General features: G+C 44.3%; 1 protein-coding gene across 4 annotated transcripts; it reads left to right on the plus strand.

The window, feature by feature from the left end:
* Positions 1–1341: 1341 nt before the first annotated feature.
* Positions 1342–116931, plus strand: LOC118397138 (CXADR-like membrane protein). Of its 4 annotated transcripts, none has more exons than XM_052518969.1 (7): positions 1342–1852; positions 101748–101905; positions 105342–105543; positions 107066–107233; positions 108602–108724; positions 109262–109403; positions 110176–116931. In XM_052518969.1, the coding sequence occupies exons 1-7, from the start codon at positions 1792–1794 to the stop codon at positions 110522–110524; spliced, it is 1203 nt and encodes a 400-aa protein (XP_052374929.1). In that variant the 5' UTR covers positions 1342–1791; the 3' UTR covers positions 110525–116931. The 4 variants fall into 4 exon arrangements, with proteins under 4 accessions (XP_052374929.1, XP_052374934.1, XP_035647635.1 ...); XM_052518974.1 differs by lacking the exon at positions 1342–1852 and adding an exon at positions 44106–45179; XM_035791742.2 differs by lacking the exon at positions 1342–1852 and adding an exon at positions 89092–89197.
* Positions 116932–144179: the final 27248 nt, after the last annotated feature.

The following is a 144179-nucleotide window of genomic DNA, read 5'->3' on the forward strand; positions in this document are numbered from 1 at the left end:
CGATCAACTGCTCAGAGATTGTGCCATGTTATCACATTTGCTCATTGCACCCCCAATGCTATTGCTTTGCTTCTCTCCTGGAATTGTGCTGACAGTGCCAAGCCTGTCTATGGTTATGTCTTGGATTGCAGCATTAAGGGTAATCTTCCATCCATCATAGTTTGACAATCTGTGTTGGAAGAGCAAAGTTTCATGTTATGCTCTTACTATTCGACAATGAATTGAGTTGTCGCAATAAGACAATTATATAAATGACATGTTTGCCATAAGATTGATCGACGTCTATCAATAACATTGTCAAAAACAGACACATTTATGAATTCATTTTGACAAGGCAAGTCATTTAATTAAGAACAATTTCTTATTTTCATTGACAGACCAGGAACAGCCTGTCATTGAACTGCCTTGTTCAGGGGTAGAACAACAGATTTCTACCATATCAGCTTGGGGATTTGAACTCACAACCTTCATGGTTATTAGTCCAACACTCTAACCACTAGGCTACACTGCCTGCCCAAATACAAGAAAACATATCAGTTTGTATAAAATTTGAAGGAGCTCTCTGACAAAACTGCACTTTCTATAGCACATGGGTAGAGTGAGACAAATAGAAGCACTTCCATATCTCTCCTGGCACATTAGCTTGATGTAGATGGAGGAAGGAGGGGCATTGTTTCAGGGTATCAAGTTATTGGGATGGAAAGGAATGGGGGTCTTGTGCTCAAAGAGCCACTTCAAAGAGAAGCAGCAGTGAGGGGAAGGGCTGGCCTGGTGGCCACTGGAGACCTCAGCCCTGTGTGTTATTTCAGTAGAAATGCCTGTCTCAATGCCTGATAGGAAGTGTTGCTCCTCTCGCTGTTTGTTTATTTACCTCACTGTTGCACAGTCATACATTCTACAGCCAGGGAGCCCATGAGTGGATACATAAATCCTGACTGTGTGTGCATTATAACTCCAGGATAATGGACACTTATTACTACAAGCCAATAGATGTGTCGACAGAAAAATGCTAGAACTATGTGTTGAGTAGTGACATTTGTTTGAAATTGCAAATATATATTGAATTTATATGCTATATATAGAAAAAATAAGCAATTACAGTCATTTATTTTCCATTTCAATCTTTCCCATGTGTTAAATTTCCACTGTGCTGTCTCCCAAACTATCACATTATTTTTCCAGTTCCAGCATGCACTATTGTAAAAATAATGCAAGAACATAAAATGAAAAAACATTTTCATTCAGACATCTGTAGGGGGGAACATTGTTACCCTTTTGATGCACTGCTAAGGAAGTGGGCCTCAAGTAACCTACCCCACAGTCAGACCAGCCCAAGATGCCTTTGTGGTCAGATGAGGCAATGTGAGCGCTTCAGGCTCTAGAGGTCTCCATCCAGCATGCAGCAACATCCACCTATCGGAATTCTTCCCCTCACTGTCTAGTGCAGCGGACAGCAGTATAGGAAGGGGAGTAGAACGCTCAGAGCCACGGAGACAGAAGGAACCTGAGACACGCACGCGTCCCGAACGACACAGAAAGGAAGGGAACTTTGATTTGACGCGTGGCCGATAATGATGAAATTGACGACACGAAAGAGCTGCATTCCTTAGTGAAGGGAATAATTGACATTTCGAGTGTTCCAATATATAATGTCCTTGGATCCCTGCTCATTGTAGATTATATGTAATTGCTCTCTCCTATTTCTGAAATCTTTCTTTATTGTGATTGTACACTTCGTTCACCCGCATGAATTTTAAGGCAGTCTGAGCGCATTGTTTCCAGCTTCGTCGCATGGGATTTCCAGTCGTGTCGGGTGCGGTGATGTCTGCAACATTCCGCTCTTTGTTTCTGGGTAAGTGAGTTCCCATTCATATGAAAATATGTAGTTATTAATAGGAGATGATCAATAACACGATAAAGGATGTAATTGGGGTTATGATTTATACAGAGCCGTTATGTGGGCTATTGTTCACAAAAATGTACCATAGCTGACAGCGCTCCATCGTGCGTAAATGTATCCAGAATTATATCGAAATTAGCCGAAAAATAATGTAACATAAGCTGTTCATAATATTTATCTCAAGTTCTTTATGAATAGCCTAGATCAGTCTGACAAATTAGCCATTTTAAAATGTAAAATAAATAGTGAGATGAGACTTCATTGTGATAAGTAATTCAATGAAAAATGTGTGTTAAGAAGAAAAAAGTTAACTTCGGAAAAAAAGCCCCTACAATGTGAATTGACAGCAGATGTTTCTGTGTTATGATCACTGTACAAATGCTGCACTTCAGGCATCCATCCACTAGACTGGTTCTGGAGAAAGACTGTAGTCTGAGTGTATTGTATTGTCCATTGAATGTTAATGACATATTTAACACAACTGCTTCTTAATTAACAGAAAGCACAAAGTCAGGGCACGCCACCTATAATCCGAATCACAAACTAATGTTTTGTGTCACCGATTGGCAAAAATAGATATTTCTAATAGATCATGGCAGGTGTTGAGAGTGCCTAGCTGGTGCCCTGAGAGGGACTTGACCGCGAGATGAGGAAGCTAGATATCGCGTGCCGGCGTGTCCCGGGGTCAGAGTTGGTGAGAGTTGAGCAAAGCAAACATGGAATAGGCCTACTCTTGTCTCCTTTGGTTCAATTCCAACAATTATGTCCGTTGTTGTGATGGTGCATTCCATTAGTATATTTTTTCTGATGACAGTTTATGTGTAGCCTAATGTGTTTATCAAACTTGGACCTTTAATATAGTATATATTTTCTTTGCAATAGCACATTAAATGCATTACCTCTGCCAATATATACTGAACATAAATATAAATGCAACGTGTAAAGTGTTGGTCCCATGTTTCATGAGCTGAAATAAAAGATCCCAGAAATTGCACGCAAGTATTATTTCTCTCAAATTGTGTGCACACATTTGTTTGCATGAAGCTGATAAAACAGCATGATCATTACATAGGTGCACCTTGTGCTGGGGACAATAAAAGCCCACTCTAAAATGTGCAGTTTTGTCAGACAAGACAATGCCACAGCCCTACTGATTTATTTAAATGGACTGATTTCCTTATATGAACTGTAACAGTAAAATATTTGCCATTTATACATGTTGCGTTTGTATTTTTGTTCAGTATATTTGTATGTTAAATTGGGTCCTAAAGTCTTATTTTGTCCAAATTCAACGCATCTTCCATAATTCTTGCAGTAACATCACATCAAAATTTCACTGAGGTTTCTATAAATTCAGCAAATACCATAGCTAGAGCTTTACATGTTCTCTATTGTCAAAGTAGCTACACCTGAATGAGGTCTCAGTAGCCTGCTCTGCAATGATAGGCCTATGAGTGAGGCAGACAAGTGATGTGGGTTGCCATTGTGTTCATTTTCCTTAGCCAATAGGCTGGGGATAACTGGGTTGACAGTCTAGACATGCAATCATAGCTCTAGTGAACTGTATTATCAGCTATTAATTTTGTTAGCTGGTGGTGATGATGATGATGGTGATGAAGTTGATGTGATGATGGTGATGATGGTGGTGGTGATGATGGTGAATATTGGTGATGGTGGTGGTGGTGGTGGTGATGATGATGGTGGTGGTGATGATGGTGATGGTGATGAAGTTGATGTGATGATGGTGATGATGGTGGTGGTGATGATGGTGAATATTGGTGGTGGTGGTGGTGGTGGTGGTGGTGGTGGTGGTGGTGGTGGTGGTGGTGGTGATGATGTTTTGGTGGTGGTGGTGGTGGTGGTGATGGTGGTGGTGATGATGTTTTGGTGGTGGTGGTGGTGGTGGTGGTGATGATGGTGATGTTTTGGTGGTGGTGGTGATGATGATGTCGAGTACGATGGAATTTGTATCATTTTTTTGTATTTAGCAGATTAGTGTATTGCTAATGTGTAGGTTGGAATTGATAGTCAGATGGCATACATGTAGTGGTGACATAGCCCTCTGTGCGGTCTTTCATAATGGCAAACCCGGTTGAAGGACATTTCCCTTATAGTTATGAACAGTATTTATTTAAGACCAACCCAGAGGCTGAGCTAAGAGAGAAGAGCTTATTTTATTATGGAATGATCAATACTAATTAATAGAGCTCATTTCCTTTTAATTTGTCTTTGGCCTTGGAAGTCCAGAGACATCCTTAATTAACTTAATATCTGTGGGAGATGTAATATCCAGTGTTCACATTATAGATAAGTACCACAATTAAACACCACAGAATTCCTTAACTGGCTTTATCAAGGCTTACATCACAAAATGAATGGTGCAGTGGAAGGTCAAATGATGTGGTAAAGCCTGTAAAAAAGCTGGAAGTAGAACCAGAGTAACCAAACCAAAGTAGTGGAGCTTAATGATGGATTGCCTGCCTGTCATTCCCTCAGCAATATATGGTTTTGAATGGAACATGTTAAATGACTGTCCAGGAAGTAAAAACAGATTGTAATTCACTTGACAGAAATGTAATGGGAAAAAGTGAGTAGCCCTTCCATTGGAGTTATACATTTCCAACCCGCAAACACCCTAATTTCAAATGGAGCTTATCCACTTTGACCGCTATGATATTTATCAGTCTTGCATCTATGCTGCTCTATGACAATGGCAGAGGGAATTTGAGTTGCATCCTCAAGTTGCATAATCATCGTTCATCTGATCTGTAATGTATGGAGATATATGCTAAGAGTGACTAGGTTTAAAACGGGTTTCAGTTCCCATTCTATATTTAGCGTGTCTCCAGGGGTGGACAAAGCATCTCTCAAATGTGGAGATGACAGGAGCCTCCGGAGCCAGAGGTCTTGAAGTAACATCTCGATGTGTTTGGCCCTGAATCACAATTCCACACATACTCCCCTATCTCACACTCATACAAACACACAGCCATTTAAAAATCTGATGACCATAGAAAGCACTAATACTGTAGGTCTACAGTATACCTTTATTTAACTAGGCAACCTTCCAGTTACTAGTCCACCAATCTAACCACTAGGCTACCCTGCCACTCTAGTCCATATTCATAGACTTGGGGCTGTATTCAATCTGTATCACAGAAGTACAGCATTACAGCGTGATTGAAATTGAAAGAAATGTTCCCGCATTAGCGGAGACTGCATTCACGTAAACACTCCAAATATTTCAAGCTCGAGATTGCAGAGATACACACAGGATGGAATAACCTTTTAGATGATGTGAGCACACATGTAATGAGCACCCTAATGAGACTATGTTTGAGCACGAATGTCTAACTGTCACTACTAGAACTATACACCCATATCACTAACAAACACTGATTTGCTTTTCTAGCAGTTTTTCCTGATGTGTTATGTCTTACTTGATTCCTATGGCCTTTAGATGGCTAATACAATTTTCCTGATTTTCTTCAGAAATAACCTTGTTTCATTGATTGAAGTGCTTTTAGGAATGTTTTTCTGTGCAGAGCAAGCCTAGGGCCCAATTCAATCAGATCCGCTTTGGTCAGCATATCAATTGTTTTGGCAGTGTCAGAGGTGGAACTGCGTTAGAGCTGTCTATAATCCCACAATTCCCATGCAGCCGCGTTAGAAGTTCATGCAGCCGCTTTGCAAGTTCAAACACTCGAATTAGACTAAATCACCATATCCAAATGAACATGAAAACATGCATTAGTCTAACATCAATGGCTTTAATTTTTTTACAAGTCATTATTTCTAACATCAATAGAGCCTACACTTTCTAGTGCCGTTTTGAACTTCTAACGCAGTAGGGATAATAAGGAAGGGAGCGGTTTGTGACACACGAGCAGCCGTTCCCCAATTTGTCAGCTCATACCTCAGTTACACCTCCAACACCATCAAAACATCAGCTACAGTTCATTCGGAAAGTATTCAGACCCCTTAACTTTTTCCATATTTTGTTACTTTACAGCCTTATTCAAAAATGGATGAAATAAAACCATTTCCTCATCAATCAACACACAATACCCCATAATGACTAAGCAAAAATAGGTTTTTAGACATTTTTGCACATTTATTACGAATTAAAAACCAGAAATACCTTATTTACATAAGTATTCAGACCCTTTGCTATGAGACTTGACATTGAGCTCAGGTGCATCCTGTTTCCAATGATCATCCTTGAGATGTTTCCACAACTTGATTGGAGTACACATGTGGTAAATTATATTGATTGGACATATCAGGTCCCACAGTTGACAGTGCATGCTAGAGCAAAAACCAAGCCATGAGGTGGAAGGAATTGGCTGTAGAGCTCCAAGACAGGATTGTGTCGAGCGACAGATCTGGGAAAGGGTACCAAAACATTTCTGCAGCATTGAAGGGCCGCAAGAAAACAATGGCCTCCATCATTCTTAAATGGAAGAAGTTTGGAATCACCAGACTTTTCCTAGAGCTGCCAGGCAAAACTGAGCAATCAGGGGAGAAGAGCCTTGGCCAGGGAGGTGACCAAGAACCTGATGGTCACTCTCACAGAGCTCCAGAGTTCCTCTGTGGAGATGAGAGAACCTTCCAGAAAGACAACCATCTCTGCAGCACTCCACCGGTCAGGTCTTTATGGTGGAGGGGCTAGACGGAAGCCACTCCTCAGTTAAAGGCATATGACAGCCCACTTGGAGTTTGCCAAAAGGAACCTAAAGGTCTCTCAAACCAAGATTGATTTCTTTGGCCTGAATGCCAAGTGTCACGTCTGGAGGAAACCTGGCACCATCGCTACGGTGAAGCATGGTGGTGGCAGAATCATGCTGTGGGGATGTTTTTCAGCGGCAGGAACTGGGAGACTAGTCAGGATCGAGGGAAAGATGAATGGAACAAAGTACAGAGAGATCTTTGATGAAAACCTGCTCCAGAGCATTCAGGACCTCAGACTGGGGTGACGGTTCCCCTTCCAACAGGACAATGACTCGAAGCAGACAGCCAAGACAATGAAGGAGTGGTTTTGGCACAAGTCTCTGAATGTCTTAGAGTGGCCCAGCCAGAGCCCGGATTTGAACCCGATCTAACATCTCTGGAGAGACATGAAAAAATCTGTGCAGATACGCTCCCCTTCCAATCTGACAGAGCTTGAGAGGATCTGCAGAGAAGAATGGTAAAAACTCTTCAAATTCAGGTACTGCCAAGTTTGTAGAATCATACCCAAGAAGACTCGAGGCTGTAATCGCTGCCAAAGTTGCTTCAACAAAGTACTGCCTAAAGGGTCTGAATAATTTTGTAAATGTGATATTTAAGTGTTTTATTTTTAAAACATTTGCTAAAATTTCTAAAAACCTGTTTTTGCTTTGGCATTATGGGTTATTGTGTGTAGATTGATTACGGGGAAAAACGATGTAATCCATTTCAGAATAAGTCTGTAATGTAACAAAATGTGGAAAATGTCAAGGGGTCTAAATACTTTCCGAATGCACTGTATGTGGATCCAGCCAATGCTGGATAACGCTGGTTAGCGATAGATCTGATTAAATCCAGGCCCTAGTTCTGTGTTCTGAATGAGAGTGACTTTAAGTGAAATAGTGCCTGCTTTCTTGCACTCTGTGGAATATTTTCAATGTGTTTATTTTTAACTTTGTGGTGACAGGGGGGCAATATTGAGTAGCTTGGATGAATAGCGTGCCCAGAGTAAACTGCCTGCTACTCTGTCCCAGATGATAATATATGCATATTATTAGTAGCATTGGATAGAAAACACTCTGAAGTTTCTAAAACTGTTTGAATGATGTCTGTGAGTATAACAGAACTCAGGCGAAAACCTGAGAAAAATCCAACCAAGAATTGGGAAATCCGAGGTTTGTAGTTTTTCAACTCTTTGTCATTCCAATATACAGTGTAAATGGGGTCATATTGCACCTCCTACGGCTTCCACTAGATGTCACCTTCATTTAACCAGGTAGGCTAGTTGAGAACAAGTTCTCATTTACAACTGCGACCTGGCCAAGATAAAGCATAGCAGTGTGAACAGACAACACAGAGTTACATATGGAGTTACACATGGAGTAAACAATTAACAAGTCAATAACACAGTAGAAAAAAAAAGAAAAAAAGGAGAGTCTATATACATTGTGTGCAAAAGGCATGAGGAGGTAGGCGAATAATTACAATTTTTCAGATTAACACTGGAGTGATAAATGATCAGATGGTCATGTACAGATAGAGATACTGGTGTGCAAAAGAGCATAAAAGTAAATAAATATAAACTGTATGGGGATGAGGTAGGTAAATTGGGTGGGCTATTTACCAATAGACTATGTACAGCTGCAGCGATAGGTTAGCTGCTCAGATAGCAGATGTTTGAAGTTGGTGAGGGAGATAAGAGTCTCCAACTTCAGCGATTTTTGCAATTTGTTCCAGTCACAGGCCGCAGAGAACAGGAACGAAAGGCGGCCAAATGAGGTGTTGGCTTTAGGGATGATCAGTGAGATACACCTGCTGGAGCGCGTGCTACGGGTGGGTGTTTCCATCGTGACCAGTGAACTGAGATAAGGCGGAGCTTTACCTAGCATGGACTTGTAGATGACCTGGAGCCAGTGGGTCTGGCGACGAATATGTAGCGAGGGCCAGCCGACTAGAGCATACAGGTCGCAGTGGTGGGTGGTATAAGGTGTAACAAAACGGATGGCACTGTGATAAACTGCATCCAGTTTGCTGAGTAGAGTATTGTTGGGTAGTCAACATTAGTCAGAAAAAGCATTATAAATATTCACTTAACTTTGATGATCTTCATCAGAATGCACTCCCAGGAATCACAGTCCCACAATAAATGTTTGTTTTGTTTGATAATGTCCATCATTTATGTCCATTTATGTCCTTAATATAATAATAATAATAATAATATATGCCATTTAGCAGACGCTTTTATCCAAAGCGACTTACAGTCATGTGTGCATACATTCTACGTATGGGTGGTCCCGGAGATCGAACCCACTACCCTGGCGTTACAAGCGCCATGCTCTACCAACTGAGCTACAGAACGACCACTTCTTTTGTTAGGGTGTTTGGTAAACAAATCCAAAAGCGCGTTCTGGTCCAGCCGAACATCGGACAAAAAGTTTAAAAAGTTAAAAAAGTTATATTACAGGTCGAAGAAACTTGTCAAACTAAGTATAGAATCAATCTTTACGATGTTTTTATCATAAAAGTTCAATAATGTTCCAACCGGAGAATTCCATTGTCTGTAGAAAAGCAATGGAACGAGAGCTACCTCTCATGTGAAAGCGCATGACTGAGAAAGAGAAACCCCTCAGTCAAACAGCTCCCACCCGGCCCCCTTCACATGAGAAGCCTGAAACAACGTTCTAAAGACGGTTGACATCTAGTGGAAGACCTAGGAAGTGCAAAAATAATCCGTATCCCACTGTGTATTCGATAGGGGTGAGTTCAAAAACTACAAACCTCAGATTTCCCACTTCTTGTTTGGATTTTTTCTCAGGTTTTTGCCTGCCATACAAGTTCTGTTATTCTCACAAACATCATTCAAACAGTTTTAGAAACTTCAGAGTGTTTTCTATCCAATACTACTAATAATATGCATATATTAGCATCTGGGACTGAGTAGGAGGCAGTTCACTCTGGGCACGCTATTCATCCAAAAGTGAAAATGCTGCCCCCTATGCCAAAGACGTTAACAATAATTTTATCTTTAAAATTGTGTAAAATACTTGTATGCTTGAGGAATTTTAATTATGAGATTTTTGTTGTTGAATTTGGCGCTCTGCACTTTCACTGGCTATTGGCGAGGTGGGATGCTACCATGCCACATATCCAGGAGAGGTTTTAACAGCCAAAATCATCTTCGATACAAGTGAAGGTCATTCTGGCGAGACGAAAATGTACGACAGATTTCCTCTCTTTTTTTCTATATCCTTCCTATTTTACCCCCTTGTGTCTGTCACCATCTTATTTGCATCAATACACTACATTGACATTGGACATCAATTTCCCCATTGATCAATGTCTTTTCAAGAGGTCTGTCTCAAAATACAGTATGTCTTTGCTTGAAATATTATGTAGCATTGACGTGGGCCACAAACATCTGGACAGAACTGGGTGTGTGTTGTTTTCTGATCTATAAATCTCAGCCGCTTTTCAACCTTCACTGACAAAATTACTTCCAGATTATTTTGGAACACATGAACAGGAACTGCCTATTTCCCTGTACGGCTAACTTTTGACAGATGCTCTGGAGAGGCTCAGATTCACGTTAACTCAAGCCACATGTATAGTACAGTAGGCTGCGTTGATTCTGGTACACCAAGCTCTTCTTTCTATGATATCTATCAAGCATTGCAAACCTTCCATTTTAGGTTCATAAAAGGGGTTCAAACAACAGAGTACCCTATGGATTTCTTTCATCTCTGCCACCATGGTCATGCACGAGCAAAAGTGAGGATTTCTGCATTATTTGTTGGGGTAAATAACCATGAAAGTCAATAGAGCGGGGATCATTATTGCTACTTTTCAGGAAAGCTTTGCCGCTAGTGAACATAAACAGTCTGATGAGGGTCTCTTTGATTGTTTTATAAGGACGCAGAGATCTGAGGGTGAACAAATGACAAGACAAATACTGATGTTTTTGCCCCGAACTACAAAGGGCATGGTGCTAATTTACTCTTTCTGCAAATGCCAGATTTTCACCCAAAGCGACCAATCCACCATTCATTCTGATTTTAACGACAACCCTCCGATGTCCAGAGATGAACCCATCTTTCCCAGTATAATGCCATTTTGCTATTTCCTTTTGGAATACATCCCTCCATTTTACTATGATGTCTTACGGGGGTCTGGAAACTCCCTATTTTTAACATTTCTACCAATATTGCCCTAAAAATAAATACTTTACCCAAAGGTATAATGATATTTCCCATTGACTGATCATGGTTTCTCCGATCCCCTGGTATGATATTGTTGCACATAAATGATTGTCACTGTTGGACTTCAACCACATATTTCAATGGATAGCTACTGCCAAGTGAATAGAGACTTATCAAAATCAACACATCTTCTGAATACCATTTAAAAGAAATCCATTATCATCATTCATTGTTAGGATGCTATCATTCCAAGCTCACAGCTCTGTTTTGCTTCTCTCAAACATGCTCTACCTAACTGAAAACTGGCAGCCCAAAATAAGTGTGGCACGCTTGTCTACTCATAGCAAAACATGCTTTTGATCTGTGTTCTCTCTTTGGAAACCAGGTATTTCTGTTTTCAGAGAGGCTGAGGGATCCGTTATTGGTACAGGAAAATAAATTGTTTCTGTCGCAAAGGTCTTTCATTTTCAAGCAGCTTAGCATGCTGCTTACATCAACGACACGAGAAGAATAACAAGTGCCTTACAATGTATTTTATATGCGATTTTCCTCCATTGAAAAGATGGGATTGTCATTCTGTACGTTAGTTCCATGGCTGAAATTGGCTAAACCTTATTTTCCTCCGAGGCTGTAGTGTGCGTTTCCTCTGTGTCAAATGCTCTAGCCCACTGTCATCTGGACCACCCTTTAGCTAGAGCTGAGGTGTTGACATTGCATGTCTGCGATTATGAATTGTGATTTGAATGTTTTATGCGATAGGTCAAATGTGCATGCCCTCAAATAAAATGCAAGGAATTGTTGATTTTTCCCCAAAAAATTGCAATCACAGAATCGCAGAATCCTGGAGGGACTAATTGATTATTATGTCCAAATAGAGGCTTTGATATTCAAAAGGAATGATGTGACTGAAGATCTAAATAATTTGGGAATATTGCTCTCAGAGGAATAGGTTCTCACTATAAAGCACTATGTGACAGTGATCATCAACTAGATTCAGCCGCGGGCCAATTTTTTCTTGAGCGGATGGTGGGAGGGGGCAGAACATTTTTACAATCAGTGGCGACCCGTAATTCAGCCCCACATATTTATCTAAAAAAAAGCGAAATAAAAATATAGTTTTTTATTTTTGTGAGGGGTTGCCTGTTTTGCATGTTATTTTGGCGATAATACATGTCACATATCAGTTTGCAAACAATGTAAAAAAAAATAATAATAATAATAACTGAATAATAAATAGGTCTTTCAGCCTAGCTCATTGCTTTCTGTGGTGGTGGGGCAGCCAGTGGAAAATACGGAGCGTAGGGGTTGGTAATATTCTTGTCACTCCCTGACCATAGAGAGCCTTTGTTTTTCTATGGTATAGTAGGTCAGGGCGTGACTGGGTGGTTTTCTTGTTATTATTTTCTATGTGTGGTTCTAGTTTAGTTTTTCTATGTTGGTGTTTGATTCCCAATTAGAGGCAGCTGGCTATCGTTGTCTCTAATTGGGGATCATATTTAAGTAGCATTTTTTCCACCTGTGTTTTATGGGATATTGTTTTAAGTTAGTGTATGTTACACCTATTTGTTACGGTTCATTGTTTGTTTCATTCTTTCTTTGTTGTTTTGTGCGTTTCTAATAAATAATATGTGGAAACCATATTGCGCTGCAGCTTGGTCCGATAATTATTCCAGCGAATGTGACACTTCTCTTTTTGCGTTGTGTTTAGCTCAGTGTTCTTTCACTCATGGGGACACTACGTCACTGCCAAATCTAAGGATAGAGCTCAAAAAAAATCAAGCTCCTTGGGTGTGCCATAGGGTTACATTAGAAGTGCCCATCCAAGAAGGTTCAAGGTCATTGGCCACAGATAAAATGACATCAAATCACCTTATATCTACAGTAGCTTTGATCATACTTTCAAAATCTTAGCTAGCAGTCATCATCATGAATCAAGTCGTCAATCTATTGGCAAATCCTTTTTGATCCTTGTCATATGAAGAGAAATAATGAAGAGAAATTATAGATGAAACATATCGGTGCTCATCGGCCATTGGACAAAAACATTACACAACAAGTTGGAGATCACAAATTCAATAATGAGTGGTTTGGAAGGAATCAGTGGCTAACTGCAAGCATTGCAAAGCAATCACTAGACTGCTATTCCGTAGAGTTGGTGTGTGGTCCCAATTCTGGGTTTAAGGGTCTCTTTTTCCAATCTTAGAATGATAAACATTCAACATTGGCCATGCAGTCAACCCAGCATGATTTCTGCCACGTTTAAAACAACTGTTTACTCGGAACTGGGAAATCTGACTTCAATGAGCTCAAGACAACTGAGAACTTTGGGAAAAACAAGCTCCTACTGGAATAATACATTTTGAATGGTCATCCAACTCGGAATTGTAAGTTGGGAACTCGGGCCTATTTCTAGGGCTACGATCTGAAGATCACTGATGTCATCATGATTCAACCTTGTTTTTTTCCAAATTCCCAGTTGAAAGCATCATCAATCCAGAGAATGTCAGACTTTGATGACAACGTTTGATGACAAAATTTGCCCACGAAGGACTGCCGCACCATCTTCCTGTTCAAGTGAACACAGCACAACAATAAATTATGTCAAATGCCAGGGAGGTATGTAAACTGTAGCTACTGTAAGAATGTGATACGAAGTGTATGTTGTGAAGTTACTATTAGTTGCCTCACCCTAATCATTTGGTCTATTTTCCCCTGTTAATTTCACCTACTGTTCTGACTTTGTGATACACATGTAGCCTATAACCTGTTTTAGAGCAATGTAATCATCGAATATTGTAAGAGCGTTCATTGTTTGCTTATATGCCCCCTTTATTTACCCTATGGTTCGGACTGGGTGTACAGGGAGAATTACTAAGAACAGCCCATATTCTGAATTCTGTCGCTGTACATTTCAAAAGTGCTGACCAAATAGTTATATTGACTAGGTCCGTCCTAGCTCGCTCATTAATGTCTTAATCAAAATAATTAAGGATTGCCTCTTAACATCTTGTCGTCCCCTTATGCCCTAGTTTGTACATCTCAATTGTTAGTAGAATCCACATTTGTTTAAGCAAGTCAGCCATATCAGCTATGTTTTTTTTAAGGCAGTAAATGAGGCTGAATGAACTATTTTGCTTCCAGACAAGGCTTTGAATATAGCCAGGTGTAGCAGTGGTAAGGTGTTGGGACATCTTTATGAAGGCCCTAGCAGTATGTGGGCACAATTTGTCACCGTTACAGTGTAATTAATCTATTGTTTAGTATTGCGTTCTGTTGTGCAGTGGCTTTGCTGGCATGCATCCCCCCAATTTTTTGTTTGTTTGCCCCACCAAGATTTACATGCTAAAATCGCTACCTGATTACAATCATTTGTAGACCGCAAACTGACCGCAAGAAGCCCAAACAGATATTATATTTCACTAAAACATAATAATTTCAAACCTTGCTTACATGTGTATATGATCACGTCTCTCTACTATGCATGGAAATCACAGGTCGGTGGAACCTTAATTGGGGAGAATGGGCTCATGGTAATGAGTGGAGCAAAATTAGAGGAACGTTATCAAATACATCAAACACATGATTTCCAGGTGTTTGTTGCCATTCCATTTGCTCCATTTCGGCCAAAATGATGAGCCGTTCACCCCTCAGCAGCCTCCACTGGTGGAAATACTTGGGAACAGATTTCCCCAATTAAAATCAATTGGAGCTGATTTCCTGGTATTTTACAGTTTTCTATGTCCAACATTGAAAATGCAAGAAAAAAAACCTAGATGTTTTCTTTTTCTTTTTTTTTACTAAGAAAACTTGGGGGGCCAAATAAAACCTTTTTCCTGGGGCTGTCAGTTGAGAAACCCTGCTCTGTGATCTATGAAGCCCAAAGACATGATTCTTCACACATTCAAGCAGGAGAATCTCTGAACATGCTTCCCTCGCACCAGGACAGCAACGTTAATTCACTAAGGATGGACTTCTTCTCCCTCGTATGACATCAAGCAGTAAATGAATTATTGAAATTGAATTCAGATTTTTTTTTGTTATCAACCAATGATGCAAAAGCATGTTTCACAAGGCAATGACAACCCTGTTGTTTTTTCTCCCTCTCTTTTTTGTGGAATGAGAGCCAACTGAGAGAACAGGGGGAATGTTCCACGTCTGACTATTTAGACGCCCGCTGTTCCTTTCAATTTGAAACAGTCTATTAGCTCTGCTAGCAGGCCACTCCATTAGGTGTTCTGAACCCACGTGCTCCATTGTCTCACTCCATTTCACTCTTGCTGCTCTCCCCCAAGCGTTAGCGCCAGTAATCAGCAGAGGCCTCCTTTTCTTCTTGCGTTCATCTTCACCCCCATTGTCATCACCACTCCATCCGGAAGAGATCCAAAGATGGATGGTGTTTGCAGGGGGGAATTTGGTGGCCATTGATTAGTGCATTTAAAAATAGGAAGAAGGAATGGTTAACCTGCACGTAGCAACAACAGCTTGAGGACCATCTGTCTTCCCTGTTTGATATGGAGGGGTTTAAAATCCAAAGCTTGTTCGTGGTTCAATACTTTTCTTTCATGTCTGTCATAAATTGACCATTACACAACATCCTGTACTTCAGATACATGTAGGTTGCAATTATTTTATTAGAACCATGAAAAAGGCTTTATATGATAAACACGTACTGTAAACTGATGCTGATATTTTTTTAACCAAGGATAAATGCATTGGTCATCACGACTGCAGATATTTTATTGCTATTCAGTGCTAGTAACTGTAGAATGCCATATTTAGGTCCCACTGTAGTGGCTTGCTGTTATCTTGTACTAGAGGCATCATGATGGATGGTTTAATTATCGAGACACAATGCCAGGCATTTATCTGGCTGTTCATACCACAGCAAAAACATTGTAAACTGGATATCGCTGATCAATCGCTAGGCTTCCTGCAATTAAGTGTTTAATGCTGCTGATTACGCTAGCCTGCAATGTGTCACACTAACGGTGGCTCAACCTTTAAACGCTACGAGGCGAGATGCACTCAATGGAAGAAGTTAATGTTTGCTTAGGAGATTAAGTCACATTTAGGTGCTTAGACCAGGGGTGTCAAACTCATTTTTCCCCTGGGGGCTGCATTCGTTCTTCAACGAGGTCTGGAGGGCCGCACTTAAAATTGGTTATATTTCCTCCCTATAAAAAAATGTGAAAAATACTCCTCTATCCATTGTTTTTGAAAAATGCGATGCTCCCTGACTGTCTAGCTTTCATTTTGGTGGTTATTAGCGAGCAGGACACAATCAAGAAACTGTATGAATGTAGAACCATTATCATTACTACCAGTGGTGGAAAAAGTACCCAATTGTCAAACTTGAGTAAAAGTAAAGAAACTTTAATAGAAAATGACTCAAATAAAAGTGACTCACCCAGTAAAATACCACTTGAGTAAATCTAAATATATTTGGTTTTAAATATACTTAAGTATCAAAAGTATAGTCATTTCAAATTCCTTATATTTAGCAAACCAGATGGCACCATTTTCTTGTTTTTTTAAATGTATTTACAGATAGCCAGGGGTACACTTCAACACTCAGACATCATTACACATTAAGCATGTGTGTTTAGTGAGTCTGCCAGATCAGATGCAGTAGGGATGACCAGGGATGTTCTCTTGATTCGTGTGTGATTTAGACAATGTTCCTGTCCTGCTAAGTACATTTGGGTTTCGGGGAAAATGTATGGAGTAAAAAGTATATACTTTTCTTGAGGAATCTAGTGAAGTAAAAGTATAAGTTGCTAAAAAGTACAGTAGTAAAGTAAAGTACAGATACCCAAAAAAACTACTTAAGTATTTTATTTAAGTACTTTACACAACTGATTACAACACTGTTTCAATTTGGTTTGGTTAATTTTAAAGTATATAGAGAGATGTTGTTTTATGTATGTTTGGCACCCCTGGCTTAGACCATGGTGAGTGTACAGTAGATTGCTGAAAAGTAAGAACATTCTCCTCTTCCTGTGAAACTGTTCCAGAACAGATGGCATCATCACCTTTGTTTTTACGAGTCGTTAGACTTGACTTGATGATGATGATGAAATGGAGCCTTTCCACTATACTGCCCATGCAGATGTGTAGCTCTATGGTTTGATGTTATCCACCAAGTCGCAGAGTGCCGTGCAGAAATAGCAATGTAAAATACAACCCAAACACACACAAGCATTAGATTTTCACAGTACAAGGCTTTTAATATTGCCTTTCCAAAGTGGGCACATTGTGTTTTCCCTTGACTGAGGCGGCAGAAGCACCACCCCTGTGCTCTGATAAAAGTGTAGTGTGGGGTTGTTATTCTGCATGCCTGAAATACACATATTCTCTCTCTCTCTCTCTCTCTCTCTCTCTCTCTCTCTCTCTCTCTCTCTCTCTCTCTCTCTCTCTCTCTCTCTCTCTCTCTGAAACACATACAACTCCTGTGTCTGAGGAGGCTTCCAGTACCCTGGGGTGTGGCAAATTAATGCCATCTACTTCCCTGTTCCTGGATGGTCTAAGCTCCTACTTACATTTCCTGCACATGCTACCATTTTCACTCCATTGTTTAGTCATCTTCTGCCTCTCCTGTGTCTCTCCTGGATTCTTTACGTTGGTCCTCATTCAGCCTGACAGGCTAACTGTAGTTCACTACGCCACCAGAGAAGACACGGCTTAGGACTGTGTTTAAAGTGTTTGTCATGGTTCTGTGGTTTTGTCAAAATTGTCACATTTCAATGTATTCCATAGTGGTGCTGAACAGTCTGCTTGTGAATGAGATGTTCCTTTTCAAATATTTGTTAAGTTTTTGGAGTAAAGGTTCAGTTGGGAGCAAATAGAACATGATGGGCATGGCTTGTCTTCTTGATATTCAATGTGAGGTTTTTAACAGCACACATCACTTTATTGTCTGTGTCATTTCAGAAAGGGAAATCTGGAGTGTTAACATTAGGCATGATTTTCAGTCTGAGGTCCAGAGTTGTTGTGGAGGAGGAATAGCAACGTTTGCGAATTCAAGCTCTTAAAATAATTAAAGTTGGCAATGATGACTGTGTATTCTAGAGTAGTCCAAGCTCAAAATGTACAGTGATGGAAAGTACTGTACCATCAACTGTATGCGATGTTATAAAAAAAAATGGCATGGGGTTAGAGTATAGAATAAGAATATAGAGTATAGAATAAGAACATATTATTTAATGGATGGTCTATCCCTTGTTTGTGAGGAGAGAATAAGGGCATGCCTCATCTCCTTGGTTACTGGACCCAATTTTTAAAAAAAAACATTTGCTCTATGTAGAAGAGAAAATGCTATTTACTCTATGAACCTTTCCTCTTGGATGCACTCTTGACATTGAACAATGTGGAAGAGCCGACTCGTCACTAGCCCCTTTGCTAATGAGGCAATTAAGTCTATCCTGCCGTGTTGGAGCACTGGGCTGAGTGTAGGGCCGAGAAGTCATCTGCAGTCTCAGCAATCAGCAAGTGTCTCTTCCTCCCTGGCTGCAAACAGAAGGCACAAGCAGGCTGTCTGGTGGGATTCACTCCCCCTCCATCCCCTCTCCCATCCTTCCTTCTCCTGTGGCCCTCCCTTGTCAATGTGACCCTCGCTCATCTCTTCAGATCACCAGCAGGGCCAGGCCGCATTGAAGCGTTGTCTAGCTAGTGGCCTCATAGAATCACGTTATCCATGATTGATGCTTGTGCGCTTCCTGTTTGGCGATGGGATGTGAAACAGTACATGGTCTTATAGTGTTGCTTCAGAGTTTTCCCTGTATGACTACTACCTTTGACTACTGTGTTTCAGTGAACCTGACCTGAGTATAACACGGTGCAGCAGCAGCGTTTTCCTGTTCGGTCACCCCGGGCCGTTAGTGGAGTATTTACCATGTTTCCTTTAGTCCATGAGTTATTCATGCCACCAAAAGCTCCTGCTCAGGGAGGGGACGTTAGGCTGCAGCAGTGTGGATGGAGGGATCCTACTGCAGCTGGAGGTAGTGTGGTGCGTGGGTGCTTGTTTCGCCTTTTCCTCCCTCTTCCATGACGCTCATAAGTAAAACAAGGCCCATCTCTCCTTCACCTGGTCACTCGTTACTAGAGAATCCTGTTTGTTAGTGTGTATGTTTATGTGTGTGTGTTAGTGTGTGTGTGCATGCGTGCATGTGTGCATCATGTGTTTCTTTAGATTGCATCTTCCTATTGTGTAATGGGGATGTTTATTAAAGCATGGAAATGCATTCACTTCAAGGCTGTTTTGCTTATTACAGGCTAATGTTGATTGTTTAAATTGCACTGATACTTCGCATTCCTCCTTTTGCCCATTTAAATTATAGTGACATTAGTTAGTATGCTTTTTCCTCTAAACCTCTATAGCTTCTCGCTGTTGTGTCATGTACAGAATTAGAGCCTAAGTTAATGTGTTTAAAGGCGGTGATAACGGCAAGGCTTACCGCTGTTCAGAAAGGGATTACGGGACATCGTTTTCTGTCTTCAAATAGCTGGTTTAACCGTCAGATTACTTTCTTCTTCTCTGGTAATGAATTGCTGGTGTTTCCTGACAGACGGCATGAAAGAGAACGCCTCACTCTGCGGAGAAGGAAGACGGCTACTCTTTAGTGCCGGAAAGGTATATTTCAACGCACAGTGCAGAGAGAGACAGGAGATGTCCGAAGCCTCCTCTTTCACGACCGCTTATCTAGTGATTGATCGGAAACATTTGACAAGCGATCCATGTGTGATTTGTAATGAGAGCGTTTGTGTGGGCATACAGGCATGTGCTCATGCATATAATAAAGCAATTGTACATGAGAGAGCGTGCTAAACTGCTTTTTTAGCACCGGTCATAGGTACGAGGTGGACCCGACTACCGTAGATCAACACAGCCATGCTAAAAAAGTTGTTTTGCACAACCTCGTGTACAATTGCTTTATTATATGCATGAGCACATGCCTGTATGCCCACACAAACACTCTCATTACAAATCACATATGGATCGATAGTCAAATGTTTCCGACACAGCTATGTTTGCTAGCCAAGCCAGCTGGACATTCATTCTATCATTTAGGTTGCCAGAGACACAACCCAGTTGTTAGGGCTTTTTGTTCTGTATCTATGTACATATTGCAACCCAGTCGTTAGTTCAAAATGTACCGTTACCATGCTGGCTGGCAACATTCTTATCCCTTGCTTGCTATCTAGCCAACTACAGCTAACACAGTCACGTCAAACCTTGCAGCTAGAATAACAGCAAAATAGCTGCATTTCTCCATTTTTGTTTCACCTGACATTTCTTTGTATATATCCATAGAAATTATTTCCTCTGGCTGAGAAAATATGGCCTTCTCGTCCTGACAGGTTCATTCTCAATAGGACAGTTAAAATCGAATTTCAATATTGAAACATTGTTGCAAATGTCAAGAGCCATACAGCAACGTTTGTACAAACCCCCGTTGTTGCAAACCAAATGTTATGCTAGAAGTAAGGAGAAATAATGTCTTGATGCTCTTTACAGTGGAGATCAAGTTAATGAATTGGCTGGCTGAGCTGATGGGACACTGGATGCACAGGGATTTCACAGATGGAATAGAAAACGAGATGCCCATTTTTGCATCATAGGCTTACCCATGTTATATCATGATGCTTGTTTTGACCAAACCGTTGTAGAGAGTACATGTATGTACATGTATAAAACAACATGTCAGTTGATTCCGTTTTGCAGAGAAAAGTCTATCAAGTATATCAAGTAGCAGTCCATTTATATAGGATTTCCACATCCTCTCCAGTTTTGAGAACAAAACAACAAAGGGTGACATATCGTTTGTCAAGCTCCATCTGCAGATCACATGAGCGGATCAATAGCCAGAGATCACCCCTGCGAGCAATTGACGCCTGTGAGGCAGCTGGATTGGGGGGTTTCAGTTACAAGTCACCTGGAGGGCAAACTGACAAGACCTTAGAAAAGTACCTTGTGAGCAATGGCCGACCATGTCTGCTCTATCATTGGCTGAACGGAGGGACACCAGATCCAGCAGGGGACGTGCTTGACAGCACAGCAGCATGCTGAAGGATAAATACTTTCCTGCCTTGCAGATGTACTCCTTTCCTCCAAATGCACTGCTTACAGGACCTTTATAAAGACATTAGACTGGAGAAATGACTCCTTATTCAATATTCAACCCACATAGCATGGCAGGATGAAACAGTGGTCTCTTACTTCTCTGGTTAGAGGACATGTATTGAGTGTGTACCCTGAGGACGCACATCCCAATGTACAGTAATGCTGTTGGATGTTGCAGGCAGTGGCACTCTGCTTATGGTTGGAGCTGCGCTGTATTTTGTGTTTCAGGAGGCTAGCTAACGAGTGCTCACCATTAGCCCATGGTAACTGCGCTGGTGAAGATGGATTGTCTTGGGAACGCTTTTTCTGAAGGCATGTCAATAGCTCCGTTATACCCCAGTGCATTCAAGTGCTTTGGGGAGCCTATTCATCAACTGACTGGTTAGCCCCATTTTTGTATTTTTTGTTGTTGTCTGGTCTCAGTTGCCTCTGAGGGGAAACCATTCAGTATGAGGGTGCATCAGTGCTTAACGAAGAGGGTTTATTCTAGCACTGTACTGACTAGGTATCCCCCTTTCTATTCCTTTACTACCAGTATGACCCAGTTACCTCACCAGTATGTCGCTCTCTTCCTATCTCCCCTCGTCTCCTTAGACCATCCTCCCATCAAGCGAATCATCTCCTGCAATTGATTTTACAGAACATTTGTGCAGGGGGGCAGGCAGTTCACCCGTCCTGTCCTGGGGGGGCAGACATTTGGATGTATCACGCCACGCATTATCATTTGAATGCATTAGCATGCCTGGCCAATGGCAAGGCTACATAGGTTTTGAAAACCACCATTATCTCACCTTTATATTTTTCAGCTGCACTGTATTGAGATCTGTTAAGGGAATACAGTATATTTACCGTACATTTGTTTTTGTTTTCAACACTGATCTATTAGAATTGGATTTGGAAGAAATAAGCAATAATGCATTTTTATAAATCCCAAATGTCTGTTTTGTGTTATAGTCTCCCTGTGTGTCTTTTGAATGGAACTGAAGCATGAATGATGTTTCACTTAGCTGACCCTATCAGACCATTAATCCTAATGTTTAGAGTGTAGCCACCACATACTCTCAGCCTCGGCTTGACTACAACTAATCATAGCCAGTAACGCTGTGTATAGTACAGCAACAAAACACTACAAGTGCAGAGCCATAGTCCACCAGTTTATATGACACTGTTGTTTTGTTTTACGTCTCACCCCTCCCTAATCTCTGAGTAATGGAACGGGCTATGTACGAGTGGAGCATCATGGACACAGCCTACAAGGTGGAAGTGGAAGTGGGTGAAAGTGCAGGGTGGAAGTGGAAGTGGGGTTGAGTTGGGTTGGCTGCAGGAACATATTGGAGGCTATTGCTTGGTAAAGGAATGCACTGTAGGGAGACACTAGGGGACAGAGTAGGAGAGCTATAAGAAGAGAGAGAGAACCATTGCGAGAAAGAAAGTCTGGGACAGTAAGCAAGTTGGAGAGGCAGAAACAGCACTTGAGAAGGGAGAGAGAAAAAAAGAGAGTGGGAGGGAGGGAGAGAAAGAGAGGAATATGGAGGGAGAGAAAGAGAGGAATATGGAGGGAGAGAAAGAGAAGGAGAGGGAGAGACAGGCAGGATCTGTCATTGATCTTGTGGCATTAGCCAGGGCCGTGGTCGCAATGAGGCCTGTGCTGTGCTCTCTGCTGTGTATGTGTGTTTGTCTGTGTGTGTGCATGCCTGACCATGGTGGAGGGAGGCAGCACAAATCGTCCATCATGTCCCCTCCTAGCCTACGGTTCCCTCAGAGGAGTGCGGCGCAGTCACGGTGACATTGGGCTCATTTACACAACAAACTCTGCACCCCACCCACGCTTGGCTCCAGCACCGTCAGAACCATCAGTCTCAGTGGGTCTGGTTCTCAGTCTCTTCTTTATGGCTGTATGTCTACCATGAAAGATTGCTAATCAGAGATGGTGTGAGGGACTTCTTTGTCCACCGTTTAGACACCGCTTCAGGTGGCCTGTCCACAGTCTAGACACCACTTCAGGTGGGCTGTCCACCGTTTAGACACCGCTTCAGGTGGGCTGTCCACCGTTTAGACACCACTTCAGGTGGGCTGTCCACCGTTTAGACACCACTTCAGGTGGGCTGTCCACCGTTTAGACACCGCTTCAGGTGGGCTGTCCACCGTTTAGACACCACTTCAGGTGGGCTGTCCACCGTTTAGACACCGCTTCAGGTGGGCTGTCCACCGTTTAGACACCACTTCAGGTGGGCTGTCCACCGTTTAGACACCACTTCAGGTGGGCTGTCCACCGTTTAGACACCGCTTCAGGTGGGCTGTCCACCATTTAGACACCGCTTCAGGTGGGCTGTCCACCGTTTAGACACCGCTTCAGGTGGGCTGTCCACCGTTAAGACACCGCTTCAGGTGGGCTGTCCACCGTTTAGACACCGCTTCAGGTGGGCTGTCCACCATTTTGACACCGCTTCAGGTGGGCTGTCCACCGTTTAGACACAGCTTCAGGTGGGCTGTCCACCATTTTGACACCGCTTCAGGTGGGCTGTCCACCGTTTAGACACCGCTTCAGGTGGGCTGTCCACCATTTTGACACCGCTTCAGGTGGCCTGTCCACCGTTTAGACACCACTTCAGGTGGCCTGTCCACCGTTTAGACACAGCTTCAGGTGGGCTGTCCACCGTTTAGACACCGCTTCAGGTGCGCTGTCCACCGTTTAGACACCACTTCAGGTGGACTGTCCACCGTTTAGACACTGCTTCAGGTGGACTGTCCACCGTTTAGACACTGCTTCAGGTGGGCTGTCCACCGTTTAGACACCACTTCAGGTGGGCTGTCCACCGTTTAGACACCACTTCAGGTGGCCTGTCCACCGTTTAGACACAGCTTCAGGTGGGCTGTCCACCGTTTAGACACCGCTTCAGGTGCGCTGTCCACCGTTTAGACACCACTTCAGGTGGACTGTCCACCGTTTAGACACTGCTTCAGGTGGGCTGTCCACCGTTTAGACACCACTTCAGGTGGGCTGTCCACCGTTTAGACACAGCTTCAGGTGGGCTGTCCACCGTTTAGACACCACTTCAGGTGGACTGTCCACCGTTTAGACACAGCTTCAGGTGGGCTGTCCACCGTTTAGACACCGCTTCAGGTGGGCTGTCCACCGTTTAGACACCACTTCAGGTGGGCTGTCCACCGTTTAGACACAGCTTCAGGTGGGCTGTCCACCGTTTAGACACCGCTTCAGGTGGGCTGTCCACCGTTTAGACACCACTTCAGGTGGGCTGTCCACCGTTTAGACACCACTTCAGGTGGCCTGTCCACCGTTTAGACACCGCTTCAGGTGGGCTGTCCACCGATTAGACACCACTTCAGGTGGGCTGTCCACCGTTTAGACACCGCTTCAGGTGGGCTGTCCACCGTTTAGACACCGCTTCAGGTGGGCTGTCCACCGTTTAGACACCGCTTCAGGTGGGCTGTCCACCGTTTAGACACCACTTCAGGTGGCCTGTCCACCGTTTAGACACCGCTTCAGGTGGGCTGTCCACCGTTTAGACACAGCTTCAGGTTGGCTGTCCACCGTTTAGACACCGCTTCAGGTGGCCTGTCCACCGTTTAGACACCGCTTCAGGTGGGCTGTCCACCCATTAGACACCACTTCAGGTGGGCTGTCCACCGTTTAGACACCACTTCAGGTGGGCTGTCCACCGTTTTGACACCGCTTCAGGTGGCCTGTCCACCGTTTAGACACCGCTTCAGGTGGACTGTCCACTGTTTAGACACCACTTCAGGTGGGCTGTCCATCGTTTAGACACCGCTTCAGGTTGGCTGTCCACCGTTTAGACACCGCTTCAGGTGGGCTGTCCACCGATTAGACACCACTTCAGGTGGGCTGTCCACTGTTTAGACACCACTTCAGGTGGGCTGTCCAACGTTTAGACACCGCTTCAGGTTGGCTGTCCACCGTTTAGACACCGCTTCAGGTGGGCTGTCCACCGTTTAGACACCACTTCAGGTGGGCTGTCCACCGTTTAGACACCACTTCAGGTGGGCTGTCCACCGTTTAGACACCGCTTCAGGTGGGCTGTCCACCGTTTAGACACCGCTTCAGGTGGGCTGTCCACCGTTTAGACACCGCTTCAGGTGGCCTGTCCACGGTTTAGACACCACTTCAGGTGGACTGTCCACCGTTTAGACACCACTTCAGGTGGGCTGTCCACCGTTTAGACACCACTTCAGGTGGGCTGTCCACCGTTTAGACACCACTTCAGGTGGGCTGTCCACCGTTTAGACACCGCTTCAGGTGGCCTGTCCACGGTTTAGACACCACTTCAGGTGGGCTGTCCACCGTTTAGACACAGCTTCAGGTGGGCTGTCCACCGTTTAGACACAGCTTCAGGTGGGCTGCCCACTGTTTAGACACAGCTTCAGGTGGGCTGTCCACCGTTAAGACACCGCTTCAGGTGGGCTGTCCACCGTTTAGACACAGCTTCAGGTGGGCTGTCCACCATTAAGACACCACTTCAGGTGGGCTGTCCACCGTTTAGACACCACTTCAGGTGGGCTGTCCACCGTTTAGACACCGCTTCAGGTGGGCTGTCCACCATTTAGACACAGCTTCAGGTGGGCTGTCCACCGTTTAGACACCGCTTCAGGTGGGCTGTCCACCGTTTAGACACCACTTCAGGTGGGCTGTCCACCGTTTAGACACCGCTTCAGGTGGGCTGTCCACCGTTTAGACACCACTTCAGGTGGGCTGTCCACCGTTTAGACACCGCTTCAGGTGGGCTGTCCACCGTTTAGACACCGCTTCAGGTGGGCTGTCCACCGTTTAGACACCGCTTCAGGTGGGCTGTCCACCGTTTAGACACCGCTTCAGGTGGGCTGTCCACCGTTTAGACACCACTTCAGGTGGGCTGTCCACCGTTTAGACACCGCTTCAGGTGGGCTGTCCACCGTTTAGACACAGCTTCAGGTGGGCTGTCCACCGTTTAGACACCGCTTCACGTGGGCTGTCCACCGTTTAGACACAGCTTCAGGTGGGCTGTCCACCATTTAGACACCGCTTCAGGTGGGCTGTCCACCGTTTAGACACCACTTCAGGTGGGCTGTCCACCGTTTAGACACAGCTTCAGGTGGGCTGTCCACCGATTAGACACAGCTTCAGGTGGCCTGTCCACCGTTTAGACACCGCTTCAGGTGGCCTGTCCACCGTTTAGACACCGCTTCAGGTGGCCTGTCCACCGTTTAGACACAGCTTCAGGTGGCCTGTCCACCGTTTAGACACCACTTCAGGTGGCCTGTCCACCATTTAGACATCGCTTCAGGTGGGCTGTCCACCATTTTGACACCGCTTCAGGTGGGCTGTCCACCGTTTAGACACCGCTTCAGGTGGCCTGTCCACCGTTTAGACACCACTTCAGGTGGCCTGTCCACCGTTTAGACACAGCTTCAGGTGGGCTGTCCACCGTTTAGACACCGCTTCAGGTGGGCTGTCCACCGTTTAGACACCGCTTCAGGTGGGCTGTCCACCGTTTAGACACCGCTTCAGGTGGCCTGTCCACCGTTTAGACACTGCTTCAGGTGGGCTGTCCACCGTTTAGACACCGCTTCAGGTGGCCTGTCCACCGTTTAGACACTGCTTCAGGTGGGCTGTCCACCGTTTAGACACTGCTTCAGGTGGGCTGTCCACCGTTTAGACACCGCTTCAGGTGGGCTGTCCACCGTTTAGACACCGCTTCAGGTGGCCTGTCCACCGTTTAGACACCGCTTCAGGTGGGCTGTCCACCGTTTAGACACCGCTTCAGGTGGGCTGTCCACCGTTTAGACACCGCTTCAGGTGGGCTGTCCACCGTTTAGACACCACTTCAGGTGGGCTGTCCACCGTTTAGACACCGCTTCAGGTGGGCTGTCCACCGTTTAGACACCACTTCAGGTGGGCTGTCCACCGTTTAGACACCGCTTCAGGTGGGCTGTCCACCATTTAGACACCGCTTCAGGTGGGCTGTCCACCGTTTAGACACCGCTTCAGGTGGGCTGTCCACCGTTTAGACACCGCTTCAGGTGGGCTGTCCACCGTTTAGACACCACTTCAGGTGGGCTGTCCACCGTTTAGACACCACTTCAGGTGGGCTGTCCACCGTTTAGACACCGCTTCAGGTGGGCTGTCCACCATTTAGACACCGCTTCAGGTGGGCTGTCCACCGTTTAGACACCGCTTCAGGTGGGCTGTCCACCGTTTAGACACCGCTTCAGGTGGGCTGTCCACCGTTTAGACACCACTTCAGGTGGGCTGTCCACCGTTTAGACACCGCTTCAGGTGGCCTGTCCACCGTTTAGACACCACTTCAGGTGGCCTGTCCACGGTTTAGACACCACTTCAGGTGGACTGTCCACCGTTTAGACACCACTTCAGGTGGGCTGTCCACCGTTTAGACACCGCTTCAGGTGGGCTGTCCACCGTTTAGACACCGCTTCAGGTGGGCTGTCCACCGTTTAGACACCGCTTCATGTGCGCTGTCCACCGTTTAGACACCACTTCAGGTGGCCTGTCCACCGTTTAGACACCGCTTCAGGTGCGCTGTCCACCGTTTAGACACCACTTCAGGTGGCCTGTCCACCGTTTAGACACCGCTTCAGGTGGCCTGTCCACCGTTTAGACACTGCTTCAGGTGGGCTGTCCACCGTTTAGACACCACTTCAGGTGGCCTGTCCACCGTTTAGACACCGCTTCAGGTGGCCTGTCCACGGTTTAGACACCACTTCAGGTGGCCTGTCCACGGTTTAGACACCACTTCAGGTGGACTGTCCACCGTTTAGACACCACTTCAGGTGGCCTGTCCACCGTTTAGACACCGCTTCAGGTGCGCTGTCCACCGTTAAGACACCACTTCAGGTGGGCTGTCCACCGTTTAGACACCGCTTCAGGTGGGCTGTCCACCGTTTAGACACCGCTTCAGGTGGACTGTCCACCATTTAGACACCACTTCAGGTGGGCTGTCCACCGTTTAGACACCGCTTCAGGTGGGCTGTCCACCGTTTAGACACCGCTTCAGGTGGGCTGTCCACCGTTTAGACACCGCTTCAGGTGGGCTGCCCACCGTTTAGACACCGCTTCAGGTGGGCTGTCCACCGTTTAGACACCGCTTCAGGTGGACTGTCCACCGTTTAGACACCGCTTCAGGTGGGCTGTCCACCGTTTAGACACCGCTTCAGGTGGGCTGCCCACCGTTTAGACACCGCTTCAGGTGGGCTGCCCACCGTTTAGACACCGCTTCAGGTGGGCTGTCCACGGTTTAGACACCACTTCAGGTGGGCTGTCCACCGTTTAGACACAGCTTCAGGTGGGCTGTCCACCGTTTAGACACAGCTTCAGGTGGGCTGCCCACTGTTTAGACACAGCTTCAGGTGGGCTGTCCACCGTTAAGACACCGCTTCAGGTGGGCTGTCCACCGTTTAGACACAGCTTCAGGTGGGCTGTCCACCATTAAGACACCACTTCAGGTGGGCTGTCCACCGTTTAGACACCACTTCAGGTGGGCTGTCCACCGTTTAGACACCGCTTCAGGTGGGCTGTCCACCATTTAGACACAGCTTCAGGTGGGCTGTCCACCGTTTAGACACCGCTTCAGGTGGGCTGTCCACCGTTTAGACACCACTTCAGGTGGGCTGTCCACTGTTTAGACACCGCTTCAGGTGGGCTGTCCACCGTTTAGACACCACTTCAGGTGGGCTGTCCACCGTTTAGACACCGCTTCAGGTGGGCTGTCCACCGTTTAGACACCGCTTCAGGTGGGCTGTCCACCGTTTAGACACCGCTTCAGGTGGGCTGTCCACCGTTTAGACACCGCTTCAGGTGGGCTGTCCACCGTTTAGACACCACTTCAGGTGGGCTGTCCACCGTTTAGACACCGCTTCAGGTGGGCTGTCCACCGTTTAGACACAGCTTCAGGTGGGCTGTCCACCGTTTAGACACCGCTTCACGTGGGCTGTCCACCGTTTAGACACAGCTTCAGGTGGGCTGTCCACCGTTTAGACACCGCTTCAGGTGGGCTGTCCACCGTTTAGACACCACTTCAGGTGGGCTGTCCACCGTTTAGACACAGCTTCAGGTGGGCTGTCCACCGATTAGACACAGCTTCAGGTGGCCTGTCCACCGTTTAGACACCGCTTCAGGTGGCCTGTCCACCGTTTAGACACCGCTTCAGGTGGCCTGTCCACCGTTTAGACACAGCTTCAGGTGGCCTGTCCACCGTTTAGACACCGCTTCAGGTGGCCTGTCCACCATTTAGACATCGCTTCAGGTGGGCTGTCCACCATTTTGACACCGCTTCAGGTGGGCTGTCCACCGTTTAGACACAGCTTCAGGTGGGCTGTCCACCGTTTAGACACCGCTTCAGGTGGGCTGTCCACCGTTTAGACACCGCTTCAGGTGGGCTGTCCACCGTTTAGACACCGCTTCAGGTGGCCTGTCCACCGTTTAGACACTGCTTCAGGTGGGCTGTCCACCGTTTAGACACCACTTCAGGTGGGCTGTCCACCGTTTAGACACCGCTTCAGGTGGCCTGTCCACCGTTTAGACACTGCTTCAGGTGGGCTGTCCACCGTTTAGACACTGCTTCAGGTGGGCTGTCCACCGTTTAGACACCGCTTCAGGTGGGCTGTCCACCGTTTAGACACCGCTTCAGGTGGCCTGTCCACCGTTTAGACACCGCTTCAGGTGGGCTGTCCACCGTTTAGACACCGCTTCAGGTGGGCTGTCCACCGTTTAGACACCGCTTCAGGTGGGCTGTCCACCGTTTAGACACCACTTCAGGTGGGCTGTCCACCGTTTAGACACCGCTTCAGGTGGGCTGTCCACCGTTTAGACACCACTTCAGGTGGGCTGTCCACCGTTTAGACACCGCTTCAGGTGGGCTGTCCACCGTTTAGACACCACTTCAGGTGGGCTGTCCACCGTTTAGACACCGCTTCAGGTGGGCTGTCCACCATTTAGACACCGCTTCAGGTGGGCTGTCCACCGTTTAGACACCGCTTCAGGTGGGCTGTCCACCGTTTAGACACCGCTTCAGGTGGGCTGTCCACCGTTTAGACACCACTTCAGGTGGGCTGTCCACCGTTTAGACACCGCTTCAGGTGGGCTGTCCACCGTTTAGACACCGCTTCAGGTGGGCTGTCCACCATTTAGACACCGCTTCAGGTGGGCTGTCCACCGTTTAGACACCGCTTCAGGTGGGCTGTCCACCGTTTAGACACCGCTTCAGGTGGGCTGTCCACCGTTTAGACACCACTTCAGGTGGGCTGTCCACCGTTTAGACACCGCTTCAGGTGGCCTGTCCACCGTTTAGACACCACTTCAGGTGGCCTGTCCACGGTTTAGACACCACTTCAGGTGGACTGTCCACCGTTTAGACACCTCTTCAGGTGGGCTGTCCACCGTTTAGACACCGCTTCAGGTGGGCTGTCCACCGTTTAGACACCGCTTCATGTGCGCTGTCCACCGTTTAGACACCACTTCAGGTGGCCTGTCCACCGTTTAGACACCGCTTCAGGTGCGCTGTCCACCGTTTAGACACCACTTCAGGTGGCCTGTCCACCGTTTAGACACCGCTTCAGGTGGGCTGTCCACCGTTTAGACACCACTTCAGGTGGCCTGTCCACCGTTTAGACACTGCTTCAGGTGGGCTGTCCACCGTTTAGACACCACTTCAGGTGGCCTGTCCACCATTTAGACACCGCTTCAGGTGGCCTGTCCACGGTTTAGACACCACTTCAGGTGGCCTGTCCACGGTTTAGACACCACTTCAGGTGGACTGTCCACCGTTTAGACACCACTTCAGGTGGCCTGTCCACCGTTTAGACACCGCTTCAGGTGCGCTGTCCACCGTTAAGACACCACTTCAGGTGGGCTGTCCACCGTTTAGACACCGCTTCAGGTGGGCTGTCCACCGTTTAGACACCGCTTCAGGTGGACTGTCCACCATTTAGACACCACTTCAGGTGGGCTGTCCACCGTTTAGACACCGCTTCAGGTGGGCTGTCCACCGTTTAGACACCGCTTCAGGTGGGCTGTCCACCGTTTAGACACCGCTTCAGGTGGGCTGCCCACCGTTTAGACACCGCTTCAGGTGGGCTGTCCACCGTTTAGACACCGCTTCAGGTGGACTGTCCACCGTTTAGACACCGCTTCAGGTGGGCTGTCCACCGTTTAGACACCGCTTCAGGTGGGCTGCCCACCGTTTAGACACCGCTTCAGGTGGGCTGCCCACCGTTTAGACACCGCTTCAGGTGGGCTGTCCACCGTTTAGACACCGCTTCAGGTGGACTGTCCACCGTTTAGACACCGCTTCAGGTGGGCTGTCCACCGTTTAGACACCGCTTCAGGTGGGCTGTCCACCGTTTAGACACCACTTCAGGTGGGCTGTCCACCGTTTAGACACAGCTTCAGGTGGGCTGTCCACCGATTAGACACAGCTTCAGGTGGCCTGTCCACCGTTTAGACACCGCTTCAGGTGGCCTGTCCACCGTTTAGACACCGCTTCAGGTGGCCTGTCCACCGTTTAGACACAGCTTCAGGTGGCCTGTCCACCGTTTAGACACCACTTCAGGTGGCCTGTCCACCATTTAGACATCGCTTCAGGTGGGCTGTCCACCATTTTGACACCGCTTCAGGTGGGCTGTCCACCGTTTAGACACAGCTTCAGGTGGGCTGTCCACCGTTTAGACACCGCTTCAGGTGGGCTGTCCACCGTTTAGACACCGCTTCAGGTGGGCTGTCCACCGTTTAGACACCGCTTCAGGTGGCCTGTCCACCGTTTAGACACTGCTTCAGGTGGGCTGTCCACCGTTTAGACACCACTTCAGGTGGGCTGTCCACCGTTTAGACACCGCTTCAGGTGGCCTGTCCACCGTTTAGACACTGCTTCAGGTGGGCTGTCCACCGTTTAGACACTGCTTCAGGTGGGCTGTCCACCGTTTAGACACCGCTTCAGGTGGGCTGTCCACCGTTTAGACACCGCTTCAGGTGGCCTGTCCACCGTTTAGACACCGCTTCAGGTGGGCTGTCCACCGTTTAGACACCGCTTCAGGTGGGCTGTCCACCGTTTAGACACCGCTTCAGGTGGGCTGTCCACCGTTTAGACACCACTTCAGGTGGGCTGTCCACCGTTTAGACACCGCTTCAGGTGGGCTGTCCACCGTTTAGACACCACTTCAGGTGGGCTGTCCACCGTTTAGACACCGCTTCAGGTGGGCTGTCCACCGTTTAGACACCACTTCAGGTGGGCTGTCCACCGTTTAGACACCGCTTCAGGTGGGCTGTCCACCATTTAGACACCGCTTCAGGTGGGCTGTCCACCGTTTAGACACCGCTTCAGGTGGGCTGTCCACCGTTTAGACACCGCTTCAGGTGGGCTGTCCACCGTTTAGACACCACTTCAGGTGGGCTGTCCACCGTTTAGACACCGCTTCAGGTGGGCTGTCCACCGTTTAGACACCGCTTCAGGTGGGCTGTCCACCATTTAGACACCGCTTCAGGTGGGCTGTCCACCGTTTAGACACCGCTTCAGGTGGGCTGTCCACCGTTTAGACACCGCTTCAGGTGGGCTGTCCACCGTTTAGACACCACTTCAGGTGGGCTGTCCACCGTTTAGACACCGCTTCAGGTGGCCTGTCCACCGTTTAGACACCACTTCAGGTGGCCTGTCCACCGTTTAGACACCACTTCAGGTGGACTGTCCACCGTTTAGACACCTCTTCAGGTGGGCTGTCCACCGTTTAGACACCGCTTCAGGTGGGCTGTCCACCGTTTAGGTGTGCGCTGTCCACCGTTTAGACACCACTTCAGGTGGCCTGTCCACCGTTTAGACACCGCTTCAGGTGGCTGTCCACCGTTTAGACACCACTTCAGGTGGCCTGTCCACCGTTTAGACACCGCTTCAGGTGGGCTGTCCACCGTTTAGACACCACTTCAGGTGGCCTGTCCACCGTTTAGACACTGCTTCAGGTGGGCTGTCCACCGTTTAGACACCACTTCAGGTGGCCTGTCCACCGTTTAGACACCGCTTCAGGTGGCCTGTCCACGGTTTAGACACCACTTCAGGTGGCCTGTCCACGGTTTAGACACCACTTCAGGTGGACTGTCCACCGTTTAGACACCACTTCAGGTGGCCTGTCCACCGTTTAGACACCGCTTCAGGTGCGCTGTCCACCGTTAAGACACCACTTCAGGTGGGCTGTCCACCGTTTAGACACCGCTTCAGGTGGGCTGTCCACCGTTTAGACACCGCTTCAGGTGGACTGTCCACCATTTAGACACCACTTCAGGTGGGCTGTCCACCGTTTAGACACCGCTTCAGGTGGGCTGTCCACCGTTTAGACACCGCTTCAGGTGGGCTGTCCACCGTTTAGACACCGCTTCAGGTGGGCTGCCCACCGTTTAGACACCGCTTCAGGTGGGCTGTCCACCGTTTAGACACCGCTTCAGGTGGACTGTCCACCGTTTAGACACCGCTTCAGGTGGGCTGTCCACCGTTTAGACACCGCTTCAGGTGGGCTGCCCACCGTTTAGACACCGCTTCAGGTGGGCTGCCCACCGTTTAGACACCGCTTCAGGTGGGCTGTCCACCGTTTAGACACCGCTTCAGGTGGACTGTCCACCGTTTAGACACCGCTTCAGGTGGGCTGTCCACCGTTTAGACACCGCTTCAGGTGGGCTGCCCACCGTTTAGACACCGCTTCAGGTGGGCTGTCCACCGTTTAGACACCGCTTCAGGTGGGCTGTCCACCGTTTAGACACCGCTTCAGGTGGGCTGTCCACCGTTTAGACACCGCTTCAGGTGGACTGTCCACCGTTTAGACACCGCTTCAGGTGGGCTGTCCACCGTTTAGACACCGCTTCAGGTGGGCTGTCCACCGTTTAGACACCGCTTCAGGTGGGCTGTCCACCGTTTAGACACCGCTTCAGGTGCGCTGTCCACCGTTTAGACACCGCTTCAGGTGCGCTGTCCACCGTTTAGACACCACTTCAGTTGGCCTGTCCACCGTTTAGACACCACTTCAGGTGGCCTGTCCACCGTTTAGACACCGCTTCAGGTGGGCTGTCCACCGTTTAGACACCGCTTCAGGTGGGCTGTCCACCGTTTAGACACCGCTTCAGGTGGGCTGTCCACCGTTTAGACACCGCTTCAGGTGGACTGTCCACCGTTTAGACACCGCTTCAGGTGGGCTGTCCACCGTTTAGACACCACTTCAGGTGGACTGTCCACCGTTTAGACACCGCTTCAGGTGGGCTGTCCACCGTTTAGACACCACTTCAGGTGGGCTGTCCACCATTTAGACACAGCTTCAGGTGTGCTGTCCACCGTTTAGACACCGCTTCATGTGGGCTGTCCACCGTTTAGACACAGCTTCAGGTGGGCTGTACACCGTTTAGACACCGCTTCAGGTGGGCTGTCCACCGTTTAGACACCACTTCAGGTGGGCTGTCCACCGTTTAGACACAGCTTCAGGTGGGCTGTCCACCGTTAAGACACCGCTTCAGGTGGCCTGTCTACTGTTTAGACACCGCTTCAGGTGGGCTGTCCACCGTTTAGACACAGCTTCAGGTGGCCTGTCCACCGTTTAGACACCGCTCCAGGTGGCCTGTCCACAGATTAGACACCACTTCAGGTGGCCTGTCCACCGTTTAGACACCGCTTCAGGTGGGCTGTCCACCGTTTAGACACCACTTCAGGTGGCCTGTCCACCGTTTAGACACCGCTTCAGGTGGGCTGTCCACCGTTTAGACACCACTTCAGGTGGCCTGTCCACCGTTTAGACACTGCTTCAGGTGGGCTGTCCACCGTTTAGACACCACTTCAGGTGGCCTGTCCACCGTTTAGACACCGCTTCAGGTGGCCTGTCCACGGTTTAGACACCACTTCAGGTGGCCTGTCCACGGTTTAGACACCACTTCAGGTGGACTGTCCACCGTTTAGACACCACTTCAGGTGGCCTGTCCACCGTTTAGACACCGCTTCAGGTGCGCTGTCCACCGTTAAGACACCACTTCAGGTGGGCTGTCCACCGTTTAGACACCGCTTCAGGTGGGCTGTCCACCGTTTAGACACCGCTTCAGGTGGGCTGTCCACCGTTTAGACACCGCTTCAGGTGGGCTGTCCACCGTTTAGACACAGCTTCAGGTGGGCTGTCCACCGTTTAGACACAGCTTCAGGTGGGCTGTCCACCGTTTAGACACCTCTTCAGGTGGGCTGTCCACCGTTTAGACACAGCTTCAGGTGGGCTGTCCACCGTTTAGACACAGCTTCAGGTGGGCTGCCCACCGTTTAGACACCGCTTCAGGTGGGCTGTCCACCGTTTAGACACAGCTTCAGGTGGGCTGTCCACCGTTTAGACACAGCTTCAGGTGGGCTGCCCACCGTTTAGACACCGCTTCAGGTGGGCTGTCCACCGTTTAGACACAGCTTCAGGTGGGCTGTCCACCGTTTAGACACAGCTTCAGGTGGGCTGTCCACCGTTTAGACACCTCTTCAGGTGGGCTGTCCACCGTTTAGACACAGCTTCAGGTGGGCTGTCCACCGTTTAGACACAGCTTCAGGTGGGCTGCCCACCGTTTAGACACCGCTTCAGGTGGGCTGTCCACCGTTTAGACACAGCTTCAGGTGGGCTGTCCACCGTTTAGACACAGCTTCAGGTGGGCTGTCCACCGTTAAGACACCGCTTCAGGTGGGCTGTCCACCGTTTAGACACAGCTTCAGGTGGGCTGTCCACCGTTAAGACACCACTTCAGGTGGGCTGTCCACCGTTTAGACACCACTTCAGGTGGGCTGTCCACCGTTTAGACACCGCTTCAGGTGGGCTGTCCACCGTTTAGACACAGCTTCAGGTGGGCTGTCCACCGTTTAGACACCGCTTCAGGTGGGCTGTCCACCGTTTAGACACCACTTCAGGTGGGCTGTCCACCATTTAGACACAGCTTCAGGTGTGCTGTCCACCATTTAGACACCGCTTCATGTGGGCTGTCCACCGTTTAGACACAGCTTCAGGTGGGCTGTCCACCGTTTAGACACCGCTTCAGGTGGGCTGTCCACCGTTTAGACACCACTTCAGGTGGCCTGTCCACCGTTTAGACACCGCTCCAGGTGGCCTGTCCACAGATTAGACACCACTTCAGGTGGCCTGTCCACCGTTTAGACACCGCTTCAGGTGGCCTGTCCACCGTTTAGACACAGCTTCAGGTGGACTGTCCACCGTTTAGACACCACTTCAGGTGGACTGTCCACCGTTTAGACACCACTTCAGGTGGGCTGTCCACCGTTTAGACACCACTTCAGGTGTTCTGTCCACCGTTTAGACACCACTTCAGGTGGACTGTCCACCGTTTAGACACCGCTTCAGGTGGGCTGTCCACCGTTTAGACACCACTTCAGGTGGGCTGTCCACCGTTTAGACACCACTTCAGGTGGGCTGCCCCTCAGTTAACCTTGGGCCTGACTGGGGGAGGATGGGGGAGGGGAGCAGAATTAGGATTGTTTATGAACCCCCCCCTGCATTCTTGGTGTACAGTATGTCTGCGTGCAATTGTCAATATGTACAGTATGTCTGTGTTTATTCTCCATGTGTGTGTGTGTGTGTGTGTGTGTGTGTGTGTGTGTGTGTGTGTGTGTGTGTGTGTGTGTGTGTGTGTGTGTGTGTGTGTGTGTGTGTGTGTGTGTGTGTGTGTGTGTGTGCGTGCGTGCGTGCTTGCGTGCCGGTGCATGATATGGAGGAGAACATGACTTCCATCATAAGCTGCAGTACCGGGAGAGAGAGATGGATAGGTGTCAAGGACAGGTGACATGCTGGGTAATGAACATACAATTCACTTGTCCCCGGGAGAGAGGGGAAGGAGAGACGAGGAAGATGGAGAGTGGTGTTGGGTCTGTTACAGCGGTCCTACTGGCTCCTCTGGACTTCTTAACCCTCTGTGACTGTTACTCTTCTACGTCACTGGGGCCTGTCATATGCAGTGTCATATGCAGTGCCTCCTGTACCACTCCCAGGACAACCTTTAAAGTGGACCCTGCTAGGATAAACAACCCCCCCTCCTGAGCTCCGCCCTCGGACCTTATGTAACGCTAGTCACCACATTTTAATGTCATGCCTACAGAAACAGCACATTGCACTCCTATCGTCCATCTCCTGCATTTCTGGGTGGGACTTATGAGGGGGTTAGGTGTTGGTCGGTTGAGGGGGGAGGGAGAGGGGGGGGGTAAATTCACGGCACGTTTCCCCCTTCCACCGCCCTGTGGCTGTTGTTATTTACAGTCCCTCGTCGTACCTACTCCCATCCTGCCTCACACACACACACACTGATGCTCACACATACATACACTGACCACACCACACACACACACACACACACACACACACACACACACACACACACACACACACACACACACACACACACACACACACACACACACACACACACACACACACACACATACATTGACACACATATGCGCACACGGTTACCAGTCAGCAATCAGCCTACTTTACAGTAACATTTACCCTACCCCATCCAGCTGACATGAAACAATAGCACACCAATCCCAGTACATACTGAAGTGGCACACGCGTCACAGAGAGAGGAAATGTCCTTCACTGTCCCATATCAGCATTTCCAACAGCGTCCTTCGTTTAGAAGACACTTGTGCATGGCAATTGATTGTTCCTGTGTCACCAGAAATCAGTGGTCACCCATCGTCCCTATCGCTGATCTCATTCCTCCCTTTGCATTGAGCTGGTAGTCCAGTGACCTTGCTGCTCCCACCTGACCTCAGGTTTCATTCAAGTGAGGATAAAGGTGAACGCATATTATTTATTGTATGACCCATGGCAGTATTGTCTTTCATATGGCCCCAGGAATAACTTGAACTGACTTCCTTCCTTCGTATGAATCAATAGCATGGGCCCTAAGAAATATTATGCGTATCATTTCACAAAGGATATGAGTTCTTGAATACACAAACCGTAGCCATAATCGAATCCCCACTGCAAATTAAAACTTTCCCGCTTCTGTAGCTGTTGTGGGTGCTGCAATACTTTTGTTTACAGTGACAGTGGACTTCAATGTAAGCTACACCAGATGCTTTTTCTGTGTACAAGTACAGTATCTTGCAATTTTTCCTGACATTTTTGAATTTTTATTTCACCATTATTTATCTAGGCAAGTCAGTTAAGAACAAATTCTATTTTCAATGACGGCCTACCGGGAAACACTGGGTTAACTGTCTTGTTCAGGAGCAGAAATTACAGATTTTTACCTTGTCAGTTTGGAGATTCAATCTTACAACCTTTCGGTTACTAGTCCAATGCTCTAACCACTAGGCTACATACAGTTGTAGCCTAGTGGTTAAGTTTACATACACTTAGGTTGGAGTCATTAAAACTCGTTTTTCAACCAATCCACAAATTTCTTGTTAATTAACAAACTATAGTTCTGGCAAGTCGGTTAGGACATCTACTTCGTACATTACACAAGTCATTTTTCCAACAATTGTTTACAGACAGATTATTTCACTTAGGAATCACTGTATCACAATTCCAGTGGTTCATAAGTTTACATACACTAAGTTGACTGTGCCTTTAAACAGATTGGCAAATTCTAGAAAATGATGTTATGGCTTTAGAAGCTTCTTATAGGCTAATTGACATCATTTGAGTCATTTGGAGGAGTACCTGTGGATGTATTTCAAGGCCTACCTTCAAACTCAGTGCCTCTTTGCTTGACATCATGGGAAAATCAAAAGAAATCAGCCAAGACCTCAGAAAAAAATGGTAGAACTTCACAAGTATGATTCATCCTTGGGAGCAATTTCCAAACGCCTGAAGGTACCACGTTCATCTGCACAAACAATAGTACGCAAGTATAAACACTATTGGACCACGCAGCCGTCATACGGCTCAGGAAGGAGACACGTTCTGTCTCCACGAGATGAACGTACTTTGGTGCGAAAAGTGCAAATCGTGCAAATCAATCCCAGAACAACAGCAAAAGACTGTTTGAAGATGCTGGAGGAAACAGGTACAAAAGTATCTATATCCAGAGTAAAACGAGTCCTATATCGACATAACCCGAAAGGCCACTCAGCAAGGAAGAAGCCACTGCTCCAAAACTGCCATAAAAAAGCCAGACTACGCTTTGCAACTGCACATGGGGACAAAGATCATACTTTTTGGAGAAATGTCCTCTGGTCTGAGGAAACAAACATAGAACTGTTTGGCCATAATGACCAGTGTTATGTTTGGAGGGAAAAGGGGGAGGCTTGCAAGCCGATAAACACCATCGCAACCATGAAGCACGGGGGTGGCAGCATCATGTTGTGGGGGTGCTTTGCTACAGGAGGGACTGGTGCACTTCACAAAATATATGGCATCATGAGGGAGAAAATTACGTGGATAGATTGAAGCAGCATCTCAAGACATCAGTCAGTTAAAGCTTTGTCGCAAATGGGTCTTCCAAATGAACAATGACCCCAAGCATACTTCCAAAGTATTGGCAAAATGACTTAAGGACAACAAAGTCAAGGTATTGGAGTGGCCATCACAAAGCCATGACCTCAATCCTATTGAAAATGTGTGGGCAGAACTCAAAAAGCATGTGCGAGCAAGGAAGCCTACAAACCTGACTTAGTTACACCAGCTCTGTCAGGAGGAATGGGCCAAAATTCACCTAACTTATTGTGGGAAGCTTGTAGAAGGCTACCCAAAATGTTTGACCCAAGTTAAACCATTTAAAGGCAATGCTACAAAATACTAATTGAGTGTATGGAAACTTCTGACCCAATGGGAATGTGATGAAATAAATAAAAGCTAAAATAAATCATTCTCTCAACTGACATTTCACATTCTTAAATAAAGTGGTGATCCTAACTGAACTAAGACAGGGAATTTTTACTCTGATTAAATGTCAGGAATTGTGAAAAACATACATTTATTCGGCTAAGGTGTATGTAAACTTCCGACTTCAACTGTAACTGAGAGGTTTTGTACTGTACCATATTGCATCTTATCCCACTGTAGCCCGGCACCGTGAAGGAATTCTGAATAGCACATTTCAATAATTCTGTCCTGGGAAAACTCTAATCTTTCTCTGCTGCATGGCATATGTCATCAACTTCCCCTAATCCCTATTGTGGTTGAGAAGCGAAGGTCACTGTCAAAACGGAGGAGTGATTAATTAAGTTAATCCACTTGTTTTGTGAATCTGATTTACCTCATTCTCCAAACTAGGAAACAATGTTCCAATACAAAGACATCTAGATGATAGTGGTGCATAAAGGAGGCCAGGCTAGAAACTGTCTGCTATCTGTCTACATGATCTGCATCCCTTCTTGTGTGTTTCCTAGTTATAGCAACCCAGTGGATTTCAAATGAATATATTCAAAACAGAAGACAGACAGACAGACAGACAGACAGACAGACAGACAGACAGACAGACAGACAGACAGACAGACAGACAGACAGACAGACAGGGAGAGAGAGACAAGCAAACAGAGAAACAGAGAAACAGACAGAGAAACAGACAGAGAAACAGACAGACAGTGAGAGAAAAGCAAAGAGAAAAAGTGAGACTTGAGTCCACATAAACAATTGTGTGATCTTCTTTATTTATGGCTCAATCTATGGAACTGCAGTAGAGAGACTGATGCATAGTGCCCCAGTGAGCAGTAGTCCAGCCCTAAGAGCAGCCAGCTCAGTGAGTCACACAGTGCAACTGCATACAGTTGCCTTCATTAGTAGCCGTATAGAGATGGTGCGGTTTACTACAGCGCAGGGCAACAGCCACATGCTCCTCAACCAAAACAACCAACCTCTGAGCTCTGCAAGAGTGTTTGCATATATACTTGTATGTTTGTGAATCAACACTAAGCAGGATCCCCACATCTGGGTTTCAGGGGAAAAGGAAGCTAGGTTGTAGATACTGTATCCCTGAAAACCTGATGTTTCCGGATGGTATCATTCCCGCTGAGGGTGTCCTAAACAATGGACATCTAGAAACCATGCCAGTCAGTCTTCTCTCTCTTACAATGGCGGACATGGTTGTTGTTCTATGCTTCCTTTGCCACGTGTTGTCCTCTTGAGCATAGCACTGCAGGTCTTTTGGATTCCATCGGTGGCTCAGTATGAATGTATTTGATTTGGACATGGTGTGATAGGAAGGCTAGAGGCTGGCTGTTTCAGAGAGAGTTCACATATTAAAGCCCTTCCTGTTTTTCTTTCTTCTCTGTTGTTCTCAATCTCACATATCCTCGACTGACTGCCGAGCTGCTTTGTTTTTCTGCCCTGCCTCTTGAGATTGTGTAAAGCACTCTCATCGCACTGGGGGTATCACGCAGACTTTTGAAGTTCATTCCTTTTCTCCATTTCTTTCTCTCTTCTTCTCCACCACTCAGGGTTTCTTAGTGTCCCTTTCAACCACGGAATGGAATTCACCAAACAAACTCATTCCTCTGAACTCTAACTCTAACTGTAGCTCATTTGGGAATTTTTGGTTTTTAAATAATATGAATTCCTTGCTTATCCTGAAATCCTGGTTGGTGGATTCCGGATTTCCTGCCTATTCCCTTCTGACTCCGGTAATCCTCCAAACGGGATTTCGGGAAAACAAGGGAATTTATTGATTGTTCCCGGAATTTTGCAAGCCAATCTAAATAGTTCACGATCCACATTATGAAGATTTTTATTTTTTATTTTATTTCACCTTTATTTAACCAGGTAGGCCAGTTGAGAACACGTTCTTATTTACAACTGCGACCTAGCCAAGATAAAGCAAATATGTGTGCGACACAAACAACAACACAGAGTTACACATGGAAAAAACAAACGTACAGTCAATAACACAATAGAAAAGTTTATATACAGTGTGTGGAAATGAGGTAAGATTAGGGAGGTAAGGCAATAAATAGGCCGTAGTGGCGAAGTAATTACAGTTTAGCAGTTAAATACTGTAGTGATAGATGTGCAGAAGATGAGTGTGCGTAGTAGAGATACTGGGGTGCAAAGGAGCAAAATAAAAATTACAATATGGGGATGAGATAGTTGGATGGGCTATTTATAGGTGGGATATGTACAGGTGCAATGATCTGTAAGCTGCTCTGACAGTGATTTTTGCAATTCGTTCCAGTCATTGGCAGCATAGAACTGGAAGGAAAGGAGGCCAAAGTAGGAATTGGCTTTGGGGGTAACCAGTGAAATATACCTGCTGGAGCGCGTCCTACGGGTGGGTGCTGCTGTGGTGACCAGTGAGCTGAAATAAGGTGGGGCATTACCTAGAAAATACTTGTAGATGACCTGGAGCCAGTGGGTTTGGCGACGAATAAGAAGCGAGGGCCAGCCAACGAGAGCATACAGGTCGCAGTGGTGGGTAGTATATGGGACTTTGGTGACAAAACGGATGGCACTGTGATAGACTGCATCCAATTTGCTGAGTAGAGTGTTGGAGGTTATTTTGTAAATGACATCGCCGAGGTCAAGGATCGGTAGGATAGTCAGTTTTACGAGGATATGTTTGGCAGTGAAGGATGCTTTGTTGCGAAATAGGATGCCGATTCTAGATTTAATATAGTGGATTGGAGATGCTTAATGTGAGTCTGGAAGGAGAGTTTACAGTCTAACCAGACAACTAAGCATTTGTAGTTGTCCACATATTCTCAGTCAGAACCGTCCAGAGTAGTGATGCTAGACGGGGGGCAGGTGCGGGCAGGGATCGGTTGAAGAGCATGCATTTAGTTTTACTTGCATTTAAAAGCGCAGCTGGTCTCGCTCTAATGGTGTAGAGCCGCTCTTCGGTGGTTTAGCCCCTTCGCGGACAAAGTTTGTCCGTAAGGAGTGTGATGCTGCTGTGGGTGGTAGGGAGTTGGTGGCAGCTCGCTTGTCCTCCAGGGCGGACGCAAGGTTTTTAAGGACTTGGTTGTGACGCCAAGTGTAGCGTCCTTGGGTGAGGCTTGTTTTACACCCTGTGAGAATGTGCCTGAGGTTGGCTGCCATGGAACAGAGGGCACAGTCCGGATCTTCACCATACCATTGGTGAAGATTAACTGGTGTTGGAAGGACGTCATATGTTGCTCTGATGGAAAAGCTCAACCGCCTCGCTTCCATGGCCCACAGATCCTTCCAGCTGATCTTCCTCTTCTCCACACTGTCCCATCGAGTCCACTGTCCCTGTTTGGCAAGAGAGGCGTACTTCCTGCACTACCATCTTCCGCCGCTGTGGTGCAGTGGCCTTACTCCAAGCAGCACGGCTAGCCCAAGGCCTCCTCTCCCTTGCTGAACATGACCCACAATGTCAGCATGTCTGAGGGCTGCTGTTGCCTCCTGGACTGCTTTTCCTGGCCTCCATTTGCGCCCAGTTGCCAAGCTCGGCGTGTTGTTGCTCACCACTGGGTCTCGAGATTCATTCAGTGTCATCTGGAGCCTGGTTTTTGCACACTTGAATTCCTCTGTTAGACTGGTGAGGGGCAGCTTGAGGACACCATCTCCATAGAGGCCTATGGTGGTAAGGCATCGTGGAACTCCGAGCCACTTCTTTAAGTAGCCTGTGACTCCTCTTTCCATCTTCTCCACTGTTGAGATTGGAACCTCATACAGTGCTAAGGGCCACAACACCCGGGGTAGGAGACCAAACTGCAGACACCAGGCCTTTAACTTTCCAGGTAGCTGGGTGTTGTCGATGGACTGTAGGCTACTACTGATGTCTTTCCGCAGCTGTTGCACCTGGTCTTTGTCCTTCAGGCTTGCATCATACCGCCTTCCAAGGCTTTTTACCGGCTGCTCAGACACTGTTGGGATTTGGTCATCTCCGATGAAGAATTTCAGGTCAGAGAGTACTCCCTTCACAATTGAGATGCTGCGTGACTTGGATGGTTTAATCTTCATACGGGCCCAGCTGATGTTCTCGTCGAGTTTTCTGAGCAGTCTTCTGGTGCATGGGACAGTGGTGGTCAATGTTGTAACGTCGTCCATGTAGGCTCTGAGTGGAGGGAGGCGGAAACCAGAGTCGACTCGCTGTCCACCAGCAACCCATTTTGAGGATCTGATGATAACCTCCATTGCCATTGTGAATGCCAACGGAGAAATGGTACATCCCGCCATTATACCTACATTCAGGCACTGCCATGAGGTGGTGAACTCTGAGGTGGTGAAGCAGAATTGCAGATCCTGGAAGTACGACTTCACCAGGTTTGTGATGGTGTCCGGTATGTGGAAAAATCTGAAGGCAGACCACAGGAGTTCATGGGGCACAGAGCCAAATGCATTGGCGAGGTCGAGGAAGACTACATGGAGGTCCCTTTTCTCCACCTTGGCCATTTGGATCTGGTGCCAGATCATGCTGGAATGTTCCAAGCAGCCAGATAACCCTGATATTCCTGCCTTCTGTACAGATGTATCGACGTACGCATTCCTTTGCAGGTACTCGGCCATCCTCTGGGCAATGACCCTAAAGAAGATTTTACCCTCGACATTCAGTAAGGAGATTGGGCGGAATTGGCTGATGTTCACTGCATCCTTCTCCTTAGGGATCAGGACCCCGCCTGCCCTACGCCACACTTTGGGTATTATCTTCTTCTGCCAAGCTGTTCTCATAAGCCTCCAGAGGAACCTCAGGACGTCTGGTGCGTTCTTATACACTTTGTACGGGACTCCATTTGGCCCCGGGGCTGATGCTGTTCTTGCCCGTCGAACTGTGTTTTCCACCTCTTTCCATGTCGGAGGGCTGGTCTCAATATGATGTTCCGGGGGTTCAATAGGTGGGATATCTGATGGGATGGCCAGATGTTCATGTCGCTTTGAGTCAAAGTTTGTTGTTCTCAGGTGCTCCTCTAGGTCTTTCTTTGTTGTTTTTAGAGCTCCACTTTTTTCCTTTGTGAAGAGACTTTTAAGGAACTTGAAGGGATCTTTATAGAATCGAGTTCTAGTTTGTTCTTTCTTCCTTCTGCGTTTCCGTAGGTTCTCTGCTCTACGGAGGGATGCCAACCGGGTTTTGATGTCAGCCTGAAGTGCCTCTATGCCCTCCTTTTCCACTTCCGAGGCCTTCTTCCACTGTTTCTTAAGCTGCCGCCTTTCTTGAACGAGGCGCTTGATTTCTTGTTGCCTCCTGGAAACTGGTGGGGTTGGAACCTTTCTCCCGCCTTTTGCCTCTTCCACTCCAAATCTTTCTGTCCCGTACTCATAGATGATGTCCCCCATCCTCTCCAACTTCTTCTCCACTGTGCCTCGAAGTTTCTCGAGGGTCAAGGTAAGGTCAGTATTCACTGTTTCCCACAACTTCTTGTCACTGGCGCCAGGCCACTTCACATACGGTCTGCGCCATGGTAGTCTCCTCTCGACTGCAGGTCTGGGAGGCTGGGTGAGTTCCACTCCTGTTGTTGGTTCCACCTCAGTTGCTACTTCGGTGCTTGAGTTTACGTCCTCCATGACAGTGGTACTGATGCACTGCACACTATGGTTTGGGTCCAGTTGCTGTGCTACATTCGACTGATTTGATCGCTTTCGCAGAAAGTAATCAATGCGAGTTCTCTGTCTCTCTTTACCCAAACACCCCTTCTTCCCCTGGTGGATCCTCAAGGTAATGATATCGCTTATGACTTTAAGCGTGGCTGAGGTGCACTCATGACCAGCTCGGAAACCAGATTGGAAACCAGATTGCATAGCGGAGAAGTTACGGTGGGATTCGAAATGGTCAGTGATCTGTTTGTGAACTTGGCTTTCGAAGACCTTTCAAAGGCAGGGTAGGATTGATATAGGTCTGTACCAGTTTGGGTCTAGGGTGTCTCCCCCTTTGAAGAGGGGGATGACCACGACAGCTTTCCAATCTTTGGGTATCTCAGACGATACGAAAGAGAGGATGAACAGGCTAGTAATAGGGGTTGCAACAATTGCGGCAGATAATTTTAGAAAGAGATTGTCCAGATAGCTGACTCTTTAGCGGGGAAGTTATTTTCCCTCACTCATCAACACTTTTCCTCTCTCGCTGGGGTTTAACAAATCTCACGGCCGCATCCATCATAATTATGTCCTAAATGAGTTATTGCCTAGCATTTCATTAGGAAAAGGTGGAGGCCAGAAACAACTTCATTACATGCCATTCCCCTGTTTTATTATTTTCTGGAGGACCATTTGTAATGGTGCATAGATAGGGAACTGCCCAGTGTGGGAGAGAGACAATGCTTCACTTCACTTTAGTTCTCATGGCACCAGCCAGATGTTACCTTTTGGGGACACGTGGTTCAGAGCACCAGTCTCGTAGACTCCGTGCTATCCCTGTGGCATATACTGAAATGCTACAGATGCAGGATCGTAATTTGAGCCAGTTTTCTACAACATAATTTTTTCCCCGCAGCAACAGGAAATGTGAATTATTATGTGAATTAATCAACATTTTTGTAGAGGTGATACATTTTTATTTAGGAGAAATCAAATCTGAAATTTCAAAGTAGAAATTACAAACTTTAGAAGTTATATTAAAACTCAAATACACAACAAGTTTTAATTTCCTGCTTTACAGGAAAATTCTCAGTAACAAATGAGTGATCAAATGAAGGTCCTACATCAAATCTTAACAGCCTATAATGGCTTTAACTGTTAAGCCGTGTTGTCTGTCTGCACATTTCTTTGGGTTATTAGACTTAGACTGTACGTTAATTCAGTGTTAACAGCCTGGGTGACCTCATTGTCTGTCTAATTCATATTACATTTGATCTTCACCATCTTAGGTACATTAATCAGGAGTGGCTGGGAATTTGAGTTCCTAAAGTACACAATTAATGAGATAGTGAGAAATTCCAACCCCTGAGGGATTATTTAAATGAGCTTTTTTTCTAAATATGTGTTCCAGAACTGTTAAACTATAGTTTTAGACACACCGTTTGTATATTCCTTTTTCTTTACCTCCAAATAACTCACCAAGCAGACAGACTGTCTCGGTCCCCCTCTAGACTGCATGATCAGTGTCTGCTTGAAGAATAGACCTACCTGTCCATTCCAATTATCTCCTGGGAGCTTGGGCACAATGATCCATTTGAGAAGGAAACAATCCCCTATTACTCTGAAATTGAACATGGCACACCTCAGCCAGTCCTGATGGCCACAGGTAGGGCAGGGCAGGCCTCCTCTCATTGGAACAGTAAATGGCCCTAAATGAGTCAATCTGGGCACTTGAGCTGTTTCCCATGCTTTCCAATCAATCACAGCCCCTATTTGGTTTAGTCTCTATTTACAAAACAGATTGCCACAGAGAGCTGTAAGGTTTGCCAGGGGAAATTTGGGAAGGCAGACAAATAGACAAAGTAGCATAGCTCCTGGTTCAGGCATGACTAATAAGAAACTTATTTAGTGAACTCTGCATCGGAGCTAAAAGGATTTTAGGAACTGAGAGAATCATTGATAGCAAGTCTACAGTATAGGAGACTAATAGAGAAAGGCTCCCGCACTGTTTTATGCTGTTTCATCCTAACCTGTTCTCTGGAGGAAAGGGAGGGAGAGGGATTGAAGCTGGCTCAGCCCGAAGTGTGTGCTGCATGAGTGCACTGTCATTGTTAGATGAGGACAGGAGGAGATCTGAGGAGGCTCCAGAGTTAGACTCTTCACTCTCATCAGAGAGAACCATCTCCCCCCTTTCCCTTGCTCTTCATATCTCACCATCTCTCTTTTTAGCTCTCTCTCTTAGTTTATATCTTTCTCTCTAGCTCTTTCTCTAGTTGGAATTATTATTATACTTTACCAATAAATCAGCCAAGTAATTCCTGTTAGTATAAAACCAATATCATAAATTATTTAATGGAGATATGCGTTTGCATATGTACATATATGTTTGTGAAACAACTTAAATGACTTTAGCTTCTCTCTGTCACATTCTGATTAGTTTATCTCTGTCACATTCTGATGAGCTTCCCTCTGTCACATTCTGATTAGCTTCTCTCTGTCACATTCTGATGAGCTTCCCTCTAGCTTCTCTAAGTCACATTCTGATTAACTTCTCTCTGTCACATTCTTATTAGCTTCTCTAAGTCACATTCTGATTAGTTTCTCTCTGTCACATTCTGATTAGCTTCTCTCTGTCACATTCTGATTAGCTTCTCTCTGTCACATTCTGATTAGCTTCTCTCTGTCACATTCTGATTAGCTTCTCTTTGTCACAGTCTGATTAGCTTCTCTCTGTCACATTCTGATTAGTTTCTCTCTGTCACATTCTGATTAGTTTCTCTCTGTCACATTCTGATTAGCTTCTCTCTGTCACATTCTGATTAGCTTCTCTCTGTCACATTCTGATTAGCTTCTCTCTGTCACATTCTGATTAGCTTCTCTCTGTCACATTCTGATTAGCTTCTCTCTGTCTCTTGGCAGCCCCATTAATAGAAGAGTGGGAGGGAGTGAGAGTGAGTGAGGGAGAGAAAAACACTCTAAATGTGCAGATGTTTAGGCGTGTTTATCGTGTCACGTATGTAGCGGGTCACAGAGCTGATACATTAAAGACACGTGGTGCCCCTCCACTAGTTATTAAGTCCAGCTCATAATAATCCGGGGGGGCAACACCTAATGACTGTGTCTAGTTGTGTGTATGGCTGTGTGTACGTTTCTGTGAATTGTCAATTTATGTGTGACCAGACCAAAATGATCTCTATCCAATTACTCAGTCTAAACAGTAGACATCTAAAAACCATGTCAGACAGTCTTTGTCTCTCTTAATTGCTGACATGATTGTGTTTCTATGCTATGGTTTAGGGTGGCAGGTAGCCTAACGGTTACCGTGATGGTTATGAAAGGTCACTGGTTTGAAGACCATACACCACCTCCATCTCTCTCATTCCCTCTCTCTCTATCTCTACATCTCTCTCTTTCTAGTTTTCTCTTTCTATCAGTTCATATCTTTCTCTCTAGCTCTTTCTGTAGTAGGAAGGATTATTATGTACCGAGAAATTAGCCTTGTGTAATTCCTGTTATTATGAAACCAATGTCATAAATAATATCATGGAGACAGTCGTGTGAGATGCAAGAAGTGCACTAGATAAAGTGTTGTGTAGTTGGCGAGGACGGTTTACATTTACTCTTCTTGAGGCCTCATATTCTGACACCTTTGCTCCAGTTCATGTGTATAGATGCTATTTTCTAATGACAACAAAGCTGTGTCTCCAGACAATCTACAGTATCTAGTGTGAATACTCTGGCTGGTAATCAACAGCACACACTGCTGGATGTTCCCAGTGCTTTCCATAACAGGTCTGGCTGTGTGTCTGTGACTAACTCAAACTCGTAAGTGTTTTTGTCTCTACTCTGTGACAGCTGAAATTCAATGTTATTTTTTTCAAACCTTTATTTATAGGCAAGTCAGTGAAGAACAAATTCTTATTTACAATGTCAGCTAATACGCCACTTGCAGTCACCACTTGCAAATGGATGGATCTTTATTTGTTATTATTCACATAAACTGAACCTCATATAAGCTAAAACATTGTACCAAGTCATGCTTCAGTATAACATTTGGCTAAATTTTCTACAATAGCATTGTTTTTGTCACAGACTGGTCTGTTCCACAAACAGGATTAGCAGTAAAAGCCTTCACAGAACCACCCTGTTCTGATGTGTTATAAAGTGGGGAGGTAGTTTGTGAGTCTGCATCCACCAATCCTGGTGACTGTCTGGTTATAGTAAACAGGAGGCCCGGGGTCTTGGAATCTGGTTTCATAGTGCGGTTGGACGCCAGATGTCCACGGACATGCAAGGTCCCTACTCCCAGCTTGGCATGACTCAGGCTTTTTTCTCCTTGGCATTACACAGTGTGGACACCCCACCATCCTCAGCCTCAGTCCTACACTCAGCCCCAGTAGTGCAGTCAGCAGCAAGATGTCAAAGCGACCAAGCCCTGATTAAATTACTGAACTCTTCCACTCCTCCTCTCTTACTCACCATAGCCCGCTCTTTACAACAGAGCACTCTGAAAAATAAAGCAGTCACCCAAAAAGCAAGCAAAGGCAGTTAGTCTAAATGGTGCTGCCTTCTACCTGTTTGGTACAGTAAACAAGCTTTGTTGAATGTAATGACTGCAGAGATGCTAGCTAGCTAATTATGCCAATTGTTTTGATTACGTATTTTCCTGATCATTTATTATAATGACATGCAGTTGCTCTGTGATTATAATTATTACCCCCAAGTGTGTTTTCCAGTGGTCCTGATTGCCTTGGTCCCATTTTATTTGGAGAGCACACCATGGATGAGTTGAAGCTTCACAGGTCCTCGTGTGATTGAGATTCCCTGATCAATGATGGAACAGGGCCAATGTCTACTGTCTCCATCCATCACACCCCATATCCCAAGGTTACTGAGTCTCTCGGCCTCAGATAGCTCATCCTATGTTTATGGGCTTTGCTAAGGAAATAGCATCCTGATAACCCGCCCCGGGGGTCAACCAGGTTGTCTCTCCACCTGACCCTATGGACCCATGTGATCAAGCCCCCTGCTGCCATGATGTAGGAGGACCTGTTAGCATGATGGGGAGTTCCCATGTGTCCCTCAGGCTGATTAAAACATGGTGCTCTGTATTTGCTGCCACAGGCCAAGGAAGTGACCCACAGGAGGCTCTAAACGCTCCAACCCCATCCCACTACTGCCTTGTGAGGGGTTGGGCCGAGGGCCAAGATGGCTGCTGCTGCTCTCCACCTCTGGAGGTGTCATCCCTGGCAGAGTGGCGTTTAGGATTGGCGAGGATGGGTGCTTTTGAATCATGAGAATTTGATGTGTGGTTTTCATGTCTTTGTGTGCACTACCTTGTGTCTGTCTGTGTGTGCGTGCCTGCCTGCCTCCCTGCCTGTGTATGCGTGCCTGCCTCCCTGCCTCTGTGTGTATACACAGTATACACAGTGTCTCACTGCAGCTGAATGCTTGTCACTGATAGTGGCCCTGCAGTGAAGTGAAGGTCACGGTACTCTGTGTCTTTCATCTGGCCCTCTCTGAGGGACACTGTGCATGTCAGCTGATGAGACAGGGGAGCGCGATCAAGATGGGAAGAGAGGGAGAGAAAGGGAATAGGTAGCCAGGGGTGGGGGAGAGATTACTGCAACAAACAAGAAGAGGGAGAGAAGGGTGGGTGCGGAGAGTTTTACACATGTAAATAGGAGGCAAGGAGAGAGAGAGCTTGAGAGACTGGGAGAGACCGGGAAAAAATAAAGACAAGGAGCTCCACCCTGGTCATATGTAGTGTGGTTGTTAGCGCACACAGACATTGTGTACTCTACTATATCCCAGGCAGCTTTAGGCTTCAACATGTACATGAAACAGACATTGTTTAATGAGCAATATCTCCGATTTAGGCTTCAACATGTACATAAGGCCAGTCTCCATGGCAGAAATACAGTTAGGTTGCAACAATGTTGATACATGACTCATCAGCCCTGTGACATCATTACACAAGTGTAGCACCTGTTATTCATTTACATACAGTATGCATATGGAAATCCAGCCACAAGCCACCATGTCCCTTTAATTTCCCTCATGTTTGTGTAACAGCTTAATTTACATGGTCATTAATGGACAAAACCCTCAAGCTCTTCATGCATCTATTCCCAATATCAAGTGACATCGTAACATTTTACTTTGTGCCCAAATCAATAGGCTTGACCATAATTTCCATGACTAGTTAAAAATCGTTCTAAGCGCCCTCCATTAAAGTATGTCAGTCGTGCATAACGTTACTGTATGTAGCCGTAGATGTAGCGCTCTTCATTCATTTATAATGAGCCTGTTATGACTCCCTGGAGCCACTGTGGAGAGTGGAGTTTTATTGTGCGCTGAACTGGAACCTCCTGTTGGACAGTGTTGCCAGTGAAGTGTCAGAATGTATGCAGAGCATATATACTGAACAAAATATAAATGCAACATGTGTTGGTCCCATGTTTCAGGTGCTGAAATAAAAGATCCCGGAAATGTTCCATACACACAAAAATCGTGTTTCTCTCAAATGTTGTCCACAAATTTGGTTATATCCCTGTTAGTGAGCATTTCTCCATTGACAAGATAATCCATCTACCTGACAGGTGTGGCTTATCAAGAAGCCTATTAAACAGCATGACCATTACACAGGTGCACCTTGTGCTGGGGACAATAAAAGGCCACTAGAATGTGCAGTTTTGTCACACAACACAATGCTACAGATGTCACAAGTTTTGAGGGAGTGTGAAATTGGCAAGCTAACCCCAGGAATGTCCACCAGAGCTCAAATCACACCAAATTGTATTGGTCACATACACATATTTAGCAGATGTTATTGCATGTGACAGCAGAGGGAACACCCCCCTATCCACATCGATGGAACAGTAGTGGAGAGGGTAGCAAGTTTTAAGTTCCTCGGCATACACATCACAGACAAACTGAATTGGTCCACTCACACAGACAGCATCGTGAAGAAGGCGCAGCAGCGCCTCTTCAAACTCAGGAGGCTGAAGAAATTTGGCTTGTCACCAAAAGCACTCACAAACTTCTACAGATGCACAATCGAGAGCATCCTGGCGGGCTGTATCACAGCCTGGTACGGCAACTGCTCCGCCCTCAACCGTAAGGCTCTCCAGAGGGTAATGAGGTTTGCACAACGCATCACCGGGGGCAAACTACCTGCCCTCCAGGACACCTACACCACCCGATGTTACAGGAAGGCCATAAAGATCATCAAGGACATCAACCACCCGAGCCACTGCCTGTTCACCCCGCTATCATCCAGAAGGCGAGGTCAGTACAGGTGCATCAAAGCTGGGACCGAGAGACTGAAAAACAGCTTCTATCTCAAGGCCATCAGACTGTTAAACAGCCACCACTAACATTGAGTGGCTGCTGCCAACACACTGACATTGACACTGACTCAACTCCAGCCACTTTAATAATGGGAATTGATGGGAAATGATGTAAATATATCACTAGCCACTTTAAACAATGCTACCTTATATAATGTTACTTAACCTACATTATTCATCTCATATGCATACGTATATACTGTACTCTATATCATCGACTGCATCCTTATGTAATACATGTATCACTAGCCACTTTAACTATGCCACTTTGTTTACATACTCATCTCATATGTATATACTGTACTCGATACCATCTACTGTATCTTGCCTATGCTGCCCTGTACCATCACTCATTCATATATCCTTATGTACATATTCTTTATCCCCTTACACTGTGTATAAGACAGTAGTTTTGGAATTGTTAGTTAGATTACTTGTTGGTTATTACTGCATTGTCGGAACTAGAAGCACAAACATTTCGCTACACTCACATTAACATCAGCTAACCATGTGTATGTGACAAATACAATTTGATTTGATTTGATTTGAGGTGTAGCGAAATGCTTGTGTTCCTAGCTCCAGCGCAGTAGTATCTAACAATTCACAACAATACACACAAATCTAAAAGTAAAAGAATGGAATTAAGAAATATATAATTATTAGGATGAGCAATGCCGGTGTGGCATTGACTAAAATACAGTAGAATAGAATACAGTATATACATATGAAATGAGTAAAGCAGTATGTAAAAATTATTAAAGTGGCCAGTGTTCCATTATTAAAGTGACCAGTGATTCCATGTCTATGTATATAGGGCAGCAGCCTCTAAGGTGCAGGTTTGAGTAACCGGGCGGAAGCCAGGTAGTGATGGCTATTTAACAGTCTGATGACTTTGAGATAGAAGCTGTTTTTCAGTCTCTCGGTCCCAGCAAGGGCTGTTGCGGTGACCGTACTAGTCATGAAGGCAGTCAAATTCCACGTGACTGTTTAGTCAAGGTGATTAGGCTTCTCCAAGCTCTGATGCTGCTGCTCGTCATTAGTAGCCTACCAAACGTGTTAACTGCCTCTGCACTCCATTGTCCCTATAATCACTCTGACATCAATGCAAAAGTAATTAAAAATCGAATGAAACACTTCATTAGAGCTCATGAGCTCATGTTGCACAACATTTCTATAGTCTATGCAATTGTGCAAGAAAACAGTGATGGCCTCTACTAAAAATAGGCGGATCTCATCAGCTTTCTGTAGGCTAGGCCTACTATATTTATTTCTCAACTTTCCTAATATTAAGCTCATTAATTATAATTACAACAGGAGAAAAGCCTACCTGGCTGGCTTGAAAATGAACCACGGGAAAAGCTTCCTCCATTCGCTATTTAAGTGCATAGATAAAATGTATTTTTTTCCAGCTGCCCCTACAGGTGCATGAAATTGGTCCATTCTAAATCGAAACAAATTTCACACTTATGTTATTTAGTATATGTAAAGATAAGATTAAATCAAGAATAGTCTGATGGGTGACAATATTAGCCTATCACTTGTGAATTATATATTATCACCTGCCCAGCATAAGAAACAATGCCTTTTTTGCAACTTTTTCTAATCATAGTTGCACACCTCATGTAGGTCTATACAGTTGACGTTGGAAGTTTACATACACCTTAGCCAAATACATTTAAACTCAGTTTTTCACAATTTCTGACATTTAATCAGAGTAAAAATTCCCTGTCTTAGGTCAGTTAGGATCACCACTTTATTTTAAGAATGTGAAATGTCAGAATAGTAAAGATAATTTTTTGTTTCAGCTTTTATTTCTTTCATCACATTCCCAGTGGGTCAGAAGTTTACATACACTCAATTAGTATTTGGTAGTATTGCCTTTAAATTGATTAACTTGGGTCAAACGTTTTGGGAAGCGTTTTGGCAAGCTTCCCACAATAAGTTGGGTGAATTTTGACCCATTCCTCCTGACAGAGCTGGTGTAACTGAGTCAGGTTTGTAGGCCTCCTTGCTCGCACATACTTTTTCAGTTTTGCCCACACATTTTCTATAGGATTGAGGTAAAGACTTTGTGATGGCCACTCCAATACCTTGACTTTGTTTTCCTTAAGCCATTTTGCCACAACTGTGGAAGTTTGCTTGGGGTCATTGTGCATTTGAAAGACCCATTTGCGATTTGTCCTCCCTCATGATGCCATATATTTTGTGAAGTGCACCAGTCCCTCCTGTAGCAAAGCACCACCACAACATGATGCTGCCACCCCCGTGCTTCATGGTTGGGATGGTGTTCTTCAGCTTGCAAGCTTCCAACTTTTTCCTCCAAACATAACAATGGTCAATAAAACTGTTCTATATTTGTTTCATCAGACCAGAGGCCATTTCTCCAAAAAGTACTATCTTTGTCCCCATGTGCAGTTGCAAACTGTAGTCTGGCTTTTTATGGCAGTTTTGGAGCCGTGGCTTAGCGGCCTTTCAGGTTATGTTGATATAGGACCCATTTTACTGTGGCTATAGATGCTCCAGCATCTTTACAAAGTCCTTTGCTGTTGTTCTGGGATTGATTTGCACTTTTCAGACCAGATTTGCACTAGGAGACAGAACGCGTCCACTTCCTGAGCGGTATGACAGCTGCGTGGTCTCATGGTGTTTATACTTGCGTACTATTGTTTGTACAGATGAACGTGGTACCTTCAGGCATTTGGAAATTGCTCCCAAGGATGAACCAGACTTGTGGAGGTCTACACATTTTTTCTGAGGTCTGGGCTAATTTATTTTTATTTTCCCATGATGTCAAGCAAGGAGGCACTGAGTTTTAACGTAGGCCTTGAAATACATCCACAGGTACACCTCCAATTGACTCAAATTGTGTCAAGTAGCCTATCAGAAGTTTCTAAAGCAATGACATCATTTTCTGGAATTTTCCAAGCTGTAAACTTCTGACCCACTGGAATTGTGACACAGTGAATTATAAGTGAAATAATCTGTCTGTAAACAATTATTGGAAAAATTATTTGTGTCAAGCACAAAGTTGATGTGTCAAGCACAAAGTTGATGTCATAACTTGCCAAAACTATAGTTTGTTAACAAGAAATTGGTGGTTGAAAAATGAGTTTTTATGACTCCACCCTAAGTATATGTAAACTTCCAACTTCAACTGTATGTTTTGATAGGGTTCTTTCACAACTAAAGTGGCCAAATAACTTTTAATAACTAAATTAAGCACATTAATCCGCTTTACAAGGGCTATAGAGCCTAACTGGCTCTTCAGTATATTTATATTTATTTTTCACAACAGAATAGGTCGACTTTTGTAGGATGGGGGACAGTAGAATGACATAGGCTAGTGCCTACTCTTCATGTTTGCTGACGAAAAGTAAATGGAGAGTTCTTCCAATATCCTCAATATGCACATCGGAATTGGATGAGGACACATGCAGTTGTGTCCCCGGTGTGTCTGCCTTCACTTGTAGCCTGTGAGAAAGACCCGATCACGTGATGGAGAGCCATGTTAGTGAGAGGTGATTCGGAACGCAGGGAGAAGGGCACAACGGCCAATGGCCGCAACAGGCCTGACATTTTTTAGGGTGCAATAAGGCCACACAAAGGGGATGCCACTGTGAAATTCTAGGGATTATCAAGTGCTTGTCAAATTGTGAATGAGTGACTGATTTAGTGTGTACATTCGTGGCTAAAAGTTTTGAGAATGACACAAATATACATTTTCACAAAGTCTGCTTCCTCAGTTTGTATGATGGCAATTTGCATATACTCCAGAATGTTATGAAGAGTGATCAGATTATTATTATAATAATAATTATTATAATTATTATTATTAATTATTATATTATATATATATATCAGATGAAAGTCCCTCTTTGCCATGCAAATGAACTGAATCCCCCCCAAAATATTTCCACTGCATTTCAGCCCTGCCACAAAAGGACCAGCTGACATCATGTCAGTGATTTTCTCGTTAACACAGGTGTGTGTGTTGACGAGGTCAAGGCTGGAGATCACTGTGTTATGCTGATTTTGTTCGAATAACAGACTGGAAGCTTCAAAAGGAGCTTGGAATCATTGATCTTCCTCTGTCATCCATGGTTACTTGCAAGGAAACACGTACCGTCATCATTGCTTTGCACAAAAAGGGCTTCACAGGCAAGGATATTGCTGCCAGTAAGATTGCACCTAAATAATATAATAATATAATATATGCCATTTAGCAGACGCTTTTATCCAAAGCGACTTACAGTCATGTGTGCATACATTCTACGTATGGGTGGTCCCAGGAATCGAACCCACTACCCTGGCGTTACAAGCGCCATGCTCTACCAACTGAGCTACAGAACCACTAAATCAACCATTTATCGGATCTTCAAGAACTTCAAGGAGAGCAGTTCAATTTTTGTGAAGAAGGCTTCAGGGCGCCCAAGAAAGTCCAGCAAGTGCCAGGACCGTCTCATAAACTTGATTCAGCTGCGGGATCAGGGCACCATCAGTACAGAGCTTGCTCAGGAATGGCAGCAGGCAGGTGTGAGTGCATCTGCACGCACAGTGAGGTAAAGACTTTTGGAGGATGGCCTGTTGTCAAGAAGGGCAGCAAAAAAGCCACTTCTCTCCAGGAAAAACATCAGGGACAGACTGATATTCTGCAAAAGGTACAGAGTTGGACTGCTGAGGACTGGGGTAGAGTCATTTTCTCTGACGAATCCCCTTTCCGATTGTTTGGGGCATCTGGAAAAAAGCTTGTCCGGAGAAGACAAGGTGAACGCTACCATCAGTCCTGTGTCATGCCAACAGTAAAGCATCCTGAGTCCATTCATGTATGGGGTTGCTTCTCAGCCAAGGGAGTGGGCTCACTCACAATTTTGCCTAAGAACACAGCCATGAATGAAGAATGGTACCAACACATCCTCCGAGAGCAACTTCTCCCAACCATCCAGGAACAGTTTGGTGACGAACAATGCCTTTTCCAGCATGATGGAGCACCTTGCCATAAGGCAAAAGTGATAACTAAGTGGCTCGGGGACTAAAACATCGATATTTTGTGTCCATGGTCAGGAAACTCCCCAGACCTTAATCCCATTGAGAACTTGTGGTCCTCTTGATCCTCAAGAGGCGGGTGGACAAACAAAACCCACAAATTCTGACAAACTCCAAGCATTGATTATACAAGAATGGGCTGCCATCAGTCAGGATGTGGCACAGAAGTTAATTGACAGCATGCTAGGGCGGATTGCAGAGGTCTTGAAAAAAAAGGGTCAACACTGCAAATATTGACTCTTTTTCAATAAAAGCCTTTGACACTTATGAAACGCTTGTAATTATACTTCAATATTCCATAGTAACATCTGACAAAAATATCTAAAGACACTGAGGCAGGAGACTTTGTGAAAATTAACATTTGTGTCATTCTCAAAACTTTTGGCCACGACTGTACAGCCTGTGCAAAAACAAAGTAGAGTTCATGCCTTTCAAGCTACTTTTTAAAAATCATCATTAGAGTTGCAACATGCAGCCTTACAATGTATTAAAAATCAAAACGTATAGCCCAATGTTTGTAGAACAACTAAAGTTACATTAATACTCTTTATTTAACCAGGTAGGCTAGTTGAGAACAAGTTCTCTTTTACAACTGCGACCTGGCCAAGATAAAGCATAGCAGTGTGAATAGACAACAACACAGAGTTACACATGGAGTAAACAATTAACAAGTCAATAACACAGTAGAAAAAAAGAAAAAAGGGTCTATATACATTGTGTGCAAAGGGCATGAGGAGGTAGGCGAATAATTACAATTCTGCAGATTAATACTGGAGTGATAAATGATCAGATGGTCATGTGCAGGTATAGATACTGGTGTGCCAAAGAGCAGAAAAGTAAATAAATAAAAACAGTATGGGGATGAGGTAGGTAAATTGGGTGGGCTATTTATCGATGAACTATGTACAGCTGCAGCGATCGGTTAGCTGCTCAGATAGCAGATGTTTAAAGTTGGTGAGGAGATAAAAGTCTCCAACTTCAGCGATTTTTGCAATTCGTTCCAGTCACAGGCAGCAGAGAACTGGAACGAAAGGCGGCCAAATGAGGTGTTGGCTTTAGGGATGATCAGTGAGATACACCTGCTGGAGCGCGTGCTACGGGTGGGTGTTGCCATCGTGACCATTGAACTGAGATAAGGCGGAGCTTTACCTAGCATGGACTTGTAGATGACCTGGAGCCAGTGGGTCTGGCGACGAATATGTAGCGAGGGCCAGCCGACGAGAGCATAGAGGTCGCAGTGGTGGGTGGTATAAGGTGATTTAGTAACAAAACAGATGTCACTGTGATAGACTGCATCCAGTTTGCTGAGTAGAGTATTGGAAGCTATTTTGTAGATGACATCGCCGAAGTCGAGGATCGGTAGGATAGTCAGTTTTACTAGGGTAAGTTTGGCGGCGTGAGTGAGGCTTTGTTGCGGATTAGAAAGCCGACTCTTGATTTGATTTTAGATTGGAGATGTTTGATATGAGTCTGGAAGGAGAGTTTACAGTCTAGCCAGACACCTAGGTACTTATAGATGTCCACATATTCTAGGTCGGAACCATCCAGGATGGTGATGCTAGTCGGGCGTGCGGGTGCAGGCAGCAAACGGTTGAAAAGCATGCATTTGGTTTTACTGCTGTTTAAGAGCAGTTGGAGGCCACGGAAGGAGTGTTGTATGGCATTGAAGTTTGTTTGGAGGTTAGATAGCACAGTGTCCAAGGAAGGGCCAGAAGTATAAAGAATGGTGTCGTCTGCGTAGAGGTGGATCAGGGAATCGCCCGCAGCAAGAGCAACATCATTGATATATACAGAGAAAAGAGTCGGCCCGAGAATTGAACCCTGTGGCACCCCCATAGAGACTGCCTGAGGTCCGGACAACATGCCCTCCGATTTGACACACTGAACTCTGTCTACAAAGTTGTTGGTGAACCAGGCTAGGCAGTCATTAGAAAAACCGAGGCTACTGAGTATGCCGATAAGAATATGGTGATTGACAGAGTCGAAAGCCTTGGCCAGGTCGATGAAGACGGCTGCACAGTACTGTCTTTTATCGATGGCGGTTATGATATCGTTTAGTACCTTGAGCATGGCTGAGGTGCACTCGTGACCGGCTCTGAAACCAGATTGCGCAGCGGAGAAGGTACGGTGTGATTCGAGATGGTCAGTGATCTGTTTGTTGACTTGGCTTTCGAAGACCTTAGATAGGCAGGGCAGGATGGATATAGGTCTGTAACAGTTTGGGTCCAGGGTGTCTCCCCTTTGAAGAGGGGGAGGACTGCTTCCCAATCGTTGGGGATCAGACGATATGAAAGAGAGGTTGAACAGGCTGGTAATAGGGGTTGCGACAATGGCGGCGGATAGTTTCAGAAATAGAGGGTCAAGATTGTCAAGCACAGCTGATTTGTACGGGTCCAGGTTTTGCAGCTCTTTCAGAACATCTGCTATCTGGATAAGCTGGGGAGGCCTGGGCGAGTAGCTGCGGGGGGGATAGCTGTTGGCCGAGGTTGGAGTAGCCAGGAGGAAGGCACGGCCAACCGTGTTACCTAGCCTCAGTGCAGTGGGCAGCTGGGAGGATGTGCTCTTGTTCTCCATGGCCTTTACAGTGTCCCAGAACATTTTGGAGTTGGAGCTACAGGATGCAAATTTCTGCTTGAAAAAGCTGGCCTTTGCTTTCCTGACTGACTGCGTGTATTGGTTCCTGACTTCCCTGAACAGTTGCATATAGCGGGGACAATTCGATGCTATTGCAGTCCGCCACAGGATGTTTTTGTGCTGGTTGAGGGCAGTCAGGTCTGAAGTGAACCAAAGGCTATATCTGTTCTTAGTTCTGAATTTTTTGAACGGAGCATGCTTATCTAAGTTGGTGAGGAAGTTACTTTTAAAGAATGACCAGGCATCCTCAACTGACGGGATGAGGTCAATATCCTTCCAGGATACCCGGGTCAGATTGATTAGAAAGGCCTGCTCGCAGAAGTGTTTTATGGAGTGTTTGACAGTGATGAGGGGTGGTTGTTTGACTGCGGACCCGTAGCGGATACAGGCAATGAGGCAGTGATCGCTGAGATCCTGGTTGAAGACAGCGGAGGTGTATTTGGAGGGCCTTTTTTTACCTGGTGGGTTCCTTGATGATTTGTGTGAGATTGAGGGCATCTAGCTTAGATTGTATGACTGCTGGGGTGTTAAGCATATCCCAGTTTAGGTCACCTAACAGAACAAACTCTGAAGCTCGATGGGGTGCGATCAATTCACAAATGGTGTCCAGGGCACAGCTGGGAGCTTTAGGGGGGTCGGTAGCAGGCAGCAACAGTGAGAGACTTATTTCTGGAGAGAGTAATTTTTTTAATTAGTAGTTCGAACTGTTTGGGTATGGACCTGGAAAGTATGACATTACTTTGTAGGCTAAGTCTGCAGTAGTCTGCAACTCCTCCCCCTTTGACAGTTCTATCTTGATGGAAAATGTTATAGTTGGGTATGGAAATCTCAGAATCTTTGGTGGCCTTCCTAAGCCAGGATTCAGACACAGCAAGGACATCAGGGTTGGCAGAGTGTGCTAAAGCAGTGAGTAAAACAAACTTAGGGAGGAGGCTTCTGATGTTGACATGCATGAAACCAAGGCTTTTTCGATCATAGAAGTCAACAAATGAGGGTGCCTGGGGACATGCAGGGCCTTCGTTTACCTCCACATCCCCCATGGAACAGAGGAGGAGTAGTATGAGGGTGCGGCTAAATGATATCAAAACTGGTCACCTAGAGCGTTGGGGACAAAGAATAAAAAGAGCAGATTTCTGGGCATGATAGAATATTTTCAGGACATAATGCGCAGACAGGGGTATGGTGGGGTGCGGGTACAGCGGAGGTAAGCCCAGGCACTGGGTGATGATAAGAGAGGTTGTATCTCTGGACATGCTGGTTGTGATGGTTGAGGTGGGACAAAGGAGGTATCAGAGGTATGAAGAGTGGAACTAGGGGCTCCATTGTAAACTAAAACAATGTTAACTTCTTGTGTCGAGCCATCCCGGATCCGGTATCGTGACTACAGCCTCAAGCTCATTGCCATAACGCAACGTTAACTATTCATGAAAATCGCAAATGAAATGAAATTAATCTATTTGCTCTCAAGCTTAGCCTTTTGTTAACAACACTGTCATCTCAGATTTTCAAAATATGCTTCTCAACCATTGCAAAACAAGCATTTGTGTAACAGTATTGATAGCTAGCGTAGCATTTAGCATAGCATTTAGCGTTAGCATTCAGCAGGCAACATTTTCACAAAAACCAGAAAAGCATTCAAATAAAATCATTTACCTTTGAAGAACTTCGGATGTTTTCAATGAGGAGACTCTCAGATAGCAAATGTTCAGTTTTTCCTGAAAGATTATTTGTTTAGGACAAATCGCTCCATTTTCTGCGTCACGTTTAGCTATGAAAAAAACCTGTATCCAGGATTGTGTAAATCTATCCGCAAGCTCATTAGCATAACACAACGTTAACTATTCATGAAAATCGCAAATGAAATGAAATGAATCTATTTACTCTCAAGCTTAGCCTTTTGTTAACAACACTGTCATCTCAGATTTTCAAAATATGCTTTTGAACCATAGCTAAACAATCATTTGTGTAACAGTATTGATAGCCTAGCATAGGATTATGCCTGTCTTTCAGCATGCAACATTTTCACAAAAACCAGAAAAGGATTCAAATAAAATCATTTACCTTTGAAGAACTTCAGATGTTTTCAATGAGGAGACTCTCAGTTAGATAGCAAATGTTCCGTTTTTACAAAAAATATTATTTGTGTCGACTAATCGCTCCGTTTTGTTCATCACGTTTGGGTAAGAAAAAAAAGATATAATAATAATAATAAGTACGTCATTAAAACGCGAACCTTTTTCCAAATTAACTCCGTAATATCGACAGAAACATGGCAAACCGATGTTTAGAATCAATCCTCAAGGTGTTTATCACATATCTATCGATGATAAATCCTTCGTGGCAGTTGACTTTCTCTTCTGAAGAAATGGAATGCGCATGGACCTACAGATTACGCAATAATTTCGACACAGGACACCGGGCGGGACACCAGGTAAATGTAGTCTCTTATGGTCAATCTTCCAATGATATGCCTACAAACACGTCACAATGCTGCATACATCTTGGACGAACGGCAGAGCGCATAAGCTCGTTCACAGCATATTCACAGCCTTATAAGGAGACGATAGTAAAACAGAGCGTCCAAAGCTGGCAATTATATGCATAGTCGAGCATCTTTTCGAGACAAAATATTGCGCTTAAAATGGCACGTTTTTTTTATCCAATAATGACATAGCGCCTCCATAGGTTGAAGAGGTTAAGTAACCTGAACAGTATAAGAGGCATATTGATATTTGAGAGAGGCCTGGCAGTGGCGTTAGCCACTATAGCCAATCGGTAGCAGCGGTGATCCGGTGCCAAGGTCCAGAGTTTACAGCAAGGATCGGTGAAGTATCGGGCTCTAGACGTGTATGAGTGGGGTTCGGGTGAACAGCTGAGTAGGCCGGGAAGTGGGCCTCAGGGATAGTTTCGGTACTGGGTACCACAGTGATCTAGCTAACTGCAAGCTGTGAGCTAGCTAGCTGCACGCTAGCTGTGAAGATCAGAAGTAGTCGTCCAGGGATTACGTCAGGAATCCGCCGTTGTTGTGGAGAGACAGTCCAATACTAATAGACTGGTCCTTCTGTAGCTCAGTTGGTAGAGCATGGCGCTTGTAACGCCAGGGTAGTGGGTTCGATCCCCGGGACCACCCATACGTAGAATGTATGCACACATGACTGTAAGTCGCTTTGGATAAAAGCGTCTGCTAAATGGCATATATTATTATTATTATTATTATTATATTATATTATTATTATCCAGGCTAAGAACAGGGCTGGTATCTGTGCAGAAGGTAAAAGCTGCTAGCAGTGGCTAACAATGACTGAATAGCTAATTAGCTGGTTAGTATCTGGAGGTTCTTGAATGTGTTCTAAAATTAAAAATAATAGCGATTCCGTATCACATTGGGTGAGGCAGGTTACCGGAAGGTATAATCAAATTAAAAATCGAGAAGAGATTGAAAATAAAATTGACATATATATACAAAAAATACAAAAGTACACGAGACACGAACAAAACACGTCTTCACTGCTCCGCCATCTTGGACGAATGGAAGCCAGGAGATGCTAAATAATTAAGCATATAGGAATAACTATTTTTTTGTTAACGCTCAACAAAGATTTGCCACATGTGCGCACTCCCTCTAATCGTTTGGAGAAATTATTATTTTATTTTATTTAGCTTTTGTTACGATAAATGAGTGATGAGGTGTGGAGTCAGGCGCAGAGAGCAAAATATGTGGGAAAAAACACGCTTTAATGTCCCGGAAACATAACATGAACAAAAGTGGGGAAGAAAACGGACAGCGTGAAACCCAAATGCAAACAAAAATACACTCAAACAACAAAACAGACGAACAAGCCCGCACGAAACAGAAGCGGGCTGAACAGACTATATATAACCCTACCCTAACAACCAAACAAGAAACAGGTGCTACCAATTACACAGAACTGAAGGAACACAGAACAACGGATCGGCGATAGCTAGTAGACCGGCGACGACGACCGCCGAGCGCCACCCGAACAAGAAGGGGAGTCACTTTTGGTAATATTCGTGACAGCTTTGTTCAATTCTAGGGCACCGCATCTCGGTGCAAGAGGCGTCACTACAGTCCCTGGTCAAATCTAGGCTGTGATAGTGAGTCTCATAGGGCGGAGCACAATTGTCCCAGTGTCTTCTGGGTTTGGCCGGGGTAGGCCATCATTGTAAATAATCATTTGTTCTTAAAACTGACTTGCCTAGTTAAATAAATGTTCAATTTAAAAAATAATAATAATATCTGCTAAATGACCTAGTGTAATCCACAGCCATTTGTCATAGCGAGATCAGGACCTAACATAGGGACAACTCAGAGTATGCTATTCTGTTCTTCGGAAATAAAGGGCTGCAACAATGGAAGCCAGGAGATGCTAAATATGTTTATGTTAATTAACGGTCAATTACCGTGAGACCGACAGTTATTTGGTTGACAATCACGGGCTGACAAAATGTTGTAATGGCCACAGCCCTAGTCCCAGCTTTGATGCACCTGTACTGGCCGTGGCTTGGGTGGTTGATGTCCTTGGTGATTTTTTTTAGGCTTCCTGTGACATCAGGTGCTGTAGGCAGTGTGCCCGTGGTGATGGGTTGAGCAGGCAGCACAAACCTCTGGAGAGCCCTACTGTTGTGAGCGGTGCAGTTGCCATACCAGGCAGTGTTATAGCCCAACAAGATTTTTGTGCATCTGTAAAAATTGTGAGGGTCTCAGTGTAATGAACATGATGTTAGACAGAGAGCTGTTTTCAAGTGCAGGGCTTCAGGTGTATATTGTAAAGGACCACAGGAGGAGGCAGGCAGCTTGGTCTAGGGGCAGGCAGAAGGTCATACACAAAAAGGCAACAGTACAGGCAGGGAAAAGGCTATTCATGTCTTCCGGGAGATCAGGCAATATGTTGATAACAGGAAATACAATAGGCTAAAGTACAGACAGGGAATAGGCAAAAAGCGTTGTTAGTGAGGAAGGCAAAAACTATCATACATGGGAGGATTAAATTACTGGAAAAACAGAGCTCAGACTAGAAGTGTCACAAAACAAACAATACCTCACAATGATGGGGTGCAAAGAACTGAACTAAATAGTGTGTGATAATGACATACAGGTGTGTGAACAGGTGATCAGAATTCAGCTGATTGGGATCTGGAGCGTGATCTGTGTTCTAGGGATCTATGTGTTTGAGACTGTGAGCTGGAAAGTTGGCTGGAAAGTGAGCTACGTTCAGGGGATCTACGTGTGTGAATTGGAAGCAGAGTGTGATTTGGAAGCAGACGTTACACTTAGGGGCCAAGCCAGATTTCTTCAGCCTCCTGAGGTTGAAGAGGTGCTATTGTGCTTTTGTGCCTTCTTCACCACATTGTCTGTGTGGGTGGACTATTTCAGATTGTCAGTGATGTGTACACCAAGGAACTTGAAGCTGTTCATCTTCTTAACTTCTCAACATCTTCTCAACTTTTCATCTTCTCAAATATTCTCAACTGCGGTCCCGTTGATGTGGATAGGGTCTCTCTGCTTTTTCCTGAAGTCCATGATCAGCTCCTTTGTTTTGTTGATGTAGAGGGAAAGGTTATTTTCCTGGCACCACTCCGTCAGGACCCTCACCTCCTCCCTGAAGGCTGTCTCATCATTGTTAGTAATCGGACCTACTACTGTTGTGTCGTCTGCAAACTTGATGATTGAGTTGGAGGCATGCATTGCCACGCAGTCATGGGTGAACAGGGAGTACAGGAGGGGGCTGAGCACGGACCCTTGTGAGGCCCCCGGATTGAGGATCAGCAAAGTGGAGGTGTTGTTTCCTACCTTCCTCACCTGGGGGCGGCCCGTCAGGAAGTCCAGGACCTAGTTGCACAGGGCGAGGTTCAGACTCAGGGCCCCAGCTTAATGATGAGCTTGGAGGGTACTATGGTGATGAAGGCTGAGCTATAGTCAATGAACGCATTCTTACACAGGTATTCCTCTTGTCCAGATGGGATAGGGCAGTGTGCAGTGTGATGGCGATTGCATCATCTGTGGATCTATTGGGGCAGTATGCAAATTGAAGTGGGTCTACGGAGTGATATTCATTTAGTTCAGTTGCTTTCTTGGGTACAGGAATGATGGTGGACATCATGAAGCAAGTGGGGACATCACACTGGGATGGGGAGAGATTGAATATGACCATAGACACTCTAGCCAGCTGGTCTGCGCATGCTCCGAGGACGCGGCTATGGATGCCGTCTTAGCCAGCAGCCTTGTCTTACTCACGTTGGCCACGGAGAACGAGAGTCCACAGACCTTGGGAGCCTGCCGCATCGGTGGCACTGTGTTATTCTCAAAACAGGTGAAGAAAGTGTTTAGCAAGTCCGGGAGCAAGACATTGGTGTCCAAGACATGGCTGGTTTTCCCTTTGTAGTACATGATTGTAGGCCCTGCCACATATGTCTCGTGTCTTAGCCGTTGAATTGCGACTCCACTTTGTCTCTGTACTGACGTTTTGCCTGTTTGATTTCCTTACGGAGGGAATAACTTCACTGTTTGTATTCAACTATATTCCCAGTCACCTTGCCATGGTTAAATGGGGTGGTTCGCACTTTCAGTGCACCCTGAATGCTGCAATCTATCCACGTTTTTTGGTTTGTTTAGGTTTTAATCGTCACAGTGGGAACAACATCCCCTATACACTTCCTGATGAACTCAGTCACCGTGTTGGTGTTACGTCAATGTTATTCTCAGAGGCTACCTGGAACATATCCCAGTCCGCGTGATCAAAACAATCTTGAAGCATGGATTGGTCGGACCAGTGTTGAATAGACCTTAGCACGGGTACTTCCTGTTCTAGTTACTGCCTATAGGAAGAGAGAAGAAAAATGGAGTTGTGATCTGATTTGCCGAAGGGAGGGCGGAGGAGGATCTTGTATCCATCCCGGAAGGGGGATTTTTGAATGAACTCAGGTAACTTGTTCTTCAAATTTGCTTTGTTAAAATCCTCAGCTACAATAAATGCGGCCTCAGGATGTGTCGTTTCCAATTTGCACAAAGTCCAGTGTAGTTCCTTGAGGGCCATCTTGGTATCGGCTTGAGGGGGAATATACACGGCTGTGACTATAACCGAACATAATTATCTTTGGCGGTAATGCGGTCAGCATTTGATTGTGAGGCATTCTAGGTCGGGTGAACTAAAGGAAAAAAACTAAATTCTGCAAAGTTGCTTTTAGGAGCTGCCATGTCTGTCAGCGCCATCTTGCATCTAAAACTGAACCGGAGAATTTAATGTACATTTTTCTAACATAAGCCACCCACAACATCGTTTTAGGGAATTTGACAGTACTTTCAACCGGCCTCATAACCACAGGCCACATGTAACCTCGCCAGCCCAGGACCTCCACATCCAGCTTCTTCACATGTGGGATCATCTGAGACCATCCACCCGGACAGCTGATGAAACTGAGGAGTATTTTTGTCTGTAATAAAGCCCTTTTATTGGGAAAAGCTCATTCTGATTGGCTGGGTCTGGCTCCCAAGTGGGTGGGCCTGGCTCCCGAGTGGGTGGGCCTATGCCAATTTTGGTTTTAGTGGGAGCATACTGTGCTTTCAATACAAATCCAACTTCAATACAAATCATACTCGAAGTTCAGAAAAAGCAGGAAGAAACCAATGCAGACAGAGTTTCTCTTCCCAGCAGGCCTCACATACACATTACAGTGACAAGAGCAGTACATATTTTTTATCTAGCTCAGATCGTCCCAGAACCACTCAGGTGTTTGGAACTCAGGAAATAGGGGCTTAGAGTGGGGACGAGTCTGGTGCCAAACGACTGAACCACTGTAAACATTGTGGGAGCACCAGAGTACTCTTCATCTCCCTGTCTCCTGCAGCTCAGCCCCCTCCCTCCTTTCCTGTCATTCCGAACGGTATGATGGCTGTGGATGGAAAACACTGAGCCTTAGGACAGGAGGAAACGATGTCAGCTCTCCCATGAAAGGCAATGGGTCTCCACCATGCCTACATAAGGCCAGCAGACTGGCAGTGTGTGTGCGTGCTTGTGTGTATATAGCACGGCAGGCAGGCGGACGTGTGGCGTTCACAGCCACAGGGCCTGACGGGGCTCTGCTCTGCCTCACCTAATCTAAACAAAGAGCTTCGGCAGAGCTGCAATGAGTAATGTGTACTCTGTTAGTCATGGCAAAAGAGAAGGTTGTGAAGCTGTGTGTGTGTGTGTGTGTGTGTGTGTGTGTGTGTGTGTGTGTGTGTGTGTGTGTGTGTGTGTGTGTGTGTGTGTGTGTGTGTGTGTGTGTGTGTGTGTGTGTGTGTGTGTGTGTGTGTGTGTGTGTGTGTGCTTGAGATTAAACACACTCTGAACTTGAACCTGGAGCCTCTTGGCAGGCAGGCTATCCCCAGTTTCACCTGATTGCCATGTATAGTCATAGCGAGGTGATAAATTCACCCTGCAACCAGATATTCAGGCTGCACACGGATCACACACTACCGAGCCCCCACACAACACCAACCCCATCAGCCTGTTTCTTCCTCCTCTACGTTTCTGAGATCTTTGCTTAGGTGGCTTTCTGATTCAGAGCGCCTCCTCCGAGCTAACAGAGAATGAGCTCTTTTATTACTCAAAACTAGAAACCTGATATAATTTTCATTCCATTCCAGAAACATTAGTGATAGCACATTCCCAGTGGGCTCTTTTCTTAAATTCCTGTTATGTTTCAAAACCAAAATCACAGAGAGCAAATGTTTCCTTGCGTTAATCTTCCAATGGGCACACGATTCCGACTGTAATCTGTTTGTTTATGAGCAGAGGGATCATTTTCATAGTCCTGGCACCAGTCTAGGACCTTGCCAAATGGGGATGTCACCATGTCAGCGTAGTCAGAAGGGACATAGAGTTAGGTTGGCATGTGACGCTCAGTGCTGTGTTGCTACTGTGGCTGACTGACTGGCTGATGTGTGTGTGTGTCATATCAGTCGAACAGTGTCCCCAGAGTCTGTTGGGCCACAGGCAGGGCTTAAGGGCAGTCCTGTCTGTTTTGACCTCTGCCCCACAATTCCCCTCTACAAAACCAACCAATCAGGTCCCTACATACATTATCACTAAATAGTATAAGGTATCCACTGTTCTTTGTATGTACACTATTGACTTGGGTCAATGAATGGTTCTCGGTTCTGTTCCCACACAGTGTAACCTAATGTTGCTTTGGCAGTAGTGAAACAATGCACCACAGAATCAGCCCAATTGCAAAATGGCTCGTGGCCAAATCAGGTTTTGACTCCCCCATCATAGAACATGTCTCTGAAACCACCATCACCTCATTTGTCCCCTCCCATCCGTCACACCCAGTTGCAAACAACACTGCTATTTTACTGGGCCAATTAAAAGGCAGTGACATTCAAGCGTGGGAGACGGAGTGACATTAAGAATAATTTCTGGTAAAACCCAGTGACATTACGCTGCTGATCAGCTGGCGAGCACACAGGCACGCTTGTACCTACTGGCCAGGAGCACTACTACAGCATACAAAACCGCTGCTGGGGACCCGATGTCAATATGAAGGCCTTCAAATGTCATTAGATATTTTTTTCTATGCGTTTGGCTATTAATCTGCTCTTCATAAAGTGAAAGGGGGTCTATTGTGCTTACCTCAGTGGCAGTTATTATTCAGTATATTATTCAATTTGATATACCAAACATGCAAGTCTCTCTCTCTCTCTCTCTCTCTCTCTCTCTCTCTCTCTCTCTCTCTCTCTCTCTCTTTCTCTCATCCACATTCATCTATATATCCTTCCTGCTTTGTAATGAGTGAAAGGGGACCTGGCTTGCCATGAAGGACATCTGAGGGAGGAAGGACATTGGGGCTGGAAGGTCGCACTATGGAGTCTGTAGCATTTCGCTAAGGGCAGCATTACTGCTCCAGTTGCCTCCGTACGTGTGTGCGCCCTCCTAAGACCCTGCTCCAGGCCAATAGCCACTGCTCATTAAATCATACAAGTCATTTCTCCCTCTCATCCACACCAGACCCATAATCAGCATGCAGTCCCACCCTGATCCTCTCCACCTATGTCTGCATTAAGAAGTCCTGTGCCTGCCTGACCCCCCCCTCCACCACCTATTAGAGGAGTCTCTCACGCAGAGCCACTTGTGTCGCAGCACATCACTGGAATTCAGGCGGAACTAATAGAAATATTAGAGTGAGAAAAATGGTGAAGGTTTTTTCTATGAGTTGAGCAGATTAGACTGGACTAATCCGGTCCGGCGATAGGGAATATAAATTGCACCCAGAGCCTGTGTGATTGGCCACGGTGGGATAAATAAGCCCGGAGCAGAGCGGGCTGGTCTGAAACATATCCTGCTAACCTCAACGTCGCCCGGCTCGGCTCGGCTCTCCTCTCCTCAAATCCGCTGGCTTGCTGCTCCAGTTGAAGAGACCGACCGGGCTACTGCATGGCATCTGGGCCGGAAACAAAGCTGATTGAATCAGTTCTTGTTTATTGGATCCCTGGGAGAATGTTGTCATTGCCCTGGCATTGGCCCACCCATGCATGGCAAGAGCATTATTCCCCTTCACCGAACAGTCGCCATGCAGGGCGAGACTGTGTGTTTGTGTTGTAGTATGTGTTCTGTGGGTGCACTGTAGGCTTGTCTACATCAAGGCAAAAGAGGTTGGTGGAGAAGGATTGGAGGCAGGAACAGGTTGAAGGATAAGGGTTGGGATGAATGGAAGAAAGAAAAAACGTCTCACTGCAGGCTCCTGAAAACATTCCCTCACCCTCTTCCCCCCAGAACCCTCTCTCCCTATCCCCATCTTCCCCAATGCAGCAGAGAAGCATAACAGCGATGGTGAATCTGGTTTGAAATGGTCCTCTTCCACACAAAGGGAGTAGCCTGAGAGTGAAGTGTATCACCACTAGTAATGCGGTGCCTCTTAGACTGGGATGGTTGGGTGGCAATCAGACAGACAGCATAACAAAGTCTATTTATACAGCTTCACTCTGTTTGCCTCCAGACCTCACTGTAGTTCTGAATAGGAAGATGCTGCAGTTCGCTGTTTGATATAATCTTCTTTGAAAAGTATGTTGGACAATGGCAGATGCTGAAGCTTTGTGTTATAGGTTTAGTACCTACATATTACCTGTGATGTTTAATATGACCAGACGATGATGGGATCACCGGTTCACTGTGTTGTGAAGTCATGACACCCAATGATGTTCTCATCACACCCAGAAAACAAAGCCCACAGTCTGCTGCTGTGGAATAGGATTTATCTGGCACGGACACAGTCAAGTGGAGAATTCTATAAGATGGATGGCATTCGCAGCATGATGTTTTTAGGTTTTATGAATATGGAGTACTTGATTCCACATATGTATGTGATGCTGCATGGTACAGGGCGGCATATAAATGGCATATGAATCAACTCCTGAACATAAAGGACATCAAATCAAATCAAATTGTATTATCACATGCGCCGAATATAACCTTACAGTGAAATGCTTACTTACGAGCCCCTAACCAACAGTGCAGTTTTAAAAAATATGGTTAAGAATAAGAGATAAAAGTAACAAGTAATTAAAGAGCAGCAGTAAAAAATAACAATATATACAGGGGGGTGCCGGTACAGAGTCAAGGTGCGGGGACACCGGTTAGTTGAGGTGGTATGTACATGTAGGTAGAGTTAATTAAAGTGACTGTGCATAGATGACAACAGAGAGTGAAAGGGGCATGGAGAGGGGAGGGGTCAATACCAATAGTCTGGGTAGCCATTTGCCTAGATGTTCAGTAGTCGTATGGCTTGGGGGTAGAAGCTGTTTAGAAGCCTCTTGGACCTAAACTTGGCACTCCGGTACCGCTTGCCATATGGTAGAACAGTCTATGACTAGGGTGGCTGGAGTCTTTGACAATTTTTGGGCCTTCCTCTGACACCGCCTGGTATAGAAGTACTGGATGGCAGGAAGCTTGGCCCCAGTGATGTGCTGGGCCATTTGTAATACCCTCGGTAGTGCCTTGCGGTCGGAGGCCAAGCAGTTGCCATACCAGGCTGTGATGCATCCAGTCATGCTCTGATCTGAGGAGCCATGCCAAATCTTTTCTGTCTCCTGAGGGGGAATAGCTTTTGTCGTGCATGCTTCACAACTGTCATGGTGTGCTTGGACCATGATTGTTTGTTGGTGATGTGGACAACAAGGAACTTGAAGCTCTCAACCTGCTCCACGGCAGCCCCGTCGATGAGAATGGGGGCATGCTCGTTCCTCTTTTTCCTGTAATCCACAATCATCTCCTTTGTCTTGATGACGTTGAGGGAGAGGTTGTTGTCCAGGCAGCACATGGCCAGGTCTCTGACCTCCTCCCTATAGGCTCGTTGTTGTCGGTGATCAGGCCTAGCACTGTTGTATCATCGGCAAATTTAATGATGGTGTTGGAGTCGTGCCTGGCCGTGCAGTCATGAGTGAACAGGGAGTACAGGAGCGGCTGAGCACACACCCCTGAGGTGCCCCTGTGGTGAGGATAAGGGTGGCGGATGTGTTGTTACCTACCCTTACCACCTGGGGGCGGCCCATCAGGAACTCCAGGATCCAGTTGCAGAGGGAGGTGTTTAGTCCCAGAGTCCTTAGCTTGTTGATTAGCTTTCAGGCACTATGGTGTTGAAAGCTGAGCTGTGGTCAATGAATAGCATTCTCATGCAGTCCCAAATCAGGAGTCGTTTGTCCTTTTTAGAACAGATGATATTCTATTCTAACATGGTTGCTGCCTTCAAAAACGTGGCAATGGTATTATTTGGGGTAATGGTTTTCATTTTCCTGCTTGAAATCTGATTTGTCAGCAGGAGAAAGTGAAAAAGTAGGCATTTTCAAATGAATCTGAGGTTCACTTTTTATTTCTTTGTTAGGAGGGTAAAAATGGGAGAGGAGGAGAGAAAGAATTGCTTCACTGAGTGAGCAGAACATTCTGTATAGTGTGGCGCATAAACCTTTGCCGGTTGGAGGTTGTTCTTAACCTCTGAGTTGGATCCAAACGCCAATGAGCCAAACGTCTTTCATTAATCTTGAAACAAAGCCCCTGCATCAGCAGAACCGCAGACTCCACGGCAGTGAGGATCATACCAAAAACTCTGACAAGAAATACAACAAGAAACCCACCCGCCTCAACAGTAGCTATCCCTCCTCTGCTCCTTGCTCCCTTTTTAATTAAGAGGAATAAATTGCCCCAAGGGTTGATGCATAAGAGACAAAGCACTTAGCATGTCTGGCCTTACAGAACATTTTATATTCTGTTGCCTAAAATAAATAAATGTATTCAGCCCTCGAGCGTACACTTTTTTCATGGCTAAAAGGGCCCTGTGTTGATTCTAGTTTGGCTGCCACTCTACATAAGCACTCATCTAGGGCTGTGTTGCTGTGTTTAAACAAATTAATGGAAGGTGTGAATTTACATAACATATCAAGAGAGGGAGGAGAGGGGGAAGAAATGGCTTAACGAAGGAGAAGAGGGAGAGAGACTAATTTCAGTCTCCGAAAAGAAAATATCTGTTAAATTACAGTTTTTCTTAATTGCTAAAACACTAAAACCCATTGGCTGAACAAAGTTCTCAGTTGCCTGGACTCATTTAGCTAATTATGCAGTCTGTTGACAATACCTTAAACCATTTCACATGGTAAAATAAAATTTGCAGATCTCACTTAGACTTTTCAGCAAAACTCTAAACACATTCTCATTCTCAAAACACGTTCTGCACTCTAATGCACATGTCATCCATACTGGTAAACACAAGTGGCAACAATCAAATACAAATAGAGAACATATGTCATTGATTGAACACAACCACTCAAAATGGATTGAACCTGTTTCAAATGATGCGACACAACCAATATAAGCCAGTTCAGAGAGCAAACAGGTTGTTGAAGGTGGGAAGGAGAAAGTCTGAGAATGGATATTGTAGTACAGTGCATTGTAGACTGTATACTGTACAATGGATGAATTGTATGGCCCTGAACATTGTGCTTTCCATTTATTAACAGTACTGACTGCTCAATAGATTTTTACTGGTTGCAGGTTCATATCAACAAAGAACAAGAATTACAGTATCACAAGGACAAGTTTGTGAGATGCAGGGTACAGTACTGTAAAAATAGGGGTACAAGGAGGAGGAAGAACAAAAAACAAAATTGCAAAGAGCAAAGCAGAGTAGTAATTTCTGATCAATTTTGAGCTACTATGATAGAACCTGTTTTCGTTCATCAAAAGACGATGAAGGAAAAATATGAATATTTTTTAAAATTAAAAATGTACTTCTCCCTGAGAATTGTATGTTTTGAACAATGTGTTTTCTATTTTTTGGTCTATTGTTTACTGACTGCTTGAGAGTGTATATCATTTTGAACACTTTGTTTATGATTTGAGAGCGGTGTTTGATTTTGAACACAGGTAAAACTGTTTTGAGGCGAATGTTTCATTTTGCAAGAGGAGTCAGAAGTTATGTAAATAGTGTTTGAAGATTAGGTTTTGTGTTTAATGTTTTCAGGAAATGGAGCAAGGTTTCAGAAATTGTGGTTAGCAACTGAGAAAAAATGTAATATCTAGAGTCCTCTGACATATCCTCAGATACCTTCTTGCACATTAATCATCATTTACACCCATTTGAAACCAGAAAGAGAGGAGAAGGGGAGAGAGAGAGAGAGAGAGAGAGAGAGAGAGAGAGAGAGAGAGAGAGAGAGAGAGAGAGAGAGAGAGAGAGAGAGGCTGTTTTGCTTTGTGTTGCTCACTACATGTCCCGGGTTGATGTCACAGGGGATCAAGTCATGGAGGCTCGGGCCTGGCTCATGATTCACACAGAGCGATGAGGAAGCCAATGCGGACAGGGGAAGAACCTGAGGACAGGAGAGGAAGGGATAGCAGGAACAGCAGCAGCCTCCCTATCTCTCTCTCTCTCTCTCTCTCTCTCTCTCTCTCTCTCTCTCTCTCTCTCTCTCTCTCTCTCTCTCTCTCTCTCATTCTCCCTTTCTCCTTCTCCTCTCTCCTCTAATTTCAAATGGGTGTAAATGATGATTAATGTGCCACATGAAGGGAGCTGTTTGAATAGGAGGAGGAGAATAATAAGCTTAGCCTGCATGTATATTGTGGCAAGGCTGGCTGAGTTTAATAGGGCACTCTCACAGCAGGTAAACCACAACTAACTAAACTCACACCGCATCACTTGGAGCACATGTTCAACCACAGAACTAGCCTGTCCTGTGCCAGGTTTCCCCCATTCTGCCATTGTTATTGTGTGTGTTTATAGTGCTGGGTATTTTGTCATCTACGTGGTTTGCTCTCTACTGGCTGAGCTGTCTTCGAAATGTATTACGTGTCCAGTAGGTCCAGTGTCTTTTTAATGGTTCTCTTAATTAACTAACGGTAAAATGTTAGTCCTGTCAGAGAGGATGCCCAAGCATGCAATTTAGCACAGGGTAATGAGATTAGTCTCTCGTTGGCCAAGCAAATGCAGATCAAACAGTATGGCTGAATTAAAAACAAGGTTTTTCTTTATTTACTTGAGTATAGCGCAGGGCAGCGGCCAGCAAATCAGCCACAATTATTTTAGCAGTGACATAGCTGAAATGTGGTGATATGGAGTGTGTTTGGCATTGGGTTGTGAGTGTGGCCAACCAGCTACATGTCAGAGGGAACAGGGACAGTTCCTGGAGCAGGGGCTGGAAAAAAAGTATGCCACTTTCCCTCGCTCAGGAGGGCCATTGTTGACAACCAATGAAAGCAGACCCTTAAACACTCACAAACACCATCTGCCCTGAACACACACACACACACATTTAGCAGAGTCCTCCGCTGGCCAACAGAAAATCGTCTCCAAGCTGGAAAAACAAGACCTGTGCAGTTGGTTTGTTTTTTCTCTTTCTTCCCCAGTCCCCTTAAGCACAGGCCAACACTCTCCACGTTGCTCAACTTCTCTGTACTGTGCACATCTGATGTCCTGGACAACTGGAAAATGTACTTTATACCACATTGCTGTAAAACATTCAAGTTTGGGGGAGGGGCGTGAGTTACCATATGTTGCATTTCATTGGACAAGGCCTTACATCCAGTACAGTAATTGCAGACAGGGGTATTAAAGTGTCATTTTAGTAACTCAACAATACAATTTTACAGTCTAAGGTATAATTAGTAACTCTAGCAATTGTAGATCTGTGTCAATTTCTTTCACCCTTTTCACACTCCTGGATTAGACAGGGACGTTCCTATTTCACACTCCTGGATTAGACAGGGACGTTCCTATTTCACACTCCTGGATTAGACAGGGAAGTTCCTATTTCACACTCCTGGATTAGACAGGGAAGTTCCTATTTCACACTCCTGGATTAGACAGGGAAGTTCCTATTTCACACTCCTGGATTAGACAGGGACGTTCCTATTTCACACTCCTGGATTAGACAGGGACGTTCCTATTTCACACTCCTGGATTAGACAGGGAAGTTCCTATTTCACACTCCTGGATTAGACAGGGAAGTTCCTATTTCACACTCCTGGATTAGACAGGGACGTTCCTATTTCACACTCCTGGATTAGACAGGGACGTTCCTATTTCACACTCCTGGATTAGACAGGGAAGTTCCTATTTCACACTCCTGGATTAGACAGGGAAGTTCCTATTTCACACTCCTGGATTAGACAGGGAAGTTCCTATTTCACACTCCTGGATTAGACAGGGAAGTTCCTATTTCACACTCCTGGATTAGACAGGGACGTTCCTATTTCACACTCCTGGATTAGACAGGGACGTTCCTATTTCACACTCCTGGATTAGACAGGGAAGTTCCTATTTCACACTCCTGGATTAGACAGGGAAGTTCCTATTTCACACTCCTGGATTAGACAGGGAAGTTCCTATTTCACACTCCTGGATTAGACAGGGACGTTCCTATTTCACACTCCTGGATTAGACAGGGAAATTCCTATTTCACACTCCTGGATTAGACAGGGAAGTTCTTATTTCACACTCCTGGATTAGACAGGGACGTTCCTATTTCACACTCCTGGATTAGACAGGGACGTTCCTATTTCACACTCCTGGATTAGACAGGGACGTTCCTATTTCACACTCCTGGATTAGACAGGGACGTTCCTATTTCACACTCCTGGATTAGACAGGGACGTTCCTATTTCACACTCCTGGATTAGACAGGGAAGTTCCTATTTCACACTCCTGGATTAGACAGGGACTTTCCTATTTCACACTCCTGGATTAGACAGGGAAGTTCCTATTTCACACTCCTGGATTAGACAGGGAAGTTCCTATTTCACACTCCTGGATTAGACAGGGACGTTCCTATTTCACACTCCTGGATTAGACAGGGAAATTCCTATTTCACACTCCTGGATTAGACAGGGACGTTCCTATTTCTCACTCCTGGATTAGACAGGGACGTTCCTATTTCACACTCCTGGATTAGACAGGGACGTTCCTATTTCACACTCCTGGATTAGACAGGGACGTTCCTATTTCACACTCCTGGATTAGACAGGGACGTTCCTATTTCTCACTCCTGGATTAGACAGGGAAGTTCCTATTTCACACTCCTGGATTAGACAGGGAAGTTCCTATTTCACACTCCTGGATTAGACAGGGACGTTCCTATTTCACACTCCTGGATTAGACAGGGACGTTCCTATTTCACACTCCTGGATTAGACAGGGAAGTTCCTATTTCACACTCCTGGATTAGACAGGGACGTTCCTATTTCACACTCCTGGATTAGACAGGGAAGTTCCTATTTCACACTCCTGGATTAGACAGGGAAGTTCCTATTTCACACTCCTGGATTAGACAGGGACGTTCCTATTTCACACTCCTGGATTAGACAGGGACGTTCCTATTTCACACTCCTGGATTAGACAGGGAAGTTCCTATTTCACACTCCTGGATTAGACAGGGACTTTCCTATTTCACACTCCTGGATTAGACAGGGAAGTTCCTATTTCACACTCCTGGATTAGACAGGGAAGTTCCTGTTTCACACTCCTGGATTAGACAGGGACGTTCCTATTTCACACTCCTGGATTAGACAGGGAAATTCCTATTTCACACTCCTGGATTAGACAGGGACGTTCCTATTTCTCACTCCTGGATTAGACAGGGACGTTCCTATTTCACACTCCTGGATTAGACAGGGACGTTCCTATTTCACACTCCTGGATTAGACAGGGACGTTCCTATTTCACACTCCTGGATTAGACAGGGACGTTCCTATTTCACACTCCTGGATTAGACAGGGACGTTCCTATTTCACACTCCTGGATTAGACAGGGACGTTCCTATTTCACACTCCTGGATTAGACAGGGACGTTCCTATTTCACACTCCTGGATTAGACACGGACGTTCCTATTTCACACTCCTGGATTAGACAGGGACGTTCCTATTTCTCACTCCCAAAATGTTGCCGTTTGCCCTCATTTTTTTGGCACCGTTGGTTGTCAGTTTCAACCCCATGGCCTACATTGCACTGCTTTATTTCACACAAAAACACAATGTAATGTGACAGATTCCCACCAAACCCCTTTTTAGACAGAACCTAATTTAATTACATTCATCAGTGCTCCCATTTCACTGAGAAGTCTGAATCAGGGTAGATCAATTATTGTGTCTGAAGCAAATTCGGAGTGCATTCTTGACGTGTCTGGAATTAACTCTTGAGACTTCAGCAACAAATCAGAGAGACTGTAGGTCTGCCCTTTGCCCTGTTTTTCTAGCTTGGGCTGTCGCAGTGAGCCCACGCCCTGCCTCTGAGCACTGAGTTCTCAGCCTTGGCCCCAAAAGCTCCGCATCTCGTTTAATCATGCTTTGGGGAGTGAAATATGGGCCTGGCGAGCCTGCTGCACCAAAGTCACATTCATCTGGTTTCAATCTCCTCTCCACCCTCGGATGTGGCCGCGTGGAAATTCCTTATCTTGCTGACGGGCCGGGAGGGACAACCCTGCCCTGAGAGAGACTGACTGAGCTGATCAGCCCAAAGGCCAGCCTTATTTATTGGGGGAGTATGTGAGAGCTGTGAAGCTTATGCCACATGTGGATGCATGGGGACCTCTGCTCTGCTAGTGCTGCTGGCCCCCAGAGAGGGGAGAAAGTTTTAGGCCTTTCCTGGTGCTCTCTTTAAAAGGGCTTTTTAGGCATGTTGTGTCCTTGTGCTGTAAGATGTTTGGTGGCTATGAAGGTTCAATGTGCTATGCCCATTCCAAACCTAACACATCACATGCATTATTTTGATGGATATCTAGTGTATGGCACATTACAAATGGACAAAGTACAATAATTATGATTTAAAGATTCCTCTCAATTGTTTACTATTGATAGGCTGCTATATTAGGCCTACTGAACTGCTGCATAGTTTCCTTAGGCCAGCAAGTAGTAACTGTCTGTGTGTACCTAGCAGGCACTCAGTGTCTGTCTGATCCATTGGACCTGAGTAGCCAGCAGGACAGATGGTAACCTGGGCCATTAGCGATCCTCTGAGCGTAAACGGGACCTTTCCTGTAAGCGCTGGCTCCATTTTGCCCTGCACAGCCACAGCCACAGCAGCACTTTGTCTTTGTCTGATACCTCACAAATCAACGCCTTTCACAAGCTGTGAAAGCTGTCATGGCACCTCTTCACCTCAAAGGAGATCAAATCGAGCTTTTTTTATACAGCACATTTCGGAGATGAAATGCAACAAAATGTGCTTCTCGGGAAAAAACAAATAAAAACAATGAGAAAAAATACAGAAATATTTACAGTTAAAGTCGGAAGTTTACATACACCTTAGCCAAATACATTTAAACCCAGTTTTTCACAATTCCTGACATTTAATCAGAGTAAATATTCCCTGTCTTAGGTCAGTTAGGATCACCACTTTATTTTAAGAATGTGAAATGTCAGAATAAAAGTAGAGAGAATGATTTATATCAGCTTTTATTTCTTTCATCACATTCCCAGTGGGTCAGAAGTTTACATACACTCAATTAGTATTTGGTAGCATTTACTTTAAATGGTTTAACTTGGGTCAAACGTTTTGGGTAGCCTTCCACAAGCTTCCCACAATAAGTTGGGTGAATTTTGGCCCATTCCTCCTGACAGAGCTGGTGTAACTGAGTCAGGTTTGTAGGCTTCCTTGCTCGCACACACTTTTTCAGTTCTGCCCACAAATGTTCTATAGGATTGAGGTCAGGGCTTTGTGATGGCCACTCCAATACCTTGACTTTGTTGTCCTTAAGCCATTTTGCCACAACTTTGGAAGTATGCTTGGGCTCATTGTGCATTTGGACAACCGATTTGCGACCAAGCTTTAACCTCCTGACTGATGTCTTGAGATGCTGCTTCAATATATCCATTTAATTTTCCTCTCTCATGATGCCATCTATTTTGTGAAGTGCACCTCCCCCACAACATGATGACGCTACCCCCGTGCTTCACGGTTGGGATGGTGTTCTTCAGCTGGCAAGCCTTTGTCACGCCTTGGTCTTAGTATTTTGTGTTTTCTTTATTTATTTGGTCAGGCCAGGGTGTGACATGGGTTATTGTGGTGTGTTTTTTGTCTTGGGGTTTTGTGGGGTGTCTACGTAGTCTATGGCTGCCTGAGGCAGTTCTCAATCAGAGTCAGGTGATTATCGTTGTCTCTGATTGCGAGCCATATTTAGGCAGCCATATTCTGTCAGTGTTTCGTGGGTGATTGTTCCTGTCTTTGTGTTTGCACCAGATAGTGTTGTTTCGGTTTTCGTTATTTCATTTCGTTATTTTTGTAGTTTCTGTATGTATAGTTTTCCTTCATTAAAATATCATGAATCATCATCACGCTGCATTTTGGTCCGATCCTTGTGCTACCTCTTCGTCAGAGGAGGAGATAGAAGAGAGCCGTTACAGAATCACCCACCACACCCGGACCAAGTGGCGTGGTAACAGGCAACAGTGACAGCAGGAGCAGCGATCACAGGACTTCTGGACTTGGGAGGAGATATTGGACGGAAAAGGACCCTGGGCTCAGCCTGGTGAATATCAACGCCCCAAAGAAGAACTGGAGGCGGGGAAAGCGGAGAGGCGCTGGTATGAAGAGGCAGCACGGCGACGCGGATGGAAGCCTGAGAGTCAGCCCCAAAAATTTATTGGGGGGAGGCTCACAGGGAGTATGGCCATGCCAGGTAGGAGACCTGCGCAAACTCCCTGTGCTTACCGGGGGGCTAGAGAGACCGGGCAGGCACCGTGTTATGCTATGGAGCGCACGGTGTCTCCAGTGCGGGTGCATAGCCCGGTGCGGTTCATACCAGCTCTTCGTATTTGCCGGGCTAGAGTGGGCATCGAGCCAGGTAAGGTTGGGCAGGCTTGGTGCTCAAGAGCTCCAGTGCGCCTGCACGGTCCGGTCTATCCAGAGCCACCTCCACACACCAGTCCTCCGGTGGCAGCTCCCAGCACCAGGCTTCCTGTGCGTGTTCTCGGTCCAGTTCCACCAGTGCCAGCACCACGCATCAGGCCTACAGTGTGCCTCCCCTCTCCAGCTCTGTCGGAGTCTCCCGCCCGTCTAGCGCTATCAGAGCCTTTCTCCTCTACAGCGCTGCTGGAGTCTTCCGCCTGTTCAGCGCTTCCAGAGCCTTCCTCCTCTACAGCGCTGCTGGAGTCTCCTGCCTGTTCAGCGCAGCCTGAGCTGCCAGTCTGCATAGAGCAGCCAGAGCTGTCAGTCTGCATGGAGCTGCCAGTCTGCATGGAGCAGCCAGAGCTGCCAGTCTGCACAGAGCTGCCAGGTTGCATGGAGCAGCTAGAGCTGCCCGTCTGCATAGAGCAGCCAGAGCTTCCAGTCTGCATGGAGCTGTCAGTCTGTATAGAGCAGCCAGAGCTGTCAGTCTGCATAGAGCAGCCAGAGCTGTCAGTCTGCATGGAGCAGCCTGAGCTGTCAGACTGCATGGAGCAGCCAGAGCTGCCAGTCTGCATGGAGCAGCTAGAGCTGCCAGGTTGCATGGAGCAGCCAGAGCTGCCAGTCTGCATGGAGCAGCCAGAGCAGATAGATCCGCCAGTCAGCCAGACTCTTCCAGATCTGCCAGTCAGCCAGACTCTTCCAGATCTGCCAGTCAGCCAGTCAGCCAGACTCTTCCAGATCTGCCAGTCAACCAGACTCTTCCAGATCTGCCAGTCAACCAGACTCTTCCAGATCTGCCAGTCAACCAGACTCTTCCAGATCTGCCAGTAAACCAGACCCTTCCAGATCCGCCAGCCAGCCAGGATCTGCCGGAGCCAACTACCTGCCTGAGCTTCCTCTCAGTGCTGAGCTTCCTCTCGGTGCTGAGCTTCCTCTCAGTGCTGGGCTTCCCCTCAGTGCTGGGCTTTCCCTCAGTGCTGGGCTTCCCCTCAGAGCTGGGCTTCCCCTCAGTGCTGAGCAGCCCCTCAGTCCCGAGCTGCCCCTCAGTCCCGAGCTTCCCCTCAGTCCCGAGCTTCCCCTCAGTCCCGAGCTTCCCCTCAGTCCCGAGCTACCCCTCAGTCCCGAGCTGCCTCAGTCCCGAGCTGCCCCTCAGTCCCGAGCTGCCCCTCAGTCACGAGCTGCCCCTTAATCCAGTGGGGTTCTGGGTGAGGACTACTAGGCCATGGTCGGCGGCGAGGGTGGACTATCCCAGGACGCGAGGGGGAGGAACTAAGACATTTATGGAGTGGGATCCAAGTCCCGAGCCGGAGCCGCCACCATGGACAGACGCCCACCCGGACCCTCCCTAGGGTTTTGAGGTGCGTCCGGGAGTCCGCACCTTTAGGGGGGGGGGGTTCTGTCACGCCTTGGTCTTAGTAGTAGTCTATGGCTGCCTGAGGCGGTTCTCAATCAGAATCAGGTGATTATCGTTGTCTCTGATTGGGAGCCATATTTAGGCAGCCATATTCTGTGAGTGTTTCGTGGGTGATTGTTCCTGTCTTTGTGTTTGCACCAGATAGGGCTGTTTCGGTTTTCGTTATTTCATTTCGTTATTTTTGTAGTTTCTGTATGTATAGTTTTCCTTCATTAAAATATCATGAATCATCATCACGCTGCATTTTGGTCCGATCCTTGTTCTACCTCTTCGTCAGAGGAGGAGATAGAAGAGAGCCGTTACAGCCTTCCCCTTTTTCCTCCAAACATAACAATGGTCATTATGGCCAAGCAGTTCTATTTTTGACCAGAGGACCAGAGGACATTTCTCCAAAAAGTATGATCTTTGTCCCCATGTGCAGTTGCAAACCGTAGTCTGGCTTTTTTATTGCGGTTTTGGAGCAGTGGCTTCTTCCTGGCTCAGCGGCCTTTCAGGTTATGCCGATATAGGACTTGTTTTACTGTGGATATAGATACTTTTGTACCCGTTTCCTCCAGCATCTTCACACAGTCTTTTGCTGTTGTTCTGGGATTGATTTGCACTTTTCGCACCAAAGTACTCTATGAGACAGAACGTATGACGTCTACGTGGTCCCATGGTGTTTATACTTGCGTACTATTGTTTGTACAGATGAATGTGGTACCTTCAGGTGTTTGGAAATTGCCCCCAAGGATGAACCAGACTTGTGGAGGTTTACTATTTTTTTCTGAGGTCTTGGCTGATTTATTTTGATTATCCCACTATGTCAATCAAAGAGGCACTGAGTATGAAGGTAGGCCTTGAAATACATCCACAGATACACCTCCAATTGACTCAAATAGTGTCAATTAGCCTATCAGAAGCTTCAAAAGCCATGATGTCATTTTCTGGAATTTTCCAAGCTGTTTCAAGGCACAGTAAACTTAGTGCATGTAAACTTCTGACCCACTGGAATTGTGATACAGTGAATTATATGTGAAATAATCTGTCTGTAAACAATTGTTGGAAAAATGACTTGTGTCATGCACAAAGTAGATGTGCTAACTGACTTGCCAAAACTATAGTTTGTTAACAAGACATTTGTGGAGTGGTTGAAAAACGAGTTTTAATGGCTCCATACAAAGTGTATGTAAACTTCCATTTCCAACTGTAACACATTAGAGCTGGTAAAAGTTCATACAAATAATATTAAATCAAATGTATTTTGTATTATTTTGTATTATTTCCTCTTCTTTGAAATGCAAGAGAAAGGCCACATTGCATTATTCCATCTTAGGCGAAATTTAGATTATGTCCACTAGATTGCAGCAGTGTATGTGCAAAGGTTTAGACAAATCCAATGAACTATTGCATTTCTGTTCAAAGTGCATCAAGTCTTCCCAAAGGTGCCTAATTGGTTTATTAATACATTTTCAAGTTCAGAACTGTGCACTCTCATCAAACAATTGCACGGTATCCTTTCACTGTAATAGCTACTGTAAATTGGAGTGCAGTTAGATTAATAAGAATTTAAGCTTTCTGCCCGTATCAGATATGTCTATGTCCTGGGACATGTTCTTGTTACTTACAACCTCATGCTAATCCCATTAGCGCACATTAGCTCAACGTTCCAGCGGGGGTGACACCGATCCTGTAGAAGTTTTAAGAATGGAAGGTTGGAGATTGGCCGAAAATTGCCAAAAGCTGAAGAATCTAGATTACTTTTCTTTAGAAGGGGTTTCACCATAGCAGTTTTTAGTGCAGTGGGAATGTCCCTATGAACAGGGAATGATTAACAATAGCTTGCACTCCTTCAGATATACAATTAAAAACTATCTTGAAGAAGGTGGTGGGGATAGGATGCTGCTCCAGTTTCAACTGTTCTGCCTGTGGCTATGTTACCCTGACCTGTTCACCGGACGTGCTATCTGTCCCAGACCTGCTGTTTTCAACTCTCTGGAGACAGCAGGAGCGGTAGAGATACTCTTAATGACCGGCCATGAAAAGCCAACTGACATTTACTCCTGAGGTGCTGACTTGCTGCACCCTCGACAACTACTGTGATTATTATTATTTGACCATGCTGGTCATTTAGGAACATTTGAAAATCTTCTGTTCTTCATGTTCTGTCATAATCTCCACCCGGCACAGCCAGAAGTGGACTGGCCACCCCTCATAGCCTGGTTCCTCTCTAGGCTTCTTCCTAGGTTTTGGCCTTTCTAGGGAGTTTTTCCTAGCCACTGTGCTTCTACACCTGCATTGCTTGCTGTTTGGGGTTTTAGGCTGGGTTTCTGTACAGCACTTTGAGATATCAGCTGATGTAAGAAGGGCTATATAATGTAAATACATTTGATTTGACAGGATCAGAGGCAGGTAGAAGGCTTAAATTGTGATATCACTTTCCTGAGCATGTCAACCAGGGGAAATTAATCCATAGTGCCTTTGTGTGGAGATGGCGTCCATTGGTGTGCCCTTCCCAGTCATCAGACAGGATGGACAGGGTGACTCCACTCCTAGGAAGCAACAGCAGCATTAGGCATCCACTCCTGGTTTCAGGTGTACTGCGTTTGTTGTTTTCTGCTTTGTCAGTCAAGTCAAATTAGGTAGCCTAGTGGTTAGAGTGTTGGACTAGTAAGCGCAAGGTTGCAAACTCAAATCCACGAGCTCACAAGGTAAAATAGTTTGTTCTACCCTCGAACAAGGCAGTTAACCCACTGTTCCTAGGCTGTCATTGAAAATAAGAATTTGTTCTTAACTGACTTGCCTAGTTAAATAAAGGTTAAAAAAAAATAATAATAAGTCAGATACATACCATAAGTCTGGAGATAGTGCTAATACGTTGCTGGCGAGCTAGCAGCCTCGGATCAGGGGAGGGAGTTAGCGTCCCCTCTGTTTTCAATTAGCTTGTGAAATGTACAACATAGGAGCCGCTCTGTTGTTGTTCCGATCATATTCGTCCATGGACACAGCCCAGCGCTTCAGTGCCTTTGCTCAGAAATGCTCTGTCTAACCCTGGGTGAACTCAAGGGCCTCGACACTGACAGACAGTGGCAGTGGACAAGCTAATGAAATGAAATGTGTGTGGAGAGGAGAGGAGAGGAATCAGGGAAGGATCCAGACCCCCAGCAGCACGCTCAAGCTGAACCCACAAAATGTAGCATGTCCAATCCCAGGGTGTTTTATGCTGTCTAAAGCCATGGTTTAGATTTAGCATGTCCAAACCCAGGCTATTTTATGCTGTCTAAAGCCATGCTTTAGTGTTAGCATGTTCAAACCCAGGCTGTTTTATGGTGTAAAGCCATTCTTCAGCTTTAGCATGTCCACATCCAGGCCGTTTTATGCTGTCTAAAGCCATGCTTTAGCGTTAGCATGTCCAAACCCAGGCCGTTTTATGCTGTCTAAAGCCATGCTTTAGCGTTAGCATGTCCAAACCCAGGCCGTTTTATGCTGTCTAAAGCCATGCTTTAGCGTTAGCATGTCCAAACCCAGGCCGTTTTGTTTTCAAACAGCCCTGTTTTCACGTACCACCACCATCCTTTGTGTTTTATTGTCTTCCCACATCTTGTAAAAGGAGTTAAAGAGACTCCTTTAAAACATCATCATCAAAGTATTGAACTGCATTTAATAAAAGTTAATGGCACAATACTTGAGGCAGACAGCATCTGATGTTTTTATTGGTTGTACAGTACGCTGCTACAGAGCATTCATCACCACAGAGACTGGGCGAACATCATGCATTCCACTTCCTGTGGTCATCCACCTAGTCAGCTTTATTTTCCACCTAATGGACATAAAAAATAGCAGATTGCATCTAAATGGACTTGGCAGCACCATAGGGTATTAAGTATTGATCTTCGGAGGCCAATGCACAAATTCAGGCAGCACCAACAATGTGAGTGGAGTTCACCTGCAGCCAGCCTCAAATGGAGATTAGACCGCATAAATAACAGGGAAATAAGCGTTGTCTATTTTGTGTCCTGAATAATGGAGAGAAATGCACACCTGTTGTGCCAGGTGAAATAGTACACAAAAAGGTTGTTGATATATGTATGGATACCATGGCAATTGTGTTTGGTCTCAGGTCTTCTCCATATGTCTGTCCCAAGCATAATCTAGCTTCTATAATGCCAATACCCAACAGGACAGCTCCTGTTATCAGTAGCAGGTGAGGCAGTATTAAACAGTGCTTTAATTCATAAGGCCAGCTTCCTTGTTGACTGCACCATCTGTTTTGATGTCAGGGTCAAGCCAAGCCTGAACCCCATGGAGGCAAATCTATGACTGTTTGTCTTTTTCTAGTTATTGTTTCTTGTTTCTTCACCAGCTAACTGTTACAGTAATAATCCTCTGTGATTAATATTTCCTTTCTGTTTGCACAATCCTGGAAAATAACCTTTCTGTTTGCCAAGAAAAATAACTTAATGGCACTCAAAGCGAAAAATAGGCCCAGCTCAGAAAACAATAGTTTGGCTTAATTCTTGGAGAAACTGTGATTGTGCTTGAATTAAATACAGGTTTTCCTAATAGTTTCTGTGAAAATACATGTAATTTCTTAACAGGATGTATAATTGTTGTCTTTAAATATCCCAAATTTCTGACTCAGTCAAATATTGCCATTGTTTTCCATCCTTACTTACTGTATATACACAAGTGAAAATTATTTTCAGCGAAGTTGTCTAATGTTTCTGTGGAAATGGCAAAAAAGCAGTCTATTCTAGCCTGTCTGAGAATGTCTTACCGTGTCAAGGGATTTCAGTCCCCTGTCCATGAAATGTGGCCACTCTAAGCTGTGGGGCATTGGGGGCTAGCAAAGGTTTTGCAAGGGTGTGTGTGTTCGTGTGTCTCTCTCTTAGTGTGCGTCTCTGTGTGTCGCTCTCTCCCTCTCTGTGTGTGTGTGTTCTGGGGGGAATGTGCCCTTTACAAGGCCCACACCCCAACCACATGTGAAGCAAACACACACACACACAGAGAGAGAGAGAGAGAAAGAGAGAGAGAGATTCTGCCAAGGACCAGCACATTAGTCATTTCAGCTGTTTTCTGTGAGGAGTAAGTCTAAACTTCTCTCTCTCACGCTCTCTCACTCTTTTCTGTGAAACACATTGTGTTGCATTCCATGTCTGAAATGTTCTGTATAAATAAAGCTTGATTTGATTTAATTTGAAGAGAAAGCTAAGTACGTACTGTATATAGACACTCTCGTCATTTGTAGCGAAGTGAATGCACACACATGCTGGTATGTTTTGTAGTGGCCAGATGTGGGGAGGATGTGTTGCCACAGCAGAGAAGAGGGTCTTTGTCCAATCCCCACAATTCAGCTGAAGCGTGTTATCTTGCGCAAGCCAGGCCATTTGACATTTGGGGGGGGCTTGTTTATTTAGAACACATCATGGAAATAGGAGGTCCTTTGCATGGTGTTATTTCAAGCTGAAAATAACACCTTAAACAGTTTAACCTGGAATCTCTTAAGATGCATTGGCATAATTCAAATGTAAATGAAGAATGTATTTTTTATTTTTCCTTTATTTAACTAGGAGAGTCAGTTAAGAACACATTTTTATTTTCAATGACGGCCTAGGAACAGTGGGTTAACTGACTTGTTCAGGGGCAGAACAACAGATTTTTACCTTATCAGCTCTGGGATTTGATGTGGCAAACTGTTGGTTGAATGTCCATTCCAAATGATGAATATGCATTTTAATTCAAACTCGACCAATGACTATCAGTCTTTGTGTTTGAGCACTTTTAAGTCCTGTGCCACTTGTTAGGGATACAGGTATCCTGTGTGTGTTTGTTTTCTCTCCTTCTGTCCTAGTCACTGGTGGCAGTCATCTGTCGCCAATCAGTCACCACTGAAGACACACCTGCTCCTTTTCCCTTACCCAATCACATTCCCTTTCCCTTGGTTTAAAAACCCAGTCAGTTGTTTCCCAAACTCTCTCTCTCTCTTTCTGGATTGATACATCTCTTTTTTGTTGTTGCGCCAAGATCTCATTTTGTCCGTTATCTTGTGAGTATGTATGACTGTTAGTTTTTTGGTGGGAAAAGGGTATATGAAGCCAAGTTGCCCATGGGCATACATTACCCATAGGATAACTCTGTCTAAGTACCCTAGTTAGAACTGGGTGGACTACCCACTGTATTTTATTGGTTAGGTAGCTAACTGTTCTTGAAGCAGGTAAGACTAGATTAGGTTTTAAAATGTATATTTATTAGTTCTTTCCTTGGGTCCAGCTCAGGTTGTCTGTGAATTTCTTTTAGTTCTCACTGTTCCTTTTCACGGTTATGATTTGCATGAGATATGTTACGGGTCTTGTTTCCATCCCCCCTAGACTGCAGGGCCAAAAGGGTTCGTAACTCCACTCTGTCATATGTGGAGCTACGGTTTTACTGAGCCACATAAAGGTAAAGGGAGGAAGTGGGGCGGCGGTGGCTGCTTATTGGAACGCCTCGAGTACCACGTGGTACACTCTGGAGCCCTGGTCGTTTAAGCTAACGCTAACGGCTAAGCAGCTGACGGAACATCCATAGGATCTTGGATAACACCCATGTATACAGTATGATGACGACAGCTGCAGGGTTTGGAAGATGTAAGCAGGATTCCGTGACTTGGCGTTCCTTTGGGAAAAGTTGTAATTAGCTTTTTGAGGCATTTATCTGCTGCTAGTTTATTGAAAACTTTTGGGTGAATTAAAAGGGCTCGGCATGAAACCAATTTAGCATCTATTTTAGGATTCTATCAGTGGGATGGTGTCCGTTTTGCTTGCTTGATGTGACATAGATGACAAGCCCTTGAAATAAATGTTAATGAAGCCAACAATGGCGCTTGAGGTGAAAACGTACCACAGGGTCGTATATTATTCAGACCTTAGTGGAATTTCATCTCCAATTCCTTATTTCCCATAGGCTCTCTCCCTTTCCCTGTTTCTCTCCTCCAGGTCATATGGATTATCCTTGAAGCGATTCCATTCCTTTGTATCCGCCTGCTCTAGCCAGGCTCTTAGGAATCCATCATCGCAGATGAGTGTGTACATGACTGGGCCCATTTGAAACATTTTCCTCTCAAGCCCCGGCTCTCTCCATGCTTGAAATGGCCCTGATCTTTAATAGTGCTGTTAGTGGCATGGAGAAAAGGTCCATATTAGCAGAAGGGGTGTTGGTTGCTGGGCGCAATGCAGAGAAGGATTATGGGTACTTCTTTATCCCTTCAAAAAGCAGCCTCCAGTCAGTGAAAACACAGCCCTCTTGGATTCCACAGGAGAAAAATATGAATGACTTGGACCAAGAATTAGGGAGTGCCTGCAACGCGTACAATTTAATGTTAAGGTGTGATCTCTGGTAGAGTTAAAAAAATATTTAATCCCTTCAGAAGAACTAATTAAAAAGAGCCTGTATATGAGGCTGCATAAAGGAGTCTCTGTGAGAGGTCTGACGAGGGTTGTTTTTGTAGCCTGTTAGTTTGTACTAGTGTCTCCGAGCATGGCTCTTATCTGGGGAGCCATCAGAGATGTGAGAGCATTTCAGTGTTTCAAGTATAAATGAGAGCATATGCTTTACCTCCCTCTGTGCCCATCGCTGTAATAACTGTTTCCTTGTGAAGAAAGCACCAATATATTTACCATTTGTATAGCAACAGGTTGTCAACAAACCCACAAGTATTAATTTCACTGATCTTTTTGAACACCAAGCTGTACTTCTGGCTGTGACCAATGTTCCCTCTAAGCTAGCCCCGAGATTGCTGCACATAAATATTAGCTCACAGAGATAATCAAGAGATTGAACTTCACTCAACTTTCTAGAGCACCAAGCGGTTGATCGGGATCGACGAGTCAATCTCTAAGGCATTCCTAGTCGATCGCTAAACATTTCTGCAAAAAAATGATAAAGCCTTTTTTTTGTCTCAGACGGTACTGTAGGTGCACCCGATTCAGGATTCTGCTGCCCTGTGTGCCAGATAGGCAAACTGTTGTCAATTTGAACCATTTAATGTGTGAGGGTACAAATCAAGATGACTGTCTGCAGTAATGTAGCAGGCATAAAAGAAAGCTTGATACTGTGAGATTTCAGAATGTTTTAAAACCATGACTAGAGAGACTGTCAACAAAATCAACAAAGAGCTGCTGTTTTTATGAGTGAGTTTAAGTTCTTACTCGGAGCTGTCAACACTTTGTATTAATCACTTTTATAAGCCATAAAATGCGCATTCTTCCTATTTCCTTTCAGCTTCACAGAAAGCACCGCAGCAGTAACTAATGAGTAGGAAAGTGTATCTATAGGCTTGCATTCTTATTATTACTGTGTCTTTTTTCATATCAATCAAATCTATTTATAATGCCCTTTTTACATCAGCCGATGTCAAAGTGCTGTACAGAAACCCAGCAAGTAATGCCGATGTAGAAGCACGGTGGCTAGGAGAAATGTCAAGATGTTCAAACGTTCCTAGATGACCAGCAGGATCAGATAATAATAATCACAGTGGTTGTAGAGGGGGCAACAGGTCAGCACCTCAGGAGTAAATGTCAGTTGGCTTTTCATAGCCGATCATTCACAGGTAGAGACGGCAGGTGCAGTAGAGAGAGAGTCCAAAACAGCAGGTCTGGGACAAGGTAGCACATCCGGTGATCAGGTCAGGGTTCCATAGCCGCAGGCAGCATGACCAGGTGAACTGGGGACAGCAAGGAGTCCATCAGGCCAGGTAGTCCTGAAGCATGGTCCTAGGGCTCAGGTCCTCTAAGAGAAAAAGAGAGAGCGAAGGATGGAGCATACTAAAATTCACACAGGACACCGGATAAGGCAGGAGAAAAACTCCATATATAAGACTGACCCCAGCCCCCCGACACAAACTATTGCAGCATAAATACTGGAGGCTGAGACGGGAGGGGTCGGGAGACACACTGGCCCCGTCCAACGATACCCCCGGACAGGGCCAAACTTTGCCAAAGCACAGCCCCCACGCCACTAGAGGGATATCGTCAACCACCAACCTACTACCCTGAGACAAGGCCGGGTATAGCCCACAATGATCTTCCCCATGGCACGCACCCGAGGGGGACACCATCCTGGAGAGGAAGATCACGTCAATGACTCAACCCACTCAAGTGAAGCACCCCTCCTAGGGATGGCATGAAAGGGCACCAGTAAGCCAGTGACTCAGCCTCTGTAATAGGGTTCGAGGCAGAGAATCCCAGTGGAGAGAGGGGAACTGGCCAGGCAGAGACAGCAAGGGCGGTTCGTCGCTCCAGTGCCTTTCCATTCACCTTCACACTCCTGGGCCAGACTACACTCAATCATAGGACCTACTGAAGAGATGAGTCTTCAATAAACACTTTAAGGTCGAGACCAAGTCTGCGTCTCTCACATGGATAGGCAGGCCATTCCATAAAAATTGAGCTCTATATGAGAAAGCCCTGCCTTCAGCTGTTTGCTTAGAAATACTAGGGACAGTAAGGAGGCCTGTGTCTTGTGACTGTAGCGTACATGTAGGTATGTACAGCAGGACCAAATTCTTTGTGGGTTAGCAGGTAGACCTACAGTAATATTGAGGAATATTTCACTTTCTCTGTTCACAGGAGTAACAACATGTGCATGATGCAGAAATATGCTGTTTGGCTCGAGTTTCGTCATCAGCTGGAAGACTGTGTCCCTTGTTTGTCAGTGTCAGTGGAGGAAAGGGAGAGCGGAGGAATGTTGAGAGGCGGACCGTCAGTCTGCTGCTCTCTCCTTCTGCTGAGACTGACCGTCAGATGCAGGCACCATCAGCACAGTAAAATAAAAAGCAAATTATTTAAATGTACGCTCACTCAGCTGTGCTTTACAAGTAATATAACAACGGATCTATTACCTGTATGATCATATAGGCTACCTCAAATTTTGAAATATGATTTTTTTTTAATGTCCTGAACAACAATGCATTGGCAAAGCCAATGTGCAGTGATAATGTATTTTTTTTATTTACAGGGACAGTGCACATTAATCAACGTTTCAGTAAACGTTTGAGCCTATAGCTTACTGAGTGGTAGATCTTGGGTTGCATTTTGACTCGTAGTGATCTTGACTCGGTTGGTGACCACTGTTCTAGAGTTTTCCCTGTTAACACTATTGACGTTTCTCTGTACTGTGGCAATTGTGATTGAATCAATGCAATATTATCCCATTTCAATGCAACATACCAAAACTAACTATGCAAGAGATTTTTGTTGTAGGCAGAACACATCGGAGTAGGATTCTATTGCATTGACATGCACTACTCAGCCAGTACTCTACACAGACCCGTGCAGCATAAACAATCAGCGCTGCAGTAGGCCTATATGCAAATAGACCATAGACCATCTGTCATTTACTTTGAACTGGACTGTGCTTACAGCATGAGTAGATGCGCTTGTTTTGAGATCAAAGCGAGAGCTTCATGTAGCCACGTCTGCACATCTTGTTCATATCCTTTGCTAGTTAGTGAGTTATTAGCCCAGTTATATATAATTTATAGTCAGCAATAGGGGAGTGATTGCTTCCTACAGGAGCACAAAATGTATACATTTCTAGACATCTTTAAAAAGTGAGTCAGGTTTTTTGTCTTAAAGTGTTGCATTTTAAGACTGGCTTGAATAAGCTAAGTAGCCAATAGGCAGAGGGTAGCATAATTTGTCTGATTCTCTCTAATAATGGCATGGAAATAATAATGCATTTTATTTTGTGAAGTAATTTATTGCATCAAACAACACCACATTTCCAGTCACCTCCTTCACTGAATGACAAGTGGATAAACAGGTTATAATGTCAAGCCCTGCATGTTTCAAAAGTCTCATGTAATGTAGGCCTACATTGAAGACCACACATTGGATGCTACTGTAGACTGAATGATAGAACAGCTACTGTATTTCCATGTTGAAATGTTATGGCTACATTATGATCAAATAGCCACAGTAGTCTACAAGGCCACTGTTAAAACTGTAACTTAAAGCGGGTACAGCCTCCGTGTTAACAGTAAACGCGCGCTGGAAGATGCACAGAATTGTCATAACGTTCAAGTTTGTGCTCAGCAGACCTGAAATATGCTCGGTGCCAAACATTTTTTGAGGAAACTTTGGTTGTGACCTCTGACTATTTCAGCGTTTTCCATCATTTGAATGTGTCCCCAGCTCAACTGTGTGTCACCAGTTGCTTCTGATGCATTTCACACATATAAGTCATACCATGGAGCTAAGCCAAATTCATTGTACCTGGTTATCCGGGAGGCATTTCTCTATGTCCCAGCCCATTGTTCTCTGAGTAATTCTCCCTGTCCGCTCCCTCTGTTTTCTTCTCCTGCCAGAGAAGCCTGTCAGTGGAGCAAGATAACACTTTAGTATAGAGTGACTGTGCTGAGAGATGAATGCTGCAGTCCTCTCTCCCTGTCTGGACCTTGTGTGGATCAGCTGGTAACTCCTATGCAATTTGAAACTCTGTATGCCCTACGACTGCTATATTCTACTTCACATGTTTGCACAGTGGCCTTGATTTACCGTCAGCATGAGATAGGTCTTGTTTTCCCATTATGCAGATGGAAGTATGAAAGTGCATTTCTGAGACCGCAGATGTTCACACAAGGCATGCAACACACACACACACACACACACATGCACCCACATACTGTTCACACACACATGCACTCTTATTACAAAGGACAAATACATATAGAACTCTAAAGGAGTTAGTTCTGCGTCCTCCCCTTTTCCCACTGCTTTTCCCTAGAGCTACGGTGAGATTCAAGCTCATTGTGGCCAGAATCTGTTGACCATGGCGAACAGAGTGGACTTATTAAACACAAGACATTGGGCCTTCTTTTCTCTTTTTCCTCCCCTGATCTCTACAGTTGTGAGAGCCAGAGGTCAGGAGCTTTAGCGGTGCTGAGGCCCCAGCCAAGCCAACGTGCTGAATGGGACGTGGAGCTTGACTTTGGGCAATGTGAAAGATCTGGGGCCGCTGCCTGCCTGCATCCCACTAGCTGCTCTATAATAAGACTGTACCATTCTGCGGGGAGGTGGATTTACTGGAGCACAACTCCCCCTAGGGCATTTTCATAGAAATTGGTTCCTCCACTATAGTCGCCCCAGCTCTCCCTCACTCTCTCTGTCCCTCTGTCTCTCTCTAAGCCTATGCTGCTGCCAGGTCCCCTTTTGTTCATTATAATACATTTCTTTAGCTCTTTTCTTTGCTTGGGTAAAAACTGAGCCCTGTCAAATGTGTCAATTTTCAGCCATGTTGATCCCAGTCCAGAGAGTAGAGGAAATGAGAGAAGAGGGGGAGAGAGGGGGGTGTCTTGTCAGAGCCAGAAGTTATTAACATAGTTACCTTATCGCGAAACACCCCCTTGACTCACAGCTCTCAGCTAAGATGGCCTCCTTAACATACAATTTCCCAGGGCCCTATGGAATGTCAAGAAGACGTGAACACATAGAGGCCTCGTGATTAGACCTGGGATCAAATACATGTGTATTTGAGTATCTGGTATTTAAAATACTTTTTTTTGTGTATTTCAGTATTTTCAAATACACAGCCCAAAACAAGTACTTGTATTTGAATGGTTAGTTGTAAAAAAAAAAAAAAAAATAGTCTGCCAAATTGTATTTCAAATACACTGACAAAACACACTCATGCATTTAATCCAGGGATTTGAAAATAGTATTTGAAATAAGTATTTTACAATACTGTAATATACTTTCCAATTGTATTTCCAACTAAATAAAAATATTCAACCACCCCACTGGGCACAGACATCAATTCAACATCTATTGCACGTTGGTTTAACTTAATTTCATTGAATGACGTGGAAACAACATTGATTCAACAGTGTGTGCCAAGTGGGACTTGTCTTTTCAAGTAAAATATATCTGAAAGGTTACTTTGAATGTACTGTATTTGAGATATTTGAAATAGTATTTGAACCGAGGTCTGCTCGTGATGTTTTGACTATTTTGCTGTGCCTGACAGTAGATAACTTCTCAGACTATTTACTGTGTCTCCGGTATTCATAGTAATTCAACCATGCTGCCCACCAGTTCTAGTTTGTATGGAAACGAGCAAGTCAAGAAATATTATGCTGAGTTAGGGGTTCAGCTAAACTCTTTTTCTCTTGCAAAGGTAGCAACAGCCAAAGTAGCCAGTATGCTAGCAGAGCATAAATGCTCCAAAGACCCAGGCCTGGATAATATTCCAGCAAGGTTTCTTTGAAATTCTGCTGAGTAAATTGCCCCTTGTATTACACATCGTTAATCTCTCTCTTGAACAATGCATCTTTCCCATGGAAACAAGCTAAAGTTATACCTCTCTATGAGAAGGAGGGATAAAGTCTTACCATAGGAATTATAGGCCTGTATCTATCCTCAGTATAACATCAAAGATCCTGAGTCCACATACTCACATAGGCAGGAGCTGCTTTCAGGAACTCGGCTGGCTGCCTGTTGATGCTAGGGTGTCCCTGATTAAAGTCTGATTTACACTAGTATTTATGGTTCTGCGTCCAGATATCTGACTGATTACTTTCTGCATGTTAGGGATGCACACAACCACAGCACCAGATCAGGTGTTGCTAATGTGTGCTTATACAGGTTCAGAAGTAATGCTGGGAAAGGTACTTACTTGTATACTGGAGTCTCAGAGTAGAATGAGTTACTTAACAATAAAGTACCAAACTGTTTGTCTTCTGTGCCCATATTAATGTACCCTGCGATGTAACTGCAGTGATGACAGATGTTCTTCTTCTTTGGTTTTATGTTTTATTACTCAGTGCCATACTGTGTTCGATCTTGCCTAGCCATCTTGTCTCAAGAGGACCACAATGGAAATAAGTCCCAGACTTTATTGTGTGTTATCCTCCATGATTTTACTCATGTGCACCTATGGCTTTTTAAAGGTTTATGTGCGATTTTTATTTTTATTTATTTTTTAAACGGCTGAAATAACAAACTAAAGTAAACTGAAATATCCCACTATATTAGACCATTGAATGCCAAGGGCATAAACTAAAGACTACCTGAGGTTCCTATACAGAGTCACCATAGTATGCTGTGACACCCTGGTATGCCGCATACTGGGTATCTCACAAATGATGGTTTCCATCGGTCCAAACCGCCACAGCTGTGAACACTGTGAATGAAGCCAATCCAAAAAATCTGACAACAAATCGACTTCAAGGTAGACTTATTTTGGACCCCAGAGCACAAAATCCCCTCTCCACAACCATAAACTGAGGATGTAAAAGCTGATTGTAGTGTTACTATAAAGGCATTGTATTGTTTGTCATGTTGTTGGCTGAAATTGAGATAATTTCATATATGGTAAATCCATTGACCGATGATAATGTGAAGCCTAATTCCAAACCCATGCTGTCTGTATTGGCTCAGTGTGCTTGTTGGAAGGTCGTTGAGAGTTTGCTAAAGGAGTAGGCGATATACAGCACAGTTAATTGCACATACAACACACAACCTTCTATATACTGCCTTTGATAATTGGTCCTACTCATATCGCTCCCATGCAAAACTCTCTCTCTCTCCCCGACTCCCCAGCCTGTGAGTCCCCTGGCGAAGGGAGGAAGTAGGGCAGGTGGTGGAGAGGTGAGGTGAGCTTACTAACTGTTATCAGGCCCAGCACACCGAGCAGGGGGTTCAGTTCCGTGGTGACAAGTGTGAGGGCACTGACTAGACAGCACGGCTTGAACAGGCCTTGGCCAGCAGCATGCACTGGGCTCCCAACGGACCATCACCGGGCCCTAACACTCAACGGTCACTCACTCTCACACACACACACACACACACACACACACACACTCCAGCCAACCTCCTCCTTCCTCCTCCTCCTCAAAGTGATTAGGAGCTATGCTGAGAGGATGCCCACAGTCCTCTGTTCTGGCTGGATCATTCTCTCCTAGGCTCCCCTCCATGACTTCCATCCAAGTAATATCTGCGGGGTGCCCACAAGATGAATGGCTTTGCAAATGCTGCATTAAAAAGTCATGAATGGGGATACCTTCAGGGGAGTTGGGAGCTCCTTGGCTTGAAATAGGTGGTCGTTTTTTCTGATGAGTAATGATTTCAGCAGAGCAGGGGAGAGTGAGAGCAGTAGGAGGACCTCAGTAATGCGCCCTGTCACCAGGGCTGTATTGAACAGACTGAGGGCCCTGCTGTACTGTAATATGACCTCCTTTCCTGTGGTGCTGGGTGCCAGTCAGAGAGGGCTTCTGGAGTTGGGTCAACGTGGTGACTCAGATGGATGTGAGTGACTGGTGTGGAGCCCAGGGTTATTGCATCAGGGAAATGTGAAAGTCAAATAAAGTTTTAGAGCTGCACACAAAGTTCACAGAGTAATGATGTCATCATTATGAGTCATTCAACCTCTTATGAATAACAGGTTTGCAGGTATGATACCTCCCTCCATGTACCAAATAAAATATATTTGCCATAGTTGTCGACGACAACTTTACCATGAAATGCTTGCTTATCAGCCTATCCCAACGAGGCAGAGTTGAAAAATAATAATACAACATTTAAATAGAAACACGGGGAGTAAAATGCACGAGAATGGAGCTACATCCAGGGAGTACCAGTATCAGATCAATGTGGAGCTACATCCAGGGAGTACCAGTATCAGATCAATGTGGAGCTACATCCAGGGAGTACCAGTATCAGATCAATGTGGAGCTACACACAGGGAGTATCAGTATCAGATCAATGTGGAGCTACATCCAGGGAGTACCAGTATCAGATCAATGTGGAGCTACACACAGGGAGTACCAGTATCAGATCAATGTGGAGCTACATCCAGGGAGTACCAGTATCAGATCATGTGGAGCTACATCCAGGTAGTACCAGTATCAGATCAATGTGGAGCTACATCCAGGTAGTACCAGTATCAGATCAATGTGGAGCTACATCCAGGGAGTACCAGTATCAGATCAATGTGGAGCTACATCCAGGGAGTACCAGTATCAGATCAATGTGGAGCTACATCCAGGGAGTACCAGTATCAGATCAATGTGGAGCTACACACAGGGAGTACCAGTATCAGATCAATGTGGAGCTACACACAGGGAGTACCAGTATCAGATCAGTGTAGAGCTACACACAGGGAGTACCAGTATCAGATCAAAATGGAGCTACATGGAGAACCAGTATCAGATCAATGTGGGCTACATACAGGGAGTACCAGTATCAGATCAATGTGGAGCTACACACATGGAGTACCAGTATCAGATCAATGTGGAGCTACATCCAGGGAGTACCAGTATCAGATCAATGTGGAGCTACACACAGGGAGTACCAGTATCAGATCAATGTGGAGCTACATCCAGGGAGTACCAGTATCAGATCAATGTGGAGCTACACACAGGGAGTACCAGTATCAGATCAATGTGGAGCTACACACAGGGAGTACCAGTATCAGATCAATGTGGAGCTACACACAGGGAGTACCAGTATCAGATCAATGTGGAGCTACATCCAGGGAGTACCAGTATCAGATCAATGTGGAGCTACATCCAGGGAGTACCAGTATCAGATCAATGTGGAGCTACATCCAGGGAGTACCAGTATCAGATCAATGTGGAGCTACATCCAGGGAGTACCAGTATCAGATCAATGTGGAGCTACATCCAGGGAGTACCAGTATCAGATCAATGTGGAGCTACATCCAGGGAGTACCAGTATCAGATCAATGTGGAGCTACATCCAGGGAGTACCAGTATCAGATCAATGTGGAGCTACATCCAGGGAGTACCAGTATCAGATCAATGTGGAGCTACACACAGGGAGTACCAGTATCAGATCAATGTGGAGCTACACACAGGGAGTACCAGTATCAGATCAATGTGGAGCTACACACAGGGAGTACCAGTATCAGATCAGTGTGGAGCTACACACAGGGAGTACCAGTATCTGATCAAAATGGAGCTACATACAGGGAGTACCAGTATCAGATCAATGTGGGCTACATACAGGGAGTACCAGTATCAGATCAATGTGGAGCTACACACAGGGAGTACCAGTATCAGATCAATGTGGAGCTACACACAGGGAGTACCAGTATCAGATCAGTGTGGAGCTACACACAGGGAGTACCAGTATCTGATCAAAATGGAGCTACATACAGGGAGTACCAGTATCAGATCAATGTGGGCTACATACAGGGAGTACCAGTATCAGATCAATGTGGAGCTACATACACGGAGTACCAGTATCAGATCAATGTGTAGAGGTACCAGGTATTCCAGGTAGATATGTACATGAAGGCAGGGTAAAAGTGACAGAACTTTTAAGATGTCGCCCTCTTTACCACATCCCTACACCAAGTCACCTATTTTATGAGGCAGACGAGCGATCATTCTCATTGACTCTGACCGCTCTTACGTGTGCTGTTCCTGAGAGGCTGGCCACTGTATAAGAAGAAATGTGCCTCCGGCTGAGGCATTGACCACATATGGTGATCCACTGAACATTGACAACATGTGATCGAGGGTGATAGGGCACAAAGGCATTCTTTCAATGAGTCGCTGTCTGTTTAATCTCTCAAGCCCCGATATACCCAGGGCCAGCCCACAGGAAAAAACATTGTTTGTATACCACATTGTATATTTAGTGATTTATTGAACCACTCAGCACCTAATCAGCGACACACCACTGAGTAATAAAAACGAGTATATTTAGCCGAACAAGCGTTTGATAACTTTATTTAGAGCACTTTGAAGCCAGGCTCTTAGCCGGCTCTCTGCAGTGGCTAAATGAAATGTGCGTTAGGTTAATGCTGAAGCACCAAAAATATCTAGCGCATTTGAGCGAGTAAGCCGGAGGCGTCATGGGGGCTGTGGAGCATGTGCATTGTTTTCCCTGTGCTGGGTCTACCAGTGGAAGGGAGTCGTATGTCCCCTTGATCACCCATCGGCCCCCACGAGCTCCATCCCTCTTTAAATCCCCCTGACGCCTCTGTTTAAATCCCCTCAACCCAGCGGGGCTGTCCAGCATCCTCCAATAAATGAACCCTGCGACCCCCACTGCATAGCATGCCCTGACAGTCTGGCCACTGGCCAGGGTCCAAGCCACAAGCCCCACATACATAGCTGACGGAGCCTAGTGCAACTCAGACCCTGTCGTACAGCAAACAACCTGACAGCTAGGTGAGCTTGGGAGAAATTGACTCTAGTTATAGTCTTTGTCTCATTTTGGTTTAGATGGTTTTGTTTGTTTGATTCTGTCTCTAGTATGTGTTATGTCCTAGTAATTCTGATGGGGTTTCCTATCTCACTAGGTTTTTTACTCCAGATATTTTCTGCCTGTGGCTGCTGTCTGGTGGTGTATCTGGTTCTAGTTATCTGACAGTGTCTCTCTCTCTCTCTCTCTCTCTCTCTCTCTCTCTCTCTCTCTCTCTCTCTCTCTCTCTCTCTCTCTCTCTCTCTCTCTCTCTCTCTCTCTCTCTCTCTCTCTCTCTCTCTCTCTCTCTCTCTCTCTCTCTCTCTCTCTCTCTCTCTCTCTCTCTCTCTCTCTCTCTCTCTCTCTCTCTCTCTCTCTCTCTCTCTCTCTCTCTCTCTCTCTCTCCAGTGCTGCTGAGCCTGCTGACGGCCGGCGCCCAGACAGAAATGAAGAGAGTCGTCGGAGACAACACCACCCTGCCGTGCCACCATCAGTTCTGGCAATCCAATGTGCAGTTGCTTGACATCGAGTGGCTACTGCAGAAGCCCAACTCCAAGCAGAGAGTGGTGAGGAAGTCCTTTTCTCTCTTTCTTTCCTTCTTTCTCTCTCTTCTCTCTCCTTTTCTATACCCCCCCTCTCACCCTCAATCTCTTTGTTGCAACCAATCTGATTTATTTGATTTATTTGAAGGCACACTAATACAACACAATGTTCCTCCAATTTGTTTTCTTCCCATCTCATTTCTTCCTACAGTCTACTCTTACTCTTGCACAGTTTGTTACGTTACAGCCTTATTCTAAAATGGATTAAAACGTTTTTTCCCCTCATATCTACACACAATAACTCATAATGACAAAGCGAGAAAAAAAAGGTTTTAAGAACTGTTTGTAAATGTAAAAAAAATATATCACATTTACATAAGTGTTTAGACCCTTTACTCAGTACTTTGTTGAAGCACCTTTGACAGTGATTACAGCCTCAAGTCTTCTTGGGTATGACACTGCAAGCTTGGCACACCTGTATTTGGGAAGTTTCTCCCATTATTCTCTGCAGATCCTCTCAAGCTCTGTCAGGATGGATGGGGAGCATTGCTGCACAAGTATTTTCAGGTCTCTCCAGAGATGTTCGATCGGGTTCAAGTCCAGGCTTTGGCTAGGCCGCTCAAGGACATTCAGAGACTTGTCCCAAAGTCACTCTTGAGTTGTCTTAGCTCTGTTCTTAGGGTCATTGTACTGTTGGAAGGTGAACCTTCACCCCAGTATAAGGTCCTTAGTGCTCTAGAGCATGTTTTCATCAAGGATCTCTCTGTACTTTGCTCCGTTCATCTTTCACTCCAACCTGACTAGTCTCCCAGTCCCTGCTGCTGAAAAAAATCTCCACAGTATGATGCTGCCACCACCATGCTTCACCGTAGGGATGGTATAGGCCAGGGAATGAGCGGTGCCTGGTTTCCTCCAGACGTGATGCTTGGCATTCAGGCCAAAGAGTTCAATCTTGGTTTCATTAGACCAGAGAATCTTGTTTCTCGTGGTCTGAATGTCCTTTAGGTGCCTTTTGGCAAACTCCAAGCGGGCTGTCATGTGCCTTTTACAGAGGAGTGGCTTCCATCTGGCCACTCTACCATAAAGGCCTGATTGGTGCAGTGTTGCAGAGATGGTTGTCATTCTGGAAGGTTCTGCCATCTCCACAGAGGAACTCTGGAGCTCTGTTAGAGTGACCATCAGGTTCTTGGTCACATCCCTGACCAAGGTCCTTCTCTCCCGATTGCTCAGTTTGGCCAGGCAGGCAGCTCTATGAAGAGCCTTGGTGGTTCCAAACATCTTCCATTTCAGAATGATGGAGGCCACTGTGTTCTTGGGGACCTTCATTGCTACATACATTTTTTGGTACCCTCCCCCAGATCTGTGCCTAGAAACAAACCTGTCTCGGAGCTCTACGGACAATTCCTTTGACCTCATGGCTTGATTTTTGCTCTGACATACACTATCAACTGTGTGACCTTTTATAGACAGGTGTGTGCCTTTCCAAATCATGTCCAATCAATTTAATTGAACTCAGGTGGACTCCAGTCAAGTTGTAGAAATATCTCAAGGACGATCAATGGAAACAGGATGCACCTGGGCTCAATTTTGAGGCTCATAGCAAAGGGTCTGAATACTGAAGTAAATACGTTTTTTACATTTTATTTTTTATAAATTTGCTAACATTTAAAAAAAACTGTTTTTACTTTATCATTATGGGGTATTGTTTGTAGATTGATGAGGAAAATGTTTTATTTAAAATATTTTAGAATAAGGCTGTAATGTAACAAAATGTTGAAAAAGTGAAGGGGTCTGACTGAATACATTCCGAAAATACTGTAGACTTTTTCAGATTCCCTGAAGTGAAACGATATTGACTGAGATACAGTAGTAAACAAATTACTGTGGCTGAAAGTCCTCCTGAGACACAGTTACTAAATAAAGCCTGTACATTAGACCAGAGAAGCCTGTACATCACAACAGCTGTGAAAATAGTATACCTAGACATTCCAGTCCCTGAGATATGAATTAGACAACATCAATACTGCCTGCTATTAATATAATAAAAATAGATCCATCCTATCACCCACCTTTTATCATCTACCCGAGTCTAAAAACAGTCCTAATGTAATTACTTGTCTTCTAGCTCTCAGAAGATGTTTCAGTTTCTGTTTTGATTTAGTACATTTCATTAAGAAAAAACAAACATCTGATAACAGTAATACCGTGAAATCTCAACAGGCCTTATCAGATGAAAGAGATTTCTAATTTCTTTGAAAGTCATTCATTTACACACTGATCTGTTGATTAGCAATGAGAGATTTGGTTCCACAAGGGAAGGGAGGAGGGAGAGAAGGGAGGAGGGAGAGAAGGGAGAGAAGGGAGGAGGGAGGAGGGGAGAAGGGAGGAGGGAGAGAAGGGAAGAAAGGGGAAAACAAATGTCTTTGATATCTCTGAAGAGGCTGGCACATTGCATTGAATATTTAACGAGGAGATAACATTGAAGGCACCATTAATTAAAATGAAACGTCTGAACATTTTATTAGAAACGAGACTGTGCCTGTAGCAGAATTAATAAATCATTATTTTATTTCAGCTGGAAGGTCGTGTTGAAATGGAAAAGAGCAGCTTGTCAACATTTAGCCTCTGTTGCCGAGTGTACAGGCTACATGTGTCAGGAGCACAGAGGGGAGAGAAATCCCGAGCAAGGGCAGGGTTCACTGGCGCTGACCTGGGGATGCGTATGCTAATAGCACTACACACCCATAGGCCCATCTTGAGGCCGTCCACAGACAAGGGGAACATTGAGAACTCTGATGTTGGATGCTGTATTGAATTCAATTGCACATTAGACAGACCACTCATTCCACCTCTCATAAACATATGTTCAGAGCCACAAGCACAAACACATACACACCTGCAAATACTGTACACTCCGCATCCAAAATGGATGAACACAGCAGGAGTGTGCCCATAGGCAAATGCACAGTAACTTGTGTGTGTGTGTGTGTGTGTGTGTGTGTGTGTGTGTGTGTGTGTGTGTGTGTGTGTGTGTGTGTGTGTGTGTGTGTGTGTGTGTGTGTGTGTGTGTGTGTGTGTGTGTGTGTGTGTGTGTGTGTGTGTGTGTGTGTGTGTGTGTAAGTGTAAATGGGCAGACGTCACCTGCGAGCGCAGCAGGTAAACCAGCTCCGATGGCACTGATGTGCTGTGGCACCAGCGTTTAACAGTCCCCATCTGCAGGCTCTCACTTGCCCTGAGTAATAGGCTGCTGTGACAGCTGTGTTTGCCGTTGTGTGTGTGTTTTTACAAGGTAGAGAGAGTGAAAGACAAATAGAGGGTACCTGTCTGTACTGTATGTGTATGTGTCTTTATGAGCAAGCAGTGTCCATGCATGTCTAAATCCACATACAGAGCTGATGCCTTTACATATCTCTCTGCATACAGCTCTCTGTGTGTCTCATTGTCTCTCTCCCCAACCCAGATCATCACGTTTTTCGGGGGCCAGGTTTACACCAACGAGGTGACCAGCGGGACCAGTCGTCTGTCTTTCGCTGGGGACTACCTGAAAGGAGACGCCTCCCTGCTCCTCAGTGACTTACAGCTGACCGACTCTGGGGAGTACTACTGCAAGGTCAAGATGGGGGGAAAGTACCACTGGAGCCAAGTCAACCTCATAGTGCTGGGTGAGTCTGCTCTCCAGCTCTGTCTCTCACACACGCTAATCAATAGGGAATTAGCAGGCACATTTCCTCTCTCATGCTGACTGATCAAATGATTCAATTTGATTCAGATGGAGTGATTCGATTTAGATGTTTTTGTTTGGCCTTGATTCTCCTTTGCGAGGGTCTCAGATGTATGGTTGCTGAGGCACATAGAAGTAACATAATCTAATATATGTCAAAAAATGGCTGGCATTGGGGATTGACCTCTTGTCAGCTTGAAACAGATGATGCAGAATTTAGTTGTTAAACAATAGGAATTATTTTGCTAACCTGATTTGAAAATACTTTTTCTGTCATCAAATATACTGCAGACAAGCTCTTTATGATGATTTAATATTTGTTATCTGTTTATAATTATTAAACACCATACAGAGTTCTGAGCCGTCATTCAGCTTTCATAACTATTATGACAAAGCCAGTTGGGTTGCTTTAGAGGGGCAAAAACCCCATTGTTTTATTTGTTCTGTTATTTTTTTCATTGTCCCAATACACAGAGGTTTGGCGGATCTGTTTTAAATGGCTTAGTTTTCACTGGCTCTGTGCTAAATGTGTCTCTGCATATCGTTGAATAGACAAACAGCTTTGAAGGACAGACAGGCAAGTGGAGAGCAGCAATACCACAACGTAGTCCAACGGGAGAAGTGAGATCATTCTCCCATGCAATTTATTAAAACATCATGGGAGATTAGTTAAACCGGTGGTTATTGGTACTTTAATGGAACAGTCTCTTAATCCTTTTTCCCTTTTCTCCCTCTCCTCCATAGAGACATTTCATTGAGTTAGCATCTAGATTTTCACTAATTGCCCTCAGCTTTGCAGTGACACTTTTGATTTTGAGAGATGAACATTTGCATTTTTCTCTTGCAGTCCCGACGTTAAGATAATGGGTTGGCAGAGGAGCTGGTGGCTGGCTGGGTCTGGGCGCCTGTGTCAGTGTGTGTGTCCTCGCTCTGCCTGCTCCGGCTGCAGATAGATTGGTCTAACTGGCCCTGACAGAGCTGTGAGATGTACTGCAGAATCCCCGGCACTCTCCTCAGCCCCTTCATTATATTTCTCACTGAGCGTGGGAGCAGCATGTTCACCATGCCGGTTAGACTGGGAGGGAAGGGATGGAGGGGAGGGATGGGTTAAGGGATGGATGGAGAGATATAAGGAGGACTGGAGCACCTGCTGTGAAGCAGCCATAGAGCTAGACAAGGGCTGGCCATATAGTGACCCCCAGGCCACAAGAACTCAGGAGCACAGCACTCTCTCCTGACCTGTCTCTGTCTGCAGGCTTTCAAAACCAACTCACAGTCACTTATTGATCTAGGTTTGGGGCCTGTAACACAACTTGTAATCACAGCATTGGCTTCCATGAGAAACAAACAGGCTACTGTTACACTCAAGAATCTTTAAGTATTATTTCCTGTTTACACATGCTGCTACAGTATTATAATGTTATTTGTAGTGTTTTATAACTACTGTTCTGTTGTTTCTACAGTGAAGCCCTCTAAGCCACGATGCTGGATGGACGGCAGGCTGCTGGAGGGCAGTGATGTTAAACTGAGCTGCAAATCCAGTGACGGCTCAGACCCTATCAAATACAATTGGGAGAGGGTGCTGGATAAGGGAAAGAGTGTTGGGAACCTCCCCCTACTGGCACTGAGAGGTAAGTAGATTGTAGATTGTACACTTGCTGTACCCCACTTCATCCATGTGCATGTGAAACACAGGTCCCCTAAAGAGGACATTACATAGTTTGTGATATTTTGATGATAGTATTTCCCAGAATACATTTTTATCCCCAAACACTTAAATTCCAGTCTGCCTCCGAAACACCAAAATGTAATGAAGATTCATTATAGCACAAAAACTTCCTGATAGCGGCAATTCAGCCAGTGTTCCCCAACTGGCAGCCTAATTTGTTCCCGTGGCTGTTTTTATTTGTACATAAAAGACTGTAAAATCACCAGCAAATCAGCTCTGAATGATTTTGATTTTGAAAATCTGTTCAAAAGTACTCCCACGCATAATAGAGAGATATATGTGATTGTATACAAATGTAAGCAAGGTTTGAAATTATTATGTTTTATTAATTTATGCATTCTACAAATTATTACTAATTATGACCCCGTGACCATCCACTCAACAAGAAAATCAGCCCGTGGCTGAATCTATTTGATAATCCCTATCCTAGACGCATCTACCCCTTTGAGGCACAAAACACACTTTCATTGCGTTTCAGTTTCACCACATATTCTCCCCACTCAACTCGCATTAGTGATGACACGTGCCCATGCCGAAAGCCTAGAAATTAATGACCTCCATGATACAACATCTGTTCAGTCTAATTCGTTTTCATTGGGCGATACAACGCACCGTCGTGGCCCATTATTTATGGGTGGTGGTGAACGGTAATATCACATGGCTGTCATGACAGGGATGTCTAAGGGACTCTTAGCCACGTAAATCTCCATCGTTGTCTCAGATAAACTCTTTCAACTCCCCCTAAATTCCCCCAGGATCTACGAGCCCGGTGGTCTTCAATCACGAGAGTCACTCTGAGCATGAGTACACACAATCTCTCCGAGGCCAAGATCAACATTTGCAAGTTCCTCTCCACTTGCTCCATCCCACAGAGTGTGATACCTCAGAGCTGACACGCTATTGCAGACAGGAATGGTTAGCCCAAAACAGACCTGAGTCAGTTCTAACTAGGCTCAACAATACAATTGAATACAGCCTCAATACAAATACAGGCTCACAATGCATTTGTCTTGCTGCTGATCTGTACTAGATTATCATAGAATGGAGTGGATCAGAGCTGAGTAGACTTTGATATGAAGTACAGTACTTCACTGCAAGGATTTATTACATGATGTTAATCAAATTGCTCTTCAAGATCATGCTAACTGTAGAAGTGCTTGAAACCATTGTAGTGGACATACATGTACAAACTGCACCATAGACCCCGGTCCTATCAGCTTTCACAAGTTGAGCAGGTTGTTAAATCACAGTCTATCTATCTCTCCTACAGATCTGAAGAATCCAGAGATCGTCACCCTGCGGAACCTGACGAAGGACAGTACAGGTGTCTACAAGTGCACTGCCAGCAATGACGTTGGCGAGGAGAACTGCATCATCGAGGTCACCATGCAGTGTGAGTAGAGAGAGCTGCTCTCCGGCTCCGCACCACACCATGCTATGATGGTGATGGATGACTGTAGTTTCCAACAGCACCTGGACATTGTTTTTTCCTCGCTCCACTCCCCTGCGCCTCAGTAACACAACACTGGGGACTGTACCGTTAAAACAGTGGCCATTGGTCATCGACTTCGCTCAAACAGTAATGTTTCAATGTCACGGTAATAGATTTCCAGAAAGGCACAGGAATTTTAAGGTCACAACAGGGTGAAATGTTGGGGACATGATTTATAAGTTAACACAGCAACAGAAATGGTTTGATAGCATTTTATTAGATTCATAGTTTTGTAGCGAACACATAATACACACAACACCAGCAAAATCTATCATCCACAAATTCACAGGATTTACCTATCGGGACTCAATCATTATTTTTAAAGGGATTGTTTACGTGAGAAGCATCAATATTTGCGTGTGGATACTGTATGTACAGGTGCATGTATGGTAGTTTTCCACTGCCCTGCTGAGGTCAAAAATGTGTGATGATCCACAGATGTTCGAGGGATGGGCGTGCTGGCAGGTGCCGTGGTGGGCGTTTCCTTTGGTGTTCTCCTCATCATCCTAATCATCTGGCTCGTCTTCCGCAAGAAGGAGAAGAAGAAGTATGAGGAGGAGGAGACTCCCAATGAGATCAGGTCAGTCATTTTCTTCATCTTCCTGCATCTCTTTATCTTCTGTCCCTCTTTCACTATTTTTTCTGTCTAACTTTTTAAATACTGAAGCATGTATGTGCAATTGCGTGTGTAATAAATCTCTCATTGTCAAGCGTAGTATTTATTGGTTTCTGAGAGCCATCCTTTTCACACCTCTCTGCTCCCGTGCCCAGAGCTTCTCTCCTCTCCAGAGCAGCCATAAGCAGGCAGCAGGGCCTAAGTGTGGATTGAGGCCGTGTTTGACTCCCAGAGCGAGATTTACAGTAAACTGGGGCCTCCAGGCTGCTAATGGCGCAGCTTGTTACAGCAGAAGAGAAAACAATTCACTGCTTGGAGGCTGTGTAGCTGCTTATTTGCCGGTGTTTAGATAAATAATGCAGACTACGGGGAGGTGTTTCCTTTTTACATGTCATGTTTAACCACTGAGCGGGTGGGATGGGATGGGGCAGTTTTCTGAAGTGGGGTCGGTGACCGTGGTGCCAGTGTAATGTAGTGGATTAAGACCTAGACGAGTTGGACTATTTTTATTTAGACACTTGTGTCAGACCCAGATGATAATGCAGCAAGGGCAGTGGAGCGTCACCAAACCCTTTTCTCTGATTGTGTAAGATCGTTTTCTCCACTGGCTCTCCTCAGAAAGGCCGTAGAGTTTGTCTAAGTTTATGTTTTTCTCTGTGTGCATGCTTGGGGTCATGACTGGCCAAATCTAAGTAGCTCTTGTTTGTTTTTGTTTTTGATTTGTGTATCTGTGCAGGGAGGATGCAGAGGCTCCCAAGGCCAAGCTGGTTAAGCCCAACTCTTTGTCCTCGTCCCGTTCTGGCAGCTCCCGCTCCGGGGCCTCCTCAACACAGTCCATGGTGCACAACACCGCCCCCCACGGGCACCGCCCTCGGCCCCCAGCGATAGCTGCCCTTAAGGAGAATGGACAGCCCCCTGACTTCCCCCAGTCCCCCCCAGCATACACAACGGTGGTACCCCCCAACAAGACCCCTGAGCCCCCTGGCACCCCCAAATTCAACATCAACTCCAGGAAACAGATCTCTGGGCCCACTCCCCCCACTCTCATGGTCCCTGCCCAGACCAAGGCCTTTCAAACTGTGTAGGATGGAGAAGAAAGTCTATCCTGGCTATGTTGATGTGTAAAACCCACCCCTTCAAAGACACAAACTCTTCCGTTAAACAACGAAATGCAAGTAGTAAAAGGATGTAATTAAAATAATCAATAATATAAACCCCAAAACTTTTAATGAATGCATACTTTAAAAGGGAAAATAAGAAATGCTTGCCCCCTACTGAATAAAAAACAACAAAAACAAAAAAACTGAGACAGAACACATTTTTGATTGTCTCGTGGCTAAATAACTTATTTTTACACTTTTCTTTCTACTTTGAAGTCATGGGAAGCAATGAGCGAGCACAGCGCTGTGTGCGGTGAGGTGTAAGAAAAACCCAGAGTGGAGCTTTTATTTATCAAATCAAAAGGACAGGAAGAGTGCAGAGAAAAAAGAAGAAAGAAGGAATGGGTTGAGAAAATAGATCCAAAGTGGAGACACGCAGCTGACGACATGACGGAGGGATGAGGGCATGAAACACTGAGAGAGAACCACACCTCTTTATTTTGGCCTAGTGGTGTCTCTGACTCATCCAACCACACCACTCCCAACAGGCAGACACACCGGAGCTTCCAGCCCCCACTACAACCACACACCCCTGGCTTTCTGACAGAGAGCATGCTGTGTGCCCTGTGAGGAGAGAAACTGCTCGATCAACCCTCCAGAACACAGGCGGCCGATGGCACCTTATTTGGAGAGGATGGGCTCATAGTAATGGCTGGAATGAAATACATGGAATGGTATCGAACACGTCAAACACATGGTTTCATTGTGTGATGCTATTAAATGCACTCCATTCCAACCATTATTATGAGCCATCCTCCCCTCAGCAGCCTCCTGTGCTCCAGACTCTGTGATGCTTTATGAACTCCATGACGACATCTGAGACACATCATGTTCCATGGTCCTGACCCCATTCAGAGAACAGCTCATTTGCTTTTCTCAATAGGAGAAACTTTAGCCACATTCATAAGATGTAGCACTGACATGGTAGTCAGAGTTCTGATGAAACTTTTATTTTTCTCACCACGTCCTCTCTCAGCTCTGTGGATTGGCAATTCCAGTCCTCGGGGTCTAGAGTGCTGTCACACTGTTCCCCAATCCCTAGCAAACACAGCTGATTAAACTAATTGAATTCTAAACTGAACATCATGATTAGTTGATAATTAGAGTCAGGTGTGTTAGCTGGGGCTGGGGCAAAAGTGTGACACCAATCAGACCCCTGAGGACTAGTGTTACCATCCCATATGGTATGGAAACTCCTCCCCAAATTAGCATATGGATGAATTGGGTGTTAATGTACAGTAAAAAGAGACACATGACTGAATATACTGAATAATAAAAATAACTTTAAGACAAAGGAGGTTTAATATCCATTATATTTCAGGTTGTGAAGGGTGACAGACAGCTGTGTCTCAGCCTAAGGAAGTGCCACCAATCCCCAGGATGGGTCATCGTTACTTTATTTACTCATTTATTTACCTCCACTGTTTTGCAATGTTACGGAAACCAAAACCTGTCAAAAAGTAAATGAATGTGTGTTGAACAAAGATGGTCACTACGATTATGTTCTATGCTTTGTAAGGTACTGAATAGAAGGAAGTAAAACATAGTTAAAGAGACACAAATGACATTGAAGTTAATCCCCGAAATACTGTGGATGATTGAATAGAGGAAGGAGTATGATTCTAGGGACTATTGTACAGTGTGCATGGTTCCATCCCTGGTAGGTACTCTCCTTGGATCCACAACAACAGAGTGCCACTCGATTACTGTCTGATTGTTTTGATAGTTTCTCTGTACATTGGCCAAGCTTTGGCATCAGCCATCCCCTTTGTTGTACATCTGTCTGACCCTGTGCAGTTTGAATGAAGTAGGCTATTTAGTGTGCCTTTGAAATCCCTATCCCTGTTGATGGTTTCTTTTTCTGTCCTTATCATGAATGCACATGTGGTTTGAGTTATGTGTTGATCCAGCTTTGGGAATCTACTGCCAAAACACAGTGAGACAGGGGCATTAACCAAACCTGTGGGATTATTACTTGCATGTCACATGGGCAAGAAAATACATCAGAAAATCTATACAGTAGTACCTAGTACAATAGAATGCATGATCTAGATTATATACAATTGCGGACAGAGAGAAATCATCAATTATTACTTATAGATGTACAATGTGAACATTTCCTCAAAATAAATAACACAGGATTGTAAGTAGGGAGTAGGGAGCTAGAGACACCACTAGCTGGGGGTATCGTACACAAATAGTTGCAGAAAACACTTCAATAACAATTATTCATTCATGCCTGAAATAGAATATGACGTTAGAAGACCTGCATGTGGATACTGTTTGATAGTGTATTGATTTACAGTGGCAGAGCTGTTGAATACGCTCACTTTGTAATAGGTATCCTTACATGCTGCACATCTACGACAGAGGTAGAAGCCAGTCACCTGGTGTCAGCCCTAACAGTGAAGTCCCTGACATTCCTGGCCCTGTAGTGTGAAATGAGAGGAGGGTCAGAGAAAATCTTTTGGCAAGCAGGATCAGCAATAAGCACATTCCAATGCTACTTAATAGCTCCCTTGATGTCATCACTCCGTTGATGTCATCACTCACAGAACAATATGTAACAGTACAGACATGAATGGTTTTTATTTTATTAATTTTTGTATTACTTTTATCCCTTCTGGTAGAGGTCTCATCAATGGTACGTACTCTACTGAGAGCACTACAGGCATGTAGGCTTTGTATACAAAGTAGTGGACAAAGACACTGAGTGAAGGCGCACAATGGTATCCCGGAAGAATATCTCGCTAGGACTAATCTCGGCTATAATATATGTATATGTATATGTAACCCAATCACAATGCAGAGGGTGTACATCTCCATAATGAGACAACATTCCATGCCAAGGGAATGATGTACATTATAAATCTTCTTCAGGATCGGTGGATCCCCTGCGGGACGGTTGAGTTAACGAAGGCTAATGTGATTAGCATGAGGTTGTAAGTAACAAGTAAACATATCTGATATTGTCTGAAAGCTTAAATTCTTGTTAATCGAACAGCACTGTGTCCAGGAGCTATTACAGTGAAATAATCCCATGCTATTGTTTGAGGAGAGTGCACAGTTTTGAACATTAAAAGTTATTAATGAACAAATTAGGCACATTTGGGCAGTCTTGATACAACATAATGAAAATGAATGCAATGGTTCATTGGACCAGTCTAAAACGTTCACATACACTGGTGCCATCTAGTGGCCAAAATCTAAATTCCACCTGGCCTGGAATAATACATTATGGCCTTTCTCTTCCATTTCAAAAATGATGGTACAAAACTTATTTTTTTGTATTATCTTTTACCAGATCTATTGTGTTATATTCTCCTACATTCCTTTCACATTTCCACAAACTTCAAAGTGTTTCCTTTCAAATGGTACCAATAATCTGCATTTCCTTGCTTCAGGTCCTGAGTTACAGGCAGTTGAATTTGGGTATGTCATTTTAGGCGAAAATTTAAAACAATGGTACAAGCCTTCAGGGCCACACCAACACCCACAAATTCTCATGTTAGCCGCTCATTCAAGTGAGAAGAATAGTGGGACCAGCTAGGCATAACCTATCTGAATGGAAAAGACTGCAGTGTAGACACGCAGTGTTTATATTACAGATGAGGTTGGAAGTTTACGTACATTTAAACAAATACATTTAAACTCAGTTTTTCAGAATTCCTGACATTTAATCAGAATAAAAATTCCCTGTCTTAGGTCAGTTAGGATCACAACTTTATTTTAAGAATGTAAAATGTCAGAATAATTGTAGAGAGAAATATTTATTTCAGCTTTTATTTCTTTCATCACATTCCCAGTAGGTCAGAAGTTTACATACACTCAATTAGTATTTGGTAGTGTTGCCTTTAAATTGTTTAACTTGGGTCAAGCCTCCCCCTTTTTCCTCCAAACATAACAATGGTCATTATGGCAAAACTGTTCAATTTTTGTTTCATCAGACCAGAGGACATTTCTCCAAAAAGTAGGATCTTTGTCCCCATTAGTCTGGCTTTAATTATGGCGGTTTTGGAGCTGAGCGGCCTTTCAGGTTATGCTGATATAGGTCTAATTTTACTGTGGCTATAGATGCTTTTGTACATGTTTCCTCCAGCATCTTCACAAGGTCCTTTGCTGTTGTTCTGGGATTGATTAGCATTTTTCGTACCAAAGACATTCATCTCTAGGACACAGAACGCATCTCCTTCCTGAGCAGTATGGAGGCTGCCTGGTCCCATGGTGTTTTTACTTGCATACAATTGTTTGTACAGATGAATGTGGTACCTTCAAGCATTTGGAAATTGCTCCCAAGGCTGAACAATACTTGTTTTTTTCTGAGGATTTCTTGGCTGATTTCTTTTGATTTTCCCATGATGTCAAGCAAAGAGGCACTGAGTTTTAATGGCGGCCTTGAAATACATCCACAGGTACACCTCCAATTGACTCAAATTATGTCAATTAGCCTATCAGAAGCTCTAAAGCCATGATATAAATTACCTGTGTCAGGCACAAAGTAGCTGTCCTAACCGACTTGCCAAAACTAGAGTTTTTAAACAATAGATATGTGGAGTGGTTGAAAAACGAGTTTTAATGACTCCAAGCTAAGTGTATGTAAACTTCCAACTTCAACTGTATGTCTATTATTGAAATCAATTCAGTTTCACATGCAGCAATCTTGTTTTCTCTAGTGGTGACAATGCCCGTCCATAATTCATACTGATCTAGGCCTCTGGAAGTCGCTCGCATGCTATCTGCCTGGCAAAGCTGTCTTTTAATATAGCCATGCACCGGTCTCTTTGTGTATTGACAGCTTCCCATCACACACACAACCAGAAACACAGACACACACACACAAACACACAGAAACACATAGAAACACAGACACACACACACACAAACACATAGAAACACAGACACACACATACACAAACACACAGAAACACAGACACACACAAACACACACACACACACACACACAAATACACACACAGAAACAGACACACAAATGCACATAAATACAGACACACACACATACAGTACATAGTGAACCAAAAGCCGAAACAGTCAGCCTTGTTATTTCTGTTCCTTCAGAATACATTTGATGGATGGTTGGCGGGCATTACGACTGACTGATGGCACTCCCCAGCAAAGGGAGCATAAAAATAACCATTGCATAGCCCAGGAGACAATACACACACACACATGAACAGTGCTATGTGTCTTAGCATTCTCAAAACAAATGCTCTCACAGTTTTCAAGGGAACGTGAGAGAGTAGTGGGAGAGGAGGGGACATAAAACAAGATTGATATCGAGCCAGAGCTCTAGGCTCCTCCATTTAAATTCCCTCCACTGCCTATAGGAGCAGCTCGGTGGAGGATAAGATGCTTTGTCTTAAATTCCTCCGACTTTTTGATTTGCTTTCAAGCAACTGGAGGTCTCAGGTGGAAAATTCCCCAGATTATGAGCCCTCGCGTTGCTTTTCCACATCTGTGCCAGCTTTGTGGACTGTCAAACCTGCTCTGTTTTCTCCAAATGAATCCTGATAGGCTTTTGTCTGAGCAGTCGGGAATTTAAACTAGGCTTTTTCTCCACCCCCAGATTTGCAACACCGACAAAATGGGTCTTAAAGTAGCTCTACTATAATGTTATCATCATTCAAATGTAAGTGAAATGATTCATGATTCTGATTATCCTACATTATATTATATGACTATGAATCTCATGTAGCCAATACGTTTGTGTTCTTAAAGCAGTTTTGGGGATAAGCAGTTCAGCATGACAGATTGAAGCTCAAACTGTATTTGGACAGCCTCTGGCACGGGAACATGATCTGTTGTGACATTCTGAAAAGGGAGGGGTGGAAGTCCATCTCAGAAAGGAGGAACGCAAAGGGAGCTGCATGTCAAAAGCTATGGAGCAGATGAGGGGGAATGCTTTGCTTTGATATAAATGTATACCAGTATTTGGCTAAAAAACATGATTGTAAATATATATTACATAGAGTTTTATGACGCTTTTAATTTGTTTTCTATTTTGGTTCTTCCAAATCCATGTACTTTGCACCTTTGTGTGCTGTGCTCATCAAGGGTGAGGGTTGGGGGTTGGGGGGTTTGGTTCTGTCTGTAACAACCTTGACTGGATGTCAGACAGACAGCTCAGCATAGCATCATTAAGGGAAATTTAAACCACTCTTTACTCTTCAATAGTCTGTCATCTTCTTTGTAGTTGCTTCTCTTTATTTGTTGAAAACAATCCATGTAAATATTACAAGTAAAAAAATGTATATTTTTACTACTTCTGAGTTATTACTATTTCATTTGCAAATAAAATATACAATGACAAGTTATACGGCATATAATTTATTTTCTTCAATCAAAGCAAATACAAGCAGTGAAACTGACCTTCACTAGCAGCTGCCTCTCATTTGTATGACATTGTACTGGTATTATACTGGTGACTCATGGTGACTCAGTTGAGAGAGCTACAGTAGGGAGCACCTTTCTCTGTGTTGCCACTAGGCCTCATGATCCCCAGTTTCGCAGTGACAGAATGGCCAGCGACAGCAGTAGCAGAGGCTTCAGCCTAACTGCTCATCTCCAGGCCCCTGGATGTGACACTTATGCCTATTGCAGTAAGGTTCAGAGATATCTATTGACCTGTCAGCCTTATATTGACTGGGTGACGACCCTCCCACTCTGTCTGCCATATTCTTTCTCTTTGCTCTTGTTTTCCTTATTAGGACATCGGCTGGCGGAGCTGGGAGGGTCATCAGAGACATGGGACACAGCTGGGCCCGGGTGTGTCCCAGGATAAATACACCTCTTTTATATCCTTTCCAGCGGGCTACAGTGCGTAATTACCCACCGCAAATCCTCACGAAGACTAGGGTTGAGTTATTGTCTGTTTTGGGGAAGCTCCATATGTCTCATCACTCTTCTGTGGTGCCCAGTGTGATTGTCATTTCTCTAGTGGTCTGGTGTGCTCAGCAGAGGGGAAGAGCAAACGCATTCTTTTTTTGTATTTACTTGTGACTATGGTGTCTTTGTGTAGACAAGTTTATTCGCTTTCCATCAATGGAACTGTTAGAAATATGTACTAAAGAACAGCTGTTGAAGATCGCTGAACTCTACAAGATTGAAATTAGTGACAAACATCAAATTCTGTTAGGTTGATATTGAAAGCCAATCTGACTCGCCATTTCCCTGTTTCATTACAATGGCCTTCCAATCTGTTAGCCCTCGTAGTCTGTCTTTTGAACAACAGAAAGAACTGCTTCTGTTACAACTAGAGCATGATCATGTAAAGTATGAAAAGGAATTGGCATTTAAACAGGATTTGGAGTGTGCAAAAATCAAGTTTCAACGAGTTGCTACAGTTGGTTAGGGAAGGAAAGCTCTCAATGGAGTTTGCTCTGGGAAGGTGACCCAGATTTACCTAGGGGTCGCTCCTCTCTCGGTCATGCCCCGAACTCATTTGATATTGTTGTAAACTTACGTATTTTGCCAAAATGTTATGTGAAGGACCCTGAGGCTTTCTTTTTGTTGGAGCTTGTTGCTGACAAGCTCGCTTGTGCGCCCTGTTCCTGAATGTCTACGTGACTGACCATTGTGTATTTTGTTTGGTTTTGTCCTGTTCAGTCGCTCCGGTCTGTTCCCTTCTAGTCTCGTTTTCTTCTTTCCTCTTAAAGGTTGCTTCCTGTGCGCAAACGTTGCTGAGGTCTGAGGGCAAGTGGAAGTGTGAACACGTACCCCATTATGAATTTGGGATGCAGGGGCTGGGTGAATTTGGGACACTGGATGAATTTGTTTGTGTGACTGGTACTGTGTTCCGGGGTCCTTGTTGGTCCCCCGGTTTTCTGGGGGGGATGTGACGACCCTCCCACTCTGTCTGCCGTATTCTTTCGATTTGCTCTTGTTTTCCTTATTAGGATGTTGGCGGGCGGCGCTGGGAGGGTCGTCAGCGACATGGGACACACCTGGGCAAGGATGTGTACCAGGATAAATACACCTCTTCCCCATTCATTGAGGAGACTCTTAGATTTTGTTTGCCTTGGCACCTTTCAACACTCCCCCATTATCACCTTTATGTATGCAAACACTCACACTACTGATTACTGACTACACACAATTGTTAATTGTATTTAGTTTACTTAAATTAATAAATATATTTTGTTATTCCTGATCTCCACGTTGTCTCCCTTTTTGTTGCGGGCTTTGTGCCAGTTCGTGACAACTGACATTCATCTTTTTCCCTTTGAATTTCTTCCTATGTTGACAATTTATTGAACTGCCAAGATGAAGTATACATGTCAAACAGATCCAGAGAGAAATTGTGACTTATAATTTTTTCACAGGAACACAGAATACAAAATGTCATATTCCTGAAGTAAAAGAGTTATGAAATGACTACTGTAGATATGAAAGCGATACAATGGGGATTGTTTAGGCTACATATCACATCAGACTATCTGACATCTGCTTGTTGCTGAACCTATTTGTTTAAACATTGCCATAATTCCAGAGCACCTCATACATATCCAACAAGATTGAGACATTTTAAAGCCCACATCACATATCTCTACTCTCTGTGCCCTTTGATTCCACATGATTAACAATGTGTAATGACACACCCCCTCGGATACACAAACACATGTAAACACACACACAATCAAATGATCTGGTATGAAAATCAATAATACAAGCACTGGTCATTGTCTCATTTTAGAGAAATGTAATTGAAAATTAAAAAGGTGATTCTAGTCCTAGTGTGGAATACAATAAGGATTAACACAGGAATAGGAAACACAATGTTACTCTAATGGGTTATAACGTAAATATGTGTCTTTGTGTCTTTATCTTGGTGTGGAATATCTTAATCTGATATTTTTGCCATAAGAAAATGTAATCAAACCTTATTTGGCTTTTGATCTCTCCTTTATCTTGAAAGTTAATGTATGTAGATTGCCATAGTTCTGTACATTATCGGAGCACCGAAAATATGTTTTTGTTCATCAGTTATAGAATTGTGCCCCCTGGTGTTGGTTGAAGATTTTATTTTTTATTTTTTTTATTTCACCTTTATTTAACCAGGTAGGCTAGTTGAGAACAAGTTCTCATTTGCAACTGCGACCTGGCCAAGATAAAGCATAGCAGTGTGAACAGACAACACAGAGTTACACATGGAGTAAACAATTAACAAGTCAATAACACAGGGGGAGTCTATATACAATGTGTGCAAAAGGCATGAGGAGGTAGGCGAATAATTACAATTTTGCAGATTAACACTGGAGTGATAAATGATCAGATGGTCATGAACAGGTAGAGATATTGGTGTGCAAAAGAGCACAAAAGTAAATAAATAAAACGGTCTGGGGATGAGGTAGGTGAAAATGGGTGGGCTATTTACCAATAGACTATGTACAGCTGCAGCGATCGGTTAGCTGCTCAGATAGCTGATGTTTGAAGTTGGTGAGGGAGATAAAAGTCTCCAACTTCAGCGATTTTTGCAATTCGTTCCAGTCACAGGCAGCAGAGTACTGGAACGAAAGGCGGCCAAATGAGGTGTTGGCTTTAGGGATGATCAATGAGATACACCTGCTGGAGCGCGTGCTACGGATGGGTGTTGCCATCGTGACCAGTGAACTGAGATAAGGCGGAGATTTACCTAGCATGGACTTGTAGATGACCTGGAGCCAGTGGGTCTGGCGACGAATATGTAGCGAGGGCCAGCTGACTAGAGCATACAAGTCGCAGTGGTGGGTGGTATAAGGTGCTTTAGTGACAAAACGGATGGCACTGTGATAGACTGCATCCAGTTTGCTGAGTAGAGTGTTGGAAGCCATTTTGTAGATGACATCGCCGAAGTCGAGGATCGGTAGGATAGTCAGTTTTACTAGGGTAAGCTTGGCGGCTTGAGTGAAGGAGGCTTTGTTGGCGAATAGAAAGCCGACTCTTGATTTGATTTTCGATTGGAGATGTTTGATATGAGTCTCGAAGGAGAGTTTGCAGTCTAGCCAGACACCTAGGTACTTATAGATGTCCCACCCCAGTTTTATCTCAGTGAAAACTACCCCATCTGTGATGATGCTGCTGGACCCTAATATGATAACAGCCATCCACATATTAAACTGAGAAATCAGGCATAAAAAGAATTAACTTTATCAGTTTATAATAAATCCTCACATGTCTATCTAGACTACAGTATGTTGGTGGTAATCGGGGATGAAACAGTGAAGCCATGAATAGCTGTGGTTGAGGCTCCTTCTGGCAGTTGTGTACTCTAGTCACATGACTTGGACCCAAGTCTGACTCAAGTCACAAATTTGATGACTTGAGAGGAGATATAGAATAACTTGAGGCTTGACTTGAAGCCTCAAGACTCGGGACACGACTTTAGAGACTGATGTAGAGACTGATGACTTGAACTTATCTGGACAGGTTTTGTAATGTTTTGTCACTCATTTTGTGGCACAGTATACATGGATTACTCTAACAGCAGCCAGAGACAGTAGCCGCAGCATTGTTCTTGTAAAAAAAAACTGGAACAGATTGGCTTGTAAAACGCACAATTGGCACTCTGATTGGACTAGAAAACTGTCAATCAATACAGGTCGGTTGATGATCTAGCGAACAGATTGCTGATTTTCTGTACAGCTACAGGACTGTGAATCTGTATAGACGAGACCTATCTAATTTATCCTGTAGTCTAAATCAACTGTGGGTGGTGTTTATGTTGTAAATGTACGGCTCTTTGCGTTGGTGGTGTTTTTTGTCAGTCACAAACACCTAGGTAATAATGTTGCAGCTCGAAAGTAAATTATAGGAAGAAAGGATTGCCATAATAAATAAATATGCAGCTCCCAAACAAATTTGGTGATCGAGAACACTGGGGACAGCCCACATTCTGAAATTGCATTTTTGTCCCACCCCAGTTTTATCATTGGAATGTGATACAAAACGTGGCCGCGGCGTGGTTTGGAACCATGCGGACGCCTCTGAGCTGTGGGGAAGGATGTTTGGAGTGTTTATCCAATAGGACAAAAAAAGATGTACTTCTAAAACCAAAGTTGCCCCTGATCAAGAATATGAACTGTTTACTTTGCAAGCTCATCAGCAATCGGGTAACAATTACTAGCATAGGCCACTGGTACTTGCTTCAAAATTATAATTTACTTCTGAAGCTTGCATTTGTTTAAAACTAATTATTTCTGTGGAGAAGACGCGGCTCTTCACTTGCGCTATACTTTTGTTCTCGTGTTGAAATGTTTGCTCTTGCTTTCACACGTTTTTAAATGCATAGGCCCTATGTGGTAAATCTATATTCCATCTAATACTACAATAGCTGCTAGCGTTTCATCCCCATGCAGTTTATTGCCACACGTAGACATTTCTGTTTCATGTTTGATAGGCCTACGATAATTTTAATTTAGCCAACCATTTCTTGCCCTCTGAGAGGGCGTGATGTTTACTGTGCACGTGAACGTTCACAAGACTCATGAGGTAGCAGTTATGCTTAGTTAATTGAAAGTATGGTTTCCTTTGTTCATATTTCCTGTAATGTTTGAGTTCCGTGTGTCTGTGTCCTACGTCTTTGTCATTATGGTTGTGCGTAAAAGGAGCGCGCTTGCCTCAGTGCGCATTGAAATAGACTACGTGGCCTGCACTCTACCTTTGGAGTCAGAACGTAGAGTAAGATAAAATGATTGTTCCGTGTATGCATGGTGTTTAAATATCATTAATAATCATTAAGTTTGATTAACACGAATGTAACAATGTATGTGTAAATTGCATTTTACATTGTAGAACCAGTGTATAGGTTGTAATTGCCAATTGGGTAATTTGTATGGTCCTGGGGGCCAAGTGCTTATATTATTGTAGCGACCCGCACAGACAGCTGTGTGTTATGTGTTAGGCTAGGAGGTGGTTGTGTTGTACTGACCAATACCCGGTGTTCGCGGGGTCCGACATGTCAATCAACCTGCTATCTGCCAATCACGGGAATGCCTGGAATGTTCTGATGCCGGGCATCCTGGTGGTTGGCGGAGTGGCGTGGAGGGGGGTTGGGCAGGGGGGTGGAGCGTTGGAAGTTAAGACCAGGTTCAGCCTTTGTTCTCTCTCTCTTACGTCTGGGCTTCACAAGAGAAGTTCACGTTTGGCTTGTGGGTTATCTGTCATCTATTTGGCGTGTGCTACGGGCCAAACAGTAGCCTGTGTAAAGTTGGTTTAATAAACCGTCAATGCGCAAACTCAAGCCTCTGTCTGGACAATTGTTCATTTATGATCTAGTCAGGTCATTCATTACCTGTTTGAGCTCCTGTTAGACCGATTCGATTTGGTTTCTCAAGGTCAGACTGTACAGTCTTGCCCCCTACCTGTCCATTCAGATAGGACAGGTTAAGCCTCATACAAAGGCTATTTCTCATACAAAGGCTAATCATGGTTATTACAAACCACGTTTCCATCCAACAATTTGATGCAGATGAATTACCTGTCATCCCACAATTTCTCCGTTTGACATGGTGGGATCTTTGTTGGAAACGCCTTTATGCAAATATTGATATAATAACCATCATATCGATCATTTCGAAGTAAACTTGGAGTCACGTGATGATAATGTGTGGTCCCCCCACTACCACCTGGGAAAGCATGCAGTTTATCAGGCTACAGATTAAATAAATTATTATTAACTTCACAGGTTGGGAAATGTGCAAGGTGATGAGCTTGATGCACCTTTCCAATAAATATCAAGTGTCTTTGACAAATACAAATAATAGACCTATCGCTCTCATCCATATTCATCTCATAATATAGGTAGCCTACCCGCACCGTACCTGCTAAGTGTTTGCTAGAGCGCATCAGCCAAGAGAAGAGGGTGCACATTTGCTATAGAACGCAACAGTTTTTCTTTCAAAACTATCAGTAGAGTTCAAAAAGCGATGAAACACATTAAACTTATTTTTCATTCAGTAGCCTACATGGGAATTTACATTGATTTAAAGTATTTTTACTTTTTTTTTTGGGGGGGGGGGTATCTGTACTTTACTTTGCTATTCATGTTTTTGGCTACTTTTACTTCACTACATTCCAAAAGAAAATAAAGTACTTTTTACTCCAAAAGTACTTGTTACATTTTGACTGGAAAATTGTCCAATACACTTATTAAGAGAACATCCCTGGTCATCCCTATTGCATCTGATCTGGCAGACTCACTAAACACATGCTTAGTTTGTAAATGATGTTGGAGTGTGCCCCTGGCTATCCGTCAGTAAAAAAAGAATAACATTGAGCAGTCTGTTTTGCTCAATATAAGGAATTTGATGTGATTTTTACTTTACATACGTAAGTACATTTTAGCAATTCCATTTACTTTTGATACTTGGGTATATATCAAATACTTTTCGGCTTTTACTCAAGTAGTATTTTACTGGGTGACTTTTACTTTTACTGGAGTCATTTTCTATTAAGGTATCTTTACTTTTACACAAGTATGACCATTTGTACTTTTCCCCAAAACTGGGAATTTATCTGTAAAAGTTATTTGTATGCACCTTTTGTCATCAGGCACAGCCTTTTGTCATCAGGCACAGCCTTTTATCATCAGGCACAGCCTTTTATCATCAGGCACAGCCTTTTGTCATCAGGCACAGCCTTTTATCATCAGGCACAGCCTTTTGTCATCAGGCACAGCCTTTTATCATCAGGCACAGCCTTTTATCATCAGGCACAGCCTTTTGTCATCAGGCACAGCCTTTTGTCATCAGGCACAGCCTTTTATCATCAGGCACAGCCTTTTGTCATCAGGCACAGCCTTTTATCATCAGGCACAGCCTTTTATCATCAGGCACAGCCTTTTATCATCAGGCACAGCCTTTTGTCATCAGGCACAGCCTTTTATCATCAGGCACAGCCTTTTATCATCAGGCACAGCCTTTTGTCATCAGGCACAGCCTTTTGTCATCAGGCACAGCCTTTTATCATCAGGCACAGCCTTTTATCATCAGGCACAGCCTTTTATCATCAGGCACAGCCTTTTGTCATCAGGCACAGCCTTTTATCATCAGGCACAGCCTTTTGTCATCAGGCACAGCCTTTTGTCATCAGGCACAGCCTTTTATCATCAGGCACAGCCTTTTGTCATCAGGCACAGCCTTTTATCATCAGGCACAGCCTTTTATCATCAGGCACAGCCTTTTATCATCAGGCACAGCCTTTTATCATCAGGCACAGCCTTTTATCATCAGGCACAGCCTTTTGTCATCAGGCACAGCCTTTTATCATCAGGCACAGCCTTTTATCATCAGGCACAGCCTTTTATCATCAGGCACAGCCTTTTATCATCAGGCACAGCCTTTTATCATCAGGCACAGCCTTTTGTCATCAGGCACAGCCTTTTGTCATCAGGCACAGCCTTTTATCATCAGGCACAGCCTTTTATCATCAGGCACAGCCTTTTATCATCAGGCACAGCCTTTTGTCATCAGGCACAGCCTTTTATCATCAGGCACAGCCTTTTATCATCAGGCACAGCCTTTTATCATCAGGCACAGCCTTTTATCATCAGGCACAGCCTTTTGTCATCAGGCACAGCCTTTTATCATCAGGCACAGCCTTTTATCCACAAAAAGTCAGTTTGCTGGACACATCTAGTGGGAAAATGTGCATATTGCTTTAAGCATATTTTAGAATATTCAGATGAAAATCTGTCACAAATTGGATGGAAACCGAGCTAACGATACAGAAGAGATGCATGTGTCACTGTCCACATATGGTTATATATGAATGGCAGTTTACAAAGGAACTGCTTTATCAGTACTGATTCACACAATTGCTGAAAGGATGCTGATAATGCAACAACTGGAGTACTTTAATAAAAATGGCATTGATAAGATTAGGACGATAGTCAAAAGTTTGGACACCTATTTATTCAAGGGTTTTTCTTTATTTTTATGAGGTTCTACATTGTAGAACAATAGAGAATACATCAAAACTATTAAATAACACATATGGAATCATGTAGTAACCAAAAAAGTGTTAAACAAATCAAAATATATGTTATAGTTGAGATTCTTCAAAGTAGCCACCCTTTGCCTTGATGACAGCTTTGCACACTCTTGGCATTCTCTTAACCAGCTTCACCAGGAATGATGGGAGTCTTGATGGAGTTTCCATATATGCTGAGCTCTTGTTGGCTGCTTTTCCTTCACTCTACAGTCCAACTCTTCCCAAACCATCTCGGGGTGACAGGTAGCCTAGTGGTTAGAGTGTTGGACTAGTAACCGAAAGTTTGCAAGATTGAATCCCCAAGCTGACAAGTTAAAATGTCATTCTGCCCCTTAACAAGGCAGTTAACCCACTGTTCCTAGGCCATCATTGAAAATAAGAATTTGTTCTTAACTGACTTGCCTAGTTAAATATAAAAATAATAAATGGTGTTGAGGTCAGGTGATTGTAAAGGCCATGTCATCTGATGCATCACTCTCCTTATTGGTCAAATAGCCCTTACACATCCTGGAGGTGTGTTGGGTTATTGTCCTGTTGAAAAACAAATTATAGTACCACTAACCGTAAACCAGATGGGATGGTGTATCACTGCAGAATACTGTGGTAGCCATGCTGGTTATGTGTGCCGTGAATTCAAAATTTATCACTGACAGTGTCACCAGCAAAGCAACGTCACTACTCCTCCATGCTTCACGGTGGGAACCACACATGCAGAGATCATCCGTTCACCTACTCTGCATCTCACAAAGACACAGCGGTTGGATCCAAAATTGTCAAATTTGGACTCATCAAACCAAAGGACAGATTTCCACCCCTCTAATGTCCATTGCTGGTGTTTCTTGGCCCAAGCAAGTCTCTTCTTATTATTGGTGTCCTTTAGTCGTGGTTTCTTTGCAGCAATTTGACCAGGAAGGCCTGATTCCCTTAGTCTCCTCTGAACAGTTGATGTTGAGATGTGTCTGTTACTTGAACTCTGTGAAGCATTTATTTAGGCTGCAATTTCTGAGGCTGGTAACTCTAATGAACTTATCCTCTGCAGCAGAGGTAACTCTGGGTCTTCCTTTCCTGTGGCGGTCCTCATGAGAGCCAGTTTCATCATAGTGCTTGATGGTTTTTGCTACTGCTTTTGAAGAAACTTTCAAAGTTCTTCAAATTTTCCGTGTTGATTGACCTTCATGTCATAATGTAATGATGGACTGTCATTTCTATTTGCTAATTTGAGCTTTTCTTGCCATAATAGGGACATGGTCTTTTACCAAATAGGTCTATCTTCTGTATACCACCCCTACCTTGTCACAACACAACTGATTGGCTCAAAAAGTATTAAGAAATTACACAAATGAACTTTTAACAAGGCACACCTGTTAATTGAAATACATTGCATGAAGCTGGTTGAGAGAATGTCAAGATTGTGCAAAGCTGTCAAGGCAAAGGGTGGCTACTTTGAAGAATCTAAAATATATCTTTATTTGTTTTAAAAAAAATTGGCTACTACATGATTCCATATGTGTTATTTCATAGTTTTGATGTCTTCACTATTATTCTACAATGTAGAAAATAGTCAAAATAAAGAAAAACCTTTGAATGAGTAGGTGTGTCCAAACTTTTGACTGGTACTGCATAGTGATGGGCATTACTGCTCTTTTCAGTGAGCCAGCTCGTTCGGCTCAGCTCACAAAAAAGCGCCGTCTCTTTTGGCTCCCAAACGGATCTTAAAAATATATATATTTTGTATTTTTTCAAGTCAAACAGTTTGTGATAGTTTGACTGATTGGTGTTAAAACAATTCAAATTAAATTATTAAACTAGTAACCGGAAGGTTGCTAGTTCAAACCCCCGAGCTGACATGGTACAAATCTGTCGTTCTGCCCCTGAACAGGCAGTTAACCCACTGTTCCCAGGCCGTCATTGAAAATAAGAATGTGTTCTTAACTGATTTGCCTGGTTAAATAAAGGTAAAATTAAAAATAATTAAATAAAAAAATGAAATCATACTCTACCTTAATAACCACAGTGTATTAAACATTTGCTTTTAAAGTATAACTTTTTAATGTATATAAACAAAGTGCATATATATCTAACCATTCAAAACAAATACAATCTGAACAGCATAATAGAATATTGCACCATATCAAAGAAAAATAAATAACAATTTGCAAAACTGCAGCATTCCACAAATTGAAATAAACGTAAAAAAGAGGGATGCTATTACACATGTGCATTTACAGTATAACTTTTTAAATGGTTATAAACAAAGTGCATATAAATGTAACAATTCAAAACGAATACAATCTGAACAACATAATAATAGAATATTGCACCATATCAAAGAAAAATAAATAGCAATGTGTAAAACTGCAGCATTCCACTTAAAACATTAAACTGGTCCCTCTTCTCTCTCTTTCTTCTTAACTGCTATGTTATAACCAGCAGCACACAGCAATGCTGACTATATTTTGCTTTTATGAGAGATTTGCATTCAGAAATGCAAGCTGCCTCACTCATCTGCTGAGGGATTCCTTCGTGCTGTATCCCCAGTTGCTCTCTCGTCAAACAGCATCCATATGTTCGTTAAATTCGTTAATTCCATTCATTTAAATCTTTTGATTATTCATATCTTAATTGTTTTTTTTTTATTAATAGATTCGGCAATTCTGGTGTGCGAGCCGGTTCCCAACGTTCACCTACAACGGCTCTTAGAGCCGACTCGTTTGCGAACGACCCATCACTAGTACTGTAGGCCTACAGTAATGTAGTATGTACCCACTGGGCACTCACATATATTTTGACAACCCACATGCAACTATCATGGTCATGTATCTCTCTGGACAAGAATATCTTCTGCCTAAATTACAATTGGTAACCATCTGCCCATTGATTTCCATCTAAAATGGCAACTGCTGCTGTATAGGACACAATGCCTCTCTTGCCGGAGTTTGAACTCTGTATAAAAGCCAAAAGGCTGGTGAAAGATACTATTGAGCAATTGATAGATTTGTCTGAAGGTTGAGTCAAACTTAACACACACATCGTACACTTTTAACGATGTCTGTCTGCCTCTCAGTTCTCTCAGTGACTCTCAGTGGATAATGGGTTTTGCACTGTGACTCGCATCTAAAGCACATTTCACTGTCTGACGACTACACTAATTACAGCGCTGCCATAAAGTCAAATGGAGAGGTTAATAGGATGCTATTTTTAACATCCATTTGGCATTATAATTCCCTTTTTAAATCAAGAGTCCCCAACTCCCCCTTCATCCAGATGAACTGTGCAGACATCATTCCAGTCTGAAGACATTCAATTGCTCACAATTTACTTCTTGATACTTTTCTTATTGATACTGCCCTGCTCACAGTGCTAAAAGAAAGATAATTACTTGACTCATTCCTCTTAGATCATAGTGGAGAAATGGGCATCAATGCTGCATCTCCAGCTAACTTGGTTCTGGGTAATTGTCATGACCTTATTCCAGGTGGTTCCTGCCTTATCTCTTCCTCATTTGTCCTTCTCTGTGGCTTTTTGGGGTGGCCAACCTTCCCTTTGACCTGTGTATAAAGGGCACAATATTGTGGAATCTTTTATAGTTACAAATGTTTTGTTTCCCTAGAACTGCTGGTCAATATGTTATTTTGGGCAGAAGGATTGCCCATGTGACTTTTGGGGGCAATTGTTCAAACATAAATGTGTTTTAGTTAAGCCATTGGTGTCAGGTTCAATCTTGGAGAATCTAATGAATTCACAAAACCTGATTGATGCTAAATAAGAAAGTAGAGCACCTGTTACATTAATATTTATGAAGTAAAACAACTAAAAAACATTGTTTGGGTGGCCTAATTGTAAATTAAAGCAATTAGTAATCTCTTCATGGAGGCAGAGTGCAGAAAAGTAAGATTAGGCCTAGTCCAAATTGGCATGCCGTGTAGTTTCAAAATACAATTATTCTGGGCCCTTAAGACGTGTATTTGACAGATGCTAAGCTGACTCCATGCAGTTCAATAGAGGAGAGCTAATTGAATACAAGTGATGACTAGCAAGCCCACCGTAAGGTAATTGAGCTGAGACTCCTCAGGAAAACTACACAAATCAGCAGAGCTTTGAGGATTAGTCTATTAGCAACAGTCTAAAGAATTCTGAATGAGAAGTCTTCAATTCTTTAACCATAGGCAAGTCTATGACATATGGGCAGACAACATACAGTTGAAGTCGGAAGTTTAGATACACATTTACATTACATTTACATACACCTTAGCCAAATACATTTAAACTCAGTTTTTCAAATTCCTGACATTTAACACTAGTAAAAATTCCCTTTCTTAGGTCAGTTAGGATCACCACTTTATTTTAAGAATGTGAAATGTCAGAATAATTGTAGAGAGAATGATTTACAACAGCTTCTATTTCTTTCATCACATTCCCAGTGGGTCAGAAGTTTACATACACTCAATTTGTATTTGGTAGCATTGCCTTTACATTGTTTAACTTGGGTTAAATGTTTTGGGTAGCCTTCCACAAGCTTCCCACAATAAGTTGGGTGAATTTTGGCCCATTCCTCCTGACAAAGCTAGTGTAACTGAGTCAGGTTTGTAGACCTCCTTGCTCGCACACGCTTTTTCAGTTCTGCACACAAATGTTCTACAGGGAGAGGTCAGGGCTTTGTGATGGCCACTCCGATACCTTGACTTTGTTGTCCTTAAGCCATTTTGCCACAACGTTGGAAGTATGCTTGAGGTCATTGTCCATTTGGAAGACCCATTTGCAACCAAGCTTTAACTTCCTGACTGATGTCTTGAGATGTTGCTTCAAAATATCCACATCATTTTCCTCCCTCATGAAGCCATCTATTTTGTGAAGTGCACCAGTCCTTCCTGCAGCAAAACACCCCCATAACATGATGCTGCCACCCCAGAGATGGTGTTATTTGGCTTGCAAGCCTCCTGTGTTGTCCTCCAAACATAATGCTGGTAATTACAGCCAAACAGTTATATTTTTGTTTCCTCAGACCAGAGGACATTTCTCCAAAAAGTACAATCTTTGGCCCCATGTGCAGATGGAAACTGGTGTCAGGCTTTTTTATGGTGGTTTTGGAGCAGTGGCTTCTTCCTTGCTGAGTGACCATTCAGGTTATGTCGATATAGGACTCGTTTTACTGTGGCTATAGATTCTTTTGTTTCCTCCAGCATCTTCACAAGGTCATTTGCTGTTGTTCTGGGATTGATTTGCACTTTTCTCACCAAAGTACGTTCATCTCTAGGAGACAGAATGTGTCTCCTTCCTGAGCGGTGTGACTGCTGCGTGGTCCCATGGTGTTTATACTTGCGTACAGTTGTTTGTGCAGATAACCGTGGTACATTCAGGAGTTTGAAAATTGCTCCTAAGGATGAACCAGACTCGTGGAGGTCTTGGCTGATTTCTTTTGATTTTCCCATGATGTCAAGCAAAGAGGCACTGAGTTTTAACGTAGGCCTTGACATCCACAGGTACACCTCCAACTGACTCAAATGATGTCAATTAGCCTATCAGAAGCTTTTAAAGCAATGACATAATTTTCTAGAATTTTCCAAGCTGTTTAAAGGCACAGTTAACTGAGTGTATGTAAACTTCTGACCCACTGGAATTGTGATACAGTGAGTTATAAATTAAATAATCTGTCTGTAAACAATTGTTGGAAAAATGACTTGTGTCATGCACAAACTAGATGTCCTAACCGACTTGCCAAAACTATAGTTTGTTTACAAGAAATTTGTGGAGTGGTTGAAAAGCAAGTTTTAATGACTTCAACCTAAGTGTATGTAAACTTCCGACTTCAACTGTATGTCATGTGGGGTACTGCAGGGGGTTGATTCTGGGTCCAGTACTGAAAGAGAGAGACCTGGCTCTCTGTGTTTGCTGGTCAGTGACCAGAGGGGAATAAGCAGATTTGTGGTCATGCATCCCATGCATGTACAGATGTAGGATCTTAATTTGTTCACCCTGTTGCAGGATAACTTTCCTGCAATGCAGAAAATGTAGAATGTCTAGTATATTTGAGGTTTAAAAAGGCTTCTGAAGTTTGTAATTTCCACTTTGAAATGTCAGACCATTTATTATAATCCACATAATAATTCACATTTCCTGTTGCTGCAGGATTATTTTCCTGCTGTAGCAAACGGGGTCAAATTAAGATCCTAGATCTGTAAAACCACACATGCTCACAAACTGGACAAAAGACTGTACGGGTACAGGCCAAACTTATACCCTTGGAGTGCGTATGTCAGGCTGGCTAGCCATTCAGGGCCTGAAGAAACAGCATGGCTAGCTCGTGCACAGGAGTGAAGTGAATGGAGACAATGGAGTCAGATTGCGATCACTCCAGCTCCTGGATTCAGCCAATCTCTCAATTGAGGGGGAGAAAGGGTGGGGATGGGTGAGAGCTAGACTCTACTGCTGGACATATAAACAACACACAACCTGGAAAAATGTCCTAAAGCAGCCCATTGGATTCTATGAAAATGCAACGTGTTGGAGTGAGTAACTTCTGAAAGTTTTGTGGAATTAGCTAGCCTAGCAAGAGGAACAAAAAAGCCAATTTTAATCTTCTTGACTTTGCATCTTCCATCACTGGATTGAGGTATGTTTTCTAGCCAAATCCCACATTCATCACCATGATACAAACATAGTGGGAGAGAAGCATTTAACTTGAAGGGATCCGGATGTATTACCAGTCATTGGCTGGAGCTCAGGTCGAAACATAAAGGAAAGTCTGTGATAGCCTGTCTTATGTTGTCACGTTTCTCGTTGGAAGCATACTCGGACCAACATGCAGCGTGATCTGGGTTCCATATCTTATTTATTGAATTAAGTGAACCGCACAACAAAACAATAAAGAAAAAACGAAACGTAAAACACAAAATAATATCCCACAAACACAGGTGGGAAAAACATCTACTTAAATATGATCCCCAATTAGAGACAATGATTACCAGCTGCCTCTAATTGGGAATCATACAAAACACCAACCCAGAAAAATGTAACTATACCCCACATAGAAATATTAAACTAGACTACCCCCTAGTCACACCCTGACCTACTCCACCATAGAGAAACAAGGGCTCTCTATGGTCAGGACGTGACATATGTGAAGTTTGGGGTGACAGGCAGCATCAGGTCAGGCAAATAATAATGGTTTACATAAACATGCATTTTAATTTCCTAACTTCTAATGAAATCAACATATTTGAAACTGTCCACTGAATCGTAAAGAGGGCCTCATTAGATTCATTAACAAACGACGCATGCTCACTCTACCCAGTGGCGCGCGGTCCTCCACAAAGATTCTGTCCCATCGTTTGGCTCATGCGACTCCAGAGTGAAGCGATTTGTGAGACGCTTGGAACCAACTGCACCTCAGCATTCACATTATACTTTTCAGCGGCAGTAAAGCGTTTAGGACGCTATGACAAGGATCTTGGGGCGATGGAGACCACATTATAAGAGCGACAGAAGCACCAGCACTCGTTTTATTAGTTCTTTATAATGTTGTAGGCTTGTCTCTCGAATTGCGCCCTTTTTATCAGTTGCTATACGTTGTAAATACGGTGCGCAGGTGTTGTGATAAACATCATGGCCTTCGGACACCTGATCCCTCAACTGAGGCTGGAGGAGTCGGCTGAGGACGGTTTGTTCAAGAGCATCTCCTTCCCTCTCTTTCAGCAAGGACAAAACCAACGTGGGAAAACAACCTCCCCTTCTAGTGACAGAAAACAACACAGGTAGCCTACACGCTAGTTTACTTACAGTAGAATACTGAAGACCCGAGGATTCCAAACATGCATGGTTTGTGAGTTGAAATATTTGATTTGAGGTTAATATCTAAAAACAAAAACAAAAATGATTTTCACAAAGTCAAATGAATGTATTGTGTTATAGGTTTCATGATGCTTGTATCTAAACCAAAGTAGACAGGTAAGCTACATTATGAGGTCATTAACATAACATGAAAGTGCATCCTTGTAGCTGTGTGGGCTAATATAGTCAAAATGTTTGTCTTGGATTAAGTTGAGCCATTGCCCATGGGGTAAATTGAGCCTATGGCCACCATATCCCATACAATTTATGATTACATTTCGTCAGTTTTTTTTTTAGAATATGCATAGTATTGGTACAATGTGTAATTTATATTTACTCAAGATAGAGCATTTTTATTGTTACAGAGCAGACATCATGTATACAAATATAAAACAAGCCCCACTTGAGGTTCTTGAGAGAGCAACCAAGGAAGTAGAGAGAATGAAAGTACTCTATATAGTACCAGTCAAAAGTTGACACACCTACTCATGCAAGTGTTTTTCTTTTTTGTACAATTTTCTACATCGTAGAATAATAGTGAAGACATCAAATCTATGAAAGAACACATATGGAATCATGTAGTAACCAAAAAAGTGTTAAACAAATAAAAATATATTCTAGATGTTAGATTCTTCAAAGTAGCCAACCTTTGCCTTGATGACAGCTTTGCACACTCTTGGCATACTCTCAACCAGCTTCATGGAATGCATTTCAATGTGCCTTGTTAAAAGTTAATTTTGTGGAATTTCTTAATGCTTTTTGAGCCAATCAGTTGTGTTGTGACAAGGTACGGGTGGTGTACAGAAGATAGCACTATTTGGTAAAAGACCAAGTCCATATAATGGCAAGAACAGCTCAAATTAGCAAAGAGAAACAACAGTCCGTCATTCCCATGTTTCATGAGCTGAAATAAAAGATCCCAGACATTTTCCATATACGCACAAAAAGCTTATTTCTCAAAAATGTTGTGCACAAATTTGTTTACATCCCATTATCTTTGCCAAGATAATCCATCCACCTGAAAGGTGTGGCGTATCAAGAAGCTGATTAAACAGCAGGATCATTACACAGGTGCACCTTGTGCTGGGGACAATAAAAGGCCACTCTAAAATGTGCAGTTTTGTTATACAACACAATGCCACTGATGTCTCAAGTTTCGAGGGAGCATGCAATTGGTATGCTGACTGCAGGAATGTCCACCAGAGCTGTTGCCAGAGAATTTAATTTTAATTTCTCTATCATATGCCGCCTCCGTCATTTTAGAAAATTTGGCAGTACGTCCAACTGGCCTCACAACTACATGTAACCAAGCCAGCCCAGGACCTCCACATCTTGCCTCTTCACTTTCCAGATCGTCTGAGACCAGCCACCTGGACAGCTGATGAAACTGAGGAGTATTTGTCTGTAATAAAGCCCTTCTGTGGGGAGAAACTCATTCTGATTGGCTGGGCCTAGATCCCCAGTGGGTGGGCCTAGCTCCCAAGTCAAATCAAATCTAATGTTATTAGTCACATACACGTGTTTAGCAGATGTTATTTGGGTGTTACGAAATGATTGTGTTTCTAGCTCCAACAGTGCAGTAGCATCTAGTAACATCAAGTTGTTTCTGTCAATGACGTATTTACCTTGATGTGTTGTGATAGGAGTGAAGCCAAATCCAAACTGGCTAACCTTGACACTTTTTTTGGTGTTCGAAAAAGCTGTAAAACATTATCCTAAATATAAACCATCAACTTAGTGAATACCATTGGTGTTTAATATGAGGGTTTCAGTGTGCAATATCCTTTATTTTTTTACAGACTTATTTTGTCAATATGTATTTATTTTCAATGTTTTTTTGTCAAAATGGTGGCAGTTGTGAAAAATGCAATTAATTAGGCTATTTTCTCTTGAATTGATTGATTGAATTTATTAGACCATTTTTAAAGTACATACAGTGGGGCAAAAAAGTATTTAGTCAGCCACCAATTGTGCAAGTTCTCCCACTTAAAAAGATGAGAGGCCTGTAATTTTCATCATAGGGACACTTCAACTATGACAGACAAAATGAGAAAAATAAATCCAGAAAATCACATTGTAGGATTTTTTATGAATTTATTTGCAAATTATGGTGGAAAATAAGTATTTGGTCACCTACAAACAAGCAAGATTTCTGGCTCTCACAGACCTGTAACTTCTTCTTTAAGAGGCTCCTCTGTCCTCCACTCGTTACATGTATTAATGGCACCTGTTTGAACTTGTTATCAGTATAAAAGACACCTGTCCACAACCTCAAACAGTCACACTCCAAACGCCACTATGGCCAAGACCAAAGAGCTGTCAAAGGACACCAGAAACAAAATTGTAGACCTGCACCAGGCTGGGAAGACTGAATCTGCAATAGGTCAGCAGCTTGGTTTGAAGAAATCAACTGTGGGAGCAATTATTAGGAAATGGAAGACATACAAGACCACTGATAATCTCCCTCGATCTGGGGCTCCACGCAATATCTCACCCCATGGGGTCAAAATGATCACAAGAACGGTGAGCAAAAATCCCAGAACCACACGGGGGGACCTAGGGAATGACCTGCAGAGTGCTGGGACCAAAGTAACAAAGCCTACCATCAGTAACACACTACGCCGCCAGGGACTCAAATCCTGCAGTGCCAGATGTGTCCCCCTGCTTCAGCCAGTACATGTCCAGGCCCGTCTGAAGTTTGCTAGAGAGCATTTGGATGATCCAGAAGAATATTGGGAGAATGTCATATGTTCAGATGAAACCAAAATATAACTTTTTGGTAAAAACTCAACTCGTTGTGTTTGGAGGACAAAGAATTCTGAGTTGCATCCAAAGAACACCATACCTACTGTGAAGCATGGGGGTGGAAACATCATGCTTTGGGGCTGTTTTTCTGCAAAGGGACCAGGACAACTGATCCGTGTAAAGGAAAGAATGAATGGGGCCATGTATCGTGAAAACCTCCTTCCATCAGCAAGGGCATTGAAGACACCGCCCGGACAACGAAGGAGTGGCTTCGTAAGAAGCATTTCAAGGTCCTAGAGTGGCCTAGCCAGTCTCCAGATCTCAACCCCATAGAAAATCTTTGGAGGGAGTTGAAAGTCTGTGTTGCCCAGAAACAGTCCCAAAACATCACTGCTCTATAGGAGATCTGCATGGAGGAATGGGCCAAATACTTTTGTTATTGACCAAATACTTATTTTCCACCATAATTTGCAAATAAATTCATTAAAAATCCTACAATATGATTTTCTGGATTTGTTTTCCTCATTTTGTCTGTAATAGTTGAAGTGTGCCTATGATGAAAATGACAGGCCTCTCATCTTTTTAAGTGGGAGAACTTGCACAACTGGTGGCTGACTAAATACTTTTTTGCCCCACTGTACATAAGGGCGCTCCAGCCAGTGACACCTTCACATACAATTTAAGAAAATCATCAAGGATAATACAATAAAGCTTAAGCTTATTTCCATTGTGGTCCCTTTTAAAGAGGGAAGGGGGCAACAGACAACAACAGACAAAATTGTTGTTTGTTTCATAACCTGAGATAATTAGTACAATTCCTTTTCCTAATGAACAACTATGGAAATGACATCTCCCTCCTCTCACACAGCCTTAATATATAAATCAATAAATCCCTAATATATACAAGACATTCACAATATGATAAACAACAGGCACCAAAAGGCAGACCATATGCTATCCATTTCCTTTTCAGTCAAATACTATAATCTTACGACTCACTTTTGAGACATGCTACTATTTAGCACTTTTTTCAGTGAGAACTTGAACCTACCTACTGAGGTTATAAGTTTCAAATTCTTTGGAAGACTATTCCAAAGAATGGCAGATGAGTATAAAACAGTTTCTTACCCCAAACCACTTTTAAATCTAAAAGGAACAACGTTAGTTTCACTCATTGTTGTGGAATAGTTATGGTTATCCCGGACCAAGTTAAAGTAGTTACATAGGTACCTGGGGACCATACTGTGGACAATCTGATGTACCAGACACAATTTCATCTGAGAGTCTCTCTCCTCCACTTTGATTCATATGATGTCTGCTGGTGATTCTCTGATCCACGTCTACGCAGATGACACCATTCTGTATATGTAACGGATGTGAAACGGCTAGCTTAGTTAGCGGTGTGCGCTAAATAGCGTTTCAATCGGTTACGTCACTTGCTCTGAGACCTTGAAGTAGTAGTTCCCCTTGATGGGTAACGATGCTTCGTGGATGACTGTTGTTGATGTGTGCAGGAGGTCCCTGGTTCGCGCCCAGGTATGGGCGAGGGGACGGTTTAAAAGTATACTGTTACATTGATGCTGTTGACCCGGATTACTGGTTGCTGTGGAAAAAGGAGGAAGGTCAAAAGCGGGGTGAGTGTTATGGATGTGAAACGGCTAGCTTAGTTAGCGGTGTGCGCTAAATAGCATTTCAATTGGTTACGTCACTTGCTCTGAGACCTTGAAGTAGTAGTTCCCCTTGCTCTGCAAGGGCCTCGGCTTTTGTGGAGCGATGGGTAACGATGCTTCGAGGGTGACTGTTGTCGTTGTGTGCAGAAGGTCCCTGGTTCGCGCCCGGGTATGGGCGAGGGGACGGTTTAAAGTTATACTGTTACATATACATATGCCCCTTATTTGGACACTGTGCTAACAAACCCCCAAACGAGTTTCAACGCCATACAACAGTCCTTACGTGGCCTCCAACTGCTTTTAAATGCTAGTAAAACTTAAGTGCATGCTCTTCAACCGATCGCTGCCCGCACCCTCCCGCCCGACTAGCATCACGACTCTGGACGGTTCTGACTTAGAATATGTGGACAACTACAAATACCTAGGTGTCTGGTTAGACTGTAAACGCTCTTTCCAGACTCACATTAAGCATCTCCAATCAAATTAAATCTGGAATCGGTTTCCTATTTCGCAACATGTAGTCTATCACAGTGCCATCTGTTTTGTCAGCAAAGCCCCATATACTACCCACCACTGTGACCTGTATCCTCTTGTTGGCTGGCCCTCACTACATATTCGTTGCCAAACCCACTGGCTCCAGGTCATCTATACGTCTTTGCTAGGTAATGCCCCGCCTTATCTCAGCTCACTGGTCACCATAGCAACACCATAGCACTCCAGTAGGTATATTTCACTGGCCATCCCCAAAGCCAACACTTCCTTTTGGCTGCCTTTCCTTCCAGTTCTCTGCTGCCAATGACTGGAACGAATTGCAAAAATCACTGAAGGTGGAGTCTTATATCTCCCTCTCTACCTGTACACAGCCAATCTGTAAATAGCACACCCAACTACCTCATGAGTATCTTGTTACTTACCCTCTTGCTCTTTTGCACCCCAGTATTTCTGCTTGCACATCATCATCTGCACATCTATCACTCCGGTGTTAATGCTATATAGGCCTCTATGGCCTATATATTGCCTTACCTCCCTACTCTTCTACATTTGCACACACATTACATACATTTTTCTATTGTGTTATTGACCGTACGTTTGTTTATGTGTAACTCTGTTGTTGTTTTTGTCACACTGCTTTGCTTTGTCTTGGCCTGGTCGCAGTTGTAAATGAGAATTTGTTCTCAACTGGCCTATCTGGTTAAATAAAGGTGAAATAAAAAAATGTTATATACAGTATAAGCTATCTACTAGAAATTCATGGACAATATGAACATAGATATAACAAATTATTACTGTATATGAATAATACAAAAAAATGTTATTCAACCATAGATTACGGAAGTTACAATAGATTGCCATAGAATTTCTGTTAATTGCTAAAATTACTGAAGATTCCGGTAACTTTGGTAAATTACCAGTAGCTTTGAAACCCTAGTTACCTCACACAGCTTGTGATGATTACCTCAATGTCTGTAATGTAAGATGTTATTGTAGTAAACTTCATGTGGGGAGAGGCTATTAAGTCTGGATTTATTTGCAAAGCTTTTTATATGGATGAAACACCACAGAACCTATGATGCTGCTTTAGATGCACATTTGATAACACTGCAAAGTAAATGACGGCCATAAACGGTGGGTGCAAAGACTTTAATCACGCTAAAGCCAAGGTGCAGTTGTGTCATTGATAGGCCAGAGATGGATGGGATTTCCAGAGAGCAAAGCAAGTTAATTTAATGCTCACTCAGGTCCCCCTCCTTATCCAGTTGCACCAAGTACCAGACTATAGTGTGTTTAGTTCTTGATGAACAATTAGATAGAAAAATGGCCCCTTCGAGAAATGTACTCAGTCAACATAACACAGTATGGCGTAACAAGATTGCTCTATCAAAAGTAATATGTCTTCGGAATTGCAGTTGGGGTACTTGCTAAATGGTGTCTACTAGAGGTGTCACTTGGGACAATCCTGATCTACATGAATCTTTTGTCTAATATGAGCGGCGGTGGTGCTTAGCAGGCCTGGTGGTCTCTGGGTAACCTGGCTATTAAGAATCACTCCATCTCTGTGGCCATGTACAGTATCATACCTCTAGGCCGACTGCAACCAGTCTGTCTGTCCGCTGACTATCTGAGCAACAATGATGTATGACAACTGTGTCACAGCCCGATTACACAGCCCTGTGTTACTGTGTTAAAAGGCATCAGCCTAATAGGAATACTAAAGAAAAAGCTTTTGCTGAAAATTAGGGTCACTCGGTGGCCATCCAGTTGTCATTCATACTCACTCAGGCATGCATACACAATACTGAATCGTATTGCGCAGATACAGCATGTATGAGTAACCAGTTGTATGATGTTTCATGGGTGACCTTCTTGAGCTATAGTTCTGTTGTCACTATAACCCATTTACTAGACGGATGTAGGATGGTCCCCGTGTTGGTCCACTGTGTTGAACCTGTCCTTGAGAGGAAGAGATGGTGGCATTGTTTTACTACAGGAGACTGCATGTCATGGCACAGAGCTACAGTAGGAAAGTGATTGTCAGTTGTCAGGCTTCTGTACTCCTATCTGTATTAACAGGAAAATGTCAAACCTTTTCTTCAGTTATTCTGGCTATAAAATGTAATTAAGAGGGTTTTGTCCTTTTGGCTTAGAATTCTAGGGGATCTCTACCTGCTTTTTAGGCATTCCAAGCTTTGATGTTTTTTCTATTTGATTGGTATAACACACCTGTTGACCATGAGAGAGAAAGTCAAATAAATGTAAATAAGTGGATGGAACTAGGTAAATGTGATAAGATAGGTCGGGGGTAAAAGGAGTATGTGATAATAGCAGTGAGAGAATGGATCATCCTTTCCCATACATGCACAGTAATAATTCAATATTAAGCTGATTATGTCAGTAGGCCGAATGTGGCATTAGTCATGTAAACCCCTTACTTTGCTTATCTTAATTGGCATACGGTCATAATCGAAGTAAGCATTTGCCTTTAAGTTTTTCTGAGCAAATCTTTCGAATTATTAGTACATATAAACACTTAATCGGAGTTCCAGCTGTGATATGCACATGTGCTAGCACCAGCCGAGCGAGCCTCCCTCTTTAGCACGAGTGAAGTGAGTTCAGAACAACTGAAAGTATGTATCTTAGAAATAGTTTTCACATACAAACTTTATATGTCCGAACACAATGAAATAGGCATCCCAAAATGAGATGGTGCTGTGGTAGAAAGTTTATTTTGATTTGAGATTTTATGCATTTATCAAAGTCCCATCAGGTAGCCTGATTTTAGATATGTCCATGTAAACAGGATTATTAGGGACATTGTTCTTCTTGTAAAGCATGTAAACTATTATATTAATCTATTTATGTAACCGTGTAAGTGATACACTCATTGATACACCGTTACTGTGGCCATCCAGTGGGTGTGTCCATCATCTCTCCACTGCTCTGCTTGGTCGTGCGGTTTCATTTTCACTTGCCTTTCAGGTAGCTGATTTATATACTACAGGGAAACAGTAATAAAGAATTCATCTGGCTCCGCCTTGTAACACTAGTCTATTCCTGGTTCCCATCCAGATGGATGAATATGTATGGTTTCTTTATTCCAGCCACTCATTTAGAATGGGAGGAATCAGGAGTTACTACAGCCAAGGGTGATGTAATGACTAGTGTGGATACTGAAGATGTGCAGTATAATTTTTGGAGCTGTGTGCTTTTGGAGCAGTGATCCATTAAGTTTTAGGCCTATGTTTTATAGTGTGCTAATATTATTATCCTCTTTTCCTCTGCTGTTAGTTACTGCTTTGTCTTATTGTAGCTAGTCATGGAAGATATGATAGTATACTCTGTGCATTATTTACATTTTCCTGCATGCTTGCTGATATGTGGAGAATACTGATGTGTATGAATACGTTTAGACTCCAGAGCAATTTATATTCATGGCAGTTTGATATGACTTCCAGACAGCTTCCCTCTGAAACAGCAGGAGGCTGATTGGAAAGATTAAATCTTGTTCCCATAAGCAGCAGACGGAACAAAGCGCACACAATAACGGAAATGACAGAAATAATCATCTCTCACAAATACCCACCATCTCCCCTTTGGCCATCCATCCTCACTCTCCATCCCTCACTCAAGCTCCCTGTACATTATGCTTGATTCCATCAATAATTTCTAGCCTATACTGTATGTTCCCACTGAGCTCTGTACAAGTTTATAACGTAGTCTGTAGTTTTTAGCCTGGTGTTCATTGTGTACATACTGTAGCTACTCTGTGTCCATATATTCTCTTTGTTTGTCTGTCTGTCTGTGTATTATTTTTATTGTGGCTGCACCAATTTACCATATCAAAATCCTGCACAAGCAAATGTATTTGGCGAATAAATGTGATTCTGAGTGCCTTGAAGAAGGACTAGCGATTGCAGTGCCATCCGGCTCACAGAAGGCACAGGGTGTCATGTACCTGTCAGGTGAACCGACAGCGATGACCCCCATCACATTTTAGATGTATGGTGCTTTTGATTTTCACACCACAGGCTTATCAAACAAACATAATGTGATAAGTCAATGAAAAGGTCAGCAGAGAGCAAGTAATTCCAACGTCTTCTTTAGTTGGCTAAGGACTAGGCCAATGGCCTTTCTTTCTCCCAAGGAACAGTTCCCAGCTCTAGTCTCTCTCTGTTGACATGCCTCCTAATGAGGATAATCAAAGCTGTGCTAGTAGATGAGGCTGATCGGAGCCCTGGTAAAGGGATTCATTTAATGTTTTTATCCCCGTGAGATCTACTGCACCAGTTCCCTCTGATTATCTCAATCCACCGCCAAGATCAAAGCAGCCTGGCACATTTTAAATGTATTTTCAAAAGCAAGGCGATGCAGAGTCCCTTATGGCCAGTGAGCGCGGCTGATATTTGCTTACAGGGAGAAATGAAAGCTGTGGATTGCCTTGCCTATATTTTAATGTAAATGTTTCATTATGCGAGAGTGAAGGGAGATTAAACGGAGCAGGCTTTTTGGATGCTTCTTCATTTGCATTGGGGCCCTGGTCTGGCATACGTGGGCAGAATAAAGCTAATCTTTCTGGAACTCATCTACATGAAGCTTTATGGGCCCAAATCCCCAAATCTGCTATTCCCTGTGAGTGCTGGCAACTGGAAAGCCCAGAGGCCTTTATGGCCAGCCTTGTTATTTGTGGTACCAGATGGAAACGTCTTATACATAGATATGGAGTATTGCTTAAGTACTGTGCTCACTGTAATTTCAGTCAAAGATCTGGCTGATCTTGCTGTCCCCAGATTACAAATCACTAAACTCCCAACCCCATACTTGGGTGTCCTGTGTGCATCCTTGTCTTCACATCTGGGTTAAACATCACGTTGAGTTTCCCATATCTGGGCCATGAGCAGTGCTGTAGCTAAGGTTTCACAGGCAGACCAGGCCCTGTTCAGGGCTAGGGCTGCGGCACTACTGCTTTTCTTTCCCCCCCAGGCCCTGAGGCCCTGAATCCTCCCCAAAGGCCAATACACAGTTACAGGATAGTCTCTCTTGGACCCCATTACTCCATACAGGTCCACAGACCGACAGACACACACACTGCTCTCGTCTTGCTCTTTGGATATGTAACTCCCTCTTATACAGCACCAGAGAAGTGCCTTCAGCTGGAATAGTGCTTTCTTACTGACCTCGAGCTCACCGTGGTAGCCCTAGGCTCTTCCAAGATTCCATTTTTGACAGCTTTGTCACCTAAGACATTTTCAGTCTGCCCACAATGGATAGATACACTGATTCCAGCAGTTGTAGCTAGGCCTATACTGTATAACTAGTTGATTTGATGTAATCACTAGAACATCTAATATGGTATTGATGATAATGGATCTGCTTAGCTAGTCTGGAGTAATACTCCTCCCTTGAGTCTTAAAGCTGCAATATATGACTTTTTGGGCGACCCGACCAACTTCACATGGAAATGGGAGTTATAGATCTGTCATTCTCATTGAAAGCAAGTCTCAGAATCGGTAGATCTGTTCAATTTGCGCTATTTCTATTCTTCTCATGCTTATGTTTTGTTTTTTAATCTTTTACTTTGTTTTGTACACCAGCTTCAAACAGCTGAAAATACAATATGTTTGGTTATGGAACATATTTCACAGTGGTTTAGATGGTACTACAATTCTCTACACTGTATTTGCTTGTTTTGTCACAAACTGAAATTAGGAAACTATTAGAATTTTAGCAACCAGGAAATATCCAGATCATCCTCATCACAAAAGTCCTCTGATATATACAGCATCCTGGAATTACTGATAATGCTGTTGCTGTGTTCAGGCCTGTTGACAAAACAGGGCACGGAAGGATGGCAATAT

Source organism: Oncorhynchus keta, chromosome 1 (genome assembly GCF_023373465.1).
Source record: "Oncorhynchus keta strain PuntledgeMale-10-30-2019 chromosome 1, Oket_V2, whole genome shotgun sequence".
Classification (NCBI taxonomy): Eukaryota; Metazoa; Chordata; class Actinopteri; order Salmoniformes; family Salmonidae; genus Oncorhynchus; species Oncorhynchus keta.

What these genes read in the sequence shown, in the direction of transcription:
- LOC118397138 (XM_052518969.1), top strand. Translation starts at nt 1,792, where the DNA reads ATGGGATTTCCAGTCGTGTCGGGTGCGGTGATGTCTGCAACATTCCGC. An exon ending in CCCCCTACTGGCACTGAGAG is followed by an intron (nt 107,234 to 108,601) that starts GTAAGTAGATTG and finishes TCTCTCCTACAG; the next exon opens with ATCTGAAGAATCCAGAGATC. An exon ending in CATCGAGGTCACCATGCAGT is followed by an intron (nt 108,725 to 109,261) that starts GTGAGTAGAGAG and finishes GATGATCCACAG; the next exon opens with ATGTTCGAGGGATGGGCGTG.